Consider the following 105,788-nt stretch of genomic DNA (forward strand, 5'->3'; position numbering starts at 1 on the left):
GTTGGGAGTTCAAGACCAATCTGGCCAACGTGGTGAAACCTTGTATCTACTAAAAATACAAGGTGGCATGCACCTGTAATCCCAGCTACTCAGGAGGCTGAGGCAGGAGAATTGCTTGAACCTGGGAGGCAGAGGTTGCAGTGAGCCCAGATTGTGCCACTGCACTCCAGCCTGGGCAACAGAGCAAGACTCCGTCTCACAAAAAAAAAAAGGACAATTCAGCTCTCATTCTCTCAAGCATGCTCTGCCTGAGTCCTTCCTTCAGCAAGTGTTTTCCTCACCCTGCTCCGAGCCAGACAGTCTAGCCACCAGCAGGGATACTAGAATGAACCAAATGACCTGCCTGGGGGAGATGTCCGTCCTGAAAAGGCAGCCGAGTGCGAACAAATTCAAGTGCACCTTAGTTCCAAAGAAAAAGCAAACTGGGAGGAGCGTGGCAGGAAGGCGTGCGGACTGCGGTCACAGAGGCCGAGGCGGCGGTGAGGGAGAGCCAGCTGTGAGTGGCAGGTGGCCTCGGCTTCCAAAACAGCAGACCTGGAGGGCTAGCTGGTGGCAGTTTCTAGAATGTCCTTGGGCCACGCAGTCTCTGTTGTGGCAGGCCCGGCTTCACTGGAGTCTTCAGCAGCTCACCCCCAGGCCTGACGCCCGCAGCATGGGAGCTGTGTTCGCTGCACCGTGAACGTCGGGGGCGGTGTGCTGCCAGGAGCTCTTCTGCCCTAGGTGTGGTTAACGGCAGGATGTTTCTAACAAAATCCACTGTCAAGACTCCACCGTCCTCTGGCTCCGGCCCTCCAATCCCGCCAGGTGGGCGGCAAGCTGACGCTTCCCACGTGGGCAGTCAAGCAGTCCCCGTTGTTGGAGTGTTGTAAAGGCACCAGGTATTACAGAAACTTCCATAGCCAGAGTACAGGAAGAGGCCACTCCCTCCCCGATCTGTCCTGCAAAGAGGCCAGGCTTCTCAGCTACTTACTCAAAAGCAGGAGCAGAGACTGTTCTCCTGACAAACGATGCCACACAGCTCTGTGCGGTCCACGACTCACGTGTGCAGGAAGCCACCCTGGACCATGGCAGCATGGGAACCGGCCAAGGCGGCCCATGCAGGTTCCCAGGCCCCATCTCCCCACCACCCCTTGGCACCTCCGCGGCTTCTATGGGCATCTGAGAACCACGTTACAAGTTTTTACACCACATGAAAAGTTACCCTGTAGCAGCTCCTCCCTAAGCCCTGCGGCCTTCCAGGGCTCCAGAAACACCGTCTGTGGCCACTCCTTGGCGTGGGGGCGCTCCTACCCGGAAAGTACCTGCAGGTTTTGCTGCGCTCACTGCCACCCCGTCACTCCGCCCTGTGCACGTCGCGCAAGGAGAGAAGAGGCTTCACGACACTGGGTGAGAGTGGATGATTTTCGGGGAGGAAGGTCTACATCCTGGAAAAGCTGCCCATTCAGACGGCCTTTAAGACCCGCTCCTCCCCAAGCGAGAAGGAAACACGGTGCTAAGAAAGATGCCAGCTCTTTATTACCAGGGAAGCGGGCGTGCACACGCAGACCGGGCTCCTCGGAGCAGGCTGGGCCGTTGCCTCGTCCTGTCTATCAGTGAGTCCTGGTACCCTGCACAGGAACCCGGCGGCCCCTGGGAGGCTCGGATAGGCTGGCTTTAGCTGTTTCCCCGCTCAGGGCCAGCTCCTCTCAAGGAGCCTGCGGGGCGGCACGTGCCAAGAGCCCCTGAGGACGGGGACCCGGCCGACCCGGCCTCCTGATGGCAGCTAAGCACTTCACCAGCTTCCCGGCTTGCAGTGGTCAGGGAGCACACTGACCCCACTGACTGGCACGTTTGGTTCTGAAGGAACGCACACTGTGTGGGTGCGCTGGCGACAGCGTGCTGTTTCTATAACCAGACAGCTTCTTACGCTAAATGTGTGTCCAAACTAACACGCGTGGGAAAGGGCAGCTCTGGCGGCAGCTCCTGGGTCCGTCCGGTCAGGCAGCAGCTCTACCGGAAGAGCCGGTACGTCCTCGGCAGGCGCCCATCCTTGCTGGACAGGGCGGTCTGGATGTGCTCATAAGTGGGCAGGTCGGTCAGGTCGCCCAGGGCGGCCACTGCCGGTTTCCCTCGGAGCATCTTAGAAGCAACTCTCTTCACATCTTCTGGCTTCACATTGCCTAGGGCAGAGGCAAACGTGCGTCAGACAAACGTGCCACGGCCTCCAGGCCAAGGCGATGTCACTAAATGCATGGGGGGGGCTGGTCTGCGCCACTCACTCACCCTGCACTGCTTCTGGGGGCTCCTGGGCCCAAAGGCAGCCACTGGCTGTGGCCAAGGGTGTGCCCAAAAGTGACAGAAGTGAGTTCTCACTAAATGAGGATGTGGCAATGATTTAAAACAATTTTTGGCCGGGTGTGGTGGCTCACACCTGTAATCCCAGCACTTTCGGAGGCAGAGGTAGGCAGATCACAAGGTTAGGAGTTCAAGACCATCCTGGCCTACATGCTGAAACCCCGTCTCTAGTAAAAATACAAAAAATTAGCCAGGCATGGTGGTGGGTGCCTGTAATCCCAGCTACTCGGGAGATCGGGACAGGAGAATCTCCTGAACCCAGGAGGCGGAGGTTGCAGTGAGCCAAGACTGCACCATTGCACTCCAGCCCGGGTGACAGTGCAGGGCTGTCAACAACAAAAACAATTTTTAAATGCAGGACGCACCCACCCAAGGAGTTATGTTCAGAGAAGAACGAGCTCCTTGTCTCATAAGTTAACTTTACAACGGGTCTGCAGGAAAAAACCCAAGCCCTGAGGGGTGCCTGGAAAGAAGGTGGAGTCAGACAGGGGGATGGAGGGCCGCACCCAGGAACCCCAGGACAGGAGTGATGGGGACCAGGCGGGTCTGTTTTCTGCACACTTGCTGGAGGGTCTCAGTGGGAGCTCCTGAGTGGGAAGGACAAGGATCCATGGTGGCGGGGGGCAAGGGTCTGTCCCCCGCAGGACTCCACCCTGGCCAGGAGATGCCCACGGGTGACACCGTATGCCCGAGCCACCCCAACTTAAGCAGCCTGTGCCGGGGTTTGAGCCTGGGGCCCAGGAGAGTCCCATGCACACACGACTTGGCACACAGCGTGAGGAAGTTCAGACCTCCTAAAGTCACTCCTAAGAAACCTGGGGCCGAGACTCCTGCTGCAGCCACCGCGGCACAGCGCCATTCCGAGCCTCGGCTGCTCCTCACACAACATGGCAGTGCTCTACCGAGCCCGTTCACCCACTAACCACTAACTTTAGCAACTCAGGGCAGTGCTGACGGCCCCTCCCAGGGGCACCCAGAGCGGGCTCTCCTGCCAAGGCGCCCGCAGGTACACAGCGGGGTCGAGAAGCGCGATCAGGTCTGCAAACCACAGCCTGCCCTTGGCCGCCCCGTTCACCCCTGGTGAGGACAAGCGACAAAGGCCCGGCTTCCGGGTGTGGGAGACACGGCATGGGCCCACCACTGCCTGCGGGAGCGCGAGACGGCCCCCAAGCTGGGCCGAGGCCTGCGGCAGCCCCACACTGCGCCCCTGGTACTCACGGATGAGCGAGCACAGCTCGTGCGGCAGCTTTCTGGAGCGAGTGGCCAGCACCTGCCTCCCCACGTCCTCGAAGATCACGGGCCTGGACTCCAGGTTCATCATAAGCATGGACGTCAGCTGCGTCTTGGCTCGCTCCAGCTCCACCTGGGGCCAGGGTCAGGTGAGGTGGGCGCACACCCACCGCGTGCGGCCTTCCATCCCCACTCAAGCGATGGCAAAAGGCCATCTCTGTGCCCAAAGCTGAAAATAAGAAAGGGAAGGGCCTCCCCCCGGGTACCGGGTCCCAGGCCCAAGTCACAAGCAACCCTGCCGGTGTCCCCTTTGGGTTTTCTAGGGAAGGGCTGCGCTGCATGTTACCAGGCTTCTACTACAACCGAAGTAAGGGAGAAACGTGCCTCTCAAGTTCCTTCTCACTGTGTGACACGCAGCAGGAGAGGGCAAAACAGTGACCTCCTAAACACCAGGACCCCAAAGTGGCCACACAGCGAAGTCGGGGAACACAAAGGAAACACATTTCTGGGGCTTCCCCAGACGCGCCGGCGCAGGGCCTAGGCAGCTGAGTCCAGCAACGCCCGAGAGGTTCTCGGGGAGAGCAGGAGTCGCAGGCTGCGGTCTCAGGGCCCGGGCAGGGGTGCTGAGAATGACATGCTGGCAGATCCAGGAGCCAGCACACTGAAACACACGCCAAAACTGACAGGCCTCGGAGATTCTACATTTTTTAATAGACACGGGATCTCGCTATGTTGCCCAGGCCAGTCCTGAACTCCCAGGCTTGAGTGATCCCCCACCTTGGTCTGCCAAAGTGCTGAGATTACAGGCATGAGCCACTGCACCTGGCCTCTATACCGTTTTTTTAAATAATTCTTTTTTTTCTCTAAGTAAAATAATTTTAATTTAGATGGGTCTTTTTCAACTTTAGGCAAATACCTAAATATATTTCAAGTTGACTTCACAGCAGTAGAGAGGACTGTTTCTAGCAGTGCACTAGTGGAACTGAAGAGTAGTTTTAAACACAATTTTAGTTCTTGAATAACACTTCTTTTCCTGAGAGGCCGAGGCGGGTGGATCACCTGAAGTCAGGAGTTCGAGACCGGCCTGGCCAACATGGAACCCCGTCTCTACTAAAAATACAAAAATTAGCCACGTGTGGTGGCATGTGCCTGTAACCCCAGCTACTTGGGAGGCTGAGGTAGGAGAATCACCTGAATCCAGGAGGCGGAGGCTGTAGTGAGCTGAGATGGCACCACTGCACTCCAGCCTGGGCAACAGAGCAAATCTCCATCTCAGGGGGAAAAAAAATAAATTAGCTAAGGGTGGTGACACACACCTGTAATCCCAGCTACTCAGGAGGCTGAGGTAGGAGAATTACCTGAACCTGGGAGGCGGAGGTTGCAGTGAGCTGAGATCGCACCACTGCACTCACTCCAGCCTGGAAGACAAAGTGAGGCTGTCTCCAAAAAAAAAACTTACTTATTTGTACCAGTTCTGGTCCAGGAAGTAACAAGTTTTCCAAACATATAAAACATCAAAAACTAAGCTTAAGCAATTAGTAAACAGGCAGGCGCGGTGGCTCATGCCTTTGGTCCCAGCACCTTGGGAGGTCGAGGCTGGCAGATCACCTGAGGTCAGGAGTTCCAGACCAGCCTGGCCAACAAGGTGAAACCCCATCTCTACTAAAAATACAAAAATTAGCTGGGCGTGGTGGTGCCTGTAATCCCAGCTACTGGGGGTGCTGAGGCAGGAGAATTGCTTGAACCTGGGAGGTGGAGGTTGCATGAGCCGAGATCAAGCTACTGCACTCCAGCCTCGGCGACAGAGCAAGACTCTATCTCAAAAAAAAAAAAAAAAAAAAAAAAAACACAAAAAGAAAAGAATTGGCAAACACACACAGTTTCTAACTTAAAATGGAGCCAAGGAAAGGCTGGAGACACCCAGCACTGCAGCTCACCCATGGGAGCTGCTTCCCCGCCCCACAGGCATCTTGAAGGGGCGGCTGAGGAGGACCCCAAACTCCAAAGCCGAAAGGGTCACGTGGTCGGTCCCATGACTCACACAGTGGCTCAGAGGAAGAGGAAGTAGACCCAGTGCTGGGGGAGGGCACTGGTCTGTTTTCAGGGAAGAACAGCCCCAGTGGGCTCCCAGGTGGAGCAGCTCAGCCCCAGGCTGGGCTTCCTTGGCCGCCCTGCCCTGCCGGGACCTTGGCCCTGAAGCTCGGGGACCAGGCCCACAGGTGGCCACTCCTACGACACGGCTGTCTCCTGTCAGACACCACGGGCATGCCTGGGACCGGCGCCACACCTCACTTACCGCGTCCACAGTTCCACCCATTAAAATAAACTCCTTTGTGATGATTTCTACCATCTCTCGAACCTGCGAAGAAGGGCAAAACCATGAGGGTGGCCTGCGCGCCCAGCAGCCTGCTGACCCGTCAGGCCAGGGATGCCCAGGTTGGGAAGGGCAGCTGCTTGGAGGACGTGGCAGGCGGAACCCTCACCTGTCTCGGGTCGGCACTGGCATGGATGCACAGGAGGCCAGTGTCCTCGTAGCTGTGGTGATAGGAGGTCGCGTTATACATCCAGTGGTGCCTGGGAGGACACAAGAGTCACGCGAGGTAAAGGACTCGCCAGTTCAGGCCACGGGAAACGGGAGAATCATTGAAGGCGGTCTCGCGGTTCACACACACGCCTGGCCTGGCCTGAGGGTGCGGGAGAGTGACCAACCTGTTGAGCACGTTCAGGTAGAGCCTGGAGAACATGCCCTTGCCGGGCCCGCCGGCTGAGAAGGAGCCGCCTCCCCCCATCATCATGTTCAGCACAGCGAAGGGGATGAAGTCGTCCTCCTGCGGGACGGAGCACAGAGCTGAGCAGCCCACAGCGCATCAGGAGCACCGTCAGACTCGGGACGAGGGCAGAGATGGCTGAGCCGCCCGAGCAGCCCGCACCGCGTCAGGAACGCCACAGGACCCAGCTCTACGACTCACCAGGAAGGAGCAGCTCTCCAGTCCGACCATGATGTGCGTGAGCTCAGGGATGGGGGTCGGCCCCAGGCTGATGCTGGACATGTCCCTTTCCACCTGTAACCAAGAAAACAAGCAAGCATCGCCATGTGAGAGACAGCGAGGACTGGCAAACCCCAGATCAAGTCATATTCAGAGCAGTTATACAGGAATCCAATGCCAGCCGGGCACGGTGGCTCATGCCTACAATCCTAGCACTTTGGGAGGTCACAGTGGGCAGATCACTTGAATCCAGGAGTTCAAGATCACACTGGGCAACATGGTGAAACTTTATTTCTACCAAAAATACAAAAGTTAGCTAAGCATGGTGGCACACACCTGTAGTCTCAGCTACTCACAGAGGCTGAGGCAGGAGGCTCGCTTGAGGCCGGGAGGCAGAGGCTGCAGTGAGCCAAGATCGCACCACTGCACTCCAGCCTAAGCAATAGAGCAAGACTTGTCTCAAAAAAAACCCCAAATTAACTGGATGTGGTGATGTGCACCTGTAGTCCTAGCTACTCAGGAGGCTGAGGTGGGAGGATTGCTTTGCTCGGGAAGCTGAGACTGCAATCCACTACAATAGCACCACTGTGCTCCAGCCTGCGTAACAGAGTGGGACCCATCTCCAAAAAAAAAAAAAACCAAGCCGGGCTCAGTGGCTCACGCCTATAATCCCAGCACTTTGGGAGGCCAAGGCAGGCGGATCATGAGCTCAGAATTTCGAGACCAGCCTGGCCAACATAGTGAACTCACATCTCTACTAAAAACAGAAAAATTAATCGGCTGTGGTGATGGGCACCTGTAATCCCAGCTACTCGGGAGGCTAAGGCAGGAGAATTGCTTGAACCCGGTGGAGGTTTCAGTGAGCTGAGATCACACCACTGCACTCCAGCCTGGGTGACAGAGTGAAACTCCATCTCAAAAAAAAAAAAAAATGCAATGCACGCCCTGCAGATCCACCCCCTTGAGGGACGAACGCGGGGTGGGGGGCGCTGCACTCAGGCCCAGCAGCGAGCAAGCACCCTCAGCAGGGGACACGGTCCATGCCCTGCTATGAACTGCAGTACGTGGTCAAGCAAAGCCCCACGTGCAGTCAACACCCGCTGCCCTCGGAATCAACAAAGCACGCCACGCCACGGGCCCGGGGACGCATCTACCACCAGAGGCCGTGAGATGTTCCCGCCACGTCACCTTGACAATCCCCCCAGTGTACTGGGCCACGGATCTGTCGACGTCCACGGCCTCCACGCTCCCCCAGGCCGGCTGAACCCCCAGGAGGTACTTGCGGGCACACTCCACCAGGTGCTCGTGCTCCACGCCCACGCCGGCCAGCACCATGCGGTCGGGGGTATAGTAGTTCCTCAGGTAGGAATGCAGCACTTCTCGACTCATCTTTGCTACGTTTTCTGCGGGGCAGAAACGGTGGAGGCCAACTGTGTTCTCCCTGTAAGCTGCCTAATGGGGAAGACACAGGCACAGGTGACTGAGACGGCGTGACAGGCTCCTCCGGCTAGCAGCACCACCGCCCGCTCCAGCCGGGCCCGGGGAAAATCCCATGCGAGCTGGTGCTTTAGTTACAGTTTGGCAACAGCGGCTGTGTGTTTATAAAAACAGCAACATCTGTCTCTCGAGAATAAAAATTCACACAAACTGCAAGATTAGCTGAAGTAAAAATCTAGTTACTGTAAGAATTGGAAAATACAAACGCTGCATAAACAGCAGACTCAGAAATCAAGAGTGGGCCAGGCGCGGTGGCTCATGCCTGAATCCCAGCATTTTGGGAAGCTGTGGAGGGCGGATCACCTGAGGTCGGGAGGTTGGGAGTTTGAGACCAGCCTGACCAACAGGGAGAAACCCCGTCTCTACTAATAATACAAAATCAGCCGGGCATGGTGGCGGGCACCTGTAATCCCAGCTACTTGGGAGGCTGAGGCAGGAGAATTGCTTGAGTCCAAGAGGCGGAGTTTGCAGGGAGCCGAGATTGTGCCACTGCATTCCAGCCCGGGCAACAAGAACAAAACTCTGAAACAACAAGAAAGTTCTAAGCTGGGCGCAGTGGCCCATGCCTACAATCCCAGATACCTGGAAGGCAGAGGCAGCCGGATCACCTGAGCTGAGCCCAGGAGTGCGAGACCAGTGTAGGCAATATGGAGAGATCTCAGCTCAAAAAACAAAAACTGAACCGTTCTGTGCACACCCATAACCTGCAAGGACAAGAGGAACGAGGCAACGCAGCCCCTCCCCACCGCCCGCTGCCACTGATCGGGATGCGGGGGCGTCCGCCAGCTTGATGTTTTACCTCGTGAATCATCTCGGTGAGGAGGGGCTCCGGGTCGGGCCGCATGTTCAGGTCCTCCAGCTCAAACTGGACCGCCATCCGCGTCATCTCCACCTCTTCATCTGCAAGAGACCCACAGACGAGGGCTCAGTCTGCACAGGCGCAGAGGATGAACACAGCAGTGACCCAGAGCCTGCGCACTGGGCTGAGTGTTGCTTGTTGGTGGCTGCTGGCAGTCACTCTGCCTTCACCTAGGGGCAGGCTGGGTGCTTGTATGAGTCAGGGGGGCTGCCATGGGGAGCAGGAGCTGGGGGGCTGGGGCCTAGGCCTCTCATCCCACCTCAGCCACGAGGCAACCACGTGGGCCTGCTAAGTAAGGTCTGGCTTCCCTGCTGGTGAAAAGCACTGAGGACGCTGACCTGTCCATCCCAAGTGCTGCTATAAGGACACAAGGGCAGACACCGAGGTGCTTAGAAAGAGAGGCACACGCCGGGGACGGTGGCTCACGCCGGGGACGGTGGCACACGCCGGGGACGGTGGCACACGCCGGGGACAGTGGCTCACGCCGGGGACGGTGGCTCACGCCGGGGACGGTGGCACACGCCGGGACGGTGGCTCACGCCTGTAATCCCAGCACTTTGGGAGGCTAAGACGGGTGGATTACCTGAAGTCAAGAGTTCAAGACCAGTCTAGCCAACACTGTGAAACTCCATCTCTACTAAAAATACAAAAATTAGCCGGGCGTGGTGGCAGACGCCTGTAATCCCAGCACCCCTGACATCTGTCTGTGCGTCTTGTTTTTTTCTTTTTTTTGAGACGGAGTTTCGCTCTTGTTACCCAGGTTGCAGTGCAATGGCGCGATCTCAGCTCACTGCAACCTCCGCCTCCTGGGTTCAGGCAATTCTCTTGCCTCAGCCTCCTGAGTAGCTGGGATTACAGGCACGTGCCACCACGCCCAGCTAATTTTTTGTATTTTTTAGTAGAGATGGGGTTTCACCATGTTGGCCAGGATGGTCTCGATCTCTTGACCTCGTGATCCACCTGCCTCGGCCTCCCAAAGTGCTGGGATTACAGGCGTGAGCCATTTTGGAGACACAGTCTCACTCTGTCGCTCAGGCTGGAGTGCAACCTCGCTCCTGGGTTCAGGTAATTCTCCTGCCTCAGCCTCCTGAGTAGCTGGGACGAGTATAAGCAACCACGCCCAGTAAATTCTTTTATCTCTTTTGTTGAGACAGGGTTTCTCCATGTTGCCCAGGCTGGTCTCAAATTCCTGGGCTCAAGCGATCTACCTGTCTGTCTCCCAAAGTCCTGAGATTCCAGGTGTGAGCCACCGTGCCCGGCCCCAGCCCTGTTTCTCAAGGATCTCACTGTCGCTCTGTGTCGGCCTAAAGCTCCAATAACACAGACTCTTCCTCACACCTGCAGTGCTTCCACAAGCCTTTCTGGTCTTCCCTACGTCCAGGCCCACCTCAAATGCCAGCGGCTGGGATCCACACCTGTGAGCCGGGGCTGCAGAACCACGTCAGCCAGCAAGCCGACCACCGTGTCCAGGCCTTTGCTGTCAGCAGACACAGCATACATGGTAGTGTCTCTGGAAGAAAAAATTAGCCGATAACACTGGGTCCTGAGCTCACACTCTGCTGAACAGGCGGGAGATATTCGGGCCTGGCATGCCAGGGGGCATTTCCTACCCTTTTGTTGGGGACCAATAGACATTTTCTCCTTTCCCTTTTCCTGTCTTAAGGTATAAATGCTTGGGAGGCAGGACTCACAGCTACACACAGCTTCAGTCAAAATGGAGCCACTTCTGAAAGAGCTTTTTCTAACTGCAGTCTCTCTCAAAAGGTGAAGTGTTTCATCCCAGCCTCCCGTTTACTGAACGAATCCCACTGGTCAGTGTGGAAACACGCCCGGCCTCGGACGGCTCGAGGGACAGCAATGGCTGGCTCGTCGGAGCTTCTGTGTTAACATCTGCTCACTGCACGAGACACTGCAGTCAGAAGCGCACAGAGCTGGTCCGTGGAGCAGGCACAGAATCATGGGGTGATCTGAGATCAAGTGTGATCAAGTGAGAACATGCAGAACAGACACAACAGCCACAAAGAAGAGGGAGCGTGGGAGGCAGGATGCGGTCACCAGTGCCTCTGAAGAGGAGCCAGTCGCAGTGACCCCGGCCCCCGTGGGGAGAATGGCAGGAACAAAAGCCTGAGCTGAGGGCGAGGGGCTGGGTCTGAGTCAGGACACCGGCCACCTGGCCGGAGAAGGTGTTCATCTCGGGGGGGCGTGGATATCAAGAAGCCTTGTTTTAGAACGTATGCTATCTTCAAGCTAACTTAATTCTTAGCATTTAACACGTTTTTTTTTTTTAATTTTTCTTTTGAGACGGAGCCGTGCTCTGTCACCAGGCTGGAGTGCAGTGGCGCAATCTTGGCTCACTGCAACCTCCGCCTCCTGGGTTCAAGCGATTCTTCCGCCTCAGCCTCCGGAGTAGCTGGGACCACAGGCGCATGCCACCACGACTGGCTAATTTTTGTATTTTTAGTAGAGATGGGGTTTCACCATGTTGGCCAGGATGGTCTCCATCTCTTGACCTCGTGATCCCCCTGCCTCGACCTCCCAAAGCGCTGGGATTACAGGAGTGAGCCACTGTGCCCGGCCACGTGTCTTTTATGTGTAGTTCTTTTAGCATTCAAACTTAAATAACCATTTAAAAAATCTGTGACCTGTATCCACCCATCTCACATCGCCCAGCGCTTTCTGAACAAGCTCCTCTCACCTGGCATGCCAAGACCACTCCGCCATGCTCCAGGCAACACCGCCCTCCCTCCACCAAGCAGCCAGCACCTCCCCAGCTCGGAGCCTTGGCCCCTGCTGTCTCCTGGTTGGGAATGCCTTGTGCCCACAGTGTCTAGCAAACTCCTTCAGAACCGGCCCAATCCTGCATTTTCTATGATTCCCTTCCAACTCCAGACCAAGTCAGCTGCTCATCCTCCTGGCTCCTACCACCCTTGGCTACTGGGTGCAGTACGTATGCAAGGCCCCCTGCTCTACCTGGGAACAGAGCTGGCTCTACATCCCTGGCATGCAGCCAACAGCCCAGATCAAATGACGGGGGTGAGATGGGTTCCTGGGGACTGTGCTTCTCTGTGTAAGCACTGTCCAGCCACCTCTCCATCCAGGATGGGGCTAACTTCTCCCCATGAATCTCCACAGTCTCTCCGATGGGAGGGGCTCAGAGGGAATCTGACCCTCTGAGGTCAGTTCATACAGACACGAAATCAATTTGTAAGTAAAAGATGGTGTACCTTGATGTCTGGCAGTCACAGATACCCCCATGCTTTTCCAACGTAAGGAGAATTTCGTCTTTGCTGTCAAATCGAGCAGTAGACTAGTAAAAATAAGAAGACGTAAGTAAGCAATCCAGGCTGTCCCTAAAACGTAATTATTTTAAAAATTCACTTTTGCTTTCAAAACACACACACAAAAATTATCTTTTAACTTAAGTCTTTTATTAGCATTAATTTAGCAATTTAATAGTTTATTAAAATAACCATTAAAAGAAGAAAAACTTCAAACATCCTTCAAAAGTATAGTCTAAAAAATTACAAAACTGGACACTGACCGAAAATGCCAATTTTTCCAAAAAGTGAGCAATTCCACTAAGATATTTTGCTTCATATCTTGATCCTGAATTAATAAGAACTAGTAGTAAAAAGAAAATTGACAGGTTAAATCAGATATTCAGAATAAGATTTATCAAGAGAAACATTTTAAAATTTCAACATGATATGATGAGACTTAATTACATGAGTGTAACTGTGCTGCTGACGGTTTCGCAGTGTATGTGGAGGTCGACATGTATGAAATCATACACTTCGTTTCCACTCAGGGTACAGTGCACAATTGACACGCTAACCGACAGTCACTAAAGCCTGTGCATGTTCAAACAGCGGGACACCCACAGCACCACGACACCACTTACTTCCTACTGTACAAAACTGTCCAAACTTATTTTGAGATGCCACGCGAAGCCCATTATCCAATGTGGTGACTTTGGTTTCAAACTTTTCCTGTCCATCAACTGTAGCAAAAACAGGCTTGGGTACTCCAGGTAAGGGAGAAGAGAGGGGGATGCTGGGATAGGCACCACCACTGCTAAACCGTCTATGCGCAGGAGGCCCAAACCTGAAACAGAGAAAGCGGCCCAGTCACAGCAGGCTTGGGCCCACAAACCGGTGATGCCCTCTCAGGTGAAGTTAGTTTTGTTTTGTCTGCCTTGAAAGTGAACATCTGACGGCCGGGCGCGGTGGCTCACGCCTGTAATCCCAGCACTTTGGGAGGCCGAGGCGGGTGGATCATGAGGTTAAGAGATCGAGACCATCCTGGTCAACATGGTGAAACCCCGTCTCTACTAAAAATACAAAAAATTCGCTGGGCATCGCGGCATGTGCCTGTAATCCCAGCTACTCAGGAGGCTGAGGCAGGAGAATCGCCTGAACCCAGGAGGCGGAGGTTGCGGTGAGCCGAGATCGCGCCATTGCACTCCAGCCTGGGTAACAAGAGCGAAACTCCGTTTCAAAAAAAAAAAAGAAAGTGAACATCTGCCTTTCTAAAGGACTTATTTCTACAGACTTTGGAAGACAGCAGAGGCTGACAACAGAGACAGGCTCAGCCACAAGACCTGGAACAAGCTGGTTCCACCCTTTGGGTCTTAGTTGCTATCTCTGTAAAACAAGGTTTATTAACGGCAACGCGCTCCAAAAGTGCAGTCTGTACACATAAAGCCCTCCAACAGCATCCCTGAGGTCTTAGATAGAAGCTGTACCCCTTATTACCCTAGTCCAAAGGCGGGGTGTGACGTGGCCTCTGTCTCCCTCTCCACACTCATCTCCTGAACCCCCCCAGACTTTACAGGTCATGGTCAACTGATTCTTCTGTCAATTCCTGGAATACATTTGACTCATCACCCCCAAACCATCTTCACTGTTCCAGGCCCTGTCCTTTGCCCATGCCTACCCCTTCTTCCATTCTTCATCTCTTCCCTTAAATGTCACCTTGAGAGAGGGCTACCCTCATCAGTCTACTCTTTCCTGTTCTTTTCTTTTTTTTGAGACGGAGTCTAGCTCTGTCTCCAGGCTGGAAGTTCAGTGGCACGATCTCAGCTCAAAGAAACCTGCACCTCCCGGGTTCAAGCGATTCTCCCGCCTCAGCCTCCCGAGTAGCTGGACTACAGGTGCGTGCCACCACACCCAGATAATTTTTGTATTTTTAGTAGAGACGGGATTTCGCCATGTTGGCCAGGATGGTCTCGACCCCTTCATCTAGTGATCCGTCCGCCACAGTGTCCCACAAGTGCAAGGATTACAGGCGTGAGCCACCGCTCCCGGCCTTTCCTGTTATTTTCTATCACTAAAGGCTGCTTGTTTACTCCAAAGCATTTGCACAATTGCCGATATTTTGTTCACGCTCCTGGCTGTATCCATCTCCTGGGGGCAGCACCTCTGCACCCCTGAAAAACCGCTCGTTGTGTGGGGAGGGGCGATGTCTGTACTGCCGGAAGAAAGTTCCAGCGTGGGGAAAGGCAGGCCCGGCCACTTGGGAGGGAGGAGCGGTGGGGACGGAAAGGGTCCTTAAACGTCAGGGATCAACAGAGCAGCGGACAGAGCGCCGCAAACGAGAGCCTGGATTCTGGTGCCAGAACCCTGCGGGTCTAACAGAGCTGGGCCCCCGCGGGCTCAGCCTCCAGAGGGAGCACGCCGCAGGAGAAGCGAAGGGGCAGAGACGAGACAGGGCCTAGGACAAGGCCCGTCGGCCCGGGAGGTGAGGGAGGGAGAGGACCCGGGAGAGGAGCGAGAGAGGGGACTGCGCGCCCGGGCTCGAGGCCCAAGACAGGGCACGGCTCCCGTCGCCTCGGGGACGACGACAGTGTCCCCAAGTGGAAGCCCGTTCGACGTACGCCGTGTCTTCTATGGAAACCAAAGACGGAGCATCCAGAAAGACTCGAGCCGCCCCGGCCCCAGGCCGAAGCACGACTCGCCTCTGGCTCACCTCAACCGCGTGCGGCCCCAAGAACCCGAGCACCGCAGAAACCGCGTCGCCGCCAGCACCACAGCCGCCATGTTGTTTCCGCCCCCTGCTTCTGTCGTCACTTCCGCTTCCGCCCGTGGCGCCCCGCCCCTTCGACGACGGCGCTGGGCGTTCGGGCGCGCGCTTCCGGTGCTAGGAGCGGAAGCGGCGGCGAGAGGCTCGGAGGAGCGGCGGCGGCCGAGTGGCGGGCGAAGGGGGCGAGCAACGGGGGCCGCGGCCCGGGCAGAGTCAGGGCCATGGAGCCGCCGCTGCCGGGCTAGGCAGGTGCAGCCCCGCCGGGCCCGCGGCGATGTCAGGCTACCTGCGCCGCTCGGGCGCCACCCCGCTGTCCCGCGCCCGGAGCCTCGTCATTCCCGACGGTGAGCGGGGCAGGGGCCGAGTCCAGCGGTCGGGGTGGGCGCGGCCGCCCCGGCACGCAGTAAAGTCGCCGTTATCGTTGCTTCCAGTTCCAGCGTTCTTTGAGCGCCGGTCTTGCCTCCCCCAGCTAGACTGTGAGCGCCCCCATGGCAGGGACCCGGACTCCCCCTTCTTCGGCATTCGGCCGGCCTTTCTGTGCTATGTGCCCGGCCCGGTGCTGGCTTCCGTGGGAGACACAGGTGAGAGACGAGGGCGCCGGCCCCGGGGACGCCTCCAGTTCCCGCGCCACCCGTGGCACCTCCGCTGCAACCGGAGTTCGTCCATTGACCCGACAGTGAGCACGGCGCTCACTGCGCGCCAGGCACTCGGAATTCAAAGGCGGAGGAGTCCCGCTGAGAGGAGCTCACGGTCTGGTTGCGGGGAGACCTCCCCCCAGACAGTTCCGATACAGGATGGTCAGTGCCCAGGGAAGCACAGGAGTCCGCCCGCTTTCCTCGTGGAGCTAGAGTGGGGGTGTCTTCACCCACTGGGCGTGATTGGAAACCCAGTTGGAGCAGTCCGTCTGCCTCCCCAGCTGGGCAGTGGCCAGGTCTGGTTCATCCCCGTTCTACGCAAGAAGTGCTGCTGGGTGCCCGGGGTGTGCAGGAGTGTTTGTGCCAGGGTCTGAGGACATTCGGGGGTGTCACGAGGCAGGAGGACACACTCGCCCCAGTTGGGCTTCAGAACCTACGGGGAGCCTCTTTCAGATCACAGACACCAGGGCCAGTCTGTGCGAGTCAGACCATCTCCAGGGTCACAAGTCCGGGGGCTTGTGTTTTTTAAAGTTCCCTAGGCTGTGAGAACCACTGTAGTGGAGACTCCACGTGCAAAAAAAAAAAAAAAAAAAAAAAATAGTGAGGTCATAAAGACTTCCCACCATCATGGTGGATGACTGTTTCTTTGCAGATTTTGGCTATGGAAAGGGGAAATGTTCTAAGCAAAGCCCATCAGGAGCCCATCAGACACGTTTTGGAAGTAGAGTAGTTCAGAAACCTCTCTTCCTGTCTCCATCCAACACAGTGCAAGGCCCGTGTCTGGTGGCGGGATGTCGATGTGACAGGATCTGTGGTGTATCTGGAGCCCCATAGAGCAGGTAGGGGTGGGATTTCAAGGGTTCAGTCTTGACCCTAAAATAGAAGCGAGGTGCACGGGCAGAAGAACCTGAGCGGGGGGACGTCAGGGAGCAGAGAAGTCCCATCTCGGGGGCTGGGACCACAGGAGCCAGCTTCACATGGGTCTCAGCTGGGAGGGCCAAGTGTGGCTGCTCCGGTCCCTGTAGAGTGGGAAGGCGGGCGTTACCCGTGTTACCTAGGTAGAAGAGTCGGGAAGAGGGTTGAGGAGCCCTGGTTTCCCTACGGAGCTTTGAGCTCCCAGCACAGGTTGCACCAGCACCACTGAACTCCGTGCGTGCGTGCAGTGGAGCAGCCTGGGTCGCCTCACAGCTCCCCAGAGGGTTCTTGTGGTCAGCAGAGCGTCAGAGCAGGGGCTGAGGGGTGGAAGGGGATTTCAAATGCAGACGCACATCCATGTCACTGTCCACCTCCAGTCGCCCTCGTGATTCCCAGGGCTGCCTGAATCATGGGAGGAAGATTCACGTGGCCACCCCACCTCACATGTGGCCGGGCTCTGGAAAGAGGGGGACAGGCAGGTTCCCTTTCAGCACTCTCCAGTAGCTTTATACATTTGCGACGTCTGTTGTTTCAGATGACGAATTTGAAGATCTTGAAGAGGCAAATCCGTTTTCCTTTAAAGAGTTTCTAAAGACCAAGAACCTCAGCCTGTCAAAAGAGGACCCGGCCAGCAGAATCTACGCAAAGGTAAATCCACAGTGTTGTTGGCGATGGCTTGAGACAGAAGCAGCCTTGTGGGGCTGGTCCGTTCTGGCCTGCAGCCTCCTTTGGAGGAGATCGTGCGAGAGTGTGGCAGGGCAGGGCAGCGGCACTGCTGGGAGCAGCTCTGGGCTCAGAAGCTGCTGGGCTCCTTCCAGTAGACGAGATGGGGCCTTTCTCCATGTTCCGAGGCAGAACCCAGAGACAGGAAGGCACGTGGCTTCAGAGTCAGAAGCATGGCCTCCGTTGTTTTTTTTAGGAAGCCTCGAGGCATTCACTGGGACTCGACCACAGCTCCCCAGCCTCCCAAACCAGGGGGTATGGCTTGGGGTATCAGCAGCCGTTTTTCGAAGACCCAACAGGGGTTGGTGACCTCCTGGACGAGGAGGAGGACGAGGACGAGGACACCGGATGGAGTGGGGCCTACCTGCCGTCCGCCATGGAGCAGACTCACCCCGAGAGGGTCCCTGCCGGTGCATCGCCCTGCAGCACGCACCTTTCCTTTCTCTCCACCCCAGCGGAGCTGGCAGGGCCCGAGTCTCCGCCCCCTTGGGCATTGAGTGACGCCGATTCCCGACTGTCTCCGGCCTCTCCAGCAGGGAGTCCCAGCGCAGACTTTGCGGCTCGTGGAGAGTCTTTGGGGGACAGGCACCTACGGACGCTGCAGATAAGTTACGAAGCAGTAAGTGAGCTTTGCGGCACCCCGGCTCAGGGCCTGGCTGAGCGAGCTTCTCCGGAGAGAGCCTGGAGCTGCCCTGCTTCCTGGGTGGCCTGGTTTGAGTCCCAGGAGAAGACGACTCGTGTCACAGCCTGCTGTCTCCCGTTCGCTTTCCCTCTCCTTTGCCTTTGGTTACACGTGGGAGTAGAAGCGGCTAACGAGGACTGGTGAGGCAGCAGCTGTGAACTGGATGCCGCTGAGCACCTAACGGGCTGTGCCCTCGGGAAAGGCTGGCTCCAGCCGCCAGCTCAGGGACAGCTTGTTAAGGATTCTAAGAGGAGAAACATGTTTTAAAAGTCATAATCACCTAAAAGGTGGTAAGCTCTGAGCAAAACAATTTTTTGTTTGAGACAGCGTCTCACCCTCTTGCTCAAGCTGGAGTGCAATGGCGCGATCTCGGCTCACTGCAACCTCTGCCTCCCAGGTTCAAGTGATTCTCCTGCCTCAGCTTCCCGAGTAGCTGGGACTACAGGCACCTACCACCACGCCCAGCTAATTTTTGTATTTTTAGTAGAGACAGGGTTTCATCATGCTGGCCAGGCTGGTCCTGAACTCCTGACCTCAGGTGATCCACCGCCTCAGCCTCCCTGAGTGCTGGGATTACAGGCATGAGCCACCAAGCCTGGCCTCTGAGTCAAATGAATTGGCATCTGTGACCGCAGGTCTTTAAAGAGCTCTCCCTCCACCCGTGGTGTTCCTGTGCGGTGTGCTGCAGGTTGACGCTGCACTGACCCCGGCGTCTCAGTATCAGGAGGCTCTCGAGTCAGACCACAGACGCATACCCGCTTTTGAGTGAGACATGCCGATCTCTAATAGGGATGTTCTTTCTCCACAGCTGAAAGATGAAAATTCTAAGCTGAGAAGAAAGCTGAATGAGGTTCAGAGCTTCTCTGAAGCTCAAACAGAAATGTATGTAAGCTTTTAGTTAGGAGTGCAGTTCACAACATCTAACACACAGGGAAGTCCGTTTTTTGTTTGTTTGTTTTTTGATAAGGAGTTTTGCGCTCTCATCCAGGCTGGAGTGCAGTGGCACGATCTCGGCTCACTGCAGCATCACCTCCTGGGTTCAAGCGATTCTTCTGCCTCAGCCCCCTGGGAAATCCATTTTTAAATGATGATGAAGTAATCAGAATCAAACTGGATCTGGCTTTTAGTGTATTAAAATGTTCAGCATGAAACACATTTCCGTGTTCTGCATAAAATTTTCTTTCTTTTGAGACAGGGTGTTGCTGTGTCACCCAGGCTCGAGTGCAGTGGTGCAATCACAGCTCACTGCAGCTTTGACCTCCTCGGCTCCAGCAATCCTCCCATCTCAGCCTCCCAAGTAGCTGGGGCTACAGGCGTTCGCCACCACACCTACCTAATTTTTTAATTTTATTTTTGTAGAGATAGGGTCTCACTGTGTTGCCCAGGCCAGTCTCAAATTCCTGGGCTCAAGCAATCCACCCGCCTCAGCCTCCTAAAGTGTTGGAATTACAGGTGTGAGCCACCATGCCTGGCCAAAACAAAAAGCCACCAGCCTCCTTACTGGGGCAGCAGAGGTGTGAGAGCCCCTCCCTGCACGCCTGCCTCGTAGCTGGCTGCAGCTCCAGGCCTGAGGACGCCGCTGCCCGCCTCTGTGTCTGAGGCCCGTCTGTCACAGGCTCTTAGCGGGTTTTATTTGGCTAGTGAGGTATCCTTTTGTGGTACTCTTTAAAGTAGCCACAGAAATTAACAACTCGGGTTTTTCTTTAACAAGGGTGAGGACACTTGAGCGGAAATTAGAAGCAAAAATGATCAAGGAGGAAAGTGACTACCATGACCTGGAGTCAGTGGTTCAGCAGGTGGAGCAGAACCTGGAGCTGATGACCGTACGGGCGTCTTTCTCTGAATCGGGGCGAGCGGGGCGGGCCAGGAAAGCTCCCGAGAGAGTGCTGTTCTCAGCAGCCGGGCGGGTGCTGTGGATCCGGTGCAGACTGCCCTTGGGAGCGGGGCTGTGTGGCTCTCGGTGACCAGCGTCCCTTGGTGTGGCTGTCCCGCTGTGTCCCAGCCGGCCTGGGGGGCCATCGGTGGGGAGTGAGGGCGGAGCACGGGCGCTGCAGGGTGAGCCCCTCCCGTGAGTGGTCTCAGAGTAGGGGCAGGACCGGGAGGGGCAGAGACTGGGAAGGGCCACAGCCACAGTGGGTGGCCTCCTGCTCCCTGGGTGGGGCCCATGTCCTGTATGGACGTGAGGACGTCAGTGATGCCTTTTTGTTCTTGTAACAGAAACGGGCTGTAAAGGCAGAAAACCACGTCATGAAACTGAAACAGGAAGTAAATTTGCTTCAGGTAATTAAAGGACCTCAGTGTTTGCCTTTGATTTGTGGAGTCACGTAGATAGGAATTCGAGAAGAAACGTGAAAGACCTTCTGCTGGGATTTCCCGTGTCCAGGCAGATAAAGGACTTAAGACGGGGACAGGGGGACAGCACCCACTTCCCATCGGGACCTGGAGCAGAGGGAGCGCTGGATCTCTGTTGGGAGTTTGGGATCTGGCACGGGGCGTCCACCAGCCGGAGTCCCTGTTTCTGTAGTCGGGTGCTGGGCTTATACTGGAGTGAAGGGGAAGCTGTTAGGTCCCCAGTCCCAGAGGCAAGCCCCCAGTTAGGCCATAGCATTGATCCTGAGTGTGCCCGGCCCCCATGGGCAAGTCCCCACCTCACCACGTGGTGCACTTTCAGCTGGATGGCCTCGGAGATGCGCTCTGCTCAGCCTTCACCTTCCCCCCAGGCACAGGTGTCCAACTTCCAGCGAGAGAACGAAGCCCTGCGGTGCGGCCAGGGCGCCAGCCTGATGGTGGTGAAGCAGAACGCCGACGTAGCTTTGCAGAACCTCCGAGGGGTGGTGAGTGGCGCACAGGCTTCCATCAAGTGAGTGTCCGGAGGGGCTGGGAAGCTTGGCAGAGAATGGGATGAGATTGGAGTGGCCATCAGTGGTCCGGGGTGGGGGTCCAGGCTGACGGAACCATGGCTGGCGGACCAGGGAGCCGCCAGGAGGGGCGCGTGCTCAGTGGTCTGTTCGCTCTCTGGGTCACTGTGTGAGCAGACCACAGACTTTCTGACCTGCTGGCCAGTGTCCAATCCCAGCTGGGAGGTACAGACGATAATACCACCCGGAATTGATTGCCGGCTCTGCCACCCGCGACTAAAGCTCTGAGCAAAGCGTGTGGTGGGAGTTTCCCTCCTGTTGAAAAGGCAAATTCCCAGAAGGCCCTCACTACTGTGCCTGACTGAGGACACGCCAGCCACCGTCACTGTGACAGTGGTGAGTGTCTACCCACTGGGCTGAGCTCTGCAGGGTGGTGTTGGACCCCCCAGAGCGCTTCCTGTGGACAGGGGAGCCCGTTCTCCTGTGAATTCAGGTATGGGTCTCCTCACAGGAAGTGAAAACTTGCTGTTCCCCCCTGGAGCCCCTCCCCTTTCTCCCCAGAACCCCTCCTCTTTCTCCCCAGAACCCCTCCCCTTTCTCTCCCTGGAACCTCTCTCCTTTCTCCTCCCGGAACCCCTCCAATTTCTCCCCAGAATGCTTCCCCTTTCTCCCCCTCAGAACCCCTCTCCTTTCTCCCCAGAACCCCTCCTCTTTCTCCCCAAACCCCTCCCCTTTCTCTCCCTGGAACCTCTCTCCTTTCTCCCCCCGGAACCCCTCCAATTTCTCCCCAGAATGCTTCCCCTTTCTCCCCCTCAGAACCTCTCTCCTTTCTCCTCCCGGAACCCCTCCAATTTCTCCCCAGAATGCTTCCCCTTTCTCCCCCTCAGAACCCCTCTCCTTTCTCCCCAGAACCCCTCCCCTTTCTCCCCAGAACCCCTCCCCTTTCTCTCCCCCAACCCCTCCCCTTTCTCCCCCACCCCAACCAAGCCCATTGCTGCGGAGTAGCTGCTGCCCATCCTGATAGCTGTGCTTGCTTTCAGGCAACTGGTTTCCGGAGCTGAGACGCTGAATCTTGTCATTGAAATCCTTAAATCTATAGACAGAATTTCGGAGATTAAAGACGAGGAGGACTCTTGAGGACCCCTGGGTGTTTTCAGCTGTGTGTAAGCCCAAGATCACCCTTAAATACGCGTGCTCCACCCAGAGTAAAGTGTTTATCGTGAGCGAGGTGCCAGCGTCGTGCCCTTGGCCAGTTCTGGCCGCCGCAGCGGGAGCAGCCCCTGGCTGAGTTGCCCAGGAGTTTCTGTGCAGCCCTTGGTGAAATCCCTGCAATTTTATAGATTCTAATGAGCTCTGGAAGACATTGTCATAAAAGCCAGTCATTTTAAGGAATTACCAAACACCAGAAGAGCAGTTCTGTCATCAGTGTTTTCCTTCTCGTCTCAGAACAGCAGCTGTAAGGTAACTACAGTTGATCGTCCGTGATTTCCTAAGTAGAAGAAACACTCCGTGAGCCTCAGAGGTGGCCGCCTGGGCAGGGACCTGTGCCTTCCGCTGGCACCCAGGGCTCCATCTGGCTCCCAGCTCACTCTTGCGGCCCCAGCGGGTGGTCTCTGCAGTCCTGGCCTGAGTGTGGGGGGTGGCCGCTGGTGTCCTCCCCCCAGGACCTGGGGACCAAGACCATGCATTCCGTGCTGTGACGCTGTCTGGGGGTTCTGATGAACATTTTCAAGCAGCATTTTGTACAGTGCGGTTGATAATTTGGGAATTTTGTATGAGCAGAGCCTGCCCGGGTTTGTATGAGGTCCCAGCTGCCTTTCTGGCCGCCTCCCACAAGAGGAAGGCCACACGCATGAAACGCCTTTTTACCATTTTCCTATAGATGTTTGTTAACAAGTTTGTTTTCCTCCTGTTGCAACTGCTAGCTCTTATTTAAATAAATTCTGCAGTTCACCCCACTGTCTCCTCTGCTGACTTAGCCAGGCCTTGGAGAACACCTCAGCCTTCCATAGCTCACCTGCTCCCGCCCTGACCGGCGCCTCGTGCTGGAAGGTGCTCTCCAGGCCCCCAGCCCTCGGGGTCAGGGCAGACTCAGACCGTGGCTGCCCGGGCCTGAGCACGGACTCACACGTGATGGACGTGATTGGATTCCAGCGTTGGGTCGTTCTTTCAGATCATGTGGTTGAATTTTCAAACAAGGCGTCTGAACCACTAGACCCCTGGCCTCAGCCACAGGTGAAGGTCAGAGCTTTCCAGGAGGCCCTGCGGAGCGGTCCTGCTGCCCAGCCCCGTGCGTCTCCCGCTCCTGCCGGTCGGTGAAAGCAGGTTCTGGACTGTGCTGTCGGCTGACTTGAGATGGTGCTGTGGTTGGAAGGTGCCGGAGTCAGCTTCTGAGTGTGCAGGCAGCTCTGGGGGTGTGGGTGACCCCCACACGGGCCCGAGGAGGGAGAGCTGTGTAACCCCGGGCACAATCAGTGCCTGAGGAATATCTTAGTTTATGGTGTTATTACGCAGTTGTTTATATAATCCTGCATATGTAATCGTGTGTTAGTTTATAGTCAGAACCACTAGTGCCTGAAGTATAACTTACTGCTTACGTATATGTAGCTTATGCAGTCACCCTTAGTGCTTAGATCTAGCACATTGAGTTCCATATAATCATACAGGTATTATAGTCGGAGCTGTATGGACACATTTGGTGCTGATTTATAGAATCCTTCCATATAACCATACAGTAGTCTGTAGTAGGAGGAATGCCTAGAGGAGTCACAGAACAGAAGCCGTACATGGGAAAACAGTCAGACCAGAACGAGAACCAAAGATCCAGGCGGTGGCGTCCCTGCCTGAAAGGGCACACGCTGTATGGCAGGCTTGGAGCAGGAGCCTCTCCTCCTGATAAAGGAGTTGTAGCACCTTGCATCCAGTTCCTGTGGAAAGTCGGCCTCAGGCCTGGGATCCTGGAAGTAACCGAGGGAGAAGAACCCCTCTGGTGTGACCAGTCACGGCGGCTGTACACCCTGGCAGTCTTTTCTCGCTTCTGCGCTAGCTCAAATCATCCTCCCGTAAATATCTTAAGAGAAGAGCACAAGTCTGTCAGCTCCCACTGCATTGGCTGACAGTATCCTTCTATTAGAAACCCTTTGAAGTCTCCAGCTCCAGATAAGAAGTGTTGTGCATGACACCTGTTGCACACAGCCCACCTCCTTGCCTCGGTGACCTAATGGGGGTGGACCCCTTTTCTGTACACAGCCCTCTACTACTGCTCACGGCCCACCGCTCTTCCCAGGTGACATAATGGGGTGGTCCCCTCGCCTACTACTCATATGATTATGTATGTCCTACCATTAAGCCTATAGATGCCCTCACAACCCTTCCCCCTGCCTTGTACCTAATAAATACGGATGCTTCGGGATGTTCAGGGCCTCGCCTGTCTCTGCTCATAGGGGGCGTGGTCCCCCGAGCCCAGCTGTCTTTTCCAGTCCTGTGTCCTGTCGCTTTACTTCCTGGATCCTGCGCCTCAGCACAGCTATAGGGGACACCCCACGACCCCATAGGGCTGAGGCCCTACATGGGAGCCCTGTAGCAGCAGGATTGGGGCTTCCAGCGAGGATGCGTCATGCCACAGACCTTCCCGGAGGCCCTGTGGGAGAGACAGCATTTTATGGGGTGGGTGTCACAAAGGCTAGATCGCCAGCCGGGCCCCATCCACCAGATGCTCGTGAAGCAGGGTGGCCACTGGCCCTCATGCCAGCCGGCTCATGGAGCAAGTGGGGCCCAAGGAAGCAAGGGGGAGATGCGCACATCGGTGTTGCACACTCCTCTCTTTTGGTGTCTGTTTGAAGCGTTCTGTAGTAAGAACTTTAAAAATACAACTCGCAGCGCTGTATTTAGTGCCTGCCTCTGCCTCCACATTTTGGGCCCTGCTCGGGCAGTTCCCAGCGATGCAGGGACCGATACAGGAGGTGCTCGAGGAGCCTATGGCCATCTGGTTCCATCTTCTCCATCTGTTTCTTGCCAATCCTTAGCTCCCAGCCTGGTCTCACCTGGGCTTAGCCCTTCGCCACCAAAAGCCCACCTCCTGGGTAGACGGGGCAACCCCCCTTTACCGTTCTCCAGCTGATGCCCCCGGCTCGCAACCCAGGCTGGAGTGGGGGCCCCCCTCACTGGCCGGACCTCAGGATGTCTCTGCAGTGCCTCTGGTGCTCCCAAGCTCTCAGGAGCCAGGAACTGTAGGCCCTGGCCCAGCTCCCAGCCGAGTCAGCCCTGGCACGTTCTGGAAGGAATGAATACCCACTTAGGGTAGGGCCCCAGGGCAGGTTTCCAGGCCAGGACACCCCAGAGGGCCTGGAAGGTGTGCATAGGTGACCAGGGAAGCAAGTGAGTTCAGCGTGGTGTGGCCCCCACCCCTTCTGGCCTTGGTCTCCTGCACGTGCCTGGAGATCGGCCTGGCCTGGGCGTCCTGGGCATGCAGGGCAGACTCGAGAAAAGCCTTTCACGTAGACTTTCTCATTGGTTGCTTAACCAAACCCCAAGATGTCCGTTAGCAGAGGATGAAACAGGCAGAGAGAGGTCCAGCGATGGCCGAAGGTCACAGCCAGTGAGGACCGGGCTTCCGGATCGTGACCAGGTGGCCGGGTGCCTGTCCCTGCCTGGCCCCTGCCTTGGGGTCCCGCGTCCTCCCGCGCCCCTCCAGAGCGTGCGGAGGCGGTCCCCGGGGCGGTCGCGCGAGGGCAGCAGTGAGCCGGTAGCCCCTGTGGTCCCGGGTGGCCGTAGCGGCCGTCCCGGCGTGCCCCGCGCATTAGGAGGCGGGACTTCCGGCGCGCGGCGCTCAAGTTCCCCAGCCGCCGGAAGCGTCGAGTCTGCGGTCGCCCGGGAGACGGCGGGATTCGCGCCGGTAGGTGAGGGCTGCGCCTGGCGGGTAGAGCGCGGGCGGCGCCGGCAGCTCCCAGCCTCTCCCCGAGGAGGGGGCGCTGTCCCGAGGAGCGGACAGCCGAGGCCCGGGATGGGGGCGGGGCAGCGTCCAAAGTCCGGGAAACTGAGGCCCGGCGTGGCCCCGTCTGGCCGAGCCCGGGCCCGCGGGGATTCCGGCCCTGGGAGCCCGTCTGCTGGGAGCGGGCTGCGGCCCCCGCGGGCTCCGAGGAGGCTCTGGCGGGGCGCCCCAGCTGCAGGGCTCCCGCGTGCGTCTCGGGACTGCGCCGGCGATCGCGCGGCGGCCGAGCCTCGAAGGGGGCTTCCCCAGGTCCCGCGGCGAGCGGGAGGCGGATCTGGGCCTGGGCGGGTCTGTTTCCCAAGCCGGTGCCTAAATCCCCGCCGCCCTGGCTCTTCCTGGGGTTCCCTGGGCCCAGGCGAGTCCGGGTGGCGTCCCCGCAGCTGGGGCTGGAGGGGCCGCCTGCTGCTCTCCGTCCTGGTGGGCAGCCCTCAGGACCAGCCTTTGGGAGAGGGGTGCGGGCGGAGGGTCAGCCCCTAAGTCAGTGGTTTAGGACGTGTGACTTTGACCTCCTTCCCGCTGAATGTCACTCACCTTAGCGACACGGGGACGGGAGGCAGCAGCCTCCTCCGCGGGCCCGGAGGCTCTGAACCGCCGGCTGTTAGCCGAGTTCAGTTTACGGGTTCACAAGCATTTGGGGCATAAGCAGGGGGCCTTGTGCAGGAGTGAGGGCCCTGGGCTGCTGCGGCTGACGGTGCTCGCGGGTGGGTGCCTTGGTTTTGTTCCAGCTGGGCAGGGCCCCTGTCAGTCTGCCGCAGGGAGAGCCATGCCAGGGACAGGGGAGGGTGTTTCTCTGATGTTGGGTGGTTTTGGCTCCTGGTTCTAGTGCTGCTTTGAGATTTTCTCTGCTAACGCTTCATTCTTCCACTCTGTCGTCCAGAGTCCTCCTCCCTTCAGACTTCCCAGACCACAGTTCCTAAGAAAAAACCTTGACAAACATTTGTTCAGGGTCAGGCCCGGCCGCGCTCCAGGTGCCGTTCTGGATGCGCAGAGAATGGCCAGCCTTGCCTTTGGGAGCTTCCTTCCCCCGTCCCGTTGGTGCCGTCGCCTGGGCAGTCTCAGTTCGTGTCTCTGTGACCGTTTCTCGGAGGTCCTCTGTGGGTCCAGCTCTGCACCATGGGCGAGCAGGAGGGCCCGAAGCTGTGGCCGTGGGTTTAGCTTTCGCGGGGGTCACGGGCTGTGTCCTTGCCCTGTGGTGACTTTGCCGCTGCACCACACACCTTCTGCAGTGGGTGTCGAGTTTCCGAGTGGCTTGGCGTGGGAGCAGACTGGACAGTGGGGCCTGTCCTTGTTCATCCATTCCCTGACGGTGCTGGCTGTAGCCTCAGAGCAGGCAGGAGATGTTCTTGGGGCTTAGGCTCTTGGCAGAGCACATAGCAGGAGTTCGTGGGGTACAGAAGGGTCTGAGGTTGCAGCCCCAGGGCTCCCCGATTCTCAGCCTGGCCTCTTAATCTTTCTCTGGGGAGCTCAGTGCCCACTGCCGAGCAGGCTCCTGCCATCCCCTGCGGGCAGGTGTGTTTGAAGGAGAACGGGATCCCAGCATGGTCTTGGTGTCTAACATCTTGGGATGTGTTTTGGAAGCAGGCGAAGTCATGGATATAGATGCTGAAAGAGAGAAGATAACACAGGAGATCAGGGAGCTGGAAAGGATTTTGGATCCCAGCTCCTCGGGCACGCACATGGAAATCTCAGAATCAAGTTTCGAGTCAGATTCTGAAGCAGGTGAGCCCCTTGCACCTGGCTTCCTGGGGGCCTGGTTAAGAACAGCTGGTCTGCCCTCTGGGTTCCTCTCAGGTACATTACGGTGTGATGGTAGCTGGCTGTGATCTCTCTGGCCTGTAATCCCAGGGACTCCAGAGGCTGAGGCAAGAGGATTATTGAATCCAGGAGTTCGTGTCCAGCCTGGACGTGACGCAGCAAGAGCCTAAAAATAATAATGATGATAAAATGATGGCTGGTGCTGCTTGGACCAGGCTCAAATCTTTGCCAACACTAGTGTCTACCTGTCCTCCAGCCAGAGAGCTTCTGACAGTTCCTTCTTTGCTGGCCCCTGAACCTACTGGCTGTGTGTGTACTGTGGGCTCTAGGCCTCTCAGGGTCTGGCCCTGGCCGCCTCGGCTCTGTGCGGGGCTTCTGGAGTGGACCATCCTGGGAGGAGAAGGCGGGCCTGGAGCTCACCCAACGGCAGCATGGACAGTCCATGCCTGGATGGTCACCACAGCTCACACCCCCAGGATCTCGTCTCCTCTCAGCCTCCCCTCCCCACGTGACCCCACCGCACAGCCTCCCCTCCCACAGCCTGCCCTCCCAACCTGCTCCTCTCTCCACATGCTCCCCTCTACGGTCCCTTTGGCTTTTGAGCCTCCCCCCAGCCCCACCAGCTGCTGCCTTGATAGGAGACTTCCCAGCCTTGCTGCCCCCTCTCCCCAGACCCAGGGCCTGCCTCTGAGGCCACCTGCTGTCTTTCTCCTGTGGTCAGGGCCTCTGTGTCCGTGCCTCCCCTCTGACTGGCTGAGCTCCGGAAGGACAGGCCCATTTTCCGCTAAAGCTTCCCCGTCTGTCTCTTCAGTGCAAAACAGCCTGTGCCATCCAGTGAGCCTCGTGTAGCGCTGTCGCATGTGCCTGGGGCTCCCCAGACTGCAGTCTTCTCTGTCTGGCTGACCCCGCCTTGGCCCAGTGCCCACCCCACTGTAGGGGAGGGAAGGTCCACTCACTGCAAGCCTCAGCCTGAGGCTCCCTCATCACCTCACGGCCCCAGGCCCTCTCTCCTCTGCCCTGCCCAGGAAGCAGTGGCGAGCTGCGCCCCACCCCGACCCAACGCTGGTCCCACACTGTGCTGCTTGTGTTTCCAACAGATTCGCCGCCTTCTGAGGACCTGGACGCTGCTGATGCCCTCATCTCGGTAACTGCTGCCTGACCTGGCGGTGCCACTGGGCCAGGCCTGCCACCACCTTCCCCAGTGGCCTGGGAGGAGGGGATGTGGTTTGAACCGTATTGGTTTTTCTGCATTATAAAAATGATGCTGTTATAAAAGAAATCAGGAAAAGCATCTGTCACTGAAATCGTCCCTAGAAATAACCACTGGTGACAGCTTGGTGATCACATCCCTCGGCTTTTTTCTGAGCTTGTACCTGTATGCCTCCGTCTCCAGTGTGGTGTCTGTCACTCGTGGGCAGCTGTGAGTCGTGTACCTGGGTCCTGCCTCTCAAAGCTCACCTCTCTGTGCCTCAGATTCCTGTGGGATGGTGGGGACATTTACAGCACACATCAGTTAACACGAGCAGCTGTACAAAAATCAGCTGGTACAGTGGCACACGCCTGTGGTCCCAGCTACTTGGGAGGCTGAGGTGGGAGGATCACTCGAGCCCAGGAAGTTGAGGGTCCAGTGAGGTGTGATTGTACCACTGCCCTCCAGCCCGGGTGGTGGAGTGAGACCTTGTCTCACAAAAAAGAGAGCTGCGTGGGCACCTGAATGGTGCGTGGCGGGGGCCGGCGAGGCTGGCCTCTGGCAGCTGCCTCACGTCGCCTTTGGAAAACGTTTGCCATTTGCTGCTTTTTTCCACCGAGTTGGTAGGTACTGAGTCAGCTCACGTTTTAGCGGCCGTGTGGTCCGCCGTCTGTCGGCGAGCGCCCACTGTAGCCGGGTGTTTTCACCGCGCCTGCTTCCTGGCTCTGCAGAGACTTGCTACCACACGCGCTTGCTCCCCGTGCGTCGCTGGTGATGGCCACCACCGGCTTGGGACGGAGTTCAGGGTCGCCCCAGCCCCGGTGCGTTCCATCAGGGGGCTCCACCTGCCACGGATTAGGAAAGGCTCACACGGGCCGCCTGGAGAGCGACAGGCCACTCCCAGGCTCAGACGCCCCCCTGCTGCCCGCCAGGACCTCCTCCCGCTTCCACACTGGCTGTTGCTGCGCCGGAGCTGCCTCGGTGTCCCAGAGGCCCAGCGACGGGCGACTGGCTCCCGAGGACGGGACCATCCACGTCTCATCTCCTCATGTGCCATTTCTGGCTCGTAACCAGGAAGAAGAAAGGTGGGGTGAAGCCAGCAACGATGAGGACGACCCCAAGGATAAGACCCTCCCCGAAGACCCGGAGACCTGCCTGCAGCTGAACATGGTCTACCAGGAGGTCATCCAGGAGAGGCTGGCTGATGCCAACCTGCTGCTGGCCCAGAACCGGGAGCAGCAGGTAGGATGGGCCGTGGCCCACAGTGCCCACGCCTCCCCACCCCAAGAGCCTCCCACAGCTGGGCCTCCCAGGTCCAGGGCTCCCCAGTGCTGTGCCTCTCGCTGCCCCGGGTCCCCTTCTCCACAGGGAGAGTCGTCGCTGCCAGCCCACAGGGGGTCCTTGCTTTGTGTCTTTCACAGGAGGAACTCATGAGGGATCTGGCTGGGTCCAAAGGCACCAAGGTGAAGGACGGCAAGAGCCTGCCCCCAAGCACATACATGGGGCACTTCATGAAGCCGTATTTCAAGGACAAGGTTACCGGCGTGGTGAGTAGCCGAGGCCCTGCTCTCATCAGCAAGGCTCTGGGCCCCGCAGGAAGGCCTCTTGTCCCCAGGTCCTGCTGTGGGGCGTCGTGAATTCCTTTGAGTTCAAGATAACATTGGTCAGCCTCCTTAAAACCGCCTCATCCGTGGTGGGCAGGCTGACCTCTGTGCTGCGTTGTGCTGGGCTCCAGGGCGTGCCCCTGTGAAGCGATGAGCAAACCCTCGTGTAGGCGCCCATGTCGCGTGTGCAAGGCCTGCCTCCTCAGCCTCGTGGAGGGGCCGACAGGGTTGCACCCCTCAGCCTCACAGTGGGGCAGGACGGGAAGCAGGGGTCAGAGTCCTGCTATGGGCTCCAGAGGGATGCCCTGGGCCTGCAGGGAGCACACGTGGTCTGTGCCTGTGGTGATGTGGTGCGCCCTGACAGGGGCCCCCTGCCAACGAGGACACGCGGGAGAAGGCTGCCCAGGGTATCAAGGCTTTCGAGGAGCTCCTCGTGACCAAATGTAAGAGCCCCAGCTGGCCCTGTGGCATCCCTGAACTTGGGGACTCTTCCCCATAGCCTTGTCTTCTCTAGTTTCTCCCCAAATTGTCAGACTTGTCTCTGCTGTGACCTCATGGTTCCTTCAGGCTTTGACCACTGGGACTGGCCCCTTGACCCCTGCCTTTCCCACGCTGAGCAGGTCCTTTCCAGAATGCCAGTCATGAGGCGCTGGCTGGGCCCCACCCCACCCTCTTGCTCGGTCTCCCCGCCTCCTCTTGGGCCGCAGAGCCCTGGTGACCGTGCACTGAGCTGGCACCAAGCCTTGGGTGGAGCTGTGTCTGCTGGGTGGAGGAGCTGCATCTGTGGGCCTGGCGTGCTGCTCACTCGCTGTGGGCCACCCCTCCGCCTCGGGAAGTGCACGCTGACCGCCGGGCTGGGCCATGGAGAGGACCCAGACCCTCAGTGGTGGCACTGTGGCTTCTCCTCAGGGAAGAGCTGGGAAAAGGCCTTGCTCCGAAAGTCAGTGGTGAGTGACCGCCTGCAGCGATTGCTTCAGCCCAAGTTACTGAAGTAAGTCTAAAAACAAAGGTCAGAAACAGCCGTCAGGCTGGGTGCAGGGCTCACGCCTGGAATCCCTGTGCTTTGGGAGGCCAAAGCAGGAGGATCTCTTAAGCCCAGGAGTTCAAGGCCAGCCTGGGCAGCATGGCTTGTGAAAAAGTAAAATCAAAAAGTAGACAAATGAGCTGGGTGTGGTGGTGCACGCCTGTGGTCCCAGCTACTTGGGAGGCTGAAGTGGGAGGATCAGTTGAGCCCAGGAGGTCAAGGCTACAGTGAGCCGAGATTGTACCGCTGCGTTCCAGCCTGGGCGACAGAGCGAGACCTTGTCCCAGAAACAAACAGAGCAGCCTTTCCCAGCCAACAGGAAAAGTCGCGGCCAGACAGTGTGGGCCTGGCGGAGATTCAGCTGAGCTGCATGCCTCGACCCTGCAGCGGCTCCTGCTAGCCATGGAGAGAGGCTGATGCCTGGATTTTTATGCCCTTTCCACCTCAAGGGGGCTTCCCCATGGCTGGGCGGCTAAGTGCGGGCTCAGTCCACACGGCCACAGTGAGGTGTGCGGCTCAGGCAGCTTCTCTTCTCTGGGCCTCTTTTCCCCATTCCTGAAACCTGTTTGCTGATGGGGTGATAAGGCGTGACTGAAGCGAGGCACAGTGTGACCTTACTGTCAGCGTGTGATGGCAGGTGCTGCTGTCTGGATGACTGTGGTCCGGGACAGAGGGGCTCCCAGAGCCGGGAGACCCAGCGGCAGCGGGCTGGCCACTCCCTCAGCAGCACGCGGGCCACTCCCTCAGCAGCACGCGGTCCCCACGTGTCTTCTGTGCGGCCACCATGAGCTCTCGAGGCAGAGGGAGTGCCGTGAGGATCGAAGCAGCCAGGGCATCTCTGGGCACTAAGAGGCCTTTGCCCAGGCCTGGGGTCCCGGGACCCTCCTGCCCCCCCGTGGCTTGATGTGCGTGGTCAGGGTTTGCAGTGGCGATCCTTGGTCCCTCCTCAGGCTCGGGGACAGCTGGGTTTTCCTCCCTGGCCTGCGCTGGGGAGTGGTTCTTCACTGTGGCCTCACAGCCTCCAGCCTCCTCACTGGGCATTAGTCAGGACATCTGCCCACAGCTGCATCTCTGTGCCAGGCACAGGCTGGGAGCTGGGGCACTGAGGTTTGGGCGGACTGTGGCGAGCTCTGAGACATGGGGGCCAGCAGGCGGTAGCCTCTGCTTCCGCAGGCACTGCAGCCCTTCCGACCCGGGTGGCAGCCTAGAGGTGGGTGCCACAGCTTCCATCATGGGTGAGGAGGCCGAGGCAGGGAGGGTGAGGGAGACTTGGAATCCCAGCTGAGCTTAACACTACTTGCCCTGTACCTCGAAGAGAACCCATCCCGCCCAGCAGCGCTCAGGCCCGCAGCCCTTCCACCTCTGTTCTGCCTTGCAGGCTCGAGTACTTGCACCAGAAGCAGAGCAAAGTCTCCAGTGAGCCAGAGAGGCAGGCCCTGGAGAAGCAGGCCAGGGAGGCCGAGAGGGAGATCCAGGACATCAAGTGAGGAGGTGCTCCTGGGAGGGCCCAGGGGAGCCCCCAGGCCAGGCATGGCGCCGATGCCCTTATCCCTTCCTCCAGCCAGCTTTCTGAAGAGGCCTTGCTGGGAAACAGGCTGGACAGCCACGACTGGGAGAAGATTTCCAATATGAACGTAAGTCAGGGGCAGGTCTGAGCCCCGAGCAGCTCACAGCGCAGCTGCCTGTAGCCCGGGTGCGGTTGGAATTGGGGGTTAAGGCCACACGCCCCCGAGCTACAGTTTCCATGTGACAGCGGGGGCTGCCACCCCGGTGAAGCGCATGTCTAGAGGTCGGGAGTGGCGAGCGGCCTCATGAGGGCCTTCTGCTGGTGCACGGCCCCTTCTGAGACAGTCGCAAGGCTCCCGGCCTCTCATCTGGACCCAAGTCTGCGTGTTTGGCCGTGCAAGGCCCAGTGAGCTGGACGAAGATTCTGCTTACTGGCAGCCGTGGAAGCCTGCAGGTGGCTGGGGAGAGCAAACGACTCAGCCTGGAGCTGCGTCCAGGGCGCTCCTGGGGTCAGTGGCCTGCAAGGCTGTAGGGTCCGGCCCTGCTAGGGTCGTGGGGTGTCCCCTATCTCTGTGCTGAGGCACGGGAGCCAAGCAGTGAGGAGACAGAACACCGAAGGACTGGATAGGAGCAGCTGGGCTCGGGGCCAGCGCCACCTACAGGCAGAGACAGGCGAGGTCCCCAGCGCCCAGGCGCCTCTGTATCATTAGGTACAGGTTGTGGGGGGGGTAGTGAGCAAGGTCATCTTAAGGACAGTGATAGGGTCAAGACAGTCACGTGAGCGACAAGCAAGGGGTCCTCCCCCATTAGGCCACCAGGCCACCGAGGCAAGGAGGTGGGCGGTGCGCAGCAAGGAGGCTGCAGTGTGCAACGTCTCTGACCTAGGGGCAGGCTACTTCTAGCAATTTCTACAGAAGGATGCTCTGAGTCAGCACAGTCGCAACAGAGCTGACAGGGTGTACAGCCACCTAGGCGCGATTATACCGGAGGGGTTTTGAGCCCTCAGACGTATGCGAGATTGCCAGCCTGAGGCCAGCTTTCCACAAGAACTGGATGCGAGAAACTACACCTCCCTTTCAGGAGGAGTGACTTGCTCCAAGCCTGCCATACAGCGATATCTTTATGATACTGAATGCTGCTGCCTGGGCCGGCCTGCCATGTAGCGCGTGCCCTTTCAGGCAGGGGCACTACCGCCTGGGCCGGCCTGCCATGTAGCGCGTGCCCTTTCAGGCAGGGGCACTACCTCCTGGGCCGTTGATTCGTGTCCTGGTGTGGTTGTTCCCTAGTTCATGCTCTGCAGTGTTTCTGCTCTAGACACTCCTCCGACTATAAACTAAGGTGTGATTATCTATGAAGAGGTGATATACAAAAGGAAATAAACGAGCAGTAAGATACTCTTCAGGTGCCGATTGTGCCGGGGTCTGCTTAGCTCTCCTTCCTCAGTTCCCAGAAGGGAGGTTACCCCACAAGGCTGGATGTCTCTGTTGGTGCAGTTTGAAGGCAGCCGCAGCGCAGAGGAGATCCAGAAGTTCTGGCAGAACTCGGAGCACCCCAGCATCAACAAGCAGGAGTGGAGCGGGGAGGAGCTGGAGCGGCTGCAGGCGATCGCGGCTGCGCACGGCCACCTGGAGTGGCAGCGGATCGCAGAGGAGCTGGGGGTAAGAACCCGCCCCGGACCCCGGGCGCCGGGAGGCCTGAGGGCGTGCGGGCTCCATAGTGGGAGGCTGCCGGACAGGTGCGGGGTCCCCGCTGCTCGCTAGCCACCAGGTTTCTGTGTGTCACCATCTCTGGGCTGTGGCCCTGGGGAAGGCAGCCCGCCCACCTCTCTCTGACACGGGCCGTCTCCGCGCTCCCCTGGGCCTCTCCAGGTGGCGGTGCGGGCTCAGCTTACCAGCGTTTGTCGCCTCTCTTATTTTTAGTCTCTCGTCTCCATCAGCCTCAGGAGTTTATTTTGTTGATGTTTCTAAAGAACACTTTCTCCTGGTTTGAGTTCTTTTTGCCGTTTTTCTGGTTTCCTGGTTTCCTGCATGAGGACTCAGTTCTTGACGTATGTGGGCCTTGTGTCTCGATAAGGAAGGCTTTTCAGGCCACGCTCTTCTGCGAGCAGCTCGGCGTGAACCGGTTTTTCATGATTCCAGAGTAGCCGCCGTTTCCATTTTTACTGTGTCTTTGGACGTAGGTTCATCTAGGAATCTGTGTTTCCATTTGTAAATAGTTGGGTTTCTGGGAGTTCTTACGGTGGTTCTTTATCTGAATTTGACTGGAACTTGACCTAGGGCCGTGATCGATAGAATCTCCCTTTTTCCTATGTGTTACTTTATGGCCGAGCACCTGATTATAGCAGACCAAGCTAAACTCGCCAAAAGTGTTTTTAAGAGAAAGTTGTTTATCTATGCACATAGAGCCTAATCTATGTCAGTTACTGAATTGAGCCAAGGCTGGTCTTGAACTCCTGGCTCAAACAGTCCTCCTTGCCTCAGCCTCCCAAAGTGTTAGGATCACAGGCGTGAGCCACTGTGCCCAGCCCACACAACTTTATGATGACTTTGGTGTTTTGGAATTTTTTTTTTTTTTTTTTTTTTGAGACAGAGTCTAGCTCTATTGCCCAGGCTGGAGTGCAGTGGTGCCATCTCGGCTCCCAGCCATGATGACTGTATTTACTTTGCAAATTACTTTTTTTTTTGAAGTCATTATCGACTGGGCATGGTGGCTCAAGCCTGTAATCCCAGCATTTTGGGAGGCCGAGGCGGGCGGATCATCTGAGGTCAGGAGTTTGAGACCAGCCTGGCCTACATAGTGAAACCCTATCTCTACTAAAAATACCAAAATTAGCTGGGCATGGTGGCATGCACCTGTAATCCCAGCTACGCGGGACGCTGAGGCAGGAGAATTGATTGAACCCAGGAAGTGGAGGTTGCAATGAGCTGAGATCGTGCCATTGCACTCCAGCCTGGGCAACAGCGTAAGACTCTGTCTCAAAAAAAAAAAAAAAGAAAGAAAGAAAAGGCATTATACTGGGCACGGTGGCTCACGCCTGTAATCCCAGCACTTTGGGAGGCCGAGGCGGGTGGATCACGAGGTCAAGAGATCGAGACCATCCTGGTCAACATGGTGAAACCCCCCCCGTCTCTACTAAAGATACAAAAAATTAGCTGGGCATGGTGGCGTGTGCCTGTAATCCCAGCTACTCAGGAGGCTGAGGCTGGAGAATTGCCTGAACCCAGGAGGCGGAGGATGCGGTGAGCCGAGATCGCGCCATTGCACTCCAGCCTGGGTAACAAGAGCGAAACTCCGTCTCAAAAAAAAAAAAAAACAACAGCATTATTATCCCTTTATCCTCTTTATTCTTTTTAAGCTTAAGTTCCATCTTCCTGGTAAAAGTGTTGCTGCTCCTGCTTTATTTTACATTTTTTACCCATCCCTGTATTTTTGGCCTTTTAAAAAATCATTTGAGGGTTTTGCTCTGTCACCCGCCTGGCCAGCCTCTGGCTTTGCAGGGAGGGTCGGTGTCCTGGTGCCTCGCCTGGGTCTGGTCTGCTGAGCTGTGTTACTCTGCGGCCTCTTTCCCTCCCACTCTCTTGCTGGTTTGGTGAAACCATGAATGCAGTTTTTCTCCCTGTGAACCCTCTACTGTCATCCATCCCATCAGTGGCTTTTTCTCCTTGGAACACGCAGTTAGACATGCTTCTCTGTGAATGTTGGAAATCGTGATGCCAGCAGCTCCCCCACCAGATTCTGTCTCCTTCCAGGGAAGTGTTCTGGCCCTGTCACAGCCAGGCTAAGGCCTCAGCAGCCTCATTCCAGCCTCTTGTGGGGCCGCTGCTCTCAGCTCCCCCAGCAGGGCCTGGGCTCTGAACCCCGCCCCACCCTCCAGTCCTTTGCCTTCCCAGATCCTTTGGCAGGCTTCGGATGGGTTTGAGAAGGATCTCTGTTTCCACTGGTTGGGAAGTGCCGGCTTGAGTGTAGGAGAACGGGTGAGGTCTGAAGCCTGTAGATGCCCCCGGAAGTGCTCCCGTGTGGGCCTGGTGGCTGGGGGAACAAGGCTCTCACATATAACTAGGATTGCCCTGTGGCTCACACAACTGGGGGCCGTGGTTTTCTTTGCGGTGAACGAGTCTCCGATTGACCTGCGCTGTAACGAGCTGGGAAGGACTTGATAGGGAAGAAAGCCTTAGAAGCAAACCTCACAGCTCAGCGACACCACATCCGGCCCTGGGTGCCCTCTGTCACCCAGCAGCTCACTTTAAGAGAACAGGGTTCAGGTAGCACTCATCAGCTCTTAGAAAACCCCTTCCAAGATTTGGGCACATGGTCTGCCGTGTAGACTGAAGGTGGGCTCGCTGAACTGAGCCACGCAGGGAAGCTGGGAGAGTCATTTCAGGGCCCTCCTTTCTGAGGGCGTCTCCTGAGACATGGATGCCACCCCAAGGGTTGTCCCATACCTCCCCACCCCACACCCCTTAGCTGGAGACACCCTGGGGCTGGAGAAGGGAGAGAAGGCGCTGGCACGTGCATTGAAAGGCACACCACATGCAGAGCGGCGCGCTTGCCGGCCCCTGCCAGCTGGGGGTGTCTCTGTCGAGTGAGCTGCAGTGTGGTTTTGGAGTCACATCAGTCACCTGCTGTGAATTCTTCTTCATATTTTCTTAATTAAAGGTTTGATTCTTCTCACCCGGCCTTTCCAGGTCCTCTTTAGTGGGTGTAGGGTCTTCCCACCCTGGGGTGCGCTCCATCAGCCCACAGGAGTCTGGGAGGAGAGCCAGGGTCTGCAAAAGGGTCACCCTAGCGGCTGGTGGGCCCACCTGCGGCCTGGAGCACTCTCAGAGCCGGATCTGGACGTCCTGCAGTGCAGTAACACCTATTTGCTTTCGTTTGGGCCTTGGGAAGACCAGCCGCAGTGCCTTCCAGTGCCTCCAGAAATTCCAGCAGCACAACAAAACCCTGAAACGCAAGGAGTGGACGGAGGAGGAGGACCGCATGCTCACGCAGCTGGTGCAGGAGATGCGCGTCGGCAGCCACATCCCCTACCGCAGAAGTGAGACCCCCGCACATCCCCTCCCGCAGAAGTGAGACGCCCCCCACATCCCCTCCCGCAGAAGTGAGACGCCCCCCACATCCCCTACCGCAGAAGTGAGACCCCCGCACATCCCCTCCCACAGAAGTGAGACGTCCCCCACATCCCCTACCGCAGAAGTGAGACGCCTCCCACATCCCCTCCCGCAGAAGTGAGACGCCCCCCACATCCCCTCCCGCAGAAGCGAGACCCCCACCACATCCCCTACCGCAGAAGCGAGACTCCCACCACATCCCCTCCCGCAAAAGTGAGACGCCCCCCCACATCCCCTACCGCAGAAGTAAGACCCCCACCACATCCCCTCCCGCAGAAGTGAGACCCCCCACATCCCCTCCTGCAGAAGTGAGACCCCCCACATCCCCTCCCGCAGAAGTGAGACGCCCCCCCCACATCCCCTACTGCAGAAGCGAGACCCCCACCACATCCCCTCCCGCAGAAGTGAGACGCCCCCCACATCCCCTACTGCAGAAGCGAGACCCCCACCACATCCCCTCCTGCAGAAGTGAGACCCCCCACATCCCCTCCCGCAGAAGTGAGACGCCCCCTACATCCCCTACCACAGAAGCGAGACCCCCACCACATCCCCTCCCGCAGAAGTGAGACTCCCCCACATCCCCTCCCGCAGAAGTGAGACTCCCCCACATCCCCTCCCGCATAAGTGAGATGCCCCCCACATCCCCTACCGCAGAAGTGAGACGCCCCCCACATCCCCTACCACAGGAGTGAGACGCCCCCCACATCCCCTACCGCAGAAGTGAGACCCCCACCACATCCCCTCCCGCAGAAGTGAGACGTCAGCCACCACACCCCTCCCGCAGAAGTGAGACGTCCCCCACCACACCCCTCCCGCAGAAGTGATACGTCCCCCACATCCCCTCCCGCAGAAGTGAGACACCCCCCATATCCCCTACCGCAGAAGTGAGATGCCCCCACAATATCCCTTCCCGTCCCAGCGTTTCTCAGGCTGTCACGGGGCCCCACATCAGGACGGAGGAGATGTGCAGGGGAAATTCACAGGGCAGCCAGATGTGCCGGGGCTTAAACAGGCCTGGCTATTCCACGGTTCACTTCTTGATGGCTAAAGTGACTCTTTCTATGTGACCCATCTGGAGGGTGGGTGTCTGGGCCCCATGGGATCCCCCTGTCCCTAGCTGTGTACTGTATGGTGTATGACTTGGCCCCACGGGACCCTACCCCATCCCTCTGTTTCTAGTTGTCTATTATATGGAAGGGAGAGACTCCATGCAGCTGATCTATCGGTGGACCAAGAGCTTGGATCCTGCCCTGAAGAAGGGGTGCTGGGCCCCAGAGGAAGATGCTGTAAGTGTGCTGTGCCCTGGGAGAACTGGCCTCTGGGAAGGTGGCGGGACTGTGCTCAGTGACTGCGGGGCCCCAGTGGGCCCCTGTCTGACTGGGTCCAGGGTGAGGAGGCTGCAGCCGTGCCTGCAGAGATGTCACTCGTCTGCCTGTCCCTTCCTGCAGAAGTTGCTTCAAGCTGTTGCCAAATATGGGGAGCAGGATTGGTTTAAAATCCGGGAAGAGGTGCCAGGTAGGAGCGATGCCCAGTGCCGAGATCGGTGAGTTGCACAGTGCTGGGTGAGGGAGGGGCTGGTGTGGGCTGAAAGTTGACCCTCGTATAGGCCATGGGCAGGCCGGGCCACGGCAACCAGGAGGGATTTGCTATCACAGGAGCAGAGCGCAGCCTGTGGGGGCTTGGTGTGCCAGGGTTGACCCATGTGGGAAGCAGGATAAGCTATTTTTTTCCGACCTTGACTTCTTTATTGCGTGTTTGCCATGAGCAAGGCACAGGCTGCACTGGAGACAGCGCCCTGGTCGGCCTTTCCTGACCCTTGTTGTCAGATTCTCCCAGACCGCTGGTGGACAGGGTCCCTGGGCAGACGCTGCAGCTCCCCTCTTTGCTTGCTCCTGGTCCTTTCAAAAACAGCGTTACCGAGATAATTCACATGCCGTGTAGTGTGTTCATTTACAATATGTTCAAAAGCCAGGCGCAGTGGCTCATGCCTGTAATCCCAGCACTTTGGGAGGCTAAGGCAGGTGGATCACTTCACTTGAGGCCAGGCCAACATGGCAAAACCCCATCTCTATTAAAAGTACAAAAATTAGCCTAGTGTGGTGATATGTGCCTGTGGTCGCAGCTACTCTGGAGGATGAGGCAGGAGAATCGCTTGAACCTGGGAGGCGGAGGTTGCAGTGAGCCGAGATCACGCCACTGCACTCCAGCCTGGCTCTCAAAAAAATATAAATTAATTAATTACAATGAAGTGTAGAGTTAAGTGGTTTTTAGTATTTAGTATTCGTTGAGCAGTGCAGCCATCACCAAATCAATTGTAAAACATATCACCCCCCAAAAAAAGCTGTTCAACAAAAATCCACCCAATCTCAACACGGCCAAAGAACTTGAGTGGCCGTCTCTCCTAAGAAGACGCACAGGTGGCCACAAGCACGTGCAGAGATGCTCAGCGCTGAGAGTCCCGGGGGAGGCGCAGGTCAAACGCGTGCATTGGGATGGCTGTTGCTCTAAAAAAAGTCACTGTTGGCAAGGATGTAGAGAAATTGAAAGCTTTGTGCCTTCTGGTGGGAATGTAAGATGGTCCAGCTGCTGTGGGAAATAAGGTGGTTCCTCAAAGAGTTAAACATAGAATCATACCCCCAAGATTGATGAGCATAGAATCCGAAAGAGTTGAAAGCAGGAACTCAGATACAGCTGTGTGCACAGTGCATCTTTCACCAGAGTAAAAGTTTGGAAACAGCCCACGCATTCGTCAGCAGATGAGTGGAAAACAAACTTTTCATGCAGTGCAGTATCATTTAGCCTTAAAAGAGTGGAATTCTCACATAAATATATTTCTGCAAATTCTAGTACAAAGTGGGTGAACCCTGAAAACGTTCTGAACATCCCCTGCCCGTTTCTACACAGACACATTGTTCATTTCTCTTAGGTGTGTCCTGGGAGTGGCATTGTAACTCGGTGTTTAACCTTTTGAGGAATGGGAGACCGTTTTCCAAAGGGGTTGAACCGTTTCATGTTCCCACTAGCGATGTCTCAGGCTTCCGGTTCTCCACATTCTCACCAGCACTTGGGATCTGTCTGTGATTCTTAGCCACCGTCTCTGGTGTGGGTGGCGTCTCACTGTGGTTTTCACGTGCGCCTCCCTGTGGCTAATGACGTGGGGCCTCTTGTCATGTGCTTGGTGGCTGTTCACAGAAATAGATTTTTAGAGGGATGTCTGTTTAAGTCCTTTGCCCATTTTTAACATTGTCTGTCTTGGTATTACCGACTTGTAAGAGTTCTCTGTGTTCCGGATACAAGTTCCTTACCAGACGTGATTTGCAGACGTTCCGTCCTAGTCTGCCCGCTGTCTTTCTGCTTTCTCGACAGTGTCCTCTGGGACGCAAAACTTTGGACTTCGATGAAGTCCGCTTTATCTGTAGTTTTCTTTCATCGACTGCACTTTTAGTGTCATCGCCAAGAAAGCACGAAAGAAACCGGGGCAGCAGCGGGCGGCGTCTCAGCGTCTAACAGGTTCTTTTCTTTCCATGTCACTTTCAGGTATCTCAGGAGATTACATTTCAGTCTGAAAAAGGGGCGGTGGAATTTAAAAGAAGAGGAACAGTTAATTGAATTAATAGAAAAATACGGTGTTGGTAAGTTGTTGATAGTTTTTCTAGTTTTTTTTTTTTAGAAATGAGATCAAGATCAAGACAGAGCAAGCTCTGTCATCCGGGCCGGGGTGTGGTGGCGTGACCATAGCCCACTGCAGCTGCAAATTTCTGGGCTCAAGCCATCCTCCCACCTCAGCCTCCCAACAAGCTGGGACTGCAGGTGTGTGCCACCACACCCGACGAGCTGAGTGTTTCATAGCTAAGTCTGCTTGTATCTGTCATGTCTCCTTAGAGTAAATTCTAGCTGTGGTATTGCCATGTGCAGGGACACAGCAGCTGCTAAGGCTCTGCCCTGTGACAGCAGCACCTGTGCTCCCCCCGCCGCTGCATGGAGAGCGTGAATTATGGGGGATGGCCGAGGCCAGCAGATATGTGAGGGCCGTGGTGTGCTTGGGACGATTTTCCCTTCTCACACGTTTGCCAGAACTTTCCTAAGGGCCTGAGCATCCACTGAGAGTCAGATGCGCCCACCACACTTGACCCTGCTTCTCACGCAGCGTGAGGGTGCGCAGGAGGCCCCACTCTGATGACAGGACCCATGGCGAGTCTCCTGGGGAACAGCGAGTCCGTCTTGGGGATGAATCTTTGGATGACGCCATTTCCATGGGGTTTGGCCTTTGTAGGTCACTGGGCAAAAATAGCTTCTGAGCTGCCCCATCGGTCCGGCTCCCAGTGTCTGAGCAAGTGGAAGATCATGATGGGGGTGAGGCACTCACTCGTTCTTTACCCGAAACCGACAATGGCCTGGTCGATTGGGGGACCCAGCAGGAGGAGGGAGGGAGGGAGGCGGGTGGAGGGAAGTGGGGGCATTTGGTTTCTGGCCCTGGCTTTTCTTCTGGGTGGCCAAGGGCAGAGGGATACCCTGACTCGGCAGCAGCTCTTGACCCCGGAGGTGCCCCGATTGGACCTCTCGCCAAAGGGCCGGCCTGCTTGCTGCTGTCATCGGCAAACCCCGGGAAGCCGAGGCCTCCAAGTAGCCCCTTCCTCCCCTCAGAAGAAGCAGGGTCTCCGGAGGCGGCGGCGGAGGGCCCGTCACAGGGTCCGCTGGAGCTCTAGCAGCAGCAGCAGCAGCGGAGGCAGCAGCAGAGGGGGCGGCAGCGGCAGCAGCGGCAGTGACGACGAGGAGCCGGAGCAGGCGCAGGCCGGGGACGGTGGCCGAGCGCTGCTGTCCCCGCAATACGTGGTCCCGGACGTGGATCTGTGGGTTCCTGCCAGGCAGAGCACCGGAGGGGCAGGGGACTGGCTGGGATGCCCCGCTGCCTCCCCCAACCCTCTCAAGGGATCCAATGCCAGCCAAGGTGACAGCAAGGAAGCTTCCGCCACACCCACGGCTCCTGGAGAGGGGAGCAGCCCAGCACAGGCCCCTGCCAGGGCCCACAGCCCCGTCCCGAGAGCTGCCCAGGCCTCCCACTTGGCAGACACTCCACCGGCGGGTGCAGAGAAGCAGGCCCCCGAGGTAGGCCCAGGCCCCAGGTGCACCATGGGAAGTGCACTCCCGGCGCTCGCCAGGGCGGGTGATAAGGGACCGTGCGGCAGCTGGGCCCCAGAGTGTGCGATCAGGACGCCCTGCTTCTGGCTGAGCTCTGGAGAGCTGTGCGTGGTGGGGGGCTCGTTGGGGAAGCCTGCATTTTTCCCGGCTTGTTGACGGTTTCGGGGACATGGCCGAATGGGCACTTGGGCCTGGAGGCATTTCTGAAACATTTCACCCCCAAGCCAGGGTGGGGGAGGCAGAGGCGGCAGCGGGGGGAGCCCCCTTCCCCACTCTGAGCCTGCGCACTGGAGACCCTTCTTGGGGAGGGCCTCTCCACCGACCTGGGCCCAGCCTGGCTCACGGTGCGTCTGCCTGTCACGTCAGGCCCTGGGCGCAGGCCCAGCTCTGGCCGTGTCCATGGAGCCGTCAGAGTTGAACAGGCCGGTCTGTCCTGGGAGGCGCTGGCGGGGACAGTGGACACTGAGGCTACCAGCAGAGCAAGGGCGTGGCACCCGCTGCCACACAGCCAGTGTCTCCCCGGGCTGGGGCCTTAGCTGGAGGAGCTGCTGTCAGCCTGAGGAGCTGAATGAGGGGTGTGGGACCCTGTTACTGTCCCAGGAGCCAGACCTCGGGGAGGCCCTGCCTGGGGACCCTGCGCTTCCCATGGTGAACGTTCTGTGAGGCAGAGCTGGGCTCTGCACAGCCACACTTTGGAGCCTGGGGGAAGAGGCGGCCATGTCTGGGCCGTGTGGGGAAGGCCCCCACGTGCCCTGCCTCAAGCAGGTTTCCCATCAGTGTGGGAGGCGTCTGCTGACGGTGCCTGTGGAGACCGTGCTGAGGGTGCTCGGGACCGACACAGCTGCTCGGAGCTGCACGCAGGTGAGGCCTGTTGTGGACACGCACACCCACGCCACCACGTGCCCGGCCCTGGTCTGAGCGATTCTTCTCTCCCACCGATCACACCCTAACGGGGGTGGAGGGCAGCACTGGCCACTGAGCAGGGTCCACTCCAGGGGCCGGGCCTGGCCAGGGGCTCCAAGTGTCACCTTCTTACAGAAAGAGCAGCTGAGGCAGCCGCCCCTGCCCAGCTCATCCCCAGGGGTCAGCCCTGGTGACGGCGTGGCCCGGTCCCATGTGCGGTGGCTTCGGCACAGAGCCACCCAGAGTGGGCAGCGGCGCTGGAGACAGGCTCTGCACCGGAGGCTCCTGGACCGCAGGCTGCTCCTGGCTGTGACCCCCTGGGTGGGGGACGTCGTCCTGCCCTGCACACAGGCTCCCCAGAGACCCGCTGCAGTGCAGACTCGAGGTATGGCCTGGGGCTTCCTTGGGAGCCTCCTAGGGCCAGGGGTGAGGATGAGGAGTACATCCAGCCTGGCAGATGGTGGTCACTTTTTGGGGTGGGCCCCACCTCTGGTGAGCTTTCTGTCCCTGAAGGTTTCCAGGACACCCAGTCAGAGCCAGCCCTCCCTCCCTGCCCCACCACTCTTCCTGGGCCAAGCACGTGGCAGCTGGGCTGCCTTTTTTGTGTGGTGACAGGGCTGAGAGGGCCCACCCTTTGTCCTGCTGTGGTTGTGTAGTGCTGGTGCCAAGGCCTCTCCTCCCAGCCGGACCTGGCTCCCAATCCTGAGGGCTCCCAGAGCCTTCTCAAAAGCCACATGGGAGCTGAGGCTGCTTACCACCTGTCCCCCTGTGCCCGCAGCGGATGGCCTCAGGGAGCAGCTGCAGCAGGCCCACCTGACCAGCACCCCCGTGTTTACCCTGTTCACCCAGGTAAGCCGCTTGGTCAGAGCCTCATCTTCTTTTGCCTTGTAAAAAGATTTTGGTGAAGTTTTGAAATCTGCCGTATATTCATTCCTTAAAATCCAATTATCTCAAGTTTTATGGCCTTGAAAATGCACTTTCCATGCCTTACACTGTCAGCAAGTGAACGTGCAGGGGGCGCCAGCTAAAGCCCACTGCCACCATTGAGCCAAACGCTGTCTGGAGAGGGGCACCGGGGGCCCCGGCGTGAGTGGGAGATGGGGAGGGAGGAGAGCAGGCCGGGACACGTGGGAGGCTTTGCTGGGTGTCCACAGCCTCAGGGCTACCCCAGGCTCTGCCCAGCCTCTGGGGCTTTGGAGTTGCCCCCGAAAGCAGCTGCAGTTAGGGTGCCTCCTGAGTCTCGGGCGTAGGGTCTGAGGAGGGCTGGGCAGGGAGCCCTTGCACCTTTGTTTTTTAGTTATTCCAGATCGACACTGCCGGCTGCTTGGAGGTTGTCCGAGAGAGGAAGGCCCTGCCGCCCAGGCTACCCCGGGCTGCTGCTCAGGACCCACCACTGCATCTTCCGCAGGTAACGGGCACTTGGGCTGAGAAGTGAGGATGACTGCTGCGCTCCCCAGCGTGGCGGGGGCTTCCACGAAGGCTCCATGCCTGCCCCACCCACTCTGCCATACCCCCAGGGAGGCATCTGCTCTTCCCACCTGAGGGGACGAAGCCCTGAGAGGCCCCAGGGAAGTCAGGCAGGTGCAGATTGGGGCTGACACTGGGGTGCCCATGTGCCTAGCCTGTTTCCCCCATAACCCCACCGGGCAGAGGTCATGGACATGGGCGCTGTCTGCCACGGGTGCCTGGTTCTTGCCTTTCTGCTCCAGGAACTAAACTCACACGAGTTCACCAAGGCCTCACCCCTGAACCCCGTCACCTGGGGATGGGGGTGACAAAGCATTGTCACTTAGAGGAGCAGGGGCAGCACTGGGGTGCCTCCTAGTCCTCTGTGCTCCCAGCCCCCTGCCTGTCCCTGCGGACCCCACCCTGCCCCCAACCTCCCAGAAGAGCTCTCGAGGGCAGCCTTGGGAGGAGCTGCAGGGGCAGGAGGCCAGGCCTTTGCCTGCTGTGCCGCACGCTTGGCCACAGCTGTGGCTGCGGAGTTCCTGCAGAGGCGTGTGTGAGGCCGCACTAGCCCTTGGGGCCTCGACCCCATTTCAGGGAGTGGCAGGGGACAGTCCAGATGCTAAGAGAGGTGGTCCAAGCCCACAGATGCCGCCTGAGCTGCTGACTCCTGTCCTCTCCTCTCTTCCTTCTCCAGGCCTCCTCAAATGCCCAGAGCACTCCAGGTAACACCTCTGCTGCTCTGCCCTGGTGGGGAAGGGGGCTCACCTGGCCCTGGCTCTCACCCACAGCCCCCAAGCAGCACAGCCTGTGGCCCCTGGTGACAGAGCCCCCGCGAGTCCCACCGCAGGGATGAGAGTCCAGCTGGGCCAGCACCCTGCAGCCCTGAGGCTTCCCCCACACGGGGCCTGGAGGCAGGGGTCTTTTTGAGTGAGGGTCTGCGCATGCTCCAAGCCAGCAGCATCGGGCAAAGCCTGGGCTCCCGGCTGGTCTCAGCCAGCATTAAATGGGCCGGGCTTCCCAGAGTGCCCAGTGGCCTGGCTTTGGCCGGAGCATTGGGGTCTGGGGTAACTACTGTGACCGGCAGACCCAGGACATGCCACTGGACCCCCTCTTGGCTCCAGATCCCAGGCTTCGCACATGGGTCCTCCTGATGAGGGGATGGCAGCGAGGGGTTGTCCCTGGGTCACATGCCTGGGGCTCCTCCTCAGGTGTGGTGTGTCCTCCCCATAGGCTGCCCCTTCCCAAACGTGCCGGCTCAAGAAGCCTCAAAGAGCTCCAGCCACAAAGGGAGCCGGAGCCGGGCGTCCAGCCGGGCAGAGCGCACCCTGCCCCAGGTGTCCCCACTGGCTCCGACCGGCCCCCGGCCCAAGCCCAAGACCGTGTCAGAGCTGCTTCAGGAGAAGCGGCTTCAGGAGGCCCGCGCCAGGGAGGCCGCCCGGGGCCCGGTGCTGCTGCCGTCCCAGCTGCTGGTGTCGCCTGTGGTCCTCCAGCCCCCTCTACCACACGCCCCGCACTGCCGCCCAGCCCCCGGGCCCGCCGTCTCAAATGCACCACTCTCTGGGCCTGGGACCCCCGCAGCAGCCAGGCCTGGCACTTCTGGCTTCCAGCAGGAGGTTGGGACTTCAGCCACGGACAAGAGACTCTCCACCCTGCAAGCCCTGCCCCTCGCTCCTGCCTTCACGGGGGCTGAGGGCACAGCCCCTGCTGCTTCTAGAGCCCCTTCCCTGGGCCCCGGCCAGGTCTCTGTGAGCTGCCCCGGGAGCAGTCTCGGACATTCTCAGGCCCCTGCTGCGTCCCGGAAGCAGGGCCTGCCTGAGGCGCCACCCTTCCTCCCTGCAGCCCCCAGCCCTGCCCCACCGCCCGTCCAGCCCCTCAGCCTGACGCACGTAGGAGGACCAGGTGTGGTGGCCAGTGTCCCCCTGCCTGTCACCTGGGTGCTCACAGCCCAGGGGCTTCTCCCTGTTCCTGTGCCAGCTGTGGTGGGCCTTCCCAGGCCTGTAGGGACCCCCGGCCCCACAGGGCTGCTGGCCACTCTGCTGCCTCCCCTGACTGAGGCTCAGGCAGCCCAGGACCCCAGGGCTGTGGCCAATATGAACGTGGAACCAGAGCCTTCCTGCAGGACAGACCCACCAGCCCCTCCCACACAGGCCCCCTCCCAAAGTCCTGCAGAAGTGGATGACAGTGTGGCCCTTGTCCCTGGAGAGGCCCAGGTGGCCAGGGAGATACCTGCACCCATGGCATCCACCCAGACCGACCTCCCTGAAGCAGAACCCCCCTGCCCCAGGAGGCTGCCAGACCTTGGTGGTGCCATCCCAGCAAGTGAGCCAGCAGGGACACCAGGGTCCCCCTCAGGGACACAGGAGCCCAGGGGGCCTCTGGGCCTGGAGAGACCACCCCTGCCACAGCCTGGGCCTGAGAAGGGGGCCCTGGACCTGGGCCTGCTGTCCCAGGAAGGCGAGACGGCCACACAGGAGTGGCTGGGGGGTCAGCGGGGGGTGCGTGTGCCTCCCCTGGTGAGCAGACTGCCCTATCAGCCCCCGGCCCTGTGCAGCCTGCGAGCACTGGCCGGCCTCCTGCTCTGCAAGAAGGCCCTGGAACACAAGGCTGCCTCCCTGGTGGGCCTCCCGACCGGGGTCAAAACTGAGCAGCCAGCAGGAGTGCTGCAGGCCGCACGGGGGCTGGTGCGGGGGCAGCTCCAGGACAACCCCGCCTATCTCCTGCTGCGGGCACGGTTCCTGGCGGCCTTCACCCTCCCTGCACTCCTGGCCACTCTGGCCCCCCACGGCGTCCGCACCACCCTCTCAGCAGCTTCGATGGCGGGCTCCGAGAGTGAGGAGGAAGACCTGAGTGAGCTGGAACTCGCAGATGGGGCCGGGCAGCTGGGTCACGTGGTGGCCACACGGCCTGTTCAGGTGAGGTGGGTGCCCAGCCCCACTTCCCCATGGCAGGCGACGGGGTGGGGGTCGGTGGAAGTTGCGGGCAGGAGGGCTGGCTGCTGGGTATCTCAGGAGGAGGAAGCTGGCTCCTGGCCTGCCCAGTTGTGTGTAGATTCTGCAGACGTTGCCGCCCTTTGGGGCAGTGTGGAAAATAGGAGAGGGGCCTCATTCTCCTCCTGGTGCTGCCAGCCAGGTCTTGTCTGAGCAGGCAGCTCTGGGAGTGGTGCTGACCCGGCTCTGAGCCGCACATGCCACACCGTGTGCCCCGGGGTGGGCCTCAGGCACAGCAGAGGGTGGCAGCTGTGTTTGTCCTGCATTTCTAGGGTCCCAAAAGTCCCTCTCGCTGTCATCTCTCTGAGTATACTTGGGAAGAGTTTTCCAAGTTCTGTAGGCAAAACCACATTCGGAACCCTGGAGGAGGAACTGTGAGGAGGCGTGGCCTGGGAGGCTTCCTCCCTTGCTGCCAGGGTGTCCACTTGCAGCCACCAGGGGGCTGGCCTCCCTGAGAAACCGCCAGAAGCAGGCAGCCTCCGCTGGGCCTGTGGGCCTGCCGTGGGGATGGTAGCAGGGGCTGTCCATCTCTTCCCACGGTTGTGCCTCGAGAGTCCCTGGGCTGAAGTGAGGGAGAAAGCACTGCCCGGGAGTGGGCTGAGGACCCCGGCCGGCCAGAGGAAGAGGCTCCCGTGCCACGGCCATGTGTGATGGCCAGCCTGTGGGGGAGCAGAAGGCTGGCCACAGGGACGGCTTAGACAGGGTTGGAGCCCCCGAGGGAGGGAGAGCGCAGTAGGAAGCAGTCACACGTGGCCTTAGGAGTGCCTGGAGCAGCTCCGGCCCAAGATGAGGGGCCCATCCCGAGTGGGACACTTGCCCACAGGGCCTCTCCTCACTTCCTGCCCATCATGGCTTGGGGCAGTCACTCAGCCCCACTGCCTGGATTTTGTTTTAGGGAGCCCCAGACTCTGGTGAATGCTCTGCCTCCCCCTGCCAGGGTGCTTCTGATGACCTTGATGTTGACGACCTTGATGTGCTGAGAACCCGCCATGCCAGGCACACCCGGAAGCGGAGGTGGCTGGTGTGAGCAGCAGGTGAGCCCGAGTGGGAGGCCACTGCCCTGCGACCCAGGGGAGAGAGTGGCGTCCGAGCTGGGGGACCCCAGCTTCCCTCTGCTCTGTGCTTTGGCACTGACAGTAGGTGTGTTGGGTTAGTTGGGGGGCTGGGACCGTGCGGGCCTTGAGGGCAGGTCCAGAGTCATGGAGGCCCTCTGCGGGGAGAAGCATTCAAGCTGCCCGTGCCTCGGCCCTGGCCCCACTGCCCCTGACCACAAGCCTCATTCCCTGCCTTTGTTGGGGTCTCAGCTCCTCCCCAGCTGCTGTACGTTAGTGGCGCGCATTCCCGTGCATCGCTCCACCCTCCCCACCATCACCAGCCGCAGGGCACCGGGCTGGCTTTTCACTGCTGGGGCCCTGGTTCACAGATGGCAGGTGCCCTGGCCCTTGGCACATGTGGATCGGATTCACCAAGCAGACCAGGAGTGGCTGGCGCCAGGGTGGCCTTGGTTCCCGTCTCTCTGTCCCGGCACCGCTTGGGGTCTGGCTGGGCTCGGGGGCACCCCACCACCCGGGTGTTCTTGTGTTCCAGGACAGGCACTCCCCAGAGGCCCATGACCCTGCTGGCGAGAGGCAGCCGCAGGCCAGGGAGCTGCTGGCTGCTGACCGATCACGTCTGCGGGAAACAGGGGTGGCCCTGCAAACTGAATGTGTGGCCGGTCCCCGAGTGCACGTCTCAGCCCTGGGAGGAATAAAGCTCTGTTTCTAACTGTAGAGCCGGACACTGGCTGCTGTGCTTTGTTGTCCTGAGATACTGGGCAGTGTACAGGGAGCCTCTACCCAGCCAGGGTCAGGCCGCTGCCCGGTGGCCCAGCCACTCTAGTGCAGGCAGTTCGGGGACAGCAGGATGCTGGGGCTCAGCACTGTGGTCCTCGAGCCCCTGTACCTGGCCGCCCTCCTGGCAGAGACGCAGGCCTTCGCCCATTCCTTGGACAGCATCTGTGGCTGTCCTTCAGGCCGAGCCGGGCTTCCCTGGAACAGGTGACCTGGCTACCCAGACATGGCACCCCCCACACCCGCCTTCACTGTTCCTTTTGCGTGGGCCTTTCTTGGCACAAGACCAGGCCTCGTCTTCCCCGTCTGTCCCCTCACAGCCTTTCCTTTGCTCCGTGCCGGCGTCCTCAGGCCCTTGGTGCTCCTGTGGGCTTCACTCCTTCACTGGGACCACTGTGGGGACTCAGCTGTGGGCACCCGGCCAGCCTGGCTCCCGAACATGTGTTCCTGTGCCTGGTTCTCTGGTGGCTGGTGCCCCTCTCCTGGGGGCCCCTCTGGCCTGTGGGTGATGTAGAGGTATATTTCATTTCCACATAGGGATTTTCCAGATCCCTGTTACTGATTTTTAGCTTACTTCTGATGTGGTTAGAGAACATGACACGTGTTCAATCCTAAAGACACACACCACAAGGAAGACACTGGGGTCCTCGTTCTACAAGCTGGGGAAACACTGGCTCATGAGGGCCTGGCACCAGCTCGCACCCACTCTCAGCAGGGCCCAGGACGGCACTTCTGCCCGCACACTCATGCTGCTGGTCAGGGGCACAGCCCCCTGGAACGTGGCTTTCCCAAGAGCCCACGAGGACCCTAACTGTCCGCCCCCAGTGCCCAGGAGGACCCCAGGTATCCGCCCTGAGTGCCCACGAGGACCCTAACAGTCCGCCCCGAGAGCCCGGGAGGACCCTAAGTGTCCGCCCCCAGTGCCCAGGAGGACCCTAAGTGTCCGCCCCGAGTGCCCAGGAGGACCCTAAGTGTCCGCCCCCAGTGCCCAGGAGGACCCCAGGTGTCCGCCCCGAGTGCCCAGGAGGACCCTAACAGACCATCCCGAGTGCCCGGGAGGACCCTAACTGTCCACTCTTCAATGCATGGTGTCAGGTGCTGTCCCTGCAGAGGCCTGAGGGCTAGAGGCTGGGAGGGGTAGGTGAGCGCCACACCAGCTTCCCGCCCTTCCGGCCTGGTGGCCCCTTGCCAAAGCTGCTGGGCGGCAACTCAGTTCAACCAGCTTTACCGGGTGAGCCGGGGCCTGGGGGTTCCCAAGCCTGCAGGGACGAAGCTCTGGCAGCCCACATGCTGAAGTGCACGGTTCAGGCACAGTCTGCTGCCTGCTGTGTGGATGGGGACGGAGCTGTGCCCTGCCATCACTGGCCCTTCTGAAGCTGGTTTGGGGGACCCTGGGAGTGGCCTTAGTCCCCACGTGCATCCTGGTGAACAGCAGGGATGCCTCGTCATATGCATAAATAACGAAGTCGAGCAACACTTCTGGAAGGGACGTTTCTCCCGAGTGCAGCTGGGTGGTGGCTGGTGCCGTGGCCCCGGGCAGGCTGCAGTGGCCTCCTGGGGGCCACGAGGTAGGCTGCAGCCCTTTTGTGACCAAGGTGTGTTCTGGTCATGCTGTGTGACTGTGTGCTCCCATGCACGTGCCCTGAGGGTCTGGCCATACCCGCTGGCCCAGCCCTGCCCCGCTGGCCCTTGATGCTGGCGAGGGCGAGGGTGTTCGCACACAGCATGCCCCACTGAAGAAGCCTCCAGAAGTCTGTGACCAGTCCAAAGCAGCTGGGTGTGGGCTGACCTCGTCGGGCCCCCTGGGGGCCTCTGCTCTCCTGCTTGCCAGGCGCCAGGGCTAGTCCTCTAAGGCAGCCCCAGGACCCCTGGCCACCAGACAGGCTGGGAGTGCTGGGAGCAGCTTCCCTGGAGGGCAGAGGACTTCCACTTCCCTCTGCCCCACCTCTTGGGGCCTCCTGGGCTGGGCGAATCAGAAGGCAGGCCGCCAGGGACTGTCCCCCTGTGGGAGGACTGGTGGGACTGCGGAGTTAACCAGAACCCATCAGGAAGTGCACAGGCGTCCCAGGGTGCTCCTCTTCACTGCAGTCACGGGGAGCATCTCCCAGAGGCTCCGCAGCCCAGGCTCCTGGTTCGTCTGCGGTCAGGTGGGTCCTGGACCCTCAGGTGGGTAGGTCTGGTGCTTTTCTGAAAGGTGGCCAGGAAGGTTGGTGTCGGTCTCGTTCAGGATCCTGGCGCTGATGCCCCAGAGCAGCGTGAGGCTTCCCACAGGGAGCTGGGCAGCCTCCGCGTGCGGCCCCGTCCGTTTCACGGCCACTGGGCAGGGACGTGTTCACTTCAGTGGAATTACCAGCCAAGGCAGGTGGGACTCTGGATTCAGGCTGGGGAGGCAAGGAAGGGGCCCAGTGTTCCCAGGACTGTCTGCCGCGTGGGTGGTGCTTCTGTTCAGCCCCTTGTCTGTCAAAATTGGCCTGAATGGAATGACAAAGCACAGCAGGAAGTTGAGAAAATCCTCAAAAGACCAAGCCTGGGGCAACTGTGTCTCCAGGAGAGGTGACCCAGCTCCTTTGGGCTGGAAATCAACTTTCCCAGCGGGGCAGGAGGCTGTCTGAGGAGCGGGGTCTTGCGTGGGAGGCAGGACCGTGTGGGCGCTCCCCGCCTTGGCCCAGTCGCAGTCCCGGAGGGAGTGGCTTTCAGCGGTGGACACTTCCACCATGCTGGCAGACAGGGACAGCAGTGGCTGGTCCCAACATGGGTAGTTCTTTTGCTGCAGCCAGCGAGATGGTCCTGGAGGGGCTGGCCGGGGCTGGGCCTCGCTGGGGCAGGAGAAGAGTCCAGGGATTCACTGGTGCCCAGCACCTACCAACCTGGAGAAAACGCCACAGCAGCACTCCTGGCTGGCCGGGGCAACACTCACAGCTCTTCCCAGGGTTGTGGGGCCAGGAGGTCGGGGGTGACAGAGACACACTCCTGTGGGCAGCTCTTCTCGGCTGGTACAGTGACCCTGGCAGCTGTGGCAGGGCTGGGTGGCCACTGTTGCATCATCAGCAGCCGGCCATGGAGGAGGGAGGGCACAGCCCGGGATGTGAGCGGGTGTCGGTCAGGGGAATGAGGAAGTCCCAAAAGGACCGGCTCCCCCGGCTGCTGTGCTGGTGGGAGGGTCACAGGCCAACCCGCTCTCACCCAGCTTGGCCTGGCATTAGTGCCAGGCAGGTGCTCACACCTCCACCCACTCCACCCATGGAGGTGGCTGCCCTTGCAGGCTCCAGGGCGAATTGGGAGTGTCCAGGATGCAGAGGCCAGAGGGGGGTCATGCTGAAGAGGGAGTTCCTCTCTCGGACCCATCTGTGCCTCCCTGGGTGCATATCTGGGTGACAGGAAGGCCAAGGGGCAGCAACAGGGGCTAGGAAAGGCTGTGGAGGGGCCTGAAGGGGAGGGGGTCACTGTGTCTCTGCTGCCTCCCTGGGGGATCCGGCTGTGGGGACGGGCACCTCTCCCGGATGCCCCTGGGCTGACCCCCTTGACAGCCCTGACAAGAGCCCTGGCCCAGCATCTGAGAAGGGAGCAGGCCTGGGTGGGGGCAGGAGCCGGTGTCACGCTCAGTGGCTGCCTCAACTCTCCCCAGCCTGCCTGCGGGGGCCATGTCGGACTACGAGAATGATGACGAGTGCTGGAGTGCCCTGGAGGGCTTCCGGGTGATGCTCACCTCGGTCATTGACCCCTTGCGCATCACGCCCTACCTGCGGCAGTGCAAGGTCCTGAACCCCGATGATGAGGAGCAGGTGCTCAGTGACCCCAGCCTGGTCATCCGCAAACGGAAAGTGGGTCAGTGCTGTCCCAGAGGCTCCCGGCCCCAAACCCAACCAAGGAGCCTGCTTGGAGGTGGCTGCAGGCTCTGCGACCCTGTCCCTCGACCCCAGAGGAGCCCCGCCCAGCTTTGCCCCTGGCCACCCAGTGAGGCGCACACTCAACCCTGACAGGTGGCCGCCCCACCCCCCAGCCCTCTCTTGCCGGCTTGGTGCTGCCAAGAGGGGCCATGGGGCTCCCACCACAGCAGGGACTCCTGAGACAGCCAAGGGGCAGGTGGGCAGCCCTTTGCCCCCAGCCTGGTACCCAGACCCTCAGGGTGCCTCATCCACGACCCAGACCGCAGCGCACCTCCTCTGCGTACCAGCCTCCACCTCTCCCCGCCCCCGGGCCCACCCACCCAGCCCTCTGCCCCGCCAGCGCCCCGCCCCTAGTTCAGCCTCTCCGGCCCGCAGGTGTTCTCCTGGACATCCTGCAGCGGACAGGCCACAAGGGCTACGTGGCCTTCCTCGAGAGCCTAGAGCTCTACTACCCGCAACTGTACAAGAAGGTCACGGGCAAGGAGCCAGCCCGCGTTTTCTCCATGATCATCGGTGAGTGACGGGGAAGGGGGCCGGGCGGCGGTGCCGGGTCATCTGCCAGGCCCACACGCCTAGGAGCCCCGAGCTCCTGCCACAGCGCGAGGCATGATGGAGCCGGATCGCCGGGGAACGCGGGCCCTGTCTGACACTGGCCTGGCCCACAGATGCGTCCGGGGAGTCAGGCCTGACGCAGCTGCTGATGACCGAGGTCATGAAGCTGCAGAAGAAAGTGCAGGACCTGACCGCGCTGCTGAGCTCCAAGGACGACTTCATCAAGGAGCTGCGGGTGAAGGACAGCCTGCTACGCAAGCACCAGGAGCGCGTGCAGAGGCTCAAGGAGGAGTGCGAGGCCGGCGGCCGCGAGCTCAAGCGCTGCAAGGAGGAGAACTACGACCTGGCCATGCGCCTGGCGCGCCAGAGCGAGGAGAAGGGCGCCGCGCTCATGCGGAACCGCGACCTGCAGCTGGAGGTGCGCCCGCTGCCCCAGGGAACCAGGGTGGCCCCCCTCGCCTGGCCTGGCGGGGTCTGCAGGTCGGGGGCGGCCCCGTGGGTCGGCTGTCAGCACCTGGAGTGGACCCCGGGCTCACCCGGCCTTCCGCAGATCGACCGGCTCAAGCACAGCCTCATGAAGGCCGAGGACGATTGCAAGGTGGAGCGCAAACACACGCTGAAGCTCAGGCACGCCATGGAGCAGCGGCCCAGCCAGGAGCTGCTGTGGGAGCTGCAGCAGGAGAAGGCCCTGCTGCAGGCCCGCGTGCAGGAGCTGGAGGCCTCGGTTCAGGTGGGGCCGCGGGCAGGGCGGGCGCAGGTGGGGCGGGTGCAGCCTGGCCGGGCGGCGTGGGCCTTCCCAGCCGGGCCATTGCTTTTTGCCCCCTTCAGGAGGGGAAGCTGGACGGGAGCAGCCCCTACATCCAGGTGCTGGAAGAGGACTGGAGGCAGGCGCTGCGGGACCACCAGGAGCAGGCCAGCACCATCTTCTCCCTGCGCAAGGACCTCCGCCAGGGCGAGGCCCGTCACGCCCGGGTACGAGCGTAGGCGGCGACACGTGGCCCTTGGGGGCCACACCGGGCTGGGTGGGCTGAGCTCCGCCCACTCCGTCTGGAAGGTGGGGTGCGGGGACCCCAGTGCAGCGTCTCCACTCACCCACTCCTGGAGGCACAGTGGATAGTGCCCACTCCTTGCTCACCTGCACCCCCTGGCAAAGGCCATGGGCTTACTGTAGCTGGGCACAACAGTGCCTGAGGGCTGCGGGAGAGCCCTGCGCTGCCGTGGTCTGGAAGGGCGGGTCGGTAGGTGCCTGGGGACTCCTATGGCCTCCCCCAACATCCCAGCTGACCTGACCCATGTTCCTGAGCTCCTAGCTGGAGCACCCGCCACGGGTCAGAATGGGGGGCCTCCGGCCTTGGGGGCTGAGCTGCTACCCCCTGCAGTGCATGGAGGAGAAGGAGACGCTGGAGCTGCAGTGCCGGGCCCTGCGCAAGGACTCCAGAGTGTACAGGGACCGCATCGAGGCCGTCCTGCTGCAGATGGAGGAGGTCGCCGTCGAGCGGGACCAGGTGGGCGCTCATGGGGGCGGGACAGAGTGCCCCATTCGAGGTGGGTGCCCCAGGGCCACAGCCCTTGAGGGCAGTTGTCAGAGGGCTTTTAATCTTTGTTATTTTTGAGATGGGGTCTCGCTATGTCACCCAGGCTGGCCTCAAACTACTGGCCTCAAGCAATCCTCTGGCCTCAGCCTCCCAAAGCGCTGGGATTGCAGGTTAAGCCGACACAATGGCCTGTTTTTTAAATGACAGAAGGAATATCTAACACTAAAAAAAACTAAACTGAGGCCGGGCGCGGTGGCTCACGCCTGTAATCCCAGCACTTTGGGAGGCCGAGGCGGGTGGATCACGAGGTCAAGAGATGGAGACCGTCCTGGTCAACATGGTGAAACCCCGTCTCTACTAAAAATACAAAAAATTAGCTGGGCGTGGTGGCGCGTGCCTGTAATCCCAGCTACTTAGGAGGCTGAGGCAGGAGAATTGCCTGAACCCAGGAGGCGGAGGTTGTGGTGAGCCGAGATCGCGCCATTGCACTCCAGCCTGGGTAACAAGAGCGAAACTCCGTCTCAAAAAAAAAAAAAAAAGTAAACTGATGAAGTCAATACTCCCCCACCCCAGCCTGCTGTCAGGGGAAACTTCTACCGTCCGGCTCCACCTTAACAGATATATTCCTTCCCTCCCTTCCCTTCCCCTCCCCTTCCCCTCCCCTTCCCTCCCCTCCCCTTTCCCTCCCCTCCCCTCCCCTCCCTTCCCTTCCCCTCCCCTCCCCCACCTCCCCTCCCCTCCCCCTCCCCCCACCTCCCCTCCCCCTCCCCTTCCCTCCCCTCCCCTCCCCTTCCCTCCCTTCCCCTCCCCCACCTCCCCTCCCCTCCCCCTCCCCCACCTCCCTTCCCCCTCCCCCCACCTCCCCTCCCCTTCCCTCCCCTCCCCTTCCCCTCCCCTCCCCTCCCCTCCCCTCCCCTTCCCTCTTTCTTGTCTCCTCCCTTCCTTCCTCCTCCTTTTTTTTCCCCCCTCTAACATGGATCATAGGAAAGAATCTTTTTTTCTTTCTTTCTCTTTTTTCTTTTAGTTTTTGTTTTATGAAAATGGAAGCCTTCTGTCTTGTTTTACCAGTAGCTTTTTTTAATCTTGAAAAACAATCTTGGCTGGATGCGGTGGCTCAACCCTGTAATCCCAACACTCTGGAAGGGCGAGGTGGGTGGATCACTTGAGGTCAGGAGTTCGAGACCAGTCTGGCCAGCACGGTGAAACCCTGTCTCTACTAAAAATACAAAAACTAGCCAGGCGTATTGGTGGGCACCTGTAATCCTAGCTACTCACGAGACTGAGGCAGGAGAATCACTTGAATCCAGGAGGCGGTGGTTGCAGTAAGCTGAGATCACGCCACTGCACTGCAGCCTGGGTGACAGAGTGAGACTCCATCTAAAAAAAAAAAAATTTGGCATGGTGGCCAGTGCCTGTGGCCCCAGCTACTTGAGAGGCTGAGGTGGCAGCAAGGGCAGGGCTGTGTCTGCTTCCCAGGTCCCGTCCCAAGTCCCATTCTGGGGTTGTTTCTGATGGACATCACTGCTGCTTCAGCGAATGCTGGACGGCAGTTTGCCCGAATCAGGAGCCTTAAAACGAGACCCCTGGGGCCATAAAGGAAGCCCCTGCCCCCGAGAAGCGCAGGCTCGGAGCTCCTGTAGGGGCCCCTCCACGGCCTCACTCGCACCCGGCCCACCCCAAGGCAGGGAAGAAAGGGCAGGTTCAGCTGTGCCCCCATGGGGGTTGGGGCAGCTCCCAGGGAAGGGCCTCCCTCGGGGCTGTGTGGGGGATGGGGGGTGGGCAGGGATTAGGGAAGCTGCCAGTCTTTGCTCGAGTCTGGGCAGCAGGCGTTAGGTGAGGCCCTCCCAGCTTCTGCTGCATGGGTGGTCAGGCCATCGTCTGTCTGCACGTTTGCTCCTGCACCTCAGCGTCCACGGTGGGGACAGGGATGGTAAAGTGTGCTGTGTTTGTGAAGGAGTCTTAGCTATGGACGGTCAGGCTCTCCATATCAAGCCGCAACCAAAATTCATTCCGTGTGCACGTGTGGGGGTGCAGGCGTGGGAGGACACAGAGGGGGGCTGCAGGGCCTATTCCGAGTGTGAGCCTTCCTTATGTTGTCTTAACTGTCACCTTTACAATCCCTCCAATGCTGGCTTCATGTCTGCAGAGCACAAAAAGGGAGGGACTGGGGCTGGCCTCTGCGGCCAGCGGCTTGATGTCCGCGGGGCCGCTGCTGGGAGTTGGGTGGTCAGGCTAAGGACCCAGGGCGAGCTTGGGGGCCTCGCTGAGGGTTGGCCTTGCGCTGTCCCGTCAGGCCATCGCCACACGGGAGGAGCTGCACACCCTGCACGCCCGGGGCCTGCAGGAGAAGGACGCGCTGCGCAAGCACGTGCGGGAGCTGGGCGAGAAGGCTGACGAGCTGCAGCTGCAGCTGTTCCAGCGTGAGGCGCAGCTCCTGGCCGCGGAGGGCAGGCTCAGGCGGCAGCAGCTGGAGATGCTCGTCCTGGTGGGCCTGGCACATGGGGCAGGGAGGGGAGCTAGGGGCATGCAGGGCTCAGGGGGCATGGAGCCTCAGGACGCCCTGGCCCTGGCCTTCCCGACCCAACCCTTCTCTGTGATGGGCCCCAACCTAACGGAGCCCCTCCTCGCGGTCGGGGCGGGGGGCGGTGAGGGCACAGGGGCAGATTGGGGCCCCAACAGGAAGTGGGACTGCAGGGCCGGGGTGGGGCCTGGGCCTGGCCATCAGGCAGCCTAGCAGGTGGTTCTGGTCATGGAAGGGGCTGTTGCGGCTGAGGGCATGCCCAGGGCCCCCTGGAGGATCCCGCTCTGTGCCCTGTCTACCCCGTGCCTGGGGAGCCCTAGGCCCCCACAGCCCACTCACCCCATTTTCTATGACTACAGAGCTCCGACCTGGAGGATGGCTCACCCAGGAGCTCCCAGGAGGTGAGTGAGACCCCAGCCGGCACAGGGCTGCCCCTCCTTCACCCAAGCTGCCACCAGGCACGGCCCCACACTCCCCGTCATGTGGTCCTGCTTGGTGGCTAGGCTGGGTGGAGGAAGAGCAGGCGGCCGCACACTAAGGCCTCCGACAGCTCAAAGGGTAAGGACAGTGCCCACCACCTGGCACCCTCATGGCAGGACCTTCCCGGCTGGGCGCCTGAGTCGCTGAGAAGCTCTGTGCAGGGGGTGGCAGCAACAGCCAAGAGCCGGGGTGGGCAGTGTGGCCAGGTCCAGTCCCTGGCAGAGGGGCCTAACAGGACATCTCGCCTCTCTTCCGAAGCTCTCGCTCCCCCAGGACCTGGAGGACACCCAGCTCTCAGACAAAGGTGAGGAGGTGACGGCTGTGCACCCGGAGGCCTCCCGGCTGCCCCATCTTCAGAGCAGGCAGCCGTGCGTGACACGCGCCCGTCTCTGCCTCTACCACCCTCACTCCACAGATGGGGAAGCTGGGGCTGGGGGATAAGTAAAATGGCCATGGCACCCAGAGAACAGACCACAGGGCCCAGCTGGAACCTGGGGCACCGGCTGGTGGGACAAGTGTTCCCTGTGGCGGGGAGTGTGGCGTCCCTCAGGGCAGCCCCCACGGTGCAGAGTCCTGCCTGCTCCAAGCTTCCTTTTGGGCAGAGGGAGGTGGCAATGAGCAAATGCCCAGGTGCACGAGGCTAGAAAGTGGGGTGAGACGGGACCCCATGGGGCTTGAGGGACAGGGCCCAATGCAGGGGTGGCCAAGGGCCTGCTGTGTCCCGGGGCCGTGGGGCGGGGCAGTGGCAGGGGCTTCTAGCGGTGGGGCAGGCCCCCTCTGCCCGTCTGGAGAAGGACTGGGGTCGCTAGCTGGGAGCAGCCCCTGAGTGCTGAGCGGACCGTGTCTACGGGGTAGGTGTTTGCTCTCAATGTGGTGTCAGGCGGGGGTGGGGGAGGGCCCAGGAGAGGGGCCCTGGGAGGCTGCATGGGAGTCAGACAAGCTCCCTGAGCACCGGGCTGTGGCCTCCAAGCTGAGGCGGAACGGGAAGATGGAGCTGCAGATGGAGAAGTGAAGACCAGCACCTTTGGCCGCAGCCCAGAACACCTGAACGTGGGGATGCTGAGCCCCTACACGGGCACAGAGGCGAGCAGGACCCAGGAGTCCAGCTCAGGCACTGCTTCCATCCCCTGGGGTGGCTGTGGCAGAAGCCCCAGGAGGCAGGTGTGAAGGTCGGAGGGTGAGCAGGGGAGGGTGCCGGCTCTAAGGAGGGGCTGCCAGCCACCAGGATAACCCCTGTCTGGCCCTCCTGGAGGCACGGCTAAGACTGGATGTACGTGGTTTCTGCCCAAGGGTCCCGATCCCTAGTCTGCCCAGGTCCTGGCGGGTTCTGAGGGGTCCAGCCACTTGACGGTTTTCTCCCAGTTGCTGCAGTACCCCAGCCCCCGCTTCGGGAGGGACTGGACAGCCAACGTGGTGTCCCCAACCCTCTCCCCAGGGCTGACATGCCCACAGATGCTTTGGAGTGATGGGGGGCAGTGCAGCTCAGGCCCCACCCAGGCTTAAGCTCCCCCGAGGTCTGCGAGGCCTTCCTGCCTGGGGGGCAGCCGGTTCTCCGACAAAGGTGAGGAGGTGACGGCTGTGCGCCCGGAGGCCTCCCAGCTGCCCTGAGCGAGGCCCATCTTCAGCACAGGCAGCCTATGACAAGCGCCTGTCTCTGCTTCCACCACCCGCACTCCACAGATGGGGAAGCTGGGGCTGGGGGATAAGTAAAATGGCCATGGCACCCAGAGAACAGACCACAGAGCCCAGTTGGAACCTGGGGCCCCAGTTGGCAGGACAAGTGTCCCCTGGGGTGGGGGAGGAGAGGCAGTCACTGGCGGGAGTGCTGGGCCTGGGTTGCTGTCCAGCGGCCTCCTGGGGCAATGAACAGGCAAGGCGGCCACAGGCCCCAGTGTCACCTACAGAATGCAGTCTACACTGGACCCACATGGGGGTCCCACCAGGCCTTGGAAGACAGCCCCACAGGGCGTCAGCAATGCCGAGGAGGGGTGTGGCAGCCCGGCTGTGCGTGGCCCTGCAGGTGGGGTGGGCAGACCCCGCAGGAATGATTCTCCTTTCCAGGCGGCCTGGCCGACGGTGGGAGCCGGGAGCAGCCCTTTGCAGCTCTGCACCAGGAGCAGCTTTCACTGACCCCCCATGTAAGGCTGTCCCGGGATGGGCTCCCCCAGCTGTGGGCCTCGGGGTGACTTATCACAGGGAGGGTGGCTCCTCACCCTGGGCACCCCCTGCAGTGGTCCCGAAGGCTGACGGGTGACCACGAGGTCTCTGTCCTCCGTGCTTGGGGTGCAGTGTCTGGGATGTGAAGGGGACCACCCTCCTTTCTGGGGCACTGCAGCAGCTTGCAGGGGCTTGGAGGTGGATGTGCTGGGTCCTGGTTTCTTGGGGGCCTTTAGAGCAGATAGCAGCATCAACCCTGAGTAGGTTGGCACAGGAGCCCTGACAGCAAGGGCTGCCTCGGGCTTTGTTGCAGAAACAAAGGCCTGGAGCCCAGGCTGGAGCCGTGGCTTGGCCTCCTGGGCGTGTCCTGGCATCTGAAATGCAGGATGCCCATACCGGCTCCCCTCCCGGGGTACCGGCAGGCCCCCCAGGGCGAGCTTGGCCTTGAGCTGGGCTGAGGCTGTCTGGGCTCCCTGCCTCCCCACCAGTCTTCAGTTGCAGGGGCCAGTGGGGGGTGCGTGAGAAGGGTGGGGGTCCCTCGGGGTGCTGGCCAGAGACCCAGCCTTCCCCCTTCTCCAGGACGCAGGCCTGAGCAGCGGGGAGCCCCCAGAGAAGGAGCGGCGACGCCTCAAAGAGAGTTTTGAGAACTACCGCAGGTAGGCAGGTGGCGCCCAGCCTCCTCCAAAGCGGACTGGGGAGGGGCAGCCGGGTCTGCGCCTGAGACTCCTGTGTCTTCGCAGGAAGCGTGCCCTCAGGAAGATGCACAACGGCTGGCGGCAGGGGGAGGCGGACCGGGAGAACACCACGGGCAGCGACAACAGCGACACCGAGGGCTCCTAGCCGCAGCAGCGCGGGCCGGCCCAGGGCACGCCCACCGGCCCTGCCACCCAGGGGTGCCGACGCCCTGGGCTTGGAACCAGGAGTCTGGTGCCCTGAAAGCCGCAGCCGGGCCGCCGGGCGTTGGAGTGTTCTGTTAAGCGGACTTCGGCTCGCGGAGCCCACGCGGGTGCTCGCCACCCCGTGCACACGCGTTTGTGTAACTTGAGGGTCTGTTCTATTTCACCGTGTAACACACGATACACGTATGCATTGTAGAAGTGTTAGAAAACGCGGCTACTTAAATAAATAACACGGGTGACCCGAATTCCCGCTCCCACACTCGCGAGCAGCCCTGCGACCGTCCCTCCTCGCTGCGGACCCGCGATGTTCTCGGGGTGCGGGCAGCACGTGGGCGCAGGGCCCCCACCAAGCTGCCAGGGGGCGGCAGAGCGCAGCGCGCCCCAGCCCGGAGGCCCAGACAGGCCGCTTCCGCCCGGTGCCGGCTTCCAAGATGGCGGGGGGGCGGGGCCGGGGCTGGGCGGACCGAGTCGGCGGGCGGGATGCTGCGGGCGGCGCTGGGCAGCGCGCCGAGGCTGCTGTGCCGCGTGCAGCCCCGGGAGTCCTGCCTGAGGCGGCTGTGGGGCCGCGGGGCCCGCACGGAGGTCGCAGGGAGGCGGCGGGCCTTGGCCTGGGGCTGGCGGCGCTCAAGCTCCGAGCCGGGGCCGGGACCCGCGGCGGCGCTGGGACGCGTGGAGGCGGCGCACTACCAGCTCGTCTATACCTGCAAGGTGGGCGCGCGGCGGGACGGAGCCGGAGCCAGAGCCAGACCCACACCTGGAGCTAGACGGCCTGCGGGGAGAGGCAGCCCGGGGGCGGGGGGCGGCGGTCTTCCGGAAGGGGGCGGTCTTCCGGGAGGGGGCGGGGTCAAGTCGCAGGAAGAGGTGGAGCCATCCCTTGGGGCGAGGTGGATGTGAGGCCTTCTGGGAGGGAGCGGGGTCGGACCATGAGAAGAGGTGAAGCTGTCCCTGGGGCGGGGCCTTCCCTGGAGAGCGTGACGGGAGTGGAGCCTCGAGGGGCAGGTCTTCCGGGGAGAGGGTGTGGGATGGGTGGAGCTATTTCCCAGGGGCGGGGCCTTCCCCGGAGAGGGTGAGGTGGGTGGAGCTACCCCTCGAGGGGCAGGTCTTCCCGAGAGCGCGTGTGGGGTGGGTGGAGCTATCCCTCGGAGGCGGGGCCTTCCTCAGAGAGGGTGAGGTGGGTGGAGCTATCCCTCGATGGGCGGGTCTTCCCAAGAGGGAGTGTGGGTGGGTGGAGCTATCTCAGGGGAGGGGCCTCCCCCGGAGAGGGTGAGGTGGGTGGAGTTACCCCTCGAGGGGTGGGTCTTCCCGAGAGGTGCATTGCGGCGCTCACAGCCTCACTAGCTGTCCTGTCCTAGCCAGGTCTGTGGGACTAGGTCCTCCAAGCGCATCTCCAAGCTGGCCTATCACCAAGGCGTGGTCATTGTGACCTGCCCGGGCTGCCAGAACCACCACATAATCGCAGACAACCTGGGCTGGTTCTCGGACCTGAATGGAAAGAGGTGAGGCCTGTACCCCAGGGCTGGGCCAGGAGCCCACCCAGAAGGACCCCGGCCTCCCTCGGGGAACGTTCCCCTCGTGTGGAGGTTTATAGATCCCACCTTGGCCATCCAGCCACCTTGTCAATACGAGACACACAGTTAAATGAGAATTTCCAATAAACCCCAGACAGCTTTTTAGTGTAAGTCTGCCCCACGTAGTGGGTCCATTTTAGATGCTAAATCTTGCCCCGTGGCCCTGCCTCTTTGCCTGCCTTCTGCCCTCACTGCCAGCCTTGTCCCTCTCTGCCATCTCGGGGTGGCTGGCCCATATCAAGGCTTGGGGCGTGGGCCCTGGCTGCTGGGAGAGCAGTGGAGGTGGTGTGGGGAGCCTGGTCTGGACCTTGCCTGGCCGCCACCTGGCTGGGAGGTCCTGGGCGTGCCCTTTGCCCTCTGAGCTCCGCGTTCTCATCTGAGGACAGGACAGTAACAGCGGCAGCAGGTCTGAGACCAGCGTGCCAGGTGCTTGGTGGTGCCTGGCCCTTGGGGCTGGGGCTGTCCTCCCATCAGACCCAGGGCTGTGCAGACTTCCCTCTGGTGCATAGAGGGTGGGACTGGTTTCCTGAGGTGGTGCTTACCGGCCGAGACACAGGGCTGGTGGGGGTGCACGGGCCAGCGTCTGAAGTGCCCCTGTGGCCTGATGCCACAGGAGTGCTGGGCATGGCACTCACAGCTCTGGCCTGGCCATGGGGTGCCCTGAGGGGACTGAAGTGCAGGGCAGGGGTAGGGGGACCCGAAGAGCCACGTTGCCTCCCTGCCTCTCAGAAATATCGAAGAGATCCTGGCGGCCAGAGGCGAGCAGGTGCGCCGTGTGGCTGGCGAGGGGGCCCTGGAACTGGTTCTGGAGGCTGCAGGGGCCCCCACATCCACTGCTGCTCCAGAAACGGGTGAGGACGAGGATCCCACCCACCCTGGCAAGACGGAGCCAAGCTGACCCCTGCACTCCCCGGCACTGTGGGACTTCTGCCTTCCAGAAGGATATTTCGGTCCTGGGCCTCTCCGGACTTGGCCTGTTTTCTATCAATAAACAAACATCCCTTCCGGGTGCCGGGGCCTGCGGCCCTGGTGTTGTTTCTTTTTCTGGAGTTAGGAGGACTGCTCTGAATCCCTGGTGCTGCTGGGTGGGACGTTGGAGCCGCAGGACCCTGGGCCTCACCGTGGTTTCTCCTATGAGGAGTCACCTTGCATGGGGGGCCCTGGGCGCATGGAGAGGGGGCTGGATGCGGAGTCAGACCCCCTCCTGGCTGTCACTGCGTGGCTTTGGGCAGGTCACCACCCCTGTGAGCCTCAGCCTTCCCCTGCAAGCCCCTTGCCGTCCCCCTGGACAGCGCTGCTGATCCACACTTCCGTGAGCCAGTGCAGACCTGAGCCCTGGCCCACGCAGGACCAGCAGCTCTGATGGTTGCGGGTCAGGAGCTCCAGGCCCCTCCGGGGGAGCCAGCTGGGCCTCTCTCCCTTGGTGGGCAGTGCGTGCCCCTGGGGCCTCTGAGGCATGTGGGGTTTGTCTCCAGCCTTGTTTGACTGCCCGCAGATGTCCCTGTGTTTATGAAAGCGAGCAAATGCAGGGGCCTGTTTATTTGCAGAAATGTTCTGTGCTCTGTGACCTTCAGCATTAATCACCCGTCATACTGTGGCAGGGAAGAGACGGGATGGGGCGCGGTGGGAGGTGGAGGAGGACAGCGCGACAGGGACCCAGTGTGGCCCCTCCCAGAAGGACCCGGCTGGGACTGCCAGCTCACAGCCAGCCCGTGGGAGGCCAGGGCGCAGCCGCATTGTTCCCAGTGCGCTCGTGGCGTGGGCTTTGCCTCGATTACCCCGTCCTCTCAGCCGACAACCCTCTATTACTCCCACCTGGAGCCTCTGTGCCACGTGTGGAAACTATCCTCCTCCGGGCTGAGCCCCCGCTCCCCGGCCTGCTCCTCCATAGAGGCACTGGCTGGGGGTCTCCTGGGGGCCTGGAAGTGCAGGGGCCAGTGGGGCTGGGCTTGGCCTGGCTGCCTCACTGCCTCCAGAGGGCTTGGACCAGCATGTCGGGAGGTCCAGGGAGCTGTTCAGAACTGGACGGAGGAGAGCTGCTCAGGCCAACCCTCCTCTTACAGATGGGAGATGGAGACCGGGAGTTGGGAGGTAGACGTTACCATGTCTTTCTGTGTCTGATGCCGGCACCTCTGGGCCCAGGCTGGCCCTGGAAGGACACCCCTCCCAAGGCTGGCACGTTCCTAGGGAGTAAAGTTCCATTCCACCCCCGAGCCAGATGCGTCCCACCAGCTCCTGCCTGAGGTACCCTGGAGCCCGTCTCCCTCTGCCCTTCCCTCCCCCCAGCCCCACTCCCACAGCCAGGTTTCTGCCGGGGGCTTCGCCATCCTAATCTCCCCTACTCTGCACCCACCACCCCTCTGGGACCTCCCTGCCTCCCAGGGATGGCTGCTGGCCTGGGCATCTGTCGCTACAGCGTGCCTCTCCAAGAAGCCTCCCCCAGCTGCACCTTCAGAGGCTGTCCCAGGTGCCAGCCAGCCAGCAGTGTGGGGGCATGGCTGCACCTCCCTGGCTGTGAGTGGTCCCAGGCCCTGCGAGGTTACTTGGACCCTGTGTGCCTGGGCCACTGCCCACAAGCTGGCTGGGACCCCGGACCCCTTCAGGGGTGGAGGCGGCGATGGAGTCAGCCAGCACAGAGGGGCTGTGGCTGCCAACACGGCCAGATGGGCCGAGTCGAGGGGGAGCCTGACTGCTCAGCTCGGCTGTGTCTCCTGATGGGGCCCCCTGGGGGTGCTGCCTGCCACAGGCATCGCCCAGACAAGCCCCAAGACTGCCCATCTGCCTCCAGCTCCTCCATTGCACCTCAGAGCCCAGACCCTGAGCCCAGCCAGGTCAGGTCAGACTCCAGGGAAGGACCTCCCTCCTCTAACTGCAGGGTGGGTGGCAGCAGTGGGGCTGATGGGGCTGGGGGACGGGGGAGGGCTGCTGGAAGGCCACCCCCGGCAGCTCGGGCGTCAGCTCAGAGCATGCTTTGTCCCCCTAGGGTCCGGGGGCGTGAGGAGGCAGGTGCAGGGGTCAGTGGTGACAGCTGACAGCCACTTCACCCCTCTGCGCCCCAGCTGCCCCATGGTTAAATGCAGTGGGAACTCCATTTTTTTTTTTTTTTTTTTGAGATGGCGTCTCTGTTGCCAGGCTGGAGTGCAGTGGTGTGATCTCAGCTCATGACAACCTCCACCTCCCGGGTTCAAGCAGTTCTCCTGCCCCAGCCTCCCGAGTAGCTGGGACTACAGGTGCCCACCACCACGCCTGGCTAATTTGGGAATTCCATCTCTCTGAGGTCTCCGGGGCCCAGACAGTGGTGTCTGTGGACACTGTGCCCAGTGCAGCCTCTTACCCGGGCCAGGCCACCCATGGCACTAAGCCCACATGGCCACACTCATTTGGCCGACTTTATTTTTCAGGAAAAAACAGAAAAACAGATGTACCTTTTGGGTTGGAAAGGACCCATTGACAACGTGGCACAGACATGTGAGCAATAAATACACACGTACATTCAAGTATGCAGGGCGGTGCCGCGTCCGGGGGACCCTGTGTTTGGGCATCTGTCCCTGCCCTCGGGTGCGGCCCTGCCCCTCCAGAAGCAGGTCACCTTGTCGGGCCCAGGACTCCTCTCTTCCCCGGCCTGAGTGCGGGGCCTGGAGGACCCTCCTGGATGGAACTGCCAGCCCTAGGGAGTGCAGGGCCGTGGCAGGTCCCGTGGCACTCGGGAGGTGCCAAGGCTGGGTATGGACAGGGTCTTGAGCTCGGTGACCTGTGGGCCCCTCCTCATGGGGAGATAGCAGTGATGTCATCTCCCCCAGCTGGTGGGAGGAGGGGGTTCTCATCTGGGGGGTCTGCAGGGTTAAGCTGAGCAAAGCCTCCCCAGCGTCCACTGACCCCCCCACTCAGGTGAGGGTCACAGAGCCTGGTGCTGCCTCCCACCCTGACTGGGCACTGTTCCTGCTCCCAGCCAGCATCCCTAGGGCCAGGCCCTGCCCTGCTTCCTGGCTTGGGGTTTTGGAAGGTTGACGTTGATGGCCGGCCATTCCCTCTGTTCTGCAGACAGGCCCAACCCCCGTCGAGGCCTGGGCAGGGCCCTGGGACTCAGGTGGGGGGACCCTCAGGGCTGCCGCCGCAGCCTGGTCTGCCATGACTGGTCTAGGGGGGCCTTCTGTGGTCTCTGACCTCTTCCTCCTCCGGCTGGGGCAGGAGTGGGGAGACGGCTTGGAGGGAGCCCTGCCTGGGACGAAGCCGGAGAGGAGGAGCATGCCTGCTACAGGGCCGTCCGAGGGCCAGCTCTGGGGGGACAGAACACGGTGGCCCGGAGAAGAGGCTCAGAGACACCTTTGGGGAGGGTGGGGGAGACACCAGGGTTTCACATTTGGCAGGGCAGGGCAGAGTGGGAAGGGCTTGGGGGAGAGGGTGGAGGAGTCTGCACAGCACCGGGTTGGGGCCGATATGCCAAAGGCCCTGTCTGGCGTGTGGCGGGGGCAGGGGAGGAAGCTGAGAGCCATGGGGGCCCAGCCCAAGATGGAAGCATGCCCTCCCTCCATGGGCAGCTTGGCCTGAGCCTGCCACCCTGGGTCAGGGAGGCCATGGGGCTGCATGCCCAGTGCCTGTCCTCGGCGATGGCCTCGGGAGGTCGTGGCTGTGACTGTGAGCCCAGCATCCGGAAGTGGGGGCAGGATGGGCCTGGCGGTGGGCGCAGGGCCTTAGCTGGTACCAGGCTGGCACTGCTGCTGGGGCTCGGGCAGGTCACCTGCCCCCTGCTCCAGGCCCCCCGCGAGGTCCACCCGCTGCTCGTCCATGCGCTTGGCCTGCACCCTCTGGATGAGGCTGAAGAAGTCCTCGTCAGGCATGGTGGGGCCCCGGGGCAGCACGTCGGGCGGTGGGCAGCGCTGGTCATCGATCCTGGAGGACTGGGTGGACACACGCGCGGTTGGCGGCCTCACCCTCCCCAGGCCTGGTGGTCCGGGGGCTGGTGGGCAATGGCGGTTCCGGAGGGCCGGCGTGCACTGCTCACGGGCCTGTTCTGGGCCTCCCCGTGTCCACCCAGGAAATTGGCTCCAGGGCCTGCCTCGCGCTGGGGTCTTGTGCTGGGAGCCTGGACCCTAAGGCAGCTTCTGGAGGCCTCTCTCCCCCGACCCCCAGGAGCCCAGGGCAGGCCCACCCAGAAAAGCAGGTCCAATGGTTCCCATTGGGCGTGGGCACGCCAGGCCCAGGAGACAGTGGCCAGGGCGGCGTTGGAGGCCTGCTCCCCAGATCTGCTGATCCCCAGGGTCAGGTATGCGTGGCCGTCCCTCTGCCTGGCCCTGGAAGCTGGCATAGCCTGGGGCTGACCCAGCAGGCCTGGGGTCTCAGCTCCCAGAGCCTGAAGTGTGGGGCTCCCCAGGGTTCCCCCTTGGGTCAGGTGGCCGACCCCGTGGGCCTCGCCTGCTCCAGCGTGAAGGCCAGGGGGCCAAGGGGGCGTCTGGGCTTCTCTGAAGGACCTGGAGCGGGAGGGTCGGGAGCCGGCACAGGCATGCGTGCAAACGGGGGGCTCTGGGCCTCTTGGGTGGGGCTGGTTTGGAGATGGCTGGTTGGACGCCTGGCCCCGGGCCACGGTTTCCTCTCTGCTGTGGGGAGGACGGCAGACCTGGAAACTTGCTGGCTTGGTGCATGGGTGGGCCAAGCTGCCTCCACCCCCAGCTTGTTCCTGAGTCTACGGGCCCTGAAACCCTTCCCAGCAGTGGCTGCACCCCCCCCCCAGGGATGGCAAGACCCCCAGAGTTTGAGGCCCTGGTTGGGACAGCTTAGCTCAGCAGTCCCCAATCTGGCCGTACCTGGCTCACCCCCACACAGGTGGGGAGGGCACCCCCAGTGTGGCTGCCAGACTGGAACCCCAGCCCTGGCTCTGCCCTCTGGGGCTGGACCCTCTGCCCCTGCTGTCCACTGCATGGGTCCCTGGATGGTCCCTGCCCTTGTCCTGCCAGCCGGCCGGCAGCCCTGGGTCCCCCTGCCCTCCCCACTCTCGGGGTGTTTTCCCTGCTGGGTGTGGAGGTTGTGAAGGGATGGTGGGGAATACCTGAGGCCACCAGCGCCAGGACCTGTGACCACCCCAGTCCCCACCCTGAGTTCCTGTGCAGCAGGGCGGTGGCCCAGCCTGGGGGTGTCCTGGGGTTGCCTTCTGTGGGGATCTCTGGTCTCCCCAGCAGCCTGGGGCTCCCAGGAGTAGGGCTCCAGGCTCAGGCACCCCTGGTCATCTGGTGATACTGAGTCCCCTAAACCTGGCCTGAGATGGAGGAACCTCACCCTTCAGGACCCGTTCGCTGCCTCCACCACGGATGGCAAAGGGGCCGTGGGCCAAGGCCGCCCCGGCCGCAGCCCACCTGGTACTTGATGAGCATGTTGAAGAAGTCATCCTCCGGCTCCTGGGGCTCGCCGTGGCCTCGGAGGTGCCCCGCGTTGCTGTGGGTGATTCGCAGCCCCGGCAGGCTGCCCACGCTGGCCCGCTGGTCGTCCAGTCTGCGGCTCTGGGAGCTAGCGATGAGGTCGAAGAATTCCTCGGTCTGGGGTGAGGCAGTCACCGAGGTCTGAGCTGCGGGGGGCGCGGAGGGTGAGGCCTGGAACCCAGTGCGGGGTCAGGCCTGGGGCTCGGGCTGTGGCCACGGTGAGCGCTGACCTCTGAGCCCAGCCCAGCCCACGGTGCTCCGCTTGGCGTGGGCAGCTCTCGGCTGCTGCCCCTGCTGTGGCTCCCACGCCCACCTCTGGGGCTTTCAGGGGGTGACAGGAGGAGAATGCAGCTTCCCACACCCGCTCCAAGGCCGCTCGTGAGCCCTGACAGCATGTTCCGGAGGGCGGGCCGATTACACACTTCCTGGGATGCCGCATTTTGGAGGCTGGGAGGGTGCACCCGGTGACACTGGTGCTCTGCAGCTGGCCTGCTGGTCTGTCCCCTGAAAGCTCCTCCCTGGAAGCAGGATGGGAGCCCTGGTCCTGGCCCCTGCAGATGGGCCCAAGGGGAGGGCCCAGCCGAGTGGGACACTCACCGATCCTGTCCTCTAGGGTGGGGGCGGCCGTGGCCTCGGCAGCCCCAGCCGGGCCGTCTTCCAGGGGACAGCGCTGGTCATCCATACGGCTGCTCTGGAACTTGGTCAGCAGGTCAAAGAAGCACTCCTCGTCAGAGGATGGGGCCCTCGGGATGCTCTGGGGAGGCAGCGGGGTCACTGTGGCGGAAGTCCCACAGCACCCCCCCGCCCCCTCGCACAAGACTGGGGCTGCTTGCCGGGGCCACACACTTCTGAGACCCTGGCCGAGGTCAGGACCCGCACCTGCCCCTGGCCGGCTGTCCCTCCCCAGGACGTGCCACCCCCCGGCACCTGCCGACTCCCCTGGACTTCTCCCTTCCTGTGGCTGCCAGCCCGGTCCAGGCCTCTGTCGTCATCTGCCCACCCTCCCCAGACATCCTGGAAGCCTCCCTCGCCTCCTGCGCTGTGCCTGCCACGCCCTCTGTCGGTCCTGCCACCAGCTCCCTGCGTCCCTGCCGCACTTAGTCCTCACCGGCGTCTGCTGCATGAATGAACTTGGAAGGAATGGACCCCACCCGGGCCTCAGTCTACACATCCGAACAAGGGAGGCTGGAGGGTGTGTCTCCTGTGGCCACCTGAGGGGCCCAGCAGAAGCAGGTCCACCCGGTGACCCAGCCTCAGGGGGCCTGGTCGGGGCCCCGGGGCTGAGGGGTGGCTGTGATGGTTCCAAAGCCCTGTCCTCCTGCCCACCAGCGCTGGCACACACTGCCCGGCCCAGCCTGTCCATCTCACAGCTGGTGGCCTCTTCCAGCCCGCTCAGTGCTGGGCTCGCAGCTGAACGGAGTTAACAAAAGACACGATGTGGGCAGAGATGCCGCCTCCCGGGTGCCCGATGCTGCCTGGAACTCCTGACACCTGACCCCCAGCCCAGGAGACAGACAACTGTGGGACCAGCCCAGGGCACAGGAGAGTGAGGTCCAGAGACACGTGTGACCTACCCAAGGTCACCCTGGAGCAAAAAAGACCCCTGAGCTGAGCCGTGGGCCCGTGGGCAGCCCTGTTTTAGGAGAGACCCCACGGGGCTCCAGGAGTCACTCCCCAGCTGTCACGGTAGCTCCTGTCCCTGAGGCAGAGCCGGGGAGGGGGAGTTCTAGCACCCCCTTCTCCCTACAGGGCTCCGTCCTTCTGCGCTGGCTCGGGCCTGGGGCAACACCCCCCACTGCCCCCATTCCCCAGCCAGGAGGGTGGGGAGAACTGCCCCAGGCTGCGGGGAGGGCCGAAGGCACAGGGCCGGGGCTCTGGGAATTGCAGGTCCAGGCAGAGGGTGGCAGTGGGGAGCCACACAGGTAACTCCCAGGGAGGATGTGGCCTCCTGGTCTAAAAGGGACTTGCTCCCCGGCTGTGGTGACCTTGGGTACAGCTGCATCTGGCCCAAGCTGTGCTTCCCCCGGTGACCCGGGGCCCAGGTGAACTGAGCAAGGGCCCTCCTGGGAAAGACAGGACCCATCAGGGGCCATGTCTCAGGCGCCGTGGCAGAGCCCCTCCCAGGGTCCCATGCCGGGCAGCCCTTCCCTTCCCTGAGGCCGGCGCCACCTGTCCAGGGGCTAATGCATCCCTCACGTGGGCAGGGGTCCAGGACCATAGGTGCAAAACCGCAGCTGGTGTGGGGAGAGGCTCCAGACAGTTTGGAGCCCCTGAGGAGCAGGACCCTGGGCCCCAAGGCCAGCTGCCCCTGCATTTAGGTCCCAGTAGAACACGTCCAGGGGGACTTGGGGTCCCACCTCCCTGCTCTAACCTCTCCCTTATCCAAAGCCCTGGCTCCCTCCTTCCTGAAGCTCTCAGAGTTCTTCCTCAAGTCTGACTCCAGTCTCTCTTGCTTTAGTGCAAACCCAGTTTCTCCCACGGAGGAGGGAAACATACCCTGACCAGGTCCACCCGACCCGGCTTCACGGAGGCCCGTGTGCTCCCCCAGCCTCCCCCTGTCAAGAACCCAGGTACCCCAGACTCACACAGATCACAGGCTCTCTCCACAGCAGCAGGAGCCACGCTGGGTGCTTGGCCACACAGAGCCCAGGCAGGACCCAGGGTGCCCAGGGCCACCACCGCCCTGCCCAAAGTGCCAAGTGCTGCCCCGAGGCTGGGATGCCTGAGGCTTAAATAGGATCCTGCGCGAGGCTCAGCCCTCCTAGTACCGCCCCTTTCACTTGAGCGCATGCACACACTCGGGCTCACACACACACACTCACACGCAGGCTCACACGCGCGCACACACACACACGCTCCTGGGGAGTGTTTACTCCCCAGCGAGTGCAGCAGGGAGCCTCCCCCCACGCCTGTGGGCGGACATGCTGGAGGGCTGTGTGGGCGGACAGCCTGCCGAAGAGCCCTTTTTCCGATGACACCCGGGCCCCTGGGCCTCCCTCCGGAGGTAGGCCAGCTGGGGGGAAGCCACCTCTTTCTTCAGCCTGACTCTGGAGGCAGGTGCAGAGGAGCCGGGTGGGATGCTGTCCTCCTCATCTGGACTCTTCTGTTTGGGCCGGCCCTTCCTGCCCCACAGCCCTTGGTGGCTCCCCAGTGCCCTGGCTCGGGCCTCCCGGCCAGCTCAGCTCTACCCTGCTGCCTGCTGCCCCTCTGTCTCATTCCTGGCTGGATCCACATTGTCCCCAGCCTCTGAGGACAACCCTGCCCTGCCCCCTGCCCTCCACCCCAGGATGAGTTCTCTGGACCCCCAGACCACAGCCAGCTGTACCTGCTCAGACCCCAAAGCCCCGAATGCGCTGGCTGCCAGGCCCCTGCGCTGTCTGGGCACAGGGTGTGGAGGGGCAAGGACTGGCTGGTCAACAAGAGCAACGGCACAGCGTCAGCATCAGCTGCACTTGACAGACGAGGACCTCAGCTCAGAGGTGAACACCCTCCCCTGAGGACCCCAGCAGGGGGGGAAGGGGCCCACCCGGCCCAGGGGTGTGTCCCCCACCCACCCACGCAGGCTACCACTAGGGCGCAGATGGCCCTTACTCGGGGGTACCCAAGGCCCTGACCTCAGGAAGGCCAGTGGGGTTCAGGTCAGCAGAGAACCAGGAGGCCCTGGCACGTCCTCACAGAGCCGGGGACCCCGTCTGTCTGGTGCCAGGATCTTGGCTGTCCCAGGCATCCTGCCCTTCGGTGGCCCAGGGGAGCAGGACCTGAGACAGGTGGGGGCTCCTTGGCCAAGGCCTCCAGAGTGCTGGGCCAGGCAGCCAGACACCTGGAACTGTGTCCCGCGGCCCCACCAGCCCAGGTCCAGGGCAGTTTACTGGGGGCGCATGAGGCGAGCCCAAAGCCTCTGCTTCCTACAAAGCCACCTGCCCCTGAGGCTGGCTGACTCTGGCCTGTCCCACACACAGTGCCAGTCTCCCTCTCCTTCCTTGGCGGCCCAGATATGACGGGCAGGGCTAGCTGTGGACAGGGCAGGTGCCTGGGTCCCAGTCTTGCTCCTCCCCCCAGTCCCAGGGAGGCTGGGGGGCCACTGGGACCCCTGGGAAGGCCTGACCAGGTGCTCCCTGGGATGAACCCAGCCCAGAGGGTCGGGCAGTGCTGGGGTAGAATGAGGGGAAGGTAGGCTGCGCTCTGCTGGTGGGAAGGACGGGCATCCCGGCCTGGCACCCACGCCCTCTGCAGGTTGGAGCCACAGGGGGACTGTTTCAGACTCATTTCTAGTGTTTTGGACCCAGCTGCCCTGCTCGGGGGAGCTCCGGGATGACTTCTGAACCCAGACTTGGCCCGTCTGTGTCCCTGAATGCCAACTGGCTCCCCTGTGGCTGGAGAGGCCCCCGGACAGCGGACACCTGGCAGCAGTCAGAGCCCTGGCCTGTCCCCCGTCCCCCCACCGTCCCCAAGCCTGACCCCTGTCTGTCTGTCTGTCTGTCCCGAATCCATCCCCCACCGCTGTGTGCTGCAGCAATGCAGGGGCTCCTGGCTAGCCCTGAGGACTTGGGGTGGCCCCTAGGCTGCACTGCTGATGTTTGCTGGGCTCTGACCCTCTGCCCCCCTAAAGCCTCCAATGCAGCTCAACTCATGACCCTGAGCCTGGGTGGGGCAGGGCGGGGTGGGGCCTCCCAGCCCCTGACCAGGAGGAGCCCTGGGTGGACCCAGCCCCTTGCTGTCCCCTCACCAAGGGCTCTGCAACCGTGCACAGAGCTGCATTCCCTCCACAAGCCCACTGGCCATCGGTCCTGCCCTGGCCCCACCAGACTTGGAGAATCCCCAGCACCACGGCCTGGCTGGGGCTGCAGCAGCTGGCGTCTCCACCCCAGGACCTGACCGTGGGCGTGGCTTGGGGGCTTCCCCCCTGCCCCTTGGGTGCCCCACAGGCCCCTCTGCTCAGGGACCCCGCCAGGTATCAGAGACCCCGGGATTCCCCCAGGGATGGCGTTGGCTTCGTCCACCTCTCTGGGGCCCTGCTAGGGTACAGGCTTGACCTCTGGCCAGAGCCTCCAAGAGCCGCCTCAGGAAGGGGTACCCCATCAGGACATCTGTGCAGCCTGGCTCTCACAGTGGAGGCAGCCATTCCCTTTCAGGGACACGCTCCTGCGACCAGCAGATGGGTCCGGAGGATCCCAACAAGGGAGGGTGGGGGCTGGGGTCAGAGAGAGAGGCCACCTGAAGACTGGGAAGAGCCAGCCCCCAACTGGTGAACAAGAGGGAAACTGAGGCCCAAAGAGAGACAGGGCTTTCCATGCAGAAGAGCCCAGGGCAGTCCCCGGGAGGCTCCTTGGTGGCCCGGGCCTGAGGCAGGTGCACCCACAATGCTAAGCCTGCTGCCCTGCATGGAGCCCCACCAGGGTCCCGGGACAGCCCCGCGCCAAGTGCGCTGGGGAGGGACCCCTGCCTCCCGGAGTGCCCGGGCCTGGCCTGGCCCCGCTGGCTGCCAGTGGAGTTGGGGCCCGGTTGCCAAGCTCGCCTCTCTCGGCCTGGCTCTGCCGTCGGGGCACCTACCGTGCGTGGCACCTGCACCTGCACGTCGGCGCTGTCCAGCGGGGAGTGGCTGCCCTCCCGTGGCCTCCTCTCAGCGTCAGCGCCTTCCTGGTACTTCCTGCTCCTCACAGGGAGGGGGAGTGAGTCCCTGCTGGGCCCCCGCCAGTCCCCCGAGTGCTGGCTGTCTCCATTCTGCTCCTGGGGAGGGGTAAGGCTGTGGGTATCCTGGGCAATTATGAACCCATGTCCCCTCCCAGGACCCTGAAGGGAAGGCCAGGCCACCTCCATTTCATGGACACACACAGTAGGTGCTCAGTCTGCAGGGAAGCGGAGAGGCCTGGGGCTGTGGGCCCTTGGCTGGGGCTGGGAGAGGATGGAGAGTGGCATGAGGGCCAGTGGCCTCCACCGAATGTCAGCTGGCTTACACCAGCAATGACAGTGACCGTGGGCGTCCTCCGGCCTTGTCCCCACAGCAGAGCCCTGACGGCCATCCACAACTGACCACATGGCACACCAGAGGAACCAGAGGCTCAGAGAGGTGAGGCTGCTGCCCCAGGTCACACAGCACCCGCCGCTGGCTGGCACAGAGCCAGCCGGGCAGCCCCTGAATCTGTCCATCTGGGTTTTCTGAACTCCAGCTGGCGTCTGCACCTGGAGCAGCTGTCCCCACTTTGGGTGCAGAGTCCAAGAGGGCAGAAAGCAGGCAGGAGTGGGTGTCCCTGTGTGTGGATTCTGGGGGATGCAGTCACTTAGAGGCTGGGTGGGGCATGGGGGCCCAAAATGTGTGAGGACCACGCCTCGCCCAGGGCACAGCTGGCCAGAGGCTGAGGGACGTGGGGGAGCAGGTGGCAGATGGGCCCATGCAGGGCCTCAGGCCGAGGAGGGCACATTTATCTCCCAGCAGACAGGGGCTGAGGTGGGTGGCGGTGGTTCGGCCTCATTAACCCCGATGCCCATGCTCTGGCTGCGGCTGTGCTGACATCGGTCCCCTGTGTCCCCAGCTCACCCTCTCCAGGGGGAGTCTCAGCAGGTCCCAGGGCTCCGTGCTCAGCCTCTGCGTCCTCTTGGGTCTGGCCCCTGAAGACAGAGGGGCCCGGTCAGTCAGGGCCACCCTGGCACCTCGCATCAGCTGGGCCAGGCCAGGGTCTCTGGGGGGCCAAGGACCAGCCTGGCCATGGCTTTCTGACCGCTTTGCCGTGGGGCCTTCCCTGGGCTCCTGTCCATCCCTCCTGGCCCTGCACTCACCCTTCTGGCCATGTGTCCACCCAAGGAACCCCCATCTCCTCTGCCACAGTGGGGTGGGGAGGCACAGCCATCTGAACCAACGCTGGCCAGCTTCGGACTCAGTGGAGCCACCAGTGCCTGTCCTGGAGCCCCCGGACAGCCCCACAGCCAGACCCACCTCCAAGCCTATCCCAGCACGGCCCTGGCAGAGGCAGGTGCTCAGCCCTGAGGGGCCCGACAGGATTCGGGAGTCTGGGAGAGTGGATATTATCCCCGAGCACTTGCGGGGCCCAGGTCCAAGGCAGAACAGACCTGGCAGACCAGAAATGAGGCGGCAAACAGAAAACAGGGGTGGAATCCAGGATGTGGAGAACGACCCCAACCAGGTAAGACGCCCTGTTGGGGAAGCCTGAGGACCTGTAGGAGGGGCTTGATGGCCTGTGGGAGGGACTTGATGACAGGGCTGAGAGCCAGGGTCTGTTGGGGAAGCCTGAAGTCCTGTGGGAGGGGCTTGATGACATGGCTGAGAGCCAGGGTCTGTTGGGGAAGCCTGAAGTCCTGTGGGAGGGGCTTGATGGCCTGTGGGAGGGGCTTGATGACTTGACTGAGAGCCAGGGTCTGTTGGGGAAGCCTGAAGTCCTGTGGGAGGGGCTTGATGACATGGCTGAGAGCCAGGGTCTGTTGGGGAAGCCTGAAGTCCTGTGGGAGGGGCTTGATGACATGGCTGAGAGCCAGGGTCTGTTGGGGAAGCCTGAAGTCCTGTGGGAGGGGCTTGATGGCCTGTGGGAGGGGCTTGATGACATGACTGAGAGCCAGGGTATGTGGGCACTTCCCTGAGGAGGAGATGGAATGGGTGGGGATGTGGCCGCTACGGAAAAGGCAGCAGAACATTCCAGGCAAATGGGATGACGGCAGAACGAGGCTGACACTGAGGACCCTGTCTCTGCTGTCCCTACTCAGGGCACATCTCCAGGGAGCCTCTTGCAGCTGGGAAGACCCTGGCTCTCTTCCCGTCTTGCCCACAGCCCCCAACCCCCCATGCCCACCCTTACCGTCTTCCTGGGAACCAAGCATCCCTCCACCCACAGGCACATGGGACGCGAGCTGTGCCCAGGACCCCGCACACAGTGTGTGTGTGTCGGAGGGCAGGGACAGAGCCAACCCTGGCGTGAGCGGGTGCTGTGAGAATCCCGTCCTGGCTCCTCCAGACCAGCAGACTTGGCTCTATTATTGCGCCTTGGAGCTCAGTACCCTCCTCATCAGACTGGGCCAGCAGGGATGGGCCGGGCAATTCCCCTCTGCTCTCATCCCCTCAGGGGCTCGGGTCCTAAATCGAAGCTGCTTGGTGGCCGCCCGTACCAGGCAGATGTCGGGGGCAGGCCCCAACACCCACCTACCCTATCCAGGCCCCACTGCATCAGGGGGCACAGCCACCAGGGCCGGGGCACTCGTCAGAGTCAGTAGCATGAATGTCCTGGCAGGGCGCTGGGGCCTCAGGTGCACCCAGACCCCACCGTTAGCCCTGGGTTCTGGGCCCGCCAGGGAACACAGCGTCCATAAAGGGAGGGAGCCGGCCCAGGTGGGCAGTCACTCAGCCACTTCCAGCACCTGGCCCACACACAGCCCCTCCCAGCCTCACTCACAGCACTGGGTCACTCAGCCAGCATACCCTGCCCCGGGCTCATCAGCGCCCTAATTTAAATACGAACTGGGCCCTGATTTAAATATGAGCCTGGCCCCGACCACAAGGGAGGAGGAAATGCAGCAGTGCCAGGGTCTCTGAGGGTCCCCCTTATAGGCCATGCTGCAGGCAAGTACAGGCCGGGGCTTGCTGGGGGACCGCAGTCTGAGCATCGTGCCTCCACCTCCCATGAGGAAGGATGGCAGTGATGAGGGTTTGCTGGGGGCTTCAGACGGCCAAGAAGGCACCTGGTGGGAGCCCCTGGCCTGGCTGTTAGCACCCCTTCCCGAGCCTGTCCATGTGACCCGTTAAAAAGGTGAGCATCCTAAACACGGCTGGGGGAAGTGGACAGGAGCAGAGGGAGCCAAGGACTTGGGGGCCCAGGCTGGTCCTCTGCCTCCAGCTTGCTGGCTCCAGACCAGCCCACAACGAATGTCTAGGGCTTCCTGAGAGCCGGGCAGGGATTCCGAGTGTGGGCTGTGTGCTTCCCTGTCCCGGCTCCGAGGACACGCCCTGAGTTGCTCTCCAGTGGCCTGGGATGGAAGCATCTGGAGCCGGAGGCACACCTGGGGCCATCAGGGGCCTGAGCAGGAGGATGCCGGGACCTGAGGCCGTCCACGCCTCCTCCCGCTCCCAACACCAACGTGTGGGTAACCCCCCACATAGGCACCGAGGAATGAGAGCTAAGCAGACCCTGGCACAGTTAGGGCTTGAGGAATATCTCACTTTATAGTGTTACTACTCAGCAATTTCCTTTTATATAATCCTTTATATAATCATATATTAGTTTATAGGATTAGGGCTTAAAGAATCCCTTTATATAATTCTCTCTATATAATCATATAATAGTTGATAGTATGAGTGCCTAAAGAATATTTCCCTACATATATATATATATAATTATATCTTGGTTCATAATCGGAGGAATGCCTAGAGTGGACACAGTGCAGAGCATGAATTAAGGAATAAGCAGCTTATAATCGGAGGAATGCCTAGAGCAGACACAGTGCAGAGCATGATTTAAGGGAAAAATAGTTACACCAGGACAAGAATCCATGGCCCAGGCGGCAGCGTTCAGTATCGTAAAGATACCCGCTGTGTGGCAGGCTTGGGGCGAGAGCCACTCCTCCTGATAAAGGAGTTGTAGGACCCTGCTCCAGTTCTTGTGGAAGGCTGCCCTCAGACCGGCAATCCACCTTGGTGACTGAACTTTATCAGCTCTTGCTACGGTGCTGCTTGAAAAGCATCTTCCCATAGAACTCATTGGAAGCTGCCAGCAGGTGGCGGTAACCCTGACAGCTCTGTCACTGCTATGTGACTTAAAGCATCCTCCTGTAAATCTTCTTAGAAGTAGTTTGCCCATAGACAGAAGTATTGCACACTGCACCCTCTTCACCGCGCATGGCCCACCTTCAAGCCTCGGTGACCTAATGGGGGTGGACCCCTTACTGCACACGGCCCTCGCCTTCGTGAGAAAGGGCCCCTTGCTGCGCACCGTCCACCTCCTGGCCTAGGTGACCTAATGGGGTTGGACCCCATGTTTTATTGCTCACGACCCTATCACAATCCTTAAAGATGACTTCACTCACTGCCCTGCCCCCTAACCTATACACAATAAATACTCATGGTTCTGGACATTCGGGGCCTCGCCTGACTCCGCTTATAGGTGGTGTGGCCCCCCGAGCCCAGCTGCATTTTTCTTGTACTTCTGTGTCCTGTCTTTTTATTTCCCAGATCCTGCGCCTCAGCACAGCATAAGGCTCACCCCACGACCCTGTGGGCACTCAGCCCTACATCGGGCTCCCAACGTGCCCTACACCAACGCCCCGAGCAGGGCTCCCGTCCCCACTCTGTGGCCACAGTGGTCTACGGGACTGGGGTTTGCTCCGGCACATTCAGGCTCGGCCGGGCACTGAGGTGGGGCCGTCCCAGCATCGGATGGTGCAGCCTGAAAGGGACGAATGGGGCTGGAGTTGGCGTCCTGTTCTCTGAGGGGCTGCCTGCTGCCCACCCCCACCCAGATTAGCAGGGCAGCTCTGAGGATAGTTCCCTACCCCGTGCAGTTCGGGGCCTGCTCCCACACCATGGAAATGACAGAGGGGGCACATCTGTGCCAGGGTGGGCCCTTTGGTACTTACCATACCCAGCAAGAGCCCCGCTCCATCTCCCAGCATGCACGCCTGAGGGTCTGGCTCTCCCTCTGCCACCCCCCTCTGCCATGGGGGCCTGACTCAGTTTCCCCACTGCATGCTCTGGGTCCTGGGCCCAGCCTGGCTGCTTCTGCCAGGCCTGGCCCTCCACCAGGACGCTGCATGGATGGGCCCAGGCTGCAGCAGTGGCTGAAATGCCCTTCTGACACAGCCTGCGTCTGGCTCTGGGATGGGCACCCTCATCGCCAGGCACGGACGGCGGGCGGAAGGCTCGCTGCACCCGGCTCAATGCCCCCTCTGTCTGCAGAGTCGGCTGAGGTGTTGAGTCTGAGCCCACGCCCTTGGCTGAGCTGCCCAGACAAGGTGCCCTCAGGCCTGGGGGGGCTTGGCTTCCTGTCTCTCCCACCTACGAGGCAACGTTCGGAAACTTCTCCCAGCACCGGCCCATGGCCACCTGGCGCTGACCGTCATGCTGTCGTCCTCATTTCTGTCCTCGCCCAGCTCCAGACGTTTATGTGCCGTGGCCAACACCAGCCCACCGAGCCTCTCGCTCACCCTGGCCCTGCCTGACCCCTCAGAGCAGCACCCGCCCCGCTGGCTTGGCTCAGACCTTAGCAACCCCGATTTTCAGCTGCTCCCCTCAACGTTCCTTCATGCCCTCCTCTGGTCTGAGATCCAGGCAGTCCTCGCCTCACTGCAGCCGGATCACCTGCCCCTCACTGCCTGCTGCCCCAGCCACGTCCCTAAGTCCATGCAGGGACTGAGGAGGGGAGTGGTAAGGGCTGGCCAGGCCTTGCTCCTCTGCTGGGTCCTGAGGATTCCACCCCACTGGACAGAGACTTCACACAAGGGCCCGCGAGGCCTCCCTCCTTCGGCCAAGGCCCTCTCCTTGCTCCGTCAGCTCCGGGTCTCCCCCGCCCCTCCACCCACCGGGCTGGCCCCTGCCTCCGGGCCTTTGCACAGGCTGCTCCCGCTGCCCGGATGCTGTTCCTCCGTCTTAGCTCGAGACTCACTTCTCTCCAGTTCTACTCATTGCTGGAACATCATCATTAAAGCCCTAACTCCTCATGGGATGGTGTTAGCAGGTCCTGAGGTTTACACGAGGTCGTGAGGGTGGAGCGCCCATAATGACTAGTAGCCTCAGGAGAAGCCACCAGCATTCTCGAGCTCCCCCTTCTTCCCTTGTCTCTCTGCTATGTGAGGACACAGCAGGAAAGCACCATCTGCCAGCCAGGAAGAGGACCCTGACCAGTGCCCCAGCACCCAGCACCCCGACCCTGGCCTTGTGGGCTCCAGAGCTGTGAGGAGGCAACGTCTGCTGCCGCCCCGGCCCGCGGTGCATTGTGAGGGCAGTCAGGATGGATGGTCATGTCCCAAAGCCCACCTGGCTACTGCAGCCCGCCCCCCACGTTCCTATCCACACCTCCCCTCTGGGGCTTTTCTTCCTGCCACGGTCCTCCCTGCGGCTCGCTCCTGGGCTGCCCGTTCCTCGCCTAGCGGATGCTGGACGCGGCTCAGTGGTCTTGGTGCTAGTGAGGGCCCCAGCAGTGCTTGGCACACGGCAGAGGCCTGGTGACCAAGCAGCAGGCATTTACTGTGGACCTGATGCGTGCCGGGCCCTGTGTACCATTTCCCACGCACTGTCCCCTCTGAGCCCTCCTAGGTGTGTGGACAGAGGGTGCATCCTCTGTCTCTATGGATGCCCAAGGGCCACTGGGCTGCTGGAACGGGAGGATGGCGCTGCAACCACGCCTGCTGTGCCCACCCAGGGCCCGAGCTAACAGGCTTATGGGCTCTCACCCCTGCTAAGCTCTGTTCCTAGCACTACTGGTGGGCCCCTTCCCCAGATGGGGACACTGAGGCACAAGTGGGTCACGTCGCTTCATCAGATGGCCAGGGCCGGAGCCCACAGCCTAAAGTCAGGCACATCCCTGACCCCGAGGCCACCCACTGGGACGTTCAGGGAACTTCTTCCAGGTAGGCTGGTGGTATCCTTCCCCGGGAACTCCTGTGTACAGAACTGCTGCTCCGAGCTCGGGATGCCCTGGGCAGGGCCCAGAGACTGTGGAACACTGTCAGCAGGGCCAAGGGCAGTCACACACCTTGTGGGACAGGCAGGGCCCAGGGGACCCGCCGAGGGCAGGGGGTGGCCCTGCAGGGCTCAGGGACGGCGTCCTCCTCCTAACATGCCAGTCAAGCTGCCCAAACCAAGAATGGCAGCAGAGCCTCGGAGCCTCCGTATCCTGCCCCGCATCCTCGCTGGGATGGGGGGTGGGGCAGCCCAGGAGCAAGTGTGGGAGGCCGGGGCCTGTGCCCTCTGGCCAGGGAGGTGGGGACTGTGAGCTGTCAGGGTCTCACAGAGGCCACATACCCAGAGGAGCTGGACAGGGCCAGCGGCTGGCAGGGAGGTGCCCCCCCAGTCACACTTCTGGGGCCTCTCTGCTGGGTGGGGGACTCGCAGAGGGCGATGAGATTAACACGCTGCCTGAGCCCCGCCAAGGCTCTTCGTACTCCAGCCGCACACAAGTCTCCCTGTGTTTATCAACTTGACACCAAACCCACCGGCTTCTGCCACGCCCACCGGCCACGCCCACCATAGCAACGCCCCGCCCCGCCCCGCCCCCTAGGGTGAAGCCCCTCCCCCGACGACTTCCTCCTTCCCGCCCCCGCCCCGCCCCGCCCACAGCCGGCTGGGCAGTGCCCTCCTGTACCCCCAGCCCCCGCCTCCCCCATCCGCACGGCCAGGCTCTAGAGCGGCTCTGCACCCCACTGCCCTCCACCCCGCGCTCCGCACCTGCCGAGTGGGGAGGCTGCGTGGGTCCTTCCGTGGCGCCCCGACCCGCAGGGCCAAGTCTCCCGGCCTCAAGGCCTTGCCCCTGCCAGGCTCACCTGAGAGGGGGTCCCCCGCCCCCCCCCCGCCCCGGCCACCCAGACTCTAGGGGTGCAGCCGGTCTCCCGCAGCGGCGTCGGGGCTGCGGCCCCAGCCAGGAAGCAGGGCTGCCCTGGGCGGGGAGGAGGACCCTTCCCCAGCCCTGGGGGAGGAGGCATAGCCGGCTGGAAGGTGTCCCGCACAGAGGAGCCAGGGAGGGACAGAAGCTGCTTTGTCCCAGCGTCCTCCCACTCCGGCCCCCCTTTTCCTTGGCTCCGAGAAAGAAAACGTCAGGAGGACCCGGATCCTTTCCAGAGCTGGGCCCAGCCCTGCCCTAATTGCTGCTGGGGTCCCAGATGGTGGTAGTGCTGGGTCAGGGACACGGGAGGGGCACTAGAGATCTCGGCAGAGCTCCCCACCCCTAGAAAACCCAGGCCATGTGTAGATACAGGCCTGGACATCCTGGGGGGCACATTCCAGCCCATCCTCCACCCACCCACTGCCATTGGTCACAGCACGCTGTCCCACAGGCTCGCTGAGGACCCCAGAGCTCTGCTTCTTCCTCTGTCCTCAGCCTCTGTGGTGGCTGACATGCACCCCCAATTTTCCAGGAGAGGTCATCGTCAGAAACCCATGAGCATCATCAAAAATCAGGGGGACAGCTGGGCATGGTGGCCCGCACCTATAATCCCAGCACTTTGGGAGGCCAAGATGGGAGGATCGCTTGAGGCTGGGAGTTTGACACCAGCCTGGGCAACATAGTGAGATCCTACCTATGTAAAAACATTTAATTATTAAAAATAAAATAAGAAAAAAAAACTGCAGAGACCCAGTGCCATCTCCAGGACTGGCATCCCCAGCCTGGTCCTCAACAGGCCTGGGGGCCCCAGGTGTGTTCTGGACAGCAGACATCCCTTCTCAGGGTCTGGGGCTCAACTCCTGGCAAACTCAAGACCCTCAGGGGTGATGGACATGGGCGGGGTGGCTGGCTTCCCCAGGCCTGCCCCTCATCCTCCTGCCAGCTGCCTCAGGAAGTCAGCCCAACATGGCACCACCCCATCACTTCTTAGTGTATTTGCTTTACAGGGGCATGTGCTGTCGTGTGTCTGCAGCGCTGCTGACCTGCGTGGGATACCAGCGGCCCAGGAACGGGGTCACCCTGTGGCCTCGCCTGGCCTTGGGCCTTGCCTGATTACGGCCCCAGGCACATGGGGCTCCCCCAGCCCAGCCCAGCCCTCTGGCCTCCCATCAGCTCTCCCCGACCCTGGTATTAGGATAGACGCTCTCCCTACACCGAGTGCTCCAGGGGCAGCTAGGGTGGGGGCCCTGGAGCAGCCACCTCCCATCCTTCTGCCAGCAGCCCAGCGGCACCACTCAGGATGCAGGTGGGAGGGGCTCAGGGTGAATTTCAGGCCTGTGCTGTCCCTGAGGCCAGGAAGAACTGGCTTGCAAGGGGCATTTTCTGGCAGCTGCCCCCTCAGCCATGCTGGCCCTGCCTCTATCCCACCCCTCCCCAGCTCCCCATCCAGTCAGTGCCTGTGACCCCCACAACCCTGGAGCGAGACCCCCACAACCCTAGAACTCACCCTGGGCCTCATAGCCAGCCAGGTCAGGCTTCTCCGAGGCTGCTGGGCTGCTCAGGCGGCTGAGTACCAGCTGCAGCTGTGCCACGTTCATGCGGGCCGTGAGCTCCCCGTGGCGGTCCCCAATCTGTGGTGAGCGAAGCGGGAGGCAGAGTGGGCAGGTGTGGCTGGGGGCCCTGCTTCGGGCTCCAGGGGGACGTCGATGGCCCTCAGCACACCGTTCCTGACCTTCTGGGTGGCCTGAACCTGTCACTGACCCCTGGGCCTCTGAAGGAACCAGTACTCACTGTGGCCCCTGAGGTGGAGTCTGGGGGTCTGTCCCTGGGTGAGGTGGACCCACAGGTGCTCAACAACCCCGAGTCCCACCCAAGAGATGCTTGGGGTCCCGGGCGGCCGGCCCTGTGCCCTCCAGTGGGCAAGAGCCCTGGCCCTGCCCATTGCACCTCTCTCAGCTGCTGCCTTGGAGTCTTCGTGGGGGACCCTCCCAGGAACATCCACATTGCTTGGGAACCAACAGTTTGCTTAAGTGGAAGAGGGGGTGGCACGGGGAGGGGGGGAATGTCACGCAGAGCCCTGGAGGGCCCTGGAGGCTGTGGCCTGCACTCAGAGGGACTTGGGGGCTGCCTGCGGGCGGCCAGTAAATAAACTCTCCAGACGAGGCCTTAGCTGGCCTTCCTGTGCCTGCCCCTCTCCACCCTCACCTGGGTGCCTGCAGGCCTCCCCACCCGGCTGCCTCCTACCCGGGCTGTGGGTCGGCAGGGGCTGGCACCGTCGTTAGCATGGACAGACTCCGGGTGTGCAAAGGGCGGTGGCGTGGGAGTGTAAGGACAGGCCAGGAACTGGGAGGCCCAGAGTTCACCCGTGACGTCCCGCCCTGATGTCACAGGGTGGGAGGGTGCCGGTGGGCAGAGCCCAGATACCCTGTGCAACCTCTCCAAGGAGGAGACACAGCTGCCCAGGAAGGCACCAGCTGGGGGGCTGCAGGAAAAATCCCTGGGTGCAGTAGACAAGTCACCAGCAGGTGTTCAAAGGACCTGGTGGCCGGGCAGCTGCAATGGGTCTGGAAGGATGGGGGTGATCCAGGCATGCGAAGGCTCGATCGGGGCGGAGCAGACCAGCCCGTCTGGAGTGGGCTGGACGGTGCCCGGGGACTCTGGTGGTAGGCTGGCTTACCTCCTGGGAGATATGCAGGTGCTTCTTGGCGAAGGTCAGGGCCTGTGCCGGGCGCCCCATGGACACGTAGGCATTCCCTAGGCTCCAGCATGCCCGGCCCTCGCCCACTCTGCCAGAGAGGGAGACCACGTCCATACCTGCCCTCTCCAGGCCTGCCCCCAGCCCTGGCCGCAGCCCCTGGTGGTCAGGGCCTCAGCATGACCCTAGCTTTGAGGGTCATCGGGGGCCCCCAGCCAGGACCTCCCACAAATTCTGCCACCTTCAAGAAGCCCCAGTCAGCTCCGCCTTTTCCCTTCCCATTAAAAGGTTTGGTGCACAGAACCGGGCAGCCCGGCCTATGGCAGCCTCTGCCTTCCAAGCAGTTTCTGGGCCCTGGGACTCACTCGCCCCCTGGCGGCCAGTGAGCCTCCGCCCCTGCACTCCCTCTACCCCTAGAGGCACCCCCAAGTCACGGGGTAGGGGGGTTGTTTTTATATTGGAAGGAAATGCATCTAACAGGAATCTGACCATTTTCAAGTGGATGATTCAGTGGCATTTTGTTCATTCGCGCTGTGTAACTGGCACCTCTGTCTGTTCCAGAACATTCTCATCACCACCCCACAAGGGAAAACCCTGGGCTGCTTTTAAGCCTCCAGGTAGGGCAGCCTTTCAGAAGACCCCTCCTCTCTGCTGCCTGTGAAAGGCCACAGGCCCGTGGCTCTGAGTCCCTTGTTCTGGCCACCACCCACCCCAGACTTGCACACAGGACGGTGCTTAGGGGCCTGTGGTTTGCCGGCTTGTCTCTCTACAGAGAGTGATATTTATATACATACACGGGTGGTGCGGGGCAACAGGGTGGCGAATTGAGTGATGGGAGGGGGACCCCACCCCCTTGTGCCAGCGGTCAGCAGCTGGCCCAGTGTCCACACTATCTGGCTCCATCTCCACGGCGGCATTGGCCCGCCCGGGTCGCACCATGGTCAGTGACACAGCAGGGGATGGGCCCAGGCCATCTGTCCCGGGCCACGGTAATTCAGCCTGTGGGCTGGGCCGGGTCTGCCCACTGCGCCTGCGCCCGCTCACCTGTCGGCCAGCTCCTGGGCGATGAGCAGGTGCCGCAGGTGGTACTCGGCCGCGCGCTCGTAGTCCTGCAGCAGCGTGTAGGTGTTGCCCAGGCTGTAGCAGGCCTGCGCCTCCACCGCCTGGTCCCGGAGTTGCCGGGCCAGCTGCAGCGTCTTCCTGCGCAGAGTGACAGGTCAGCCTCCGGGGAGGAGGGTTCCAGGGTGAGGAGGGGTGGAAGGAAAGAATGGGGACCCAGCCTGCCGGTGGTCCCCTGTCCCGGAATCCCACTGGGGCTCCTCTGGGGTCAGGCTCATCCCCATCCGCAAATAGCCACAGAGCCTGACTGCTTGCCCAGGTGGACAAGGGTCCTGCCAGGCTCTGGCAAGTCGCCTGACCACCCTGAGATGCCACTCCTCCCCGGAGGACCCGGGTCTGCTGTGCCCACTGCTCGGGCTGAGATGGGGTTAAGGTTAGGGCTGGGTCCAGGACCCAGTGCTGACAGCCAGGCTCCACCTGGCAGGCACTGCTCTGTGGCTCAGGCCAGGGGGCAGATGGCCCGGACCTCCCACAGGCCGTCTCCTCCGCGCCCGCCTCCCCACAAGCTTTGTCCGTCTGCCCTTCCCGGGGCAGCCTAGAACCCCACCTTGGCTTCTGGAGAGGGGAAGGAAGGGGAGGCAGTCAGACTCCTGCCTTGGGGGGGCACCTCTTTGGCCTGGCACCCAGCCCCCCGGCCTGCTGCCTCCTGGGGGTGTGGGGGCCACCTACTTGTAGTACTCAGCGGCCACGTCGAAGCGCCCCAGGAAGACGTGGGCGTTCCCCAGGTTGCTGTAGGCCCTCCTCTCGGCCGCCTTGTCTCCAAACTCCTTAGCAATGGCCAGGCGCTGCGGAGACAGATCCAAGGCCAGGCGGTCACGGAGCAGCCCTGGGGCCTGACATGGGTGGACAGGTGCCGCCTCCCTGCTCGGGCGGCCAGCCAGATGTCTGTGAGTCCGGGGCAGCAGCCAGGAGCCTCAGAACCAAGTGCAGATGAGGCCAGGGCTCGGTAGGGGGTGCCACTGCCCAGCCACCCCCCCCACCCTGCTTTCAGGGACCACCAGGGGGTGGCCCAGCCCTGCCCCTGCAGCAGCCCGGCCCGGCCCGGCTCACCTCCTTGTGGAAGGTCGTGGCCTCCGTGAAGTTCCCCAGCAAATAGTGGGTGTTGCCTAGGTTGCCGTAGGCCCTGCCCTGTGCCGCGCGGTCACCCAGCTCCTTCACCAGGGACAGGTTCCTCCTGGGGGCCAAGTGCCTCTGAGCCACGGTCTTCCCGGCCCAGGTCCTCACCCACCCCAGGCTAGAAGAGCTGAGCAGCAGCCTCCAGACAGCCTCAGGGCCACGCCCCGGAAACAGGGTGGCTAGGGTGGGCTCCAGTGTCCTCTAGCTCTGAGGGACCCCAGTCCCTGACAGGGGCAAGCTTGGGGTAGGGAGCCTACGACTGAGAAGGTGGGGCTGGGTGGACCTGGCTGCTATAGCCCTGGGGCTGCTGGGAGGTGTGGGGCTGGGTGGACCTGGCTGGTATTGCCCTGGGGCTGCTGGGAGGTGTGGGGCTGGGGCCGGGGGTCTGGCAGTGTCTGTGGAACCCAGAAATTCACAGACCAGCCCCGGTCCCCGGGCCGGCCCTGCCCCACTCACTCGTAGAACTCGGAGGCCTTGCGCAGCGTCTCTCGGACGTCGGGGGGCAGGTGCCCGGGGTCCTGAGCGGCGTTCCAGGACAGCTGCTTGCCCTTGGCGTGGTACACGTTCCCGATGTTATAGAGGGCCCTCGCCTCCCCGACCTGTGTGCGGCATGGAGCGTTGGGGCGTGCCTCCACGGCCCCCCACGGGATGAGCAGAGCCAGCCAGCCGGCGTCCTCACTGTCCCGACGCCCCACGGCGAGGGGGCTCCCACTGAGTCACAGACTCTAAGGCGGGGGTGGAGCCCTGAGGATGGGACACCGGGGAAGCCAGGCTCCGCCCTTCCTCGCCAGCCCTCCTCCTCTGCCAGTTGATGTGGCCAGGACCGCAGGTCCTCAGCTCTGTCCTCTGATGCTGGAGGCTGAGAGCTCCAGCTAGGACCAGATGCTGCGGTCTCGAGCCCACTCAGCCACCTCCAGCTGCTCAATGGGGGGGCAAGTCACATGCTCCAAGCCTCGGTTTTCTCGCCTCACAGGGCCACGGAGGGAGGTTGGCAGAGCCTGTCTCGGATCCAGCACAAGCGCTGTCACCACGACCATCGAGCTCAGCCTCCCGCCACCGCAGCCCAGAGCACTCCCTGCCTCCTGCGGGGCCCCTCGGGGAGTGACTGGGGTGTGGACGGCAGAGCTGAGGGCGGAAGACGGGGGCCTGGGCTGCAGTGTCAGCAGGTGCTGGGTGGGCCATTTTGGGGGCCCACACTCTCCCACGTCACGTGGGGTCTAGGGGACCGGCTTCCCTGTCATCCCTCCCATGAGGAGCTGGATGAGTGGCATGTGACCCGCCTGCCCCCACCCCGGATCTGGACGCCGGCGGGGCAGGGTTGGGAGGCGCCAGCCCCGGACCAGCACCCACCTTGTCTCCCTGCTCTTGGGCAATGCTGAGGTGCCGCTGGCAGCAGACGGCAGCCTCGTCAAAGCGTCCCAGGACCTTGAGCGTATTACCCAGGTTTCCGCTGGCCTTGGCCTCCCCCATGCGGTCACCGATAGTCCTGGACAACAGGGAGGAGTGACAGGGGCCGGGCTGAGGACTGGGCAGGCCCCTGGGCCTGGGGGAGGGGGAGGCTGAGCATGGGGTGGGCAGCTGGGCCTCAGGGGCCAGCCTAGGATAGACAGGAGCCTACATCCCCTGAGGCGAGGCCGGGTAAGTGAGGACTCGGGTAGCCCCAGGTGTGGGCTCTGCAGGGCCGGGTCTGGGGGACAGGCTCCTGCCCACCGTCACAGGGCTGCAGAGGTGCCTGGGCCTGGGGCAGGGGGGCTGGGGTCTGCAGCTGGTAGGGTCTGGGGGGACTGACGGTGGACTAACTTCCTGCTAACTGATTCAGAGGACACTTGCTGCGTGGCCACCGGCCCCGGACACTGGGCTGGGTGCTGGAGAGCCCGTGTGAGCTCACTGGCCAGTGCGGGAGGGTTGCTCCGAGAAGCTCTGCCCTGCTGAGAGGTCAGGGCAGCTGCAGGCTGAGGAGGAGGGCACTGGGCAGGGCCGAGGAGAGGGAAGAGTGCTCCTGGGAGGCGTGGACTGGCGGCTGGACCCAACTGGAGACCCCAAGGGGCGGTGGGGAGCAGAGAGCGGGTCAGGGAGACTGGAGGGGGTGGCATGGGCAGGAAGGAGGCTATGAGTGGGAGCTTGGGGTCAGGGGGAGCAGGGATGGCCCTCACTGAGCACAGGACCACACTTCACTGAGCAGCGGCTGGGAGTGCGCTGGGGGCTGGGGCCAGGGGAAGGGTTATAGACAGGCCACGCACAGTCACGTGTGCTCACACACAGCACTCGGGTCACAGCCTAGGTGCTCAGCGCAGACACACAGACCTACTCACACTTGCCCGCTGAAACAGCCCCTGCAGAAGCCCTGGAGCCCTGGCCGCCCTCCAGGTGAGGGCGTCCCTGCTGCGTTCCCTTACACCCTGCTCGCCCGTCCCCTCCTCAAACTTTAACTGGCAGGAAGCGTCCGCCCACCAGCAGGGCCGCCCACTCACTGCGCCAGCAGGAGGTCATGCTTGTGGTACTCCAGCGCCCGGCCGTGCTCCTTCAGGTAGAAGTAGGCGTTGCCCAGCTGGCTGTAGATGGCACTCAGTGTCTTCAGGTCCTCGGTGCCCACCTGCACGGCAGCCTCAAAGAAGGCCACGCCCGCCTTGAAGTCGCCCGCCTTGCACAGACGCTCACCCTCCAGTGCCAGCTCCAGGCACGATGCCTCCATCCTGTGCCGAGGTACTTGGTGTCAGGGCTCACCCCTGGCAAGGTCGCCTGGGGCCTGAGTGCCTTCGTGGGTTCACCACAGGTGACGCCCCTGGGTGGGCTGGGGCCCCCGCCACATCTGTGCTCACACAGCTGAGTGTCTTTTTGGGACAGGCTGGGAAGCAGGTGTGGGGCCCGAGGCACCCCACCTGGCACTCCTCTGCCAGCACCTCCTGTCTGCCCCTCGCATGGCCAAGGTCAGGAACACCACTGGGGCAAAGGTGTAAGTCTGTGACCCTGGCAAGACCCTTAGGCCCAGGGGCCGGTGCTGGAGGGGGCGTGGCCCAACACCCTGCCTTCACCCAAATCCCAGCGGTATGGGCTGCAGGGGCCAGGCGCCCCTGCCATCCTCCCGAGCGATCATGGCTGCTGGGAGAGGCCCCCCAATTCCCACCAGGAACAACTGAGGCTCCCAGATGGTGTGGGGGTGCTGAGGAAGGCCACATGGGGGTCAGGAGGGGTGGGGAGCTGATCTCAGCCCCTTCCCACTCTGCATCCTTTGGAGGACCCTCCACCCCCCAGCTCTCCCAGCCAGGGCCTGGGGATTCAGTCAGCCTCCAAGCCTCCAGGGGAGACAGGTGGGGGTGGTGATGGGGGTGGGCGGGGCTGGGAGGTGTGCTGAGGGTTAGCCAGTCCCAGCCCCTCTCCTCCTGGTCCCCGACCCCGACCCCGTTGTTCCCGCACACTGCCCGCCTGGCCCAGCGCTGCTGTGGGAAGATGCGGATGGTGGCCGTCCCAAGGCAAACTGCCCCATGAGCTGCGCCCAACCCCAAGGGCCCAGGCCCCCTTCTGAACAGCAATGTCCTGGCTGGCCCTGGTCCCCCACCTTCAGGCAGGGACTTCAGAGAAGAAGCCCCTCACCTTGGGCCCTGCACACCCCCAAGGACCGTGTGCGTCAGCTGCCACCCTAGCTCTGCTCACCGAGGGACCCCACCCTGGGCCTTGGGGAGCTGCCCTCAGCATTCAGCTGCCGGGGAGGGGTGTGGGGTCCCTCCGTGGCTGCCTGGCTCTGCATCTCCCTGCTGCCTGCCCTGGGCTGGATGTGACCCTGGGCCGGGTGTCCTCCTCCATCCTACTCTCACAGGTCACGTGGGCCTCAAGCTGCTGCCCAGCCCTGGGGTGGAGGGTTCTGGGGGGCGGGCACAGCCAGCAGATGCCATGGGGTGCCCAGTGTGAGCAGGCGGGCCCCCATCTGCAGGGTGCCCTCGAGGGTCAGAGGGTGAGAGGCACAAGACTCAGCAACCAGGCAGCCTGGGGGCCCCAGGAGGCGACAGAACAGAAGGGAGCCCCGGAGAGGACATGATTTCAGAGACGCGGGCAAAGGGCCCCCCCGCTGCTTGTGGCCAGCGCCGTCCTTCCTGTTTGCTTTCCATTGCTTTTATCTTTCATTTTTAAAACTTATCTCACTATTATTATTTTTACAGAGACAGGGTCTTGCTCTGTCGCCCAGGCTAGAGTGCAGTGGTGTGATCTCGGCCAGACCTCCATCTCCTAGGGTCAAGCCATCTTCCTGCCTCAGCCTCCCGAGTATTGGGACTGCAGGTTTGCACCACCACCATGCAACTCCTTTTTTTTTTACACTCAAGACTTGCCATCCAGTAACTTTTTTTTTTTTTTTTGGTAGAGACGGAGGTCTCGTTATGTTGTCCAGGCTGGTCTTGAACACCGTGCCTCCAGCAATCCTTTCTCCTCAGGGCCAGGGCCTCCCACCCACTACCTGCCAGGCTTCTCAAAGCCACCTTACCCATCCCTCTGGGAATAACCGTCCGGATGCCACGTGGGTCACAGGAGCCCACAGTCGCCATGGCAACCAGCCAAGCCCCCAGCGCCGCTCACGCGGCTTCTTAATTGAGGCCCGCTTGCCCCGCCCAGCCGCTTGCCAAGTGGTCTCACTCGGCTGACTGCCCCTCCTCCAGGCAACGTCGGAGGAGAGGGGCTTCAGGCCTGAGGCCTGGGTGTTGGCAGAGCCCAGACGCTGCTGCTCTGCAGATCTGATTATGGGAGCTGCCTCCCACCTCCCTCCCAGCCGGAGACGTGGCATCCAAGGCTCAAGGCAATGAGGTTTCTGGCCTCGGAAAGACCTGGGCCTTAAGGTCGGGGAGGGGAGGGTGCACTGAGGGGCTCTGTCATTCTGCACCTCCAATCTGGGATCCAGGCAGCGCAGCCAGCCACCCTCAGCTGCACCAGTTGGGGTACCCCCTCCACACATCCCAAGACGGCCTCCAACCACGCCCTGGCACCCACACGCGTGTGCCCGCCCGCTGCTGCCCGCGCACCTCTTTCTCTGAAGGTTTCGCATCTTCTGGACGTAGAGCCATAGCTCCAGGCCCACGGGCAGCAGCAGCGGGCGGGGGCGGGGGGCGCCATACACCACCTTGCACACCGCCTTCTCTGCCAAGCTCAGGGCCAGAGGCGGGCCCTCCACGGTGGCAGATGGCATCGACAGGCCGCGGGCCCTCCTCCCCCATGCCAGCCCTCGCCCCACCACGGCCATGGGTCCTGGGGGGTGAGCTGGCCTGAGGGTTCCCTGCCCCCTGACCTCCAGAGTGGTGGTTTAACGCTCAGCGGTCCCTGCTCAGGGACCTCCCCCCGCCCTCCAGCAGGTGCTCGATGGGGATCAAGGACGGCTCAGAGGCTGGGTCAGCATCGTCAGCAGCGGGGCGGGGAGCCCTGGGGTAATCCCGTCAAAGGCTCCTCCGGGGACTGGGACCAACGGCACTGCCCTCCCGCCCAGTCACCCACCAACTCCTCTGCAAACGTCTATCTGGTTCCCAGCGGAGGCTGCTCTGCCCCAGGAGCAGGCTCGCTCAGCAGCGCCAGGCACATTTGTGAATGGAAAGAGGAATGGCGCCCAGAGTGTGTGAGTGCCCCTGGCCCAGGGCTGGGCAAAGCTGGGATTCTGGGCAGCAGCGGCCCCCGGCCCCTCCTGGTTCTCCTCCAGGCCCCTGTGCCTCCTCTGCTCCACCCTTGACCCCACCTAGCACCCTCCCCAGCTTCCCTGGCAGCAGCCCACGGTGCTCGCGTGGGGCAGCAGGTGTGGGTGGCGGAGTCCTCACCATGCCAGCCCCTGGTCCGCCGGGCCCTCTGTGCTCTCCCTCACCTGACCATCCAAGGTGCACACAGAGCCCCAGGTCTAATGAAGCCAGGGCCACTCGGGGCCTGGCGGGGCCGCTCTTTAGGTCATGGGGCTTGGGAGGCACGGACCGTGCTCCCCTAGCCTGGCTCCCTTCCGCAAACTCTCCTAGCAACCCCCACTCCGCTGTGTCCTTCTCAGCTGGGATCCAGCTCTTACAGCCACCTGTGGCACAGGGGGAGGCTGGAACCTGACAGAGGCGGGGGACTAGGGGGGTGAGTCCGGTCCCTGAGATGCCCACAGGGTCTGAGCAGAGGCAGGAATCCAAGGACAGGTTGGGGGTTTCAGGCCCTGGGCCCTCTCCTCCCCAGCTGGAGGCCTCGTGGGCTCAGGGGTCCCACTCAGGCTGGGCTATTTGTCAATCTTTAGGACAGCTTGGCCAAGGGGTGGGGCAGGGCCTAGAATGCCTCTCCCTTGCTCAGTCCCCGTCAACAGACTGAACCCCCAAACCCTCCATGGTGGCTGGGGTGCCAGCTCCCCAGCTCCTACCACCCCAGCCACCTGAGAGCCGTGTCCCTCAGCCCCAGCCCTGCTAACAGAATTGCCACCTGCCCCTCCCCAGGGCCATCACCGACATGCTGGCCCCTGCGCAGATGCTCAAGAGACCCCGCTCACAGCTGGCTCTATATACCCCATCCCCCCAGCCAGACAGCCCTGGGGAAAACCACACTGACTCCCTTTCAATGGCCGGGGGAGCGGAGAGAGTGAGGGGCAAGGACTGGGTTGGGAGCATGGCGGGAGGTGGAATCCCTGGAGAGGGAAGGTGAAGGTCACCGGGCTGTAGGAAGCGCCTGGGGTCAGGCTTGCCAGGAATTCCTAGGGCCCGTGGCTTCCCAGCAGCCCGCCAGGGATGGTGCCCAGGAGGGAGACAGGGGAGGGAAGAGGGACAAGTGGCCAGAGGAACTGGGGGCGCAACCCACACCTAAGGATGTCCCATCTGGGAACTGATGGCGGCTACTTGGAGGGCGCCTCTAACAGGGTCACCCCGGGTGGGTTGCTCTGCTGCCCCTCACCGTCCCAGCCCCGGGGAGCGCTCAGCTGGCCTTAATGCTGCTGGGAGGCCAGGAGAGGACCACACAGGGCATCCCCACTTTCCGGGACCTTCTCAGCCTCTGGCCTGTCCTCACCAGCCCCTTCACCTCAAAGCCCTGCTCTGGGCCGGGGTGACCCTGTGCAAGTGGGCCAGAGTTCCGACTGAGCCAGCACCCAGGGCCCCTCCACCGAGCCCATCTGGGGACTTGGTGGGTTCACAGGTACGTTCACGGCCTCTCAGTGTGTCTTCCAGGCACTGTTCCCCATTTAAAAACTGAACTCCCCTCTCCAGGAAGGAATGTCAGCGTGGACGGGGCAGAGGAGACCTTGGGCCAACCTGGAGCCACATCCACATTGAGGGACCCGGGTTCGGCCCCACGAAGAGTGTCCACACAGATCCCAGCCACCTCCAGGGCACGCCATGCCCACTGCCCACTGCCTACGCCAGCGGGGGGCTGCCCCCGGCACAAGGGGTTCAGGAGACCGGCAACTTTTCGGCTCTCCAGCCCCAGCGTGACAGCAAAGGGCCCTGCAGTTCGGCCCACAGCCTCCACTGGCCCAGCACACCTCTAGGCACTCAGGCCCACCCCTCTGAAGCCAGCTCTGACCAGGAACCGCCTGCCCAAACCTGGCTTTGGCCGAGTGGTGGGGTGTAGATTCCCCGGGGGCTTCCCCAGGTCTGGGCCTGAGTCAGCCCTGGAGGTCAGCTGGACTCCCTGCTTAGGGGATGCGAGGCTGGGCCTGGGGTCTCTCTGAGTGGTCCCTCAGCACACTGCCCCTGCCCAGGGCTGGCTCCTGTTTGGTGTGTCCCCGAGGGACCCCAGGCTTCCAGATGGATCCTGGAGAATGCCCGACCCTTGGTCAGCTGTGCAGGGCTCACCCAAGGCTAAGGTCCTGGACATCAGACTCTCACAGCTCCACACACACACTCACGGTAACACACTCACACTCACACTCACGGACTCCAGCCAGGGCTGCCATCAACCCCTCACAGCACAGCCACCTGAGCACATGTGGCCCCGCACAGCCAATTCCGAGGAGGGAACCCTTGAGAATCCTTTAGGGCAGGCCCCTGGCAGCAGCTGCCAGCAAAACACTCTTATGCCCCTCCCCTGCGTGGGGCCCAGGAGCCAGGCTAGGGAACTCTGCGCTCCATCCAGGATCGCACAATGGGGCCGTGTCTGGGACCAGAGCACAGAGCAGACCAGAGGCAGCGAGGCCTCTGTCCACCGCCGCCAGAGCCACATTTTGGGTGCCCCAGGCAGGGGCTTGCTGCTTGGCTGGGGCCACAGAATCCTTGGGGGCCATGCAAGCCCCCCCCAGGGGTCAGCAGCTGGGACCCCTATCAGGGAGGTCTCCAGATTTAGGGATGTCCAGAGGACAATGGTGTCCCTCCCACTCTGGGGAGCCAGGCCTGCCTCTGAGGGCTGCCACCGGTTTGCGAACCTCTATCTGGACCTCGGGGTTGTCTGGCTCTGCCTGAGGCCTGGCACCACCCAGCCTTGCTTGAGGCACCAGGCACCTGTCCCGGCTGGGCCCAGGGCACCCCTCAGGGAACACGGGGAGTCACCAGGCAAGCATGCCGCCTAGGGCAGGGCCACCCTGTCATCCCCAAAAAGCATGGGGCACAACGCCCAGCCACTGGATCACCCAGGAATGTGCCCGGAGGGCAGGCGCCTTTTCAAGCAGGTACACACCCACCTGGCTGGCTCCGACCCAGCGGGATCCCACTGGGCTCGGAGGGATGCTGAGGGGCAGAGCCCCATCCACAGCAGCCGGTCTCTTTGGCCATGATGTCCCTGAGTGCCCTGGGCATGGCAGGGCCAGGCTTGGGGTCAGCTCCCCACAGTGCCCCCGCCAGCTGCTGGGAGAGTGCGGCCGGAGAAGCTGCCCGCACCCCCCCGACACCCGCCCCCGTCCCCTTGGCTTGGGGGAAAGAGGGCTGCAGGGGACGGCAGCGCGGGCCACCCGCCGGGCTGGGCTCGGCCTGGAGGGAGGGGCCGTCCCCGGCCACGCTGCGCGCCCGCGGGAGCCGCCTTTGTTCCCGGCTGCAGCCTCCCGCGCGTCCCGGCCTCCCCGGCCCCGGCCCCAGCCCGGGCCTCGGCCCGTCCTACCTGGAGTAGAGGCGCCTGGCGGCGGGGCCCGGGAGCTCGTCGGCCGCGGACGGGGCCGGGCCCGCCATGGGTCGGGGCGCGCGGGAGCCGGGAGCGCCCCCCGCGCCGTGGCCGTCCGCCCTCTGCCCGCCCCGCTGTCCGCCTGTCGGTCCGCTCCTGGTTCGCCTGTCCTCCCGGGGGAGGCGCCGAGGAAGTGATGTGCGCGGGGCGCCGCCGTGGCCGTGATGTCAGCGCCGCCCGCGCGGGGAGGGGGCGCGGACCGGGCGGCCACCGCCGGGAACCTCCCTCTGCGGGGGGCGGGGCGGGCACTGGGGGAGGGGCGCCGCGGGCCGGCAGTGCCCCGGGAAGGGGTGGGGGGTGTGGCCCCCAGCCCCCCCAGGAGCGAGTGCAGGGGAGAGGGCTGGGGCCTGGCCTTGCTGCGGGTCCCCTGGGGGCTTCTGGGCGCCCGCGGGGGTCCCTGGGTCACAGTGCAGCCCGGCTGGCCTCAGACTCCTTTCGCCCACAGGCTGCCTGGTGAGCCCGGGCCTCGCCAGCCGTGGAAAGGAGCTGCTGAGCCTCCTGGCCTTCCTCAGTGGGCGCCCCCCTTCCCCTGGGGGTCCTCCCTCCTCTTCTGCTGCACCCCTTCTCCAAACTCCGCCTCAGGCCATGGGGTGCACGCCGCAGGGATGCTGTCTGCCTGCCTTAGAGAAACCAGGGCGCTGATGGCAAATACAGGCTCTGCCTGGCCTGTGGGACGGTGGTAAGCCCTCCCACCTCTGAGACCCTGGGTGGCCACGTCCCCCTCCCAGGTGCCTCTGGAATGGGGATGAAACCCACCCATTCCTTCCTCCTGCTGCGCAGGCTTCGAGAGCACAGTAGGCTGTGGCTACCCTGGGTCCGGGGACCCCAGCCCCCTGCCACTGCCTTCTCTGAATTCCTGAATTCCTGCAGCCCTGGGGCCCATGTGGTGTGACAGGGCTTCCTCTCCACCCACCCTCAGCTCCTGATGGCTTGAGGGGTGCTCCCCAGCCAGCCAGGCCCACAGCCAGCCTCACCCAGTTCTGTCCACGCCCCACCCCATCCTGGGCCTTCTCGGGGTGTCAGGAGACTCCAGGCCCCTGAAAGGCAGCTGTGACCCCAGGTGTGACTGGGACCAGTCCAGGAGCAGGAAATGGGCTGCGTTCCTCCTCCGGGGCCCCTCCCTGCGCCCCAGCCCCTCCCTGAGAGAGCTGCTCTAAGGTCAGGAAAGTGCCACCCTGGCCAGACCCTCAGCAAACGCCACCCACGGGACAGTGGCTTCAGGCAGGCAGGGAAAATAAACACGAGGTTACAGCGGGGTCTGTTGGTCCCAGGCTGGTTTGTTTTTCCTGTGTAAGGGAGGCAGTGGGAATGAGAACCATCTGTGCCCTGGAGCGCTACGCGAGGTGCTTCTGGCTGCTGGGCCCACGTGCCCTCCCCCAAAGACCGCAGGAGCCAGGCAGGGCCTTGCTCCCTCCCAGCCTGGGCCGAGGCTGCTGGCCGGCTGGGGCACCACCCTCCTTTGCTGCAGACCTGGGCCTGGCTGCGGGCAGAGAGCGGCCTGCCATCGGGCTCGGCCTTCCAGGCCGCCTCCTTTGGGCTTCGGGACCCCCTGAGCCGCCATGATTATAAGGGCTGGGGCTGCCGGGCACCCTGCATGTGCCAGGCCTGAGCTTAGCCCTCTTTCTCCAGGCGCTGCTGCCATCAGGAGGCCATCAGGTCCACACCACCACTGTGAGCCCCTGTGGGTCCCCTGGGTTAGTGGTGGGAACGTGGTGACCGGAAGTGGGGACAAATGACGTTGCACGAATGGTGGAGGGAGGGAGGGGTTCGAGGCCTCGTCACTGTCATTGCTGGGGAGCTTCTCCCTGCTCCTTCCTTGATGCAGGGAGCCGGGAACCTGCACCCCTCGGCCAGGAGAACCCCAATGTTATATCAGAACTTGTGGGGAAGCCTGAACCCCTGAGGATTCTGGCAATGTGAGGCCGAGCTGGGCTGCGAGGCTGTGTGACCTGCCACGAGTTGCTTTCCCTCTCTGAGCCTCGGTTCTGTCACTGGAGGACTGCCCTTCCTGCAGGCTGTGGAGGGTCAGCGAGGCGGGCGTGGGGTCTGCACGATGCTTGTCCCTGTGCCTGGCACACAGTGAGGGCTGCTGGGGTCACACTGACCCTCACAATTGCACCTGGCCCTGTTGGGCCCCTGCGGTGGGTCCTGGATGGATTGGGGGTACGTCCGCAACACACTGCACAGAGGAGCGGCTTCTGTCCAGGGACCTGATTCTCCCGTTGAGAAAACCCTGGAGCTGGAGTGTGACAGGCCAGGTGACAGGCCTGACATGCGGGGTCCACATCCAGAAGGGAGATCCTGTGGGGATGGCCCTCCACTGCCACCACCACCCACCAGGCTCTGGGCACCCTTGTGCCACCCACGTGTCCTGGTGCCTGCCTGATGCATTTCCCTCCACTGGGCCTATGCACCCCTGGGCACTGGTTACCCTCCACCTTACCAGATCCCCACAAAAGCCCGGGAGTGCAGCCCCTTCCATCCCTAACGGGCCTGCTGCCCGAAGGGGCGTGAGAGGAAGAAAAGCCGTTTCCCATCGGACTCATCGTTCTGGCCCCAAGCAGCAGCCAGGGCGCAGGGCAGGCCTCTGGCAGACACGATGGCTCCGTGGTGAGGGAGCCACCACCTCCCACTTGCCGGGGAGGGGCCCTCGGAAACCCCTGAACAGCAGCAGCAGCGCCGAGGGGTTCGTGTCAGCCCAGGGCCCCGCTCACTGCTGGCTGTCATCAGCGCCACCCCCACCTTCAGGCGCCTGCCACGTGCCTGCCCTGCGTCACTCAGCCCTCCCTGGCATGCCGCACTTTGTCCACACACCCTGTGTGTAAGTGGTGACACCACTGACAGCTCAGGCCTCACCTGGCCGGGCCAGCTCTAACCTTGGCCCTTCCTGGACCTGTCGCCCTGGACAAGCCTCTGGGAGGCAGCAGTGGGACAGCCACGGGGCTCTCGGCTTCGCCCCGGGAGTGGGGAGCCCGGGCTCTGGATGGAGGCAGGCACTTGAGGCTGGTGTGGCCCTGTGGGTGAGGGCCAGGTGGCCCCAAGCCACCGCAGGAACAGAGCACACGTCTCCACTGGTTTGCCCGGGCTGGGGGCAGTGGCAGTGAAGTGTTCCTGTGGTGGTGGTGACATCCCACCACTCCGAGACCCCAGCTTCCTTCTGCCTCCCCAGGCCCCTTCCCTAACAAGCCACTCCTGCAGGTCCGGTGGGGGCCACCAGCTGCTGCCATCACCCACCCCGGGGCTGACGGTCCCTGGCCAGCGGCTCCTGCAGGCCCAGTGGGGGCCACCAGCTGCTGCCATCACCCACCCCGGGGCTGACGGTCCCTGGCCAGCGGCTCCTGCAGGCCCAGTGGGGGCCACCAGCTGCTGCCATCACCCACCCCGGGGCTGACGGTCCCTGGCCAGCGGCTCCTGCAGGCCCAGTGGGGGCCACCAGCTGCTGCCATCACCCACCCCGGGGCTGACGGTCCCTGGCCAGCCTCAACTGTGGATTCCATGCTGGGGAGGGAAGAAGCAGCCTGGGAGTGGGGAGAGAGAGAGGGAGGGAGACCCAAACATGCACACACGCACGCACGCACACACACACACGCACACATGCACGCACACACACGTGGGAAGAACACTCGGCCTTAGCATTGCCTCCCAATAATCTCACTTGAAAAGAAGTCTTGGGCTTACCACGTGCACATAGTCTCCTTGCTCTGAGAAGGAACCTGCTCTTCCTCACAGCTCGGGCACGCGTCTCTCCCTGTTGCCCACGTCCCCCCATGACAGCGTCTCCCACTGCTGTGTTCTCTCCTTCGGGATCTCCAAGTCCCTGGAGTTTGGGGACTGTAGGGTGGGTGGAGAGGCCCATAAGCCCCACAGGGAGCTGGAAGGCAACGGTCCGTCCCACCCAGGGGCTGAGCACCTCGCTAGGAGATGATACCCACACCCGGAAATAGCTGGAGGACCGCGTGAGGCCGCAGGACACCCACACAGGACGAGACGCCTGCCATGTGGCATTCCTGGCTGGTTGCTGGCAGCTGCAGGCTTTGTCACCCGGGTGATGTCCCCGGGGTCTGTGGGCAGGGCACACAGGGGCAGCTCATAGTCGCTCATCGTGGCAAGGTGGGTCGTGTGGCACTTCCTTGGTCTTCCCCTCTGTGCCCCACCCGGCCTGGCAGATGGTGATGCTGTGCGTGCCGGGGAAACACAAGCACACACGCACACATGTACAGGCAGGTGCACACATGCATCTGTGCCTCTCAGATTCTGAGGGCAGCCCCCGGGTCCTCCCAGGGTCTGTGGTAGGAGGGGAGTCTTTTAACATCAGCCTAAACCAAACAGAACAAGAAAGGAAAACCTGCTGCCCCCAGTAAATCCTAGGAAGTCCCTCCAAGGCAAAGAAACTGCACAGCAGATTTCACTCCTGGGGTTCGAGCTGCGAGTTTCCCACGTAGGGAGTCTGATGACCAGGTGAGCGTCCTGGGGAGAGGACGTAAGGAATGTGATGGCCAGGTGAGCGTCCTGGGGAGAGGACGCAGGGAGTCTGATGACCAGGTGAGCGTCCTGGGGAGAGGACGCAGGGAGTCTGATGGCCAGGTGAGCGTCCTGGGGAGAGGACGTAAGGAGTGTGATGGCCAGGTGAGCGTCCTGGGGAGAGGACGCAGGGAGTCTGATGGCCAGGTGAGCGTCCTGGGGAGAGGACACAGGGAGTCTGATGGCCAGGTGAGCGTCCTGGGGAGAGGACGCAGGGAGTCTGATGGCCAGGTGAGCGTCCTGGGGAGAGGACACAGGGAGTCTGATGGCCAGGTGAGCGTCCTGGGGAGAGGACGCAGGGAGTCTGATGGCCAGGTGAGCGTCCTGGGGAGAGGACGTAAGGAGTGTGATGGCCAGGTGAGCGTCCTGGGGAGAGGACACAGGGAGTGTGATGGCCAGGTGAGCGTCCTGGGGAGAGGACGCAGGGAGTCTGATGGCCAGGTGAGCGTCCTGGGGAGAGGACGTAAGGAGTGTGATGGCCAGGTGAGCGTCCTGGGGAGAGGACGCAGGGAGTCTGATGGCCAGGTGAGCGTCCTGGGGAGAGGACACAGGGAGTCTGATGGCCAGGTGAGCGTCCTGGGGAGAGGACGCAGGGAGTCTGATGGCCAGGTGAGCGTCCTGGGGAGAGGACACAGGGAGTCTGATGGCCAGGTGAGCGTCCTGGGGAGAGGACGCAGGGAGTCTGATGGCGAGGTGAGCGTCCTGGGGAGAGGACACAGGGAGTCTGATGGCCAGGTGAGCGTCCTGGGGAGAGGACGCAGGGAGTCTGATGGCCAGGTGAGCGTCCTGGGGAGAGGACGTAAGGAGTGTGATGGCCAGGTGAGCGTCCTGGGGAGAGGACGCAGGGAGTCTGATGGCCAGGTGAGCGTCCTGGGGAGAGGACACAGGGAGTCTGATGGCCAGGTGAGCGTCCTGGGGAGAGGACACAGGGAGTCTGATGGCCAGGTGAGCGTCCTGGGGAGAGGACGTAAGGAGTGTGATGGCCAGGTGAGCGTCCTGGGGAGAGGACGCAGGGAGTCTGATGGCCAGGTGAGCGTCCTGGGGAGAGGACACAGGGAGTCTGATGGCCAGGTGAGCGTCCTGGGGAGAGGACGCAGGGAGTCTGATGGCCAGGTGAGCGTCCTGGGGAGAGGACGCAGGGAGTCTGATGGCCAGGTGAGCGTCCTGGGGAGAGGACGTAGGGAGTCTGATGGCCAGGTGAGCGTCCTGGGGAGAGGACGTAAGGAGTGTGATGACCAGGTGAGCGTCCTGGGGAGAGAACGCAGGGAGTGTGATGGCCAGGTGAGCGTCCTGGGGAGAGGACGCAGGGAGTGTGATGAGCAGGTGAGCGTCCTGGGGAGAGGACGTAAGGAGTGTGATGGCCAGGTGAGCGTCCTGGGGAGAGGACGTAAGGAGTGTGATGGCCAGGTGAGCGTCCTGGGGAGAGGACGTAAGGAGTGTGATGGCCAGGTGAGCATCTTGGGAAGAGGACACAGGGAGTGTGATGGCCAGGTGAGCGTCCTGGGGAGAGGACGCAGGGAGTGTGATGACCAGGTGAGCGTCCTGGGGAGAGGACGTAAGGAGTGTGATGGCCAGGTGAGCGTCCTGGGGAGAGGACACAGGGAGTCTGATGGCCAGGTGAGCGTCCTGGGGAGAGGACGCAGGGAGTCTGATGGCCAGGTGAGCGTCCTGGGGAGAGGACGTAAGGAGTGTGGTGAGCAGGTGAGCGTCCTGGGGAGAGGACGTAGGGAGTGTGATGGCCAGGTGAGTGTCCTGGGGAGAGGACGTAGGGAGTGTGATGGCCAGGTGAGCGTCCTGGGGAGAGGACGCAGGGAGTCTGATGGCCAGGTGAGCGTCCTGGGGAGAGGACGTAAGGAGTGTGGTGAGCAGGTGAGCGTCCTGGGGAGAGGACGTAGGGAGTGTGATGGCCAGGTGAGCGTCCTGGGGAGAGGACGCAGGGAGTGTGATGAGCAGGTGAGCGTCCTCGGGAGAGGACGTAAGGAGTGTGATGACCAGGTGAGTGTCCTGGGGAGAGGACGTAAGGAGTGTGATGGCCAGGTGAGCATCTTGGGGAGAGGACGTATGGAGTGTGATGACCAGGTTAGCGTCCTGGGGAGAGGACGTATGGAGTCTGATGGCCAGGTGAGCGTCCTGGGGAGAGGACGCAGGGAGTCTGATGGCCAGGTGAGCGTCCTGGGGAGAGGATGTAGGGAGTGTGAATGGCCAGGTGAGCGTCCTGGGGAGAGGATGTAAGGAGTGTGATGAGCAGGTGAGCGTCTTGGGGAGAGGACGCAGGGAGTGTGATGGCCAGGTGAGCATCCTGGGGAGAGGACGTAAGAAGTGTGATGGCCAGGTGAGCGTCCTGGGGAGAGGACGCAAGGAGTGTGATGGCCAGGTGAGCGTCCTGGGGAGAGGACGCAGGGAGTGTGATGGCCAGGTGAGCGTCCTGGGGAGAGGACGTAAGGAGTGTGGTGAGCAGGTGAGCGTCCTGGGGAGAGGACGTAGGGAGTGTGATGGCCAGGTGAGCATCCTGGGGAGAGGACGCAGGGAGTGTGATGGCCAGGTGAGCGTCCTGGGGAGAGGACGCAGGGAGTGTGATGGCCAGGTGAGCGTCCTGGGGAGAGGACGTAAGGAGTGTGGTGAGCAGGTGAGCGTCCTGGGGAGAGGACGTAGGGAGTGTGATGGCCAGGTGAGCGTCCTGGGGAGAGGACGCAGGGAGTGTGATGGCCAGGTGAGCGTCCTGGGGAGAGGACGTAGGGAGTGTGATGGCCAGTTGAGCGTCCTGGGGAGAGGGTGTACGGAGTGTGATGGCCAGGTGAGCGTCCTGGGGAGAGGGCGTATGGAGTGTGATGGCCAGGTGAGCGTCCTGGGGAGAGGACGTAGGGAGTGTGATGGCCAGGTGAGCGTCCTGGGGAGAGGACGCAGGGAGTCTGATGGCCAGGTGAGCGTCCTGGGGAGAAGACGCAGGGAGTGTGATGGCCAGGTGAGCGTCCTGGGGAGAGGACGTAAGGAGTGTGATGGCCAGGTGAGCGTCTTGGGGAGAGGACGTACGGAGTGTGATGACCAGGTTAGCGTCCTGGGGAGAGGACGTATGGAGTGTGATGGCCAGGTGAGCGTCCTGGGGAGAGGACATAAGGAGTGTGATGGCCAGGTGAGCGTCCTGGGGAGAGGACGTAGGGAGTGTGATGGCCAGGTGAGCGTCCTGGGGAGAGGATGTAAGGAGTGTGATGAGCAGGTGAGCGTCTTGGGGAGAGGACGCAGGGAGTGTGATGGCCAGGTGAGCATCCTGGGGAGAGGACGTAAGAAGTGTGATGGCCAGGTGAGCGTCCTGGGGAGAGGACGCAAGGAGTGTGATGGCCAGGTGAGCGTCCTGGGGAGAGGACGCAAGGAGTGTGATGGCCAGGTGAGCGTCCTGGGGAGAGGACGCAGGGAGTGTGATGGCCAGGTGAGCATCCTGGGGAGAGGACGCAGGGAGTCTGATGGCCAGGTGAGCGTCCTGGGGAGAGGACGCAAGGAGTGTGATG

The 105,788-nt window shown here is 61.8% G+C and overlaps 6 protein-coding genes across 12 annotated transcripts; 4 read left to right on the forward strand and 2 right to left on the reverse strand.

The window, feature by feature from the left end:
- Window positions 1–1,493: 1,493 nt before the first annotated feature.
- On the reverse strand, window positions 1,494–14,965 carry PMPCA (peptidase, mitochondrial processing subunit alpha). 2 transcript variants are annotated; one of them, XM_012445168.2, is made up of 13 exons: window positions 14,875–14,965; window positions 12,809–13,011; window positions 12,449–12,528; window positions 12,132–12,214; window positions 10,323–10,417; window positions 8,848–8,948; window positions 7,740–8,003; window positions 6,534–6,626; window positions 6,274–6,392; window positions 6,048–6,138; window positions 5,861–5,923; window positions 3,553–3,697; window positions 1,494–2,159 (listed from the first exon to the last, which is right to left on the reverse strand). In XM_012445168.2, the coding sequence occupies exons 1-13, from the start codon at window positions 14,943–14,945 to the stop codon at window positions 1,990–1,992; spliced, it is 1,578 nt and encodes a 525-aa protein (XP_012300591.2). In that variant the 5' UTR covers window positions 14,946–14,965; the 3' UTR covers window positions 1,494–1,989. The 2 variants fall into 2 exon arrangements, with proteins under 2 accessions (XP_012300591.2, XP_012300590.2); XM_012445167.3 differs by lacking the exon at window positions 1,494–2,159 and having other exon boundaries at window positions 3,266–3,697.
- A 231-nt stretch (window positions 14,966–15,196) lies between these two features.
- ENTR1 (endosome associated trafficking regulator 1) lies at window positions 15,197–22,694 on the forward strand. Of its 6 annotated transcripts, none has more exons than XR_010338700.1 (9): window positions 15,197–15,272; window positions 17,014–17,126; window positions 17,398–17,820; window positions 18,692–18,765; window positions 19,595–19,706; window positions 20,101–20,163; window positions 20,555–20,743; window positions 20,919–21,137; window positions 21,782–21,870. XR_010338700.1 is itself a non-coding variant. In XM_012445170.3 (8 exons), the coding sequence occupies exons 1-8, from the start codon at window positions 15,203–15,205 to the stop codon at window positions 21,876–21,878; spliced, it is 1,092 nt and encodes a 363-aa protein (XP_012300593.2). In that variant the 5' UTR covers window positions 15,197–15,202; the 3' UTR covers window positions 21,879–22,694. The 6 variants fall into 6 exon arrangements, 3 of the variants coding, with proteins under 3 accessions (XP_012300593.2, XP_064222158.1, XP_064222159.1); XR_010338701.1 differs by having other exon boundaries at window positions 20,947–21,137; XR_001106269.2 differs by having other exon boundaries at window positions 20,604–20,743; window positions 20,947–21,137.
- Window positions 22,695–26,201: 3,507 nt separating this feature from the next.
- Window positions 26,202–50,174, forward strand: SNAPC4 (small nuclear RNA activating complex polypeptide 4). Its single transcript, XM_012445258.3, has 24 exons — window positions 26,202–26,432; window positions 27,313–27,450; window positions 28,584–28,630; window positions 29,750–29,917; window positions 30,097–30,222; window positions 30,644–30,722; window positions 31,189–31,270; window positions 32,682–32,786; window positions 32,865–32,937; window positions 34,303–34,467; window positions 37,697–37,844; window positions 39,097–39,203; window positions 39,366–39,460; window positions 41,455–41,549; window positions 42,191–42,270; window positions 42,562–43,023; window positions 43,834–43,917; window positions 44,095–44,344; window positions 44,738–44,808; window positions 45,257–45,367; window positions 46,103–46,130; window positions 46,639–48,320; window positions 49,291–49,429; window positions 49,983–50,174. The coding sequence occupies exons 1-23, from the start codon at window positions 26,252–26,254 to the stop codon at window positions 49,420–49,422; spliced, it is 4,509 nt and encodes a 1,502-aa protein (XP_012300681.2). The 5' UTR covers window positions 26,202–26,251; the 3' UTR covers window positions 49,423–49,429; window positions 49,983–50,174.
- A 2,099-nt stretch (window positions 50,175–52,273) lies between these two features.
- On the forward strand, window positions 52,274–62,209 carry CARD9 (caspase recruitment domain family member 9). The gene is made up of 13 exons (XM_012445249.3): window positions 52,274–52,371; window positions 53,850–54,049; window positions 54,487–54,624; window positions 54,777–55,081; window positions 55,214–55,393; window positions 55,492–55,635; window positions 56,043–56,168; window positions 58,492–58,683; window positions 59,079–59,120; window positions 59,458–59,503; window positions 61,261–61,337; window positions 61,936–62,012; window positions 62,097–62,209. The coding sequence occupies exons 2-13, from the start codon at window positions 53,866–53,868 to the stop codon at window positions 62,194–62,196; spliced, it is 1,611 nt and encodes a 536-aa protein (XP_012300672.1). The 5' UTR covers window positions 52,274–52,371; window positions 53,850–53,865; the 3' UTR covers window positions 62,197–62,209.
- A 526-nt stretch (window positions 62,210–62,735) lies between these two features.
- On the forward strand, window positions 62,736–64,832 carry DNLZ (DNL-type zinc finger). The gene is made up of 3 exons (XM_021671443.2): window positions 62,736–62,963; window positions 63,612–63,751; window positions 64,553–64,832. Exons 1-3 carry the CDS (start codon window positions 62,736–62,738, stop codon window positions 64,719–64,721), a joined length of 537 nt encoding a protein of 178 aa, XP_021527118.2. The 3' UTR covers window positions 64,722–64,832.
- Window positions 64,833–67,198: 2,366 nt separating this feature from the next.
- On the reverse strand, window positions 67,199–93,865 carry GPSM1 (G protein signaling modulator 1). Its single transcript, XM_012445248.2, has 14 exons — window positions 93,702–93,865; window positions 91,167–91,388; window positions 90,046–90,181; window positions 89,152–89,294; window positions 88,630–88,753; window positions 88,249–88,364; window positions 87,505–87,660; window positions 86,443–86,551; window positions 85,273–85,396; window positions 76,769–76,839; window positions 75,784–75,960; window positions 70,831–70,987; window positions 70,171–70,379; window positions 67,199–68,721 (listed from the first exon to the last, which is right to left on the reverse strand). Exons 1-14 carry the CDS (start codon window positions 93,863–93,865, stop codon window positions 68,515–68,517), a joined length of 2,115 nt encoding a protein of 704 aa, XP_012300671.2. The 3' UTR covers window positions 67,199–68,514.
- Window positions 93,866–105,788: the final 11,923 nt, after the last annotated feature.

Source organism: Aotus nancymaae, unplaced genomic scaffold (assembly GCF_030222135.1).
Source record: "Aotus nancymaae isolate 86718 unplaced genomic scaffold, 86718_ANA_hifiasm-v0.15.2.pri h1tg000063l, whole genome shotgun sequence".
Classification (NCBI taxonomy): domain Eukaryota; kingdom Metazoa; phylum Chordata; class Mammalia; order Primates; family Aotidae; genus Aotus; species Aotus nancymaae.

What these genes read in the sequence shown, in the direction of transcription:
- PMPCA (XM_012445167.3), bottom strand. Translation starts at nt 14,945, where the DNA reads ATGGCGGCTGTGGTGCTGGCGGCGACGCGGTTTCTGCGGTGCTCGGGT. An exon ending in TCACCGAGATGATTCACGAG is followed by an intron (nt 8,004 to 8,847) that starts GTAAAACATCAA and finishes CTTCCCCATTAG; the next exon opens with GCAGCTTACAGGGAGAACAC. An exon ending in ACACTGGGGGGATTGTCAAG is followed by an intron (nt 6,627 to 7,739) that starts GTGACGTGGCGG and finishes TCTTGGTTACAG; the next exon opens with GTGGAAAGGGACATGTCCAG.
- ENTR1 (XM_012445170.3), top strand. Translation starts at nt 15,203, where the DNA reads ATGTCAGGCTACCTGCGCCGCTCGGGCGCCACCCCGCTGTCCCGCGCC. An exon ending in TCTGAAGCTCAAACAGAAAT is followed by an intron (nt 18,766 to 19,594) that starts GTATGTAAGCTT and finishes TTCTTTAACAAG; the next exon opens with GGTGAGGACACTTGAGCGGA. An exon ending in AGGAAGTAAATTTGCTTCAG is followed by an intron (nt 20,164 to 20,603) that starts GTAATTAAAGGA and finishes CCTTCCCCCCAG; the next exon opens with GCACAGGTGTCCAACTTCCA.
- SNAPC4 (XM_012445258.3), top strand. Translation starts at nt 26,252, where the DNA reads ATGTCACTCACCTTAGCGACACGGGGACGGGAGGCAGCAGCCTCCTCC. An exon ending in CGAGTCAGATTCTGAAGCAG is followed by an intron (nt 27,451 to 28,583) that starts GTGAGCCCCTTG and finishes TGTTTCCAACAG; the next exon opens with ATTCGCCGCCTTCTGAGGAC. An exon ending in GGAGCTCCTCGTGACCAAAT is followed by an intron (nt 30,723 to 31,188) that starts GTAAGAGCCCCA and finishes GCTTCTCCTCAG; the next exon opens with GGAAGAGCTGGGAAAAGGCC.
- CARD9 (XM_012445249.3), top strand. Translation starts at nt 53,866, where the DNA reads ATGTCGGACTACGAGAATGATGACGAGTGCTGGAGTGCCCTGGAGGGC. An exon ending in AGCTGGAGGCCTCGGTTCAG is followed by an intron (nt 55,394 to 55,491) that starts GTGGGGCCGCGG and finishes TGCCCCCTTCAG; the next exon opens with GAGGGGAAGCTGGACGGGAG. An exon ending in GCGAGGCCCGTCACGCCCGG is followed by an intron (nt 55,636 to 56,042) that starts GTACGAGCGTAG and finishes TACCCCCTGCAG; the next exon opens with TGCATGGAGGAGAAGGAGAC.
- DNLZ (XM_021671443.2), top strand. Translation starts at nt 62,736, where the DNA reads ATGCTGCGGGCGGCGCTGGGCAGCGCGCCGAGGCTGCTGTGCCGCGTG. An exon ending in AGCTCGTCTATACCTGCAAG is followed by an intron (nt 62,964 to 63,611) that starts GTGGGCGCGCGG and finishes TGTCCTAGCCAG; the next exon opens with GTCTGTGGGACTAGGTCCTC. An exon ending in TCGGACCTGAATGGAAAGAG is followed by an intron (nt 63,752 to 64,552) that starts GTGAGGCCTGTA and finishes CCTGCCTCTCAG; the next exon opens with AAATATCGAAGAGATCCTGG.
- GPSM1 (XM_012445248.2), bottom strand. Translation starts at nt 93,865, where the DNA reads ATGCCATCTGCCACCGTGGAGGGCCCGCCTCTGGCCCTGAGCTTGGCA. An exon ending in GGCTGGCTATGAGGCCCAGG is followed by an intron (nt 76,840 to 85,272) that starts GTGAGTTCTAGG and finishes CTCTGTCTTCAG; the next exon opens with GGGCCAGACCCAAGAGGACG. An exon ending in CACCCTAGAGGACAGGATCG is followed by an intron (nt 70,380 to 70,830) that starts GTGAGTGTCCCA and finishes CGCCCCCCGCAG; the next exon opens with CTCAGACCTCGGTGACTGCC.